General features: G+C 44.7%; 1 protein-coding gene and 1 pseudogene across 2 annotated transcripts; one reads left to right on the top strand and one right to left on the bottom strand.

The window, feature by feature from the left end:
* Positions 1–31764: 31764 nt before the first annotated feature.
* Positions 31765–68046, bottom strand: LOC144257142 (17-beta-hydroxysteroid dehydrogenase type 3-like). Its single transcript, XM_077803115.1, has 11 exons — positions 67893–68046; positions 61531–61598; positions 56680–56755; positions 54965–55072; positions 53561–53628; positions 51881–51931; positions 48231–48265; positions 46944–47025; positions 38393–38458; positions 35231–35380; positions 31765–31875 (listed from the first exon to the last, which is right to left on the bottom strand). The coding sequence occupies exons 1-11, from the start codon at positions 68044–68046 to the stop codon at positions 31765–31767; spliced, it is 969 nt and encodes a 322-aa protein (XP_077659241.1).
* Positions 68047–114284: 46238 nt separating this feature from the next.
* LOC144248951 (nucleosome assembly protein 1-like 1 pseudogene) lies at positions 114285–117418 on the top strand (annotated as a pseudogene). The gene is made up of 2 exons (XR_013344409.1): positions 114285–115621; positions 116281–117418. The product of XR_013344409.1 is annotated as a nucleosome assembly protein 1-like 1 pseudogene (transcript).
* Positions 117419–144179: the final 26761 nt, after the last annotated feature.

The raw sequence follows: 144179 nt of genomic DNA, 5'->3' as shown, positions 1-144179 counted from the left end.
ACCTCATATCTAAACCATAACAATATGGTACTATTTGTTTCAATACTAGTTTTGTCAATTACTCACGAAGTATGTTGAGTTTGCCAAGTAAAATAATGTACTCCCCTATTTCTGCTTGCAATTATATAAGTTTTTCCTTACACATTCTAATGCCTTGATGTTAGATGCATAAGTATAAATAGATTAGTGTTAGCATGGTACAGGCACGCATGTGCACACACACACAATTCAAAATCCACTTTCAGTGGATTTTATCTTAATGATTTGTGCAGTTACCTTGTAACAGATTATTTCCAGTTTCTTTCTCTCCTAATTTATAACATTGATGTCATTCATTTCACTTATCCTTGTATTATTATTGCCCAATGCAATTCAATTAATATTCTCATATTTGATTGTATAGAATAAGAAAAATGAAGATTTTATTTTACCTTTATTTATTATTCATCTGACGTAAATATATAAATAATCCCTTATTTATGTTTATATTAGGTTTCTTACTTATTAATTTTCCTTCCTTCCAAAAAATTTCTTAAAATTTCTTGCAAGGTAGAGCTATGACAAATTTTCTCAATTTATGTTTCAACAAGTCTTTGTCCCTCATTTTTAAAGGATAATTTTCACTAGATTCATAATTATTGATTGATTTTTTAACACTTTAGATATTTCCCTCCACCTTTTTATTTCCTTTTTATTTTGTTCTTTTTAAATGGCTTAAAATTTTGTTTGAATTAGTTATACATGACAGTAGAATGCATTTTGACACACTATACATAAATGGAGTACAACTTCTCATTCTTTTAGTTGTACATGATGCAGAATCACACCAGTCATGTAATCATATATGCATATAGGGTAATAATGTCTAATTCATTCTATTATCCCCATGTCCCCTTCCCTCCCTTCACTCCCCTCTGTCTAACCCAAAGTACCTCTATTCTTCCTTAGCCCACACCCCCTTATTGTGAATTAGCATTCTCATATCAGAGAAAATATTTGGCCTGTTGGGGGATGGGGGATTGGCTTATTTCACTTAGCATGATATTCTCCAGCCCATTTAATTTACTTTCAATGACATAATTTCGTTCTTATTTAAGGCTGAGTGTGTATATGTACTATGTGTATAATATATATATATATATATATATATATATATATATATATATATATCACATTTTCTTTTTCATTTTATCTGTTGAAAGGTTTCTATGTTGGTTCCATATTTTGACTATTGTGAATTGTCCCTCCGCCTTTTTGATTGCATAGTATCTGACAAGAAGTTTGATATAAGTCTCATCCTGGTTCATTTTTTAAGTTTTGTTCCCCTTCTCTGGCTTTTGATAGTTATTTCATTGCTCTTGTTTTTTGAAGTTTGAGTATGAATTGCCCCATGTGTGGATTTTTGGTTTTAGTACTTTTTTGGTCTTCATGATTTGTCGCTTGGTATCTGTTGTTAATATTAAAAAACTCTTCAGTCAATATTGCTTTAAAATTTATCTGTTCTTTTTATCTTTCTTCAATATCTAGAATTCCCATTGTGCATGTTACATCTTTTGCTGTCATGAAGTTCTTGGAAATTATATTTAATTTTTTTTCTCTTTGCAATTTAGATTGAGATGCTTCTATTCACCTCTTCAAGATTATTGATCCTGTCCTTGACTGTGTCCAATTTACAGATGAACTAATCAAGGACATTCTTGTTTTCCTGTAGCATTTTGATTTCCATAATTTTCAGTCTTTATTAGAATCATCTACTTTTCCTGCTTGCATTACCCCTCTAGTGTTGCATTCTGTCCACTATTTCCAGGAGACCTTTGCCATAGTAATCATAGTTATTTTAAATTCCTTGTCTTATAATTCTCACAACTCTACCTTATCTGCATGTTACATCTTTTGCTGTCATGAAGTTCTTGGAAATTATATTTAATTTTTTTTTCTCTTTGCAATTTAGATTGAGATGCTTCTATTCACCTCTTCAAGATTATTGATCCTGTCCTTATCCTTGTCATTTTTCTTCCGAGAATCAGACATAATATATCCGATTCTGAAACTAAGGTAGAGTGGTTCCTCTTTATCCATGATTTTACTTTCTATAGTTTTATTTACTAGTGTTCATATATGGCATGAAAACACTAAATGGAAAATTCTAGAAAAAAGCAGTTCATAAATTTTGAATTGTGTACTGTACTGAGTAGTGTGATGAAATCTCATGGAATCCTTTTCTGCCCAGCTTAGGATGTGAGTCATCCCTGTGGCAATCACATCTAACTACACACCCAACACCATGAAGGTTTGATGATCCAGGGTCACTCAAAATCCACGATGCTCCTTCTTATGTACTGACACGTCAATAGAAGCCTAATGATACCTCACAATGCCTGCATCATTCACCCACAGCATCTCATCACATAGGCCTGGCATCACCTCACATCATCATCATCATCATAAAGATGGATGAGTAGAGTACTCTAAGATATTTTGAGAGAGACTATCTTAATTTTTATTGTAGTGTAGTTTTAGTTGTTCTACTTTATTGTAGGTATTGTTGTTAATCATTTACTGCACTTAATTTATAAGCTAAAGTTTACCATATGTATGCATGTAGAGGAGAAAACATAGCATACACATATAGGGTTTGGTACTTCTTGTGATTTGCGCCATCCACTGTTGATCTTGGGCATATCTTCCATGAATAAAAGACAAAGACTAAATAAGCTGTCAGTGTGAGGATTTATCAGCAGTTAGGTTATGCTTGCTGTTTACATTAGCTCTCTATTTGAAAGGTTAAAATTTTCTCTAGTATTTTTGGTTTTTTATCTCCTCTGTTTTTTGAATTTCACTAGAAATGACCTCATATATGAAATCCAAGTCTTGAAGTTCTTCCAGGTATAATCCACCATTATTATACAGCAGCCTCATTCATATAGTGTGGGAAGAAGAGATGCATGTGAAATCCTCTGGGTCTCAGTATTTTAGAAGTCCTGGACCTCTGGGTTGTGCCAGTTTCAGGTGCTTCTTATATTTACTGCCCTCCTTAGGTGAGACAGGTTAAATATGGAGGGGTAGAACTGGGGTAGAATTTCCCTTTCACCAAGTTGGACAAGGCTTTGGTGAAGTATTTCCCTTCTAGGATAGTCTTTGTGTGTGTGTGTGTGTGTGTGTGTGTGTGTGTATGTGTGTGTGTGTGTGGAATACTCTTGGCTTACTTTAATATATTACTTTTCCCCACCCTATGGAAAAAAACATGAGGCTTTAGAGCTTGATGTTAAGAATCTAGCAAGCCTTTAAGAAGTAAAAACCATAAAAGAGCCCTCCTCAGACTAAATCCCCAGGAGTTTATAATTCTCAAGTTAGTTAACATTCAGCTTAATAAGCTCTTTTTTTAATGAAAAGGGGAAATGTAAATAAAATCAGTTTACCTAGAACATTGTGGGGACAAATGCATGGAGCACTATATACATTGCATATGTTAAGGGCATCTGAATGGCAAACCACTCCCCTGTGCTAAGAATGTGACTGGCAGACAGCTAACCCTACAGGCACAGCCCTGGGCATGAGGCCTTGTTGCAGTCCCTGCACTTGCTCCACTGCCTGCTCATCTGTTGGTCACTGCAAGGACAGTTGGCCAGAAATTGCATTGGTGGCTGCCTGTACTCTGCTTAGCTACTGCCTCAGTATATGTACATGGTAACTGCACAATAAAATCAGACCTGCTTTCCTGCTTGGTCTCTGGAGGTCTTGAATAGTGAGTGACTCTGCAGCCACAGTCTCCTCTAACCTGTTCCATGGACCTCCTCATTGGAAGAAAGAGAGCCCATGCAGAACATGTTGCAAGTGAAGAACAAGAAAAAGAAACAAAAAGTTTCATAAATAATGAAATTTGGACATGAGATTGACTTGTCTTCTGTCAACAAGAGTCAATTTTTATTCTAGGTAATTCTCACTCCAAAGGCAAGCTAGAAACCAATAAAGGCTCTGCAACAAATTTAACCAGGAAACAGTTTCCTCCTCGGGAAATCAGCTGTCTTCTCAGGGGATTGGCTTAGGCACTGGAAAATGGCTCACTCATCTACAAGTTCTTTCAAGACAGACTTTAAGGGTTTTGCCTTGCTGTGCCCTAAACGAAAACTATTTCAATACATTTATTATAATTATTAGCACATGTGAATTGCAAAAAATAATTGGTTTTAATATGAAATTTCCATACATGCATTCAACATACTTTGATTCTATCTACTCTCTTAACCTCTCCTTAACTTCCATTGTCTCTTTCCCTTTCCTTACAGTCTTCCTCCTACTTTCATGTCATCTTCTTTCCTTCCTATATTCTACATGTAGAAAGAACACATGCAATACTTTTCTTTCTGAGTCTGGCCTATGTCATTTAACATGATCATCTCCAGTTCCATCCATGTTTCTGCAAATGACATAGTAATCTGTTTATGGGTTCCTAGACTGATTCCATAACTTCACTGTTTTTAATTGTGCTGAAATAATTATGCCAACAAGTTTCAGAAAACAGGGGAGTGATGGACCACATAAGTTGGAGCATCAGTCAGCACTGAGGTGAGCTGGGGCAAGCTGATCCATCACCCTGTAAGATCCCCCCTGGACACATGGGTGATGCCCACTGCAGAAGCACACTCCACACAGGCCCTGCAGTTCCTGACACACCACTAAGATTGCACAATTCAATGACTCAAATTCTGGCTTCCCAAAGCATACAGAAAATAAAAGTGAGGAAAACCAGAGTGGGATTGGGGCTAACTAACAGTGTTAGTGGTTTTCCAAACCCTAATTAGCATAAATTGGGAAAAATAGCATTTGTATGTTTCCAGAGACTAACCAGCATAAGCTTGGACACAACATTGTGACCCAAGGGCAATATAAACCCCTAGAATAGCTCAATCAGGCAGAGAAAGCCTGCTATCGGGTCCCCTCTTGCACTGTAAGAGTTTTATACCTGTTTTTCAATAAATCCTACCATTACACTCACTCTTACTGGTCTACAGAGTTCATTCTTTTAATTTGAAAGAAAGATCCCAGGAAGAAGGAATTGATGGTGAGCAACTGGGGTCTGCATCAACATAGGAGGGTATAACCCACATTTGAGAGGGACACCACTTCTTAGCTGCAGAGATCTGCACCTTACACAGACTTTGCTGGCCGGAAGAAGCAGAAAACCCCCAGTGTCCCTTGCTAACAAAAGTAGAGATTCAAGTTTCATGTTTCCATGCCAAATCTGGGGCTTCTTTGGAGAGTGAGTGAAATGGAATAACAAACTATCCTCTTATTTTCTGAGTTCTATACTCCTTTTAGAAATCTCTCTCTCTCTTTCAAATATAATTAACACCTGTCACCCACCTAAAATCCGATTGTGCAGCTGCTGGTCAAAAGCAACAGGTGACAGGTGACAGACTTACTGGAAGAGGCTTGTTAAATTCCTTTTGTCTCTAAAGGAGGAATGTTGGTCAAGCTCAACTTCAGCTTCTCTTTGAGGAATACAACAGGTCAATAGATCCATTAAGTGTTTGCTTGCTTCTTCCTTCCACTTTCAGACTGACTGGACTCAATGGTGAGAAGGGGTCCTTTACCCTGTGTATCTTGAATCATAACACAATGTATTAGTCCCACTAATCCCCAGAGAATGAGCCACATGGTCTATTACTCCTGTTTTCTTCCCTTCTCTCTCTCTCTCTCTCTCTCTCTCTCTCTCTCTCTCTCTCTCCAAACACCAAGTAGATTCTGATTTCTTATACCCCTTGGAACACATGGTTGAGGTTTTGGGGAAATTTCAAACCTTGGTGCACCCGTTAGGACTCAAACCCCATGCTGTCTCTAGTGAGCTCCACCCAGGATCAAGGTCCCATTCTCTAGGTTTCCAAACCCTGCCAGTTCAGAGAAGAACCATGCCAGTTCATCCCTCTCTTAATGTAGACTTCAGATTTGGAACTTTGCCTACGCCAGGGGAGAGAGCTAAGAAAAGGTTTTTTGTTTGTTTGTTTTTTGTTTTCCCATACCATGGAGTGGACTCTGCTGCTCAGAACCCAGGGAAGAAGGAGACACAGCATGACAATCCACAATCCAAACAAAGTCTCTTAAGCCATATTAGATCCAATGTTTGTGGTAAATACAACAGGACTTTAGTGACTCTGAGTATGATGGCAAATATATCAGGAAAGGCTAGAATCTTCTTCAGGGCACATGACTTGGAGGGACATGGTTCTCTTTTAGCATAATAACTGAATTCCTCCAGGACATGCAACCCTGTCTATATTATCTCCACAATGCATGGCAAAACAGTACACAAAAACCAGGGTCATTGCTTTTAAGAGGGAGATGACACAGGAAAGAAATTTTGGATAATGCATTGGTAAGAACAACTGATATGACCATCCAAAATCCTATGAAGGCCTTGAAATGTGGTTGCTCATGTCTTGAGGATCACACGACATTGTGGTGCTAAGAGCAACTACTCCACCTAGAGGATTCAAGGGGTGGTCGTCCATGGCTTTCAGGTCCACAGAGCACTGAGTGATACCTCAATCTGACAATGGAGGGATGCCAAGGGATGTCTTCTTCCCCTTTGTCTTTCATATAGGTAATACTCCATCTGGCACTTGAAGAAGTATTTTGAAACATTGGGATTCCTTTGACACTCAGACCCTAAAGAAGTGTCTGGTATTTTTCTGAGCCCAAGCTTGGCCTGAATACCAGATGGAGGATGTAGAAAAATAGCCCCCTGAGGGAAGTATAAACTGTAATACCAGTTTACACTTACATTAGATTGTAAAAGGGAGAAAAAAGTGGCCACAGGTACCCTATATATAACAAGTTTTTTTTTTTTTTTTTTGGCCTGGAGACACAACCCAAAATTATGCAACCAATGTAAATTAGATTCTTCACTCTTGGCTACACTAAAAAATGCAATCCACAGATTCTCAAGCTATATTAGCACCAATATTTGCAGCAAATAGAATAGAACTTTACTGGCTGTAAGTATGAGTATGATGGCAAATACATCAGGAAAGGCTAAAATGGAAAGCAGTTTCTCTTAGAGAAAAATCAAATACAGAAAAGCCTTTTTCTAAGCACTTATGTCCTCCTTACTCAGGGTTTGCCAACAGAGCCCCAACATTCTGAGGGAACACAAAACCAGGAGAAATGCACTCCAGCCTCCTTCCTACACCTACAAGTCATAGGAAAGGGTCCCAAAGGACTCATTATGGTACAAGTCACTTTTTCTCTCCAAGACTTGAGACAAATTACAAGTGATTTAGAAAGGTTCCCAGATGACCCTGATCAATATACAGAATATTTCAGGGCCTTAACCAAATTTTGACCTAACCTGGAAAGACAAAATGATGTTAATGAACCAAATTCTCTCTAGCACTGAATACTACGATGCTTTATGGGCAGCTGAAACCCCTGGGGATGAAAGATATGTAGTTCAAGGCCCAGGAGACCTACTCCTTCCAACTGAAGTGGACTCAGAAGAAACAGCCAACAGAGCAACAGGCAGTTCTCTAGGCAGATGATCACATGGGGCATTGGAAGGGAAAGTATTTTCAGAATTGTGTGGTACAGGGCTTTAGGAAAACCCATACTAAATCTCTAAATTATCCAAACTCTCTGGTAACACAGTAGAATGAAGAAACTTCCAAAACCATTTTAGAAAGACTCAGGGAAGCATTAATTAAATATATATAAATGTCCCCAGCTTCCCCAGCATAACAGCCTAAAAAAAAAAAACCAAATTCATAACTCAGTTACTGACATTAGGAAAAAATTACAAAAAAACAACTTCAAAAAGGAGACAAAACATTAGTTAATCAAAAAAATGCCACTTGGGTGTTTTACAATCAAGACTAAGAAGAGGAGGAGGAAGAAGATGAGGGTAGAGAGAGGGGGGGAGGGAGGGAGGGAAGGCAAAAGTAAGGCAACTGCCCTTGTGACAGTTCTATAGATGAATAAATCTAGTAGACAAGGTCCCCAGAGTGATTTTGCTCCCACCATAGCCTGCTAGAAGTGTGGTCAAGAGGGACATTACAAGAAAGCCTGCCCATGAAAGAAATCATGCCATCAACACCCTAACCAGTCACTGAAGGGGATCACAGGTGGTTGGACTACACTCACAGGCAAGGCCCAATTGTCAAATCTTTCACTTCAAACAGTCCAACAATAAGACTGATGGGTCCTGGGGAATCCATCTTAGGTTCCCAACTATTCAGACTCTTATTTCTGTACAGGAGCCCAGGGTGATATTAGCTGTCAAGGGAAATAAAATTTCTTTCTTGACACTGGTGCCATTTTTTCTGTGCTCCTTTCAAACCCAGACCTCCTCTCCTCTCACAGTTCAACCATAAGGGGAGTGTCAGGAAAGCCTGGATATTGCTCCCAACCTCTTAGCTGCTCTTGAGACGATCTCTTCTCAAATGTCCTTTTGATAATGCCTGAAAAGTCCCACTCCCCCATGGAAAGAAATATTTTGACCCACCTATGCATCACATTTCACATATGATATCAGGACTAGTAGTTTGCCTGCCCCTAGTAGAAACTGACATTAACCTAGAAGTCTGGGCTACACAGTAAGGAAAAGGTCAGGAGCAAAAGGACCTGCTCCTGTCCAGAGTAATCTCAAAGATTCTATATCCTTTCCCCACCAAAAACAGTATCCCCTGAAATCAGAGACTAAACAATGGTTACAAGTTATAATAGTGACAGGGCCTCTTGAAACACTGTGACAGTCCATGTTATACACCCACAGAAGTCCAATGGTGAATGGAGACTAGTACAGTGTTGAGAGCCACAGCCCAAGGGGCCCCAGCAAACTTCCAGCTGATTGGCTTACAGCAGCCCCAGCAAACTTCCAGCTGATTGGCTCACTGTGGCCCCAGCAAACTTCCAGCTGCCAGCTGATTGGCTCCAAATAGATAATATCTGTCTTGTATTTATTTATTTTTATGTGATGCTGAGAATCAAACCCAGCACCTCACATGTGCTGGGCAAGTGCTCTACCCCTGAGCTCCAGCCCCAGCCCCATCCTCTAATATTTAAAGGTATTATTTAACCACCTTCCAGCTCCTAGGGATGTTATGGGGAAAATCAACATTATATTCTTTATCATTCCATTGGGTATCAATGCTTTTCCTTCTCTTTCTAGAAGCTTATAGGATATTGTTTTTTTTTTTTTTTTTTTTTTTTTTTTTTTTAATCTTGGCCCATGTTCTGTTGTTATGACAAAACACCTGGAACTGGGTGATTTATAAAGAAGAGTTGTTTGGCTCATGGTTCTGGTGTCTGGGAAACCCAAGCACGGCCCACCGGCATTTGGCAAGGGCCTTCTTGTTGCATCAACACATGTTGAAGCCTGGGTGTGTGTGGTGGCACACACCTGTGATCCCAGCAACTCAGGAGGCTAAGGCAGGAGGATCTCAAGTTCAAGGCCAGCCCCAGCAACTCAGCAAGGCCCTAAGCAGCTCAGAGAGACCCTGTCTCAAAATAAAAAATAAAAAGGGCTAAGGATGTGGCTGAGTGGTTAAGAGCCCCTGGGTTCAATCTTCATCATGGAGGGGCATGCGCACGTGCATGCACACACATGCACACACACAATCACAGTGGAGGGAACTGCATGGTAAGACACAGCAACCTACTAGTTCTCTTGCTCTTCTTATAAAGCTACTAATGCCATCCTGGGGACCTCACCCTCATCCCCTCGTCTAATTCTATTTCCCTCCAAAAGCCCTACCTTCAAATACCATTGGTATGTGAGCTTGGGAAATAACTCTCTAACACCTGGATGTTAGGGGGACACATTCAAACCACACAGTAACTTTGATGTCTGGAATTTGAAATTTTACAGTGAAATACTCAAAATTCCTAATTTAAGAAAAAAAATTTCAAATAAAAAAGTGAATTTGAAATTCCATGGTAACAGGGAGTGGCTTTCATTCATCATTCTGGGTGCGTGAAGGGCACGTTGAGTGTAGAACTGTCCTGCAGAACTTCCTGCAATGGTGGACATGCTTAGATCCACTTGTTCAAAGTGGCATTCACTGGCCACATATAGCTCCTGAGCACTTGAAATATGGGTAGGGTGACAGAGGAACTGACATTTTCATTTCAGCTCATTTCCATCTACTTAGCCATAAGGGTTAACGGCTACCACACTGAAGAGTGCAGATCTAAAAATTCATGAATAAATTCTGAGTTTTTTTTTTAAATCTTTTACTTTTCCTCTTTTTGTCTGGTTCCGTTTTGAATTCTTCATATTTAGATACCCTCAATTGACCGTCTCAAGTTTCTTACATTTTATTTTATTTTTCCCATCTTTCTTTTTTTTTCTTTCCTTTATTTGGAACATTTCCTTTATTTTTCATTTTGACTTTTCTACTGACATTTTTATTTTGCTTTTTTCTTTAAGTTTCAAAAGCTCTTCTTATGATCCGGTCGGTTGCTTTTAAAAGGTTCTCTTCATAATCTACAGATGCAATAGGCTACTTTATCTTTTAGGGTTTTTTTTTAAGTTTTTATGTATTCTGTCCATTTTCTATCCCTCTAAGCTCCTTTTATTCTGTCTCCATCAAGTTAATGGTGCCCCTTCACTGTCTGGTAATCCAGGGCTATTTGCTCATTTTTAAGATTTAAGTGCTGGGAGTCTGATTGAAAGCTCTGCGCAGGGGCCCAGCTTCTCGCCTGCTGGCAGAGCTCCCCTGACAGCCATCAGATGACAAGTCGACTCCTTAAACGTCAGTGTCAGAGTCTTTTCTCTAGGGCCATTGAGTTTCCCATGAGAAGAATCCCTCAGCCATGTGCCTGCGGGAGGTCACGGGCAGGCCAGGACCGTGTTTCCCTTCCCATGTTCCAGGGGCGAGGGCGACGAGTCCGCCGGTCACCGTGAGACGTCCACCACCCCCTCCCATCCCTACCCCTGCGCCTGACTCCTCTCCTGCACTGAGCGGGCTCCACGCTCTGCCTCCAACTTCCAGCCTCCTGGGGGAGAGGACGCTGGTTTCCCAGGGGTCTGGGAAACTTCATTCAGATCCTCCTCACCTGCCTACGTCTCCCACGATTCATTCACACAGACCTTTAATTCCAGCAAATGTCACACTGATTTCCAACTTTTCTTGCTCACGTGGCTTTCTTTATTTTCTATTGATTTGACCTCAGATCCCACTATCTCAGGGACACATTCAAGGATTGGTTTAGCTCATAACATTTTTTTATATTCTCAAATTCTTTGGACACCTCTAGCTTGAAAATGTATTCTCATCTTATTTTTTTTTTCACACATTTCTTCCTTTACATGTTAACTAGGAACTCGTTTCCAAAGAATGTTCACCTAAGTCTTGAGTCTCCTTTGGGTCCTTCCTACTTGGCCTAGATGGTTGTGTCTGTGCTAAATTCCTGCATTACTTTTCTCTTGTTATTCTCTAAACAATATAGTACAGCAACTATTTACCTTGTATTTACATTGTGTTTGGTATTAATTGTAAGCAATCTAGAGATGATTTAAAATACACAGGAGATGTGGAGGTGGTTATATGCACCGACTATGTCATTTCATATAAGGTGCTTGAGCATCTGCAGATTTTGGTATCCTTGGGGGGTCTTGGAACCTTCCAATTATGAGGGATGATTGTGTACAAATGCAAGGTATTGTTGTCTTCTTATTGCCCATGTCTTTCCTGAGGGTTAAATGACACTTGGAGAGGCCGTACTGCCAAATCTCCTGTTTTGAAGATGCTGAAGGCAACCTACCACATTACAGGCCTTGCGACCCGTCAGACTGAACTGTGTCAGAAGTCCAAGGCCACCTCCCAGCCTCCCCTGCCTGAGCTCAGAACAGGCAGCCTAACACAGCAGAGGCTGATACAGAGGGAAATGAGGTCCCTCGGGATGGCAACTGTGCAGAGCACTGAGCCCTAATGCCTCAGATGCCTCAGCAACACAGTGACACATTATTACTCTGGTTTACAGAGACGTGAAATGAACTGTCCAAATATCAGCCAGCAAGTGGTAGGGAAGTTCTGAGTCCTACACTCCATTCGGCATCCACCACAGTCTAAATAATTTGTCTAAGCAGGGGCTAGGATGACGAGTCGGGTGGTCAGTTCTCTACCAACTGTAACCAACCTGGCTGTGCAAATGCACACTTCTGCATACACACATTATACAAAACCCTGATAACGCCCAGAGCAATTGCAACAAGCACATAACAGTAGCAGTAAATAAAACCCAGTCTTCTGGGGATACGGGCTGATTTAAATCTGATTTAAAGTTAGGCTGAGGAAACATGCTAGATAGAATCTTCATTTAAAACTCTGGAATATGGGCTGGGGATGTGGCTCAAGCGGTAGCGCACTCACCTGGCATGCGTGCGGCCCGGGATCGATCCTCAGCACCACATACAAAGATGTTGTATCTGCCGATAACTAAAAAATAAATATTAAAAATTATCTCTCTCTCTCTCTCACTCTCTCTTAAAAAAAAAAAAAAAAAAAAAAAACCAAAAAACCCTTGGAATACGGCCCTGGGGACCAGCTCAGTAGTAGAGTACTTGCCTAGTATGCACAAGGCCCTGAATTCAATCCCCAGTATTGGAGGCAAGGGGTTGGGGCAGGGGGCCCAACTTCAAAGTACAAGTCCTTTGTTTAAAGTCTGTTTCATGCCCCAGGAAAAGAACATTGTCTTTCTTAGGCTTTGTCTAAGAGTAGAAGCCCTTCTGCTTGGAGACAGACCACTTCAGATGTCCCAGGGAAACATATAGAAGCAAAAGAAAACTCTGTTTCCCACAACTAGCTTCACCCCAAACATCAGCAGCCTATCATGCACCCCAAACTGCTGGACATGTAGATGGTCCAGCTCATGGGTCACCAGGAGAGGCAACCAGAGGTGAAGGGCAGAGGAAACCACTTACAGCAACATAGCTTTGCCTACTAGTTAATGCCCGAGTGACCAATAAGGTGCAGGACCCTGGGGTAAAAGGTCGCCAGCATGTAGGCCTCAAGGTGGAGTTTTTGAGACTCCTAGTGTAAAGGTGGGTTAAGATTTAAACCAACCTTCCCACCCAAGACAGCTAAAAAGCTGGAAAAAAAATTTTAACCTGCTAAAAGCATTTAAATTTTTTTTTGTAAAACCCTGATAATTATCAGGCCAAGACTAAATGAAGCCAGAAACCTAGAGTTTGCTGTGATTTGAAGCTCTCTTGCCCTAGGGGTGTTTGCTGAACTTGGCACATTTGAGCTTCAATTTTTACAGCCTCCTGCAGCATTAGGGAAGAAGAAGATACCTAGGGACCACCCAAGATGGGAAATCTAATATGAAAGTGTGACCCAGAAGGTGCCCCCCCCCCGGGACTGCAAAGAAAAGCGGCTTCAGAGCAGGGGAAAGGAAACCCATCCAAGAAAAGTTGCATCTGCGAGGCCGTCCTCCTGGGTATTCGCAGCCAAAACCCAGCGACCTCAAGCTGGGAATCTGGTTCACAGCATTCCAGATGGAGATTGGCCTGGGAGAGCAGGGTGCACACAGAGGCTCTCGGAGGAAGCGCCCCCCCCCCCCATCCTTATATAAGGACTTAAGTACCCAAGGATTTTGGCATCTGTGGGGGTCCTGGAACCCATTCCCAGAAGATACTGAAGGACAACTGTGTTTCCAACTACCAAGGCCCTTCTGCTTTGCTCTGAATAACCAGCCCACCTGGCCAGCTCTGCAGAGACCCCAGACCTGGAGCAGAGCATCAACCACTCACAGCTCATGATCCTCTCAGAATCAGTCTCTGCAAGTTCTTTCCACCAATGCTACTGCACTTCCTGCAAAATGGGAGCAGTTTGGTTAATGGTGATTAACGCTATTTTCTTTTGCTTCAAGATCTTTACACTGTTTTCTAAATAATCCATCTCCACTTCAACAATAGTGTCCAAACTCGAGATCCAGCTGACAGTCCCTCCTTTTTCTCCAGTCCTACAACTTCACCATCACTTTGACCACCCACCACCAACTCATGCCACCCAACCCACTGTACACCCTACAAGGGTTTGAGCCTCAGCATGTGGCCCTGCCGCTCTCTTGATGCTGACTTTCTATCCAGCCTGAGCTCCTGATCCTTCTCTGTGACACTGCACTACACTGGGGACCCACATCCCTCTTCCCTGTTCTGGGACTCACCCTCCATTCTTACACTAGGCAGTCACCCTTTCCCATGGTTCATGGATACAGCAGTGAACCTCAGCTCCCACCTGCCCTACAGGTGGGCACAGTGACCCAGGGTTCCCCCAGTAAGCCAGCAGGCATCTTCTAGCCACAGTGATTGGTCCAGGGGTGGAGGTGGGGCCCAAGCCAGGCCAATCAGAGCTAAGTAGCTTTTCCTTTAGGGTTTCCCAGTCAGTAAAGATCTAGGTTAGGAGCAATTTTGTCATTACTTGCAAAAATGTCTTAGGGGAAAATAGAAAATAAAAAACAGGGTTAAGAGTTAAAGAGTAGAGTATACACTTAGCAAGCATGAGGCCCTGGGTTCAGCCTCCAGCATCCAAAAAGAGAAAATAGAAATTTAAAATAAAAAAAAGAGTTGGAGGGAGAAAGAGAGGATTCCTGAAAACATCATTTGATCTCTAGGACCCAGTTTCCATGAGACAGTACCCGGACATCTCTCACAAATGCAAGTGAAGGCTTTGATCTTTCTTCCCTGGGCCAGGTTGAGTGGGTTTCTGTCCCACTTGCAACCTGACTCATGTACCCAAAACCCTGGCCCAAATCCATGTGCATCTTATTTCTATTAACATCACTCTTGCCCAGATCACCTGTCCTGTCAGCCCTGCTTCTAGGCAAATGCCGACCTGTAGACAAGATGTCCTTCAGACCAGCACCACCCACTGGAGACTCAGGTAATATCCACAGAGGCTTGCTTCTCTAATAAGTTTGTAAGTTCAATCATCTTCCCTTTTTTATTGACTATGTTCCATGTTTTGGGCTGGGGACCTGGGAATCAGGCACAAGAGACAGTTAAGACCCCTACTCTTATGGAGGTACATCTGGTCAGGAGTGGGGACAATCACAAAGTAGCCACTAAGGAATCAAGAACATTCCATAAAGTGATAGTTGTTTTAAAAGAAAGAAGACCATAATGTGGAAGAAGATCCAACACAACATGGGATGGTCAGGAAAGAGAGCTTTGCTAGGGTCACAAACCTTTGACCCAAGACCTGAATGACAACCGGTGGCTGCCACATGGCATGTGAACCAGGAGTATTCCAAGTAGTGCAGTAAGTAGGTACAAAAGGCCCCAAGGTGGGCACAAGCTTAACAATTCCAAGAAACATACAGGAGGCCAGTACCTTTGATGGGGGTTGAGTGGGGCTGGGGGGACCGCAGGAGAACACAATGTCATTTTAAATAAAGTTATAGGTGTGAAAACATTGCTCAGTGATTGGTGCACCAGCACAATTACACTTCTTTTCCTTCTCCATTCAGTGGTATCCAAACACTCCCAAGCTTCTAGCATTGAAAGTACAGCCAGATCTGACAGGGGCTGGAAGACCAGGAAGAAACATTGAACTTGACCTTGATCCCATAGACAAGCTGGTAGAGAGTTTCAGGCAAAGGAATGATTAGTCTGAATGATAGTTTTAAAAAATCGTTTTGGGGACTGTGTGGACAAGGGATTTTCAGGGAGCAAAAATGAGTGTTCAAGGAGGCATTGAGGAGGTCCATCCCCCTGGACTTGCTGACCACTTGCTGACGGTGGCCAGCTCCAGCTTCCCACTGTTGTATCTGAGGGCTTTCTCCCAGAACCTCCACCTCTGAGCCACAATCCCAGCTTAGAATGTGGTTTATTTTTAGGAAATAGAGATCAAAGCATTTAGAGAAAGGGGGACATTAGTCTGGGAGCAGGAAAAACAGTAATTCTTTGTATAATTTGTGTACTGTTTTCAGAAGGTCCAGATTATTTCAGAATAAAAAGTTAAAAAATAAAATAGGCATTAACTCTAGAATCAGATTTTTTTTTATTATTATTAAGAAAGAGAAGGTGTCTATAGCCATAGCTTGTGCTATCAATGGGATAGATTTCTGCTGTCAGCGGAGCTTCCAACAACCCTGGAAGAATAAGGAACCAAAGCAGAGCCCTCCTGCCTTTCTAAGCTGTCAGGAGTCCCAGACACAAAGCCCAGCTTCTCCCAGCTTTGCTGAAAGATAAATGCTGATAAGAGCTCCAGGTCAGCATGGGCCCCCCAGCTCGCTGGAAGGGGGCAGTGCTTCCAGAGCTCAGCCAGACACAAACCAGAAGACCTGCCTATCTTCCAAGTAGAGGGCTGCGCTCAGCAGCTGAGGTCTGAGCTGCCCCTCCGCAGGGTGTCCACCTGGGTGAGGGCACTGCCTGTGCCCCTTCCCAGAGAGGTAGGAGGTCATGGCCAAAGCCTCCTTCAGGTTTACAGGGTTGAAGGTTGAACCTCCTCTGCCTTCTGATTCAGGAAATGGAACAAAATCTCAACATCACTCAGTGAAAAGATAAGCTATGAAAACAACTAGTGGCCTGCATCTGAGTTTCTCAGCAAATCCACAGCACAGTGGACCTTGGAAAGCCGACATTTGGGAGGTGCTTGGTGGGCTGGGCCAGCCTTTGACACTAACCTCTTGGAAGCAAAAGATCAATTCCACCGGCCAGATTCTCTTTTTGGAATGGCCATGACAGCGATTCCTGGCCAGGTTGGCCACACTGACTAGTCTTCAAAGGGAAGTACAGTTCTTTATCTCCCCCCGCCCCCGCCCCGCCTCCGCATCCATGCACTCCACTCAGCATCCGTGCGCTCCCCTCCACAGACTTAACCAACCAAAGATCAAAAATATTCAGGGGAAAGTGTCAGCATAGAGCAGAAACAGACTCCCCTTCCCCCTTGCCATAATTTCCTAAACAATGTACCATAACAACTATTTGAATAGCATTTGCATGGCTCTAGGTGTGTCATCTAGAGAGGATTTAAGTACTGGGATGTGCATCGGGAAGGTACAAACCCCACACCATTTTGTAGAAGGAACCTGATGATGGGGGGTGGGGCGGATAGGGGGTGTAGACGAGGTGTGCTGGAACCAGTCCTCCACGGACGCTGAGGAACACCAATGTCACTTCGAAACAACTGTCAAGTCAGGTCTTGTGTCTGGAATCGGGACCCCAGTCTGCGGTGCATAGGGTTTCATAGAAGCACAATGACACCGCGATCTCCCCGACTTTAATTTTGGGGGGAAGCGGTCTTTATACAGCCCCCCAACACAACACACCACACACACACATACACCCCTACCAACGACTCAAACCTTGTCCGTGTCGCGGACCCCGCGGACCCTGCCGATCTGCAGACCCTGGACATCTTCCGCGGAGCGCAGGGCGCTGGCACGTGGGCACACTGCCCCCTTGCCATGTTTTGAGTCAGTCCACTCGGCTGCTCTGCTCGCTAGGACCGGGATCAGGGCTCCTCATTTCACCACTTCCCCTCCTAAAGGGATGTGAGATGAAAGGGTAATCACTGCTTTCCTCCATGGTGGCTAAAGATCGGTCCATGAGCATGGGCTCCACCCCGGCTGGCAGGGAGAACGTTCCAGATGTCTCAAAGTTAGTAGCCACAGGTTGTAAGGTGTGGCCCTGGAACTCTGGGCAAGTTGCTGAAATTCTGTTCTCACTTCAAAGTTGGGAAAATAATTAAAACCTGTGTTGTTTATACAGAGGATTATGTAAAGCTCACAGGGGTGGTGAGTGTGACCAAGGGCTTACATGCTGTGCATACACACACACACACACACACACACAATCACGATTGTCCTCTTTCCAATGGATTTTATTCAAAACACAGCCCCTAGTAATGCTCTCCAGCACAGCTGCCCACCTCTTGCTCCTCACACAGGGTATGTGGGTTGTAAGGAGCCTCCCACCCCACCTCCACTGGCTCAAGGTCGGGGTGGAGCAGGTACCTCAGCCTGCAGGGGACACTGGGAGGTATCCAAGGACAGTCTCTGTCCTGCAACTAAACCCAGACCTAGCTCTGAGGGGTCCCAGCTCCCCTCCTGCCTGAGCTTCTCTGTCTCTCCCAAGCGACCTTTCCCACCTCATGCACAGACCTCTCTGCTCCTGGTCACTGGCACCCTGTGCATGGTTTCCAGCTCATCTTGTCTAAATTCAAAGTAGCTTTCATGGTCCCATGGTCACCAAACATGGCCACCAGCCTGTCTCTCCACTCTCATCCGCGTACCCTCTAAGAGACATGTAATCAGCCCTGGTCATCTTTTGGAGCTAGGCCCTGGGGTGGCAAACAGTCCGTGGATGGGCCACACCCGAGACCAGGGAAATAGTATTTTTTGCCTAAAACATGCATGTGCCTCTTTGCAGAATCTGTCCGGAATCGCAGGGAAGTAACAGGGGCCAAAGACCTAGCTGGAAGGTGGGGAAGGCAGAGACCCCACCTCTTCTGACATGCTGGCCCTGTGAACTTAACCCCCAGGGCAACTACGTGTGTATTTCCTTGAACATGGGAGTTACAGAGCCCTAGGACCTTGTGAGATGCCTCTGGGCCACCCCTGGCAGAAGGTCGGCAAGCCTGGGGATAAGAGGCTCCTTCCAGGTGGCAGAGTGGCAGGTCCACAGTGAGCCCCTAGGCTACATAGCTGCCAGCCACCCCTGGTGGAGAGACATCTGGTACTAGAACATTTTCAGGTGGTTCTCAAACACACCAGGGAGCTCAGGAGACAGGCTGAAAACAGATGCTTCTCAGCCTCCTCTGAACCAGACAGGCCCCTCCCCGCTCCATGTGCCCTGGCCCTGCCAGAGAATCCTCCAGACCACTTTCTCAGATCCCATTCTTTCCTTAACACTTTTTTTCTCTCTCTCTCCCTCCCTCCCTCCGTCTCTCTCTATCCCTCTCCCTTCCTCCCCACCCCACACATACAGTCAGCAGAATCATACAGCTTCTGAAGTAGTTCAGATCTGCCAGACAGGGGATCCCAGGGGGGCCAAGCCTCACTCTCCTGGCCCCTAAATAGCAAATCCAATAAAGTCCTAAGGCAGAGCACGAGGCCAACATGGTCGCTTGCATTGCTCCACCCAGCATAGGTTCATGAGCATGTGTTGGGGGAACACAGCGTCCTGTTCAGGTGACCCTCTGTCCCTGCGCTTAGGTGAGATAAGCCAGGTGTATAATCAGCGCCTGATCCCCCACAGCCTCCCCACTGCACCCTCTCACCTCGTCGTGCAGAAATGAAACAGGGAAAGAAATGAAATGATCTTTAATACTCACATGTGCCCAACTTTAAACCCGATAGCATTTCACTGCATCTTATGAAAGAGGGACCCAGTGATGCGAAGTTTGAGAAAGAGAAGAGAATTCAGCACAGTCTTCCAGGTCATTGCTTCAGCTGGCAGAGAGGAAGAGGAAAGAGGGCCTTGGAGTCCCCTCGTGGCTCCTGTGCCTGTGAGGTTGTGTCGTATTTCAAACAGTGCACTGCCCTGCATGTCCAACCCCCACCACCACCCCACTCCGGCCTCCGCCCAGCTGATCCAGGTCCCCGCGAGCATTGCCCAGATCAGTATGGTCAAAGAACAGCCTCAAACTGTGTGGGGCCTGTGGCTCACTGTCACTGGGATGGTTATTTAAAAATTCAGGTCCTTCGAGATGTGAAGCAACTGACCTCTCACACACTGTGGGTGGGAATGTAAATTGGTGTAACCACTTTGGAAAACCACCTGGCAGCTTCTCAAAAAAATTCAAAAAATGACCTATTATTTAACCCAGATATTCTTCTCCTAGCTATTTACCCAAGAGAAATGAAATCTGTCCATACAAAGAACTCAAACACAAATAATGGTTACAGCTTCTACTTGTAATAATCCAAAATTGTCCACCAGCAGGGGAATGGATAAATTGTGGTTCAGCCAGTCCATGGAATACGATGCAGGATTTAAAAATAATAAATTATTGGTATATGCAACAACTGAGTGAATCTCCAAATAATTATGTTGAATAAAAGAAGCCAGATCAAAAAGAGTATGTACTGTATAATTGCCCATGATATAAATTTCTAGGAAATACTAATGAATCTGCAGTGACAGAAGCAGATCACTGGTTCCATGGCTTGGGATGGGGCAAGAGAGAGGGATTACAAAGGGCAGGTGGAAATTTATGACAGTGGATGGTGGTCAATATTGTCTTCCTTGTGATTGAATGAGAGGATAGCTTCAAAACCCCAAAATAAGGGCTGTGGTTGTGGCTCAGTGACAGAGCATCTAGAATGTATGAGGCCCTAGGTCTGATCTTTTCTCCCGGGTACCCCCAAACGGTTGTTCCATTATCCCTAGAATTTTGCAAGTTCAACATCCATGGTCTGAATCATGATTTGGGCTCACATGAATGTTTGTTCCTGGACATTGCTCTATTGTGAAAAGAGAGAAGGAGGAGGAGGAGGAGGAAGAGGAGGAGAAGACGACGAAGAAGGAGGAGGAGGAGAGTTCAACTGGACACAGGGAGGTGCACAGACAGAAGGCCATTCCAGGACATCCATCTGCAAGCCAAGGTGGGGAGGCCTAGGAGAAGCCCCCCGCTGCCTGCCGACACCTGGGACCTGGCCCTGCAGGCTCCAGAGCTGAGAGCATATCTTCTAGTGCCTGAGCCACCCCATCACAGTATCTCATCAGGGCAGGCTGGGATGACTAATGCACTGGTCAAGTCTGTTCCTTAGCCCTTGATATGGAAGGTGGTAGAATGAATCCCAAGCCTAGTGCCTGACAGGGAGAAGGTGCAGACCCTACTCGGTGTGGATTTGCCATCCAAGGGAAGGTTTCCAACCCCAACATTGTCCTCCATTACAGGGAAAGGACCAGGTGAACCAGGTCAGTGAAGGGATGCACAAGCCCCTCGGGCATCTGTCTGGATGTGGTGCAGCGGCTCACAGGGGTGATCTATGGGAGAGATCTTGAGAAGCCCTTCCTGCTGTCCAGGCAAAGCAGAGCCGAGTCCCGGGGTCTCGGTACCTACCAAGGGGAGGGACAGTAGATCATGAGGATGGCCAGGCCCGACTCCAAGCCTGAGTTCGAACCCCTGTGGCTGATAGGGAGGTGAGGAGCCCCGGGGAACTGAGATTTGTGTTGTTTCCCACTGGAGACTTCATAAAACCAGGTACAAGTACTTAAATAGTAATGATAACTGCTAGGATTTATTGAGTGCTAATGAAAAGCCTGGCCTTCCCTCAGCTCTGCATTAACTCACACCCGGCCTAGGCAACAGACGCGTTGAGTCAGGCAAGGAATATTCTCTCCTTCTCTCCCTGGAAGCCCCAGAAGCACCCGGGGTAACCCATAGGCAGGCAGCCTTGGCATCCCTGAAGAGGGAATGGGAGGAGGCTGGGAGGAGGCTGCCCACGGCGGCCAGTGAGCGGGGCTGCTGGCCTGTATGTCAAGCCAGGTTTCGCCCCTGAGTAGAGAGAGGTCCACAGAGCTTCCCCCCAACCAGAGCCCCAGGAAGCCCTCCTGGCCGGGTCTCTTCAGCACCATCCTGGAAATTCTTTTCTCCCGGGGTTCCTTCCAAACAGTTGCTCCATTTTTCCCCAGGATTTTACAAGTTCGACATCTGTGGTTTAGATCATGATTTGGGCTCACACAAATGTTTGTTCCTATAGATTTGTATATTTTTAAAATAAAAAGAAAAGTTCAATTTTTACATTACTTGTCCAAACAGATTTGCAGCTTCAATATTTTTAAAACTGGGGTTTGGACTCTGGGTTGAAATTCCCTAGTGATTCAGGAAAGTTTTATTGCTAAAAGCTGAGTTGCTTCAAGCTTTCCTCTCCTCCCCTCCCACTTTCTGTGTGGCATAGAATCCCAGAGGCACATCACCGACAGCCTCACTCCCCTAAGAGAATGTCCTTCTCTAGGCCGAACTGGAATGTAATAATTGGAATATAATAACTTGGAAAGAAGAAAGCCCATTAAATGTAGACAAGATTTAAGCCACTGTCCAACAGGCAAAGAACTGAAAAGAAAAAGAAAAATATATAGAGAGAGATTCTGAGTCAAGAGCTGTGGAATAAACTGCATTCATTAAGAATCATCTCTAAAATATATGCCAGCCCAGGCAGTTTTAGAAGCAAGTTATTTCACACCCTCCAGGGATTGGAAAGGTCTTTGCTATTTAAACTGCTGTAGGATAGAAACAAATGAAAAACCTCTAAGTTCGTTTCCCTTGGCTAACCCAACCCTGAGGCCAGGGCTGGTGGGGGACGAGTGAGCCCATGGGGTAAGGTTCAAGGAAACCAGGGTGTGGCATCAGGAAGTCACACAAAGCCAGTGGCCAAAATAAGAGCCAGTTAGTGACCAGTGGACTGGCAACATAAGGTTTGCTGCTGACCACAACCAGCGCGGTCTCCACAGAGAGGTGAGAGTCGACGCTGATTGGCGTGAATGAGGAAGCCAGTGAAGAGAGGAAGCAGGGACAGTAATACAGGAAAACTCCTTCTAGAAGCTTCATGAAGGGGAAGAGAGGGGACACAGCAGCTGCAACGTGATGACCACGAAGGACTATTGTTTTATTGGTACACACTAGACCTTGTTTGGATACTGATAAGAATGATCCAGAAGTGGAGGTGAAACTGATGGTGAAGATTGTGATGTGCATAGAGAATGTGTTGTAAAGACATTTACTGAAAAAAAAGGGGGAACAACCTAAATGTCCAATAGGGACGTTAGCTAAATACACCAGATTATTATGCAGCCATTAAAAGTGATATTATAGACCTACAGCTATATAATATCAGTCTCTAACCACTTGTTAAAGGCTGAGTGCTTCCCCTAAGGTAGGAAACTAAGCAAGAATTCCTGGTCTCATCACACCTGTTCAATACCTGTTCAACATACTGGAAACCCTAGCCAGTGCAATAAGGCAAGAAAAATAAATAAAAGGCATGCATATTGAGGAAAAGAAGATATACAACTCTCCTTCTTTCCAGATGACTATCTACGTAAAATATTTCAAGGAATCTACAAAAGAAGGAGGAGGAGGAGGAGGAGGAGGAGGAGGAGGAGGAGGAGGAGGAGGAACCCTCAGGACTAATGGATTTAGCTAAACCAAAAAATACAAAGTCTGCACAGAAAAATTAATTGTATTTCTGGAAACTACCAAAGAACAATTGGAAATTGAAACTAAAAACAATATATTTATAACTTCTGAGAAAGGCAAGGAAAAGAAAGGAAAATAAGGGAGGGAGAAAAGAAATTGGGCATAAATCTAACAAAACATTCATTCATAAAGATGTGTGTTGAAAACTACAAAAGAAATCAAAGAAGAGATAAATAAATAGAGAGACACATCATGTTCATGGATTGTTAGGACTCAACATAGTAAAAATGTCAAATCTCAAATTGATCTACAGGCATGACACAAAATCCTATCAGGATTCTTTGAAGACATAGACAAACTAAACCTAAATTTTAGATGGAAAAGCAAAATAACTAAGTTGAAAAAACAATTTTGGGAAAGAACATAATTGGAAGAATTGTATCACCTGTTTTTAAGAATTATTAACTACACTTACACTACTGAGATAATATGGTATTGACAGAGCCATAGACACAAACCAAGAAAGCAGAATAGAGATTCAGAAATAGACCCACAGAGGGATGGCCAACTGATTTTTTTTTTAATGTAATACAACTCAATAGAAAGAGAGTCTTTTCAACAAACAGCATTTGAAAAATTAGACATTAACTTCAACATAAACTTTACATATTTTAAAAAATAACTAGGGCTGGGCTGGGGATGTGGCTCAAGCGGTAGTGCACTCGCCTGGCATGCGTGCAGCCCGGGTTCGATCCTCAGCACCACATACAAACAAAGATGTTGTGTCTGCCAAAAACTAAAAAATAAATATTAAAAAAATTCTCTCTCTCTCTCTCTCTCTCTCTCTCTCTCTCTCTCTCTCTCTCTCTCCCCCTCCCTCCCTCTCCTCTCTCTTAAAAAAATAAATAAATAACTAGGGCTGGGGATACAGCTCAGTCAGTAGAGTGCTTGCCTTGCACACACAAAGCCCTGGGTTAAAAAAAAAAAAAAGAAAGAAAGAAAAGAAAAAGAAAAACAGTGGATCATAGATCTAAATAAAAATATATAAAACTTTAAGAGAAAAATATAAGAGAAAGTGTTTATGACCCAGGATTAAGCACAGAATTTGTGAATATGTCACCAAAAACACAATCTACAAAAGAAAATATTAATCAATTATATTTCATTCAAATTTAAAATGTTTCTCTGCCCAAGGCTCTGTTTAAAGGATAAGAAGACAAGCAAAAGATTTGAAAACTGACAAAAGATTTAATTGCAGATGCACCAAGAACTCTCTAAACTCTGCACTAAGAAAAAAATCCAATTTATAAAATGGGTAGCCAGGCCTGGTGGCACACACCTGTAATCCCAGTGGCTCAGGAGGCTGAGGTAGGAGGATTGCAAGTTCAAAGCCAGCCTCAGCAACTTAGTGAGGCCCTGGCTCAAAATGTAAAAAGGGCTGAGCATGTGGCTCAGTGGTTCAGCACCCCTGGGTTCGATCCCCAGTACCTAATCAATTAATTAGGCAAAAGACTTGAGCAGGCACTTCATCAAAGAAGGCCCATGGATGGCCTGAAGACATATTCTTTATCCTCCATTGAAATCAATAGAAATAACTCTACCCTAGGTCAAAAAAAAAAAAAAAAAAACAAAGCTATTACTAAAAATTTACCAGGACATTCATGTGTGTGACAAAGCCCAAGGCACATGGAGGAGAGGCTTCTAATCACAGTTTCAGGCAACAATTTCCTTCAATTGAAGGATGCAGGAAAAGAGACCTTCAGGCCCTCCCAGTCCCTGTCCTTGGTTACCTCCGTCCACTCAGGCTTCCAGCCAAGGTTCCACACACCTGGAAGCAGATGCGAGAATCTCCACCACTCCCTGTCCAAGCAGGGTATGCAGAAACCCTGAGCAAATAGTTGCTTGAAGCTGCTAAGGATGACTATTGCCCTGCAGTAGTAACCAGAACAAGGAACACTCTTGTGTGCCCTCTCAAAAGCACACTGACTGCAGATCAGAGTCAACACCTTACCAAACGCTTGCCACCAAATAGAAAGCCACTGTCTGCCAGGTATCCGCTTGTTTCCTCCTACCAATTAAGTTATGTGCATATGAAGAGACATCATGTTGTTCCCCAGCCTGCCAAAGTCAGTTCTGTTCATTGTTATAAATACACAACCAAATTAAAAATATATAAACCAGCCAGGCACGGTGGTGCATGCCTGTAATCCCAGCTGCCCAGGAGGCCGAAGCAGGAGGATCGAGAGTTCAAAGCCAGCATCAGCAATGGGGAGGCAATAAGCAACTCAGTGAGACCTTGTCTCTAAATAAAATACAAACAAAAAAATGGGGGGATTGTTAGGAATGTGGCTCAGTTGTTGAGTGCCCCTGAGTTCAACCCTTAGTACACCCTCCCAAATTATATATATATATATATATATATATATATATATATATATATATATAGAGAGAGAGAGAGAGAGAGAGAGAGAGAGACCCAATTACCTCCCACAGGTCTCACCTCCAAATACCAGAACTCTGGAGGTCAAGGTCCCCACACATGACTTCCAGGAGACACACTACAACCATCCCAAAGAGAAAAAAATAAAAGTCACTGTGACAGAAGGAAGTAGGATAAGATAACTGTAAAATACCATTGAGGGGATTTTTGAAAATCCAAAAGGCTTCTGCATGCCAATGGCTTTTAAGTGTCCTTAAGTTCTCTGACCACTTTAAAGACATCCAAGTTGATATTGCTACCATGGGTGATTTATGTAAGAAAGACAAGCTGCCATTCCAATCAGCAGGCTCCTACTTGGAGGAAAGGGCTTGGCCCCACATCAAAAGATTGGCAAAATCATATAGTTTTGTATGTTTTAAGTTAAAATAAAATGTTTAATACACCCACCCTTTGACCCAGCAAATCCATTCCCGAGTATAAACCCAGGAGAAATGAAAACATATGTCCACAAAAATACTCAGGCAGAAATGTCCATAGCAGCACTATTCATGTCCCCCACGCTGAAAAACCAAATGTCCATCAACAGGAAAAGGGGTGAACAAATTGGAACATATTCCTACATGAAATAATACCCAATGCAATGACGCAGAGACAGAGCCGACCTGAGGCTTGGTAAAAGAAGCCAGACCAGAGAGATCCCAGACTGTATGATTTCACTTACAGAAAACTTCAGTACAGACACCATTAATCCCTGGGGGGATGATTCCAGAAGCTTCCGGGGGTCATGGAAATGTTTGGTATCTTGACAGGACTGTGGATCCCACTCCCTCTGCATTTAAATATGTATAGATTTTACCTAAAGAAAATAGGACTTAGAAGGTCCAGTGGAGGGTGGGGAGAAGGATGCAGCTGCAGATAAAATGAGAATGGACGAAGGCTGGGCACTGATTAAACCCGGGTGATGAGACACTGGGGTGTCTTGTGTCTGGTAAGTTTGCCTGTATTTGGAATTTCCCACAATGACGTTTAAGGGACAATGTCTAAGGAATTTGTCCCCTACCTCCTGTGACTCCCGGCCTTACCCAATCTTCTGATGAACTGACCACTCTCTGCTGCCGCGAGGGTCTCTGCTGCACACGTTCCCAAGTGCTGTCTCCAGAGGGTCTGAACTGTGCCCTGGAGTGGGGTCAGCAGAGCTGAGCTCTGAAAGCCACAGCCAGCACTAGGGAACATCTGCTCTGGGACACCTGTTCTAACAGTTCCCAAATACCTACAAGGTTTCCTAATAGATTCTTGTCTTGGTTCTGATTAAGTCATCCTGTGACAGGCAGGTGCTCCGGCAGAAAAGCATGCAAACTTGAGAGTCGGGGTCAAGTCTTGGGTATGGCATCGTCAACCTCTCTACAGCAATTCAGTGTCCTCAAGCTTCTGCAGATTCAAAGATTGTGCAGATTACTGTTGTCTCTGATATCTGTCCCCGCTTTATTCAATAATAGAAGTGTCGGGATGTGTGAATGGTGTCACAGGAGGTCAGCCTTCATGGCCGCTGGGTTTGGCCAAAGGACCAAGTTCAACTTGGGAGAGGTTAAAGCATGCATCGCATGACCGCTCCTAGGAACCTTCCCCAAGTCCACACTGGCACCTACTGCTTGCTTCTCTCTCATCCTCCTTCTTTCCCATCTTGCTGCCTGGATGTGGACATGATGGCTGGAGATGCAGGCGCCATTTTGGACATAATAGAAATGGAGCAGAGGTTTACCTGGCATTTCAAAACTTCATGAAAGAGATGGCATGGCGACCCCAGACTGCTAACTTAGAGATTTTTATGTGCCTTCCTTGTTGAAGCTATTGTTGGAGTCTCTATTGCACAATTACCTAATGAACTTAAACCTGATACACTAGTTGTGAACTTGAGCCTAATGCACTACCTGCTCCACTGTGTGCAGTGAAGACTGAATATATGTATCTATATATAACACATTAGCCGTTATAAATAGTAGGAACTGATTGCTATCGTGACATCTGGTTCGTTAATGCCTCGTTGGCTTTCAGTATCCTGCTACGGGTCCAGCAATACGTCACACTTGGTGGGCTTTGACAAATACTCCTGGGAGTGGATGGGACCCATCACACTAGATTTTAGTGACAGGCGACATCTGGACCAAAGGTGAATAATTTAAAAGGATAATGGTTAATCCCTTGATCAGGCAAGATTTAACATAAGCCTAAAACCAAGAAGGGATGGAGGAGAACAAGAATATATGGATAGGCGCCTGGTTCATTTCAGATTGAAGTTTCTCACCAGTGGATATTTGGGGACAGTTGATTCTGGACCAGGTGAAGGAAGAGGCTCTCCTGTACTTTGCAGAACATTTTCAAAAGCATCCCTGGCATCTACCAAGGGCATTCTCCTTCCTCAAGGTGTGGCAACCAAAAATGTGTCCAGACCTTGCAAAATGCCTCCTGGGGCACCATCTGACCCCCACCCCGGCCACCATTCTGGAAGCACCGCTGAAGACGCGGTTGCACTTACAGAGCTCTTCCAGAAACCGTGTGGCAGAAAGTGTAAGGAACTTTAACAACCGGGGGACGTTTCACCCAGGAATCCATAGCAATGGAAAGAGGCGCACATGTTAGCCAAAGACAAGCTCGCTTCCAAAATGGACCAAGGATCTGGGTGCACATTTCCCTAAAGGAGATACACAAACAACCACCCAGGGCAGGAGAGGTGCTCACCATCATCAGCCATGGGAGATCCAGGTCTAGACACAGCGAGACCCCATTTCACGCCCACTAGGACAGCTACAGTCAGACAGAGAGATAACCAGCTCCGGTTAGGATGTGGGGAACTGGAGCCCCCTCCCTGCTGGTGGGAAACGGTCCCCAGTGCCTCAAAAACTTCAACAGAGAACCACACAACCCCGTGATCCCAGGTACACACCCAAGAGAAACAAAAACACACTTCTGTGCACAAACTTGTACAAAAATGTCCACATCCATCTGACCCATGGGATCCGAAAAGTGGAACCAGCCTAAATGTCCATCAACTGATGAATTAATAAAGAAAACAAGGACGTCATACAATGGAATATGAAAATAATAACACAATGGAATTGGGTACTACCGCACGTGACAGCATGGATGAATCCGGAAACCAACACACATTCCAAAGAACTGGAGGAAAAAAAATGAAGGATTTCTTCCCCCAGGTCTGTCTGTTCTAAGTCTTCTGCAGGATGAGGCAGGAGTGGCCAACAGTGCCTCCCCGCACCATTAGGGGGCATCAGCGAGTCGCCTGCTGCCCCACCCCCACCCCCTGGCACAGTGGATCAAGGACAGTAAGGCCGAGCCTTCTGGGCTTCAGGAGCAGACCAGCCTGATGAAGACCGTGCTGGCCCCAGGATGGCCGCCTTCAGCTGTCTCTGGCAAGCTCTGGCTTCAGGAGGCCTTGAAGGGGCCACTCTGGTTCCCATCCACGGAGCAGGAAAAGCGGGATCCCCCAGGAACTGCCCAGCCTCAGCGGCCAGGGACCCCTCCTCACCTCGTTTTCTGGCTCCCAGCATGGTCTGAGGGACTCCCCAGCCTCTGGCCTCCAGGGAGGCAGCCCGGATGGAAGGCCAGAAGGACGTCTCTCCCAGCGGCAGCTTCCCAGGCCACTCCCTGGGAGACCTCGGCCTCCATGGTGAGAAACAAGAGCCCAGCCCTCTGCTAAGGAAGTGAAGGCCAGCCACGCCTGCCAGCCTCCTCTGCCAGCCTCCTCTGCCTGAGTGGTTCTCAGTCTGTGGTGCGTTTGGAAGGTGGTGGGTGGTGAGATGCAGAAGGTGGGCCTGGCTGCAGAAGCCTGTTCCTCCCCACGTCTCCGTGACACGTGAAGACGAAGGAGCTGGAGCTAGGGGTGCACCCACCTTCCCTGACTGTGACAAAACACCTGAGATGTCAACTGAGGAGGATGGAAGGTTCATTTTGGCTCACAGATTTAGAGGCTTCAGTCACAGCCCCCAGACCCCATTGCGTTGGGCCTGTGAGGGGTCAGAGCATCATGGTGAGAGCAGGCAGTGACAGAGGAAGACAGCAGAGGGAGAGGGGAAGGAACAGCGACCTGGGGCCCTTCTAGGGCACACCTCCAGTGACCCAACTTCCTCCTCCAGGCCCACCTCCTGAGGCTCCACCCCCCCCAGGTGCCCCAGGCTGGAGAACAAGCCCCCAACGCACAGCACCTGGGGACACTGACCCACCCACGGCAGGGGCAGAGTGTTCATAGTGTCTGCCACTGATGATGGAGAAACACCTTCAGCAGGGACAGGTGCCACAGCGGTGTGTTTGCCTAGGAGAGTGGGGACGGAGAGGAGAAGACCCCATCCAAATCCCACCTCTGCCCCCCACCCCCCCCCCCGCGAAGGCAAATCTGCACACGTCACTCAACCTTTGTGGGTCTCCATTTCCTCATCTGTAAACCAGAAGCAGCAGTAACGGCACCTATTTCTCAGGTTGCTGGGGGCTTCATGTAGTCCCTGACTGGGATCAGCGCTCAACACGTGTCGGCCTTCACCTCACAGGAGGGTGATGGGGATAAAGATCTTAAACACAGAGCATTCTTGCCCCCAGTTTCGTACATGTCTGGGGGCTTTGCTGTGGTGTTAGTCAGCTTTTCGTTGCTGTGACCAAACGTGTGAGAAAAATCAATTTAAAAGGAGGAAAGATTGATCTTGGCTGGCCATGTCACAGGGTGCAGTCACTTTGGTGAGACAGAACATCGTGGTGGAGAGCATTTGGTAAAGCACAGTCCCCTCCTGGTGGCCGGGAAGCAGAGAGAGAAAGGGAAGAGGTTGGAGGGGTCCCAACCTCTCCTTCTACTGCGTATGGGACCGACTTCCTTCTACAAGGACCCACACCCTAAAGGTTCTGCCACCTCCCAACGGAGCCACCGACCGGAGACCAAACCGAGGACTTTCAGGGGACATTTAAGATCCAAATTAAAGGACCTACAAAGGAATTCTCTCTTTAAAGGCTCTTAAGAAGCTCTTAAGAATCTCCCAGGCTTAGCTCTTGGGGCTGGCCCCAGGTTGCATAACTGAAGCACCCTAACTCCTGCACACGGAGGCTCTTCCCAAACTACAGATTCACCAGGGCTTGAGATGAAGTTCCAGAAAATCAAGGCCTATATTTTATAAGTTACTTGGAAGACCAAGTCATTCATCAAAATTCATATGCGAGGACAAACACTTAGGCAAAAATTAACTAGCGTGACACATTTCATTTTCCAAAGGTGGCCCGGGCCCAGCTTCCTCCACCAGGCCCCCCCATTACATATGTGATACCCCTTCCATAGAGAAGGAAGTTTGGGGTCCCCTCCTGCTGAATCTGGGAGGGCTCATCATGACATGACCCCTCATGCTGGCTCCCTTCTGGTTCTGTCTGGGACGCACGTGCTTAGGACCCAGCCACCTGGGCCACATAGAGCTGCTGCATCTGGCAGCCCAGCTGGGGTCCCCACTAACCACCCCTCAGTCACAGAATGTGTCAAGGCACAATCCTTCGGGTGATTCCAGCCCTGGTGTCCCCAGCACCCCTACAGCCATTACCCCATTTCTATGGTCGGTGACTCTTGCATTGATTACTTTGAAACTATTTTTAGGAACATATTCTGTTTTTGTTTTTACACACGAAATCTTCCATAGAAACCCGAGTATTAATATAAAAGATAAAGCCGGTGCCCCATGGGTTGAAATGGGGGCTGGGGGACAGAAAGTGGCCCGATACAGCCGTTGCCCTGTGCTTTCCCTGATCCCATTTCCTGGGTCTCCAAGGAACCCAGTTTCAGAAATTGTGAATCCTCCAAGACAACAGAAGTCCTGAATAAGTGGAGTGACCTCAGATATTCTTTTGACTTCTGATTTTTGTACCTAGCTGTCAAAGTCATTTACTCGGTATAATCGTTTTCAATATTCCAAGAATCAGAGGTTTCTTCTCACTGTGTTTATTTAAGAAGCCCCCTGAGACCCTTCTCCAGTGACATCCACACACCCCCTCCCCTCCTTACACATAAAACCCCAGAAACCCCTTCACAACACGTGTTTTTAGGCCACGGTTTTCCCAAAGGCCTCCAGCCTTGAGTTCTAGGACCCCACACAAGCGTGTCCTCTGAGTCCCTGCTCCTCCGGCTCCGGTGGGGCAGGCAGCCAGCTCCTCTGGTCCCTGCAGGCCAGCCAAGGGCCCCTGGGTCCTGGGCATCTGGGACTACCTGGTGCTGACGTTCTGCCTCAGGTAATCCATGTAGCGGGTCAGCAGGAACCTTTGGAAGGTGCGGCTGTAGAAGGCCCAGGCAGGGATCAGGCTGAGAAAGCTGGCCTTTAACAGACAGAAAACCGTGAGCATCTGGAAAAGAGGGAGCCCAGAAATTAAAAATCAAACCCTTCCACTTAGAGTCACGGTCTTCAAGAAATGTTTTTTCTAACTATTGAAGTTCTGAAATTTTAGGGTCTTGCTACAAGACCTCGATTCTATTAAAAGGAGATTCCCAGGATCAGAAATGCTGCCCGTCAGCTGATACTAAGCAAGTAGCCAAGGGGCTTTGCTCTTACCAGGAGAGGAAGCCCTACGTGAAGGCCTGAACCCGGGAGCCACGTCTGCCCCAAGGATGCTCTCGCTAGTCCAGCACCCCTGGGCCCACCCACTCCCCACACAGCAGGACTTCAGCCAGAAAACCTGACCTGCTTCAGGCAGCCCAGCTCCTGGGACCTGTGTGCCTCCCAGAGCAACCGTCTGAAGACGGCTTCTGAGAAGCCAAGCTGAACTCTTCCACCGGCCACGTCACTGAACCAACCCAACGCCTTCCTCTAGAACTTTCTCCCAATTAGAGCTTTTTGGTCTCACAGTGAAATCAAGCCCTCCCATTAGCTTTTGTCTTGAACTAAATGTTTTGGATTAGTGAGCTCAGCCATGAAAAAAATGAATGTATTAATTAAAATTCCAGGCCCCTTGAAAATGTTCCAAAACAATCCCTCCTCGTCTCCTTCTTTTGTCTATCCCCTCCTGAGCTGGAGGGGACATGTAGAAGGAACTAGAAAGTCTGCCCCATCGGGCACAAGTGGACCTACATCCAGCACTACTGCTGCCCGCTGGGAGGCCTGGGGCCAGTGGACTCAGCTCTGAGCTTCAGTTTTCTTGAATTGTAAAAGGGAATCCATAAAGCATGATCTCCCAAGATGATGAGGGCCAGGTAGCACCCGGAGCCGCCACCTTGATGTAACTGGCCTGGTGCCTGCCTTAACCTCCCCCTGGGTACACGGGATGCCATCTTTGCCTTGCCTCTTGGTAAAAGAAAGGTTGCTGTTTGCTGTTGATTCAGTGCAATTACCCATCTCTTTAGATTCGATAATCTTCCTAAATCCTAACAAGGACCAACTGATCTTAACGATTAACATATTTTCATTTCTCTTCTGCTTCTCCGGGCACAAAACTTTCTCTTTCCTAGCCTATGCTAGGCATCCGTCTGCCAAAGAGATTAGAATTTGTTCCCTAAGAAATCCAAAGAGAATGGCCAGGAAAACATTCCACTTTTGACATGTAGGACCGGCCCACGCAGCAAGACGTGTAGCAACAGCATCACACGCGTGATGGTCCCCAGGACACATTTTCCAGATGTGATGGAGCCCCGTTAGGATGTCCTGGAGGACTAAGACCACAGAGTTCATAAGGTGGAGGGGATGTCACACCTTCTGGAGATGGCTAACCCTGGAGGCCGGCAGGCAGTGGCACAAGGAACACGTGCAGGAGGTCTACACCTTTCCTGCCTTGGAGATGGTGGGTGTGGGAGGCGATTAAGAAGAAGTGGTAAGAATGTGCCCTCCCCTATGTTTGGCCTCTGGACTTATCCTGGGGGCTAGAGAAATTGGGGTAAAAACAGAGAAGTGTAATAAATAACTAAGTTTGACACTGAGGACCAAGGAGAAGTTACTGCCTTCCCCAGTCTGCTGAGGAACAACCCCAAAAAAATTATGTCAGCAGGGTGAGGTGAGTGCTGGGGTGGTTGTTAGTGACCTCTTAACTGCTTGCTTTTTCCCACATTGGTGCCAATGCAGAATGCAAGCTGGAGGGCCTCTGTGAGCCAACGCCGCAGATGGACAGCAGAAGTGACAGAGATTCAGGGGTCTACGGCCCTCGGTAGCTGGGTGGCCCTGGTCAAGCCTTGAACACCCACTTTAAGACCAGCCTGAATCCCAGGACTCCTCTCTGCAAAGTCATTTTAGTAAGAAAGGCAGCCAGAAGGGAGGCTCCCAAGTACACACAACATTTTTCTCTGTGTGATCGCTTCCTGAACAGCTGGTTTCTGTGATCAGATGAAACTGAGTCCAAACTCATTGGCATCTGACTAGTTTTCCTGCAGCCAAATGGAGACCTGGAGGAAGACCAGACTAACGACAGGAAAAATAAAGATTTTTTTTTTTTTTTTTGACATCAGGAAGCAGGACTTTATTCTGCAAGATGGAGGAAACATGCTTTGCCCACCTGGCCCCCACATAAATCATTTCCACTCAGGAACTGGCCGGCAATGCCCCTTGTGGACCCCTTGCAGGGTTCAAAAGACAAACCAGAGCCTGAAAATTCTTTCTTCCCTTAAACATTCTTTCCAAATGTCCCTTGTGTAGCATGGGTTAAATTGGTGATTCTGCACAGTGCCAGGGTTCCGCGGGAAAACGCAAGCAATGCGTTAAGAAAGTTCAGTATCTCCTGCCAAAGTCTCTGTGTGTCCCAGGAGGTACGTGATGGGGAACACGGTGCGTGGGGCCATGAAGCCCCTGGCATCCATGAAAAGCTGATAGCGATAGAGGGGACGGGGATGAGAAGAAGGTGGAGGAAAGAGGCGGAGACACAGGACACTAATAACCATGCCGAGACAGAAGAGCCATGAGCAGAGGAGAAAATGGACAGATGATGGGTAGTGGACAGGGTCCATCCAAAATTGGATGAGGCTGGAAACAAAGCTACATTGGCTCTGTGTGTGTGTGAGAGTGTGTGTGTGTGTGTGTGTGTGTATATGAGTTATGTGAGTGTGTGTGTGTGTGTATGTGCACGTGTGTTTCAGTATTAGTGGCAATGCTCCCTTGTTTTTTTATGTTGGTCTTGCAGCCCAGAAATGGAAAGCGCCCCAATGCCACATGCCATGAACCTCATTTTCATATCGTACGGGGTTCGAGGTAGGCTGGACTGAGGCGTGCATGCTCACAGGGGCTGACGGTGTGCACCTCTCCTCCGTTCACGTGCTTGATAGTCATGGTGGGATATTTATACCACGGAAATCAGCAAATGATGCAAGTCACAATGGCCCTCCTCTCTTTCCCCTGGAGGGCGGATAGTTCCGTGTGGACTAGAACAGAGAGCCGAGAAAGAGAGCAGCCCCCGTGTGGAAGCTCCGGGAGTCCTGGTCCTTTTTACCCAAGAGCTCCTGGGAGACTCTTCCATCCCAAGGGGAAAAGCAAGGCGTCCAAGGAGCTTTGGGCTCCCCGAGGACTGAGCAGCCAGGCCTGTCCCCTCCTTGCCACAGACTCCCGTTCACTGGCTGTGACCATGTGGCAGCACAGCCACTGGCCTCATGTGGGTGCCATGAGAGAGAAGGGCTGAGTGTCCCAACAATAAGGAAGACCAGCCACACCCAGCACCTCCCTCCTGTCTGGTTTCAAGGAGAGAAGAAGTAATGGGTTACCAAGACTTCATGGGCCAGGCAGCCACAGGTCTCATCTCCCATCGTGACATAATTCAGTGATTCTCTAACAAACTCATCGGCCCTCTTGGTGACCATGTTGGTATTCAGATACTTGGTCATTGGGCTGGAAACCGCGTACGGGGTCAGCACCTACAGGGTGAGATAAAGACAGAAGCATGCATGACCGAGAAGGCTCCGTCCACACCCCCTTTACCACCCACCATTTCCCAACTTTTCTCTTCCCATAAACAGTTTAGGATCCTTAAATATAAAAGGTGTAGAACCAGCACAAAGCTGAGAACCAGAAAGGTTGACTTCCCATGAGCTGTCATCACACAATGCTACGTGGCTCAAATTCCTGCTGCAGCACACAGGGTGACTGAGAAGGGACAGGAGCTCTGTGGGAACAGGGATGCTGGACACAGCAAGTGAAAACACAGGAAACGCTAAAGTCCAGGCTGACAACCAATAAACTTCAGCGTAATCATGTACACGTGGCATGGGACACACTTACTGCAAAATATCATTCGTACTCATCTGAAATTCAAATTGAACTGGATGTTGGATATTTAATCAGAAATATTAGATATTCATCTCAGAAGATCATCTCTAATCCATGTAACCAAAGTCGAAGAACTTAAAGCATGTTGGATTCCCACTCTCACACCCCACTTTGGCACCATGATCTGCACGAACGTCATAATCTTTCCTCTCGAAGTAAGAAGAGTAAAGTGTGCGCACTGGAGTCCACAGCCGTTGCTCCTGGCATGAGGACCCAATCTGGGGTTTTGTGACTTCCCCCCAGAATCAGAGACCCTGGCATCATTAGAAGGAAAAAGATCCAGGCTACTTTTCCTAGTTTTATTTTCCTTCTCATCCCATCTGAAATTACCTTGTTTTATAACTGAACGTGATTATGTGTCCACCCATCCAATTGAATTGGTTCTTATGGAAATCAATGCTGTGATTAATTTGACACTTTTCATCCAGGGACCTCAAAATGTTCCTCTTTGGGAAATATCAGGAGCACTATCAAACCCAGACTTCAGATAGGGAAAAAGTAGTAAGTGTTTTCATTCCTACAGTGAGTTTGGTACGGAAAGGCATACAAAAGAGGAGCTCAGTAAATACGGTTAAACTTGCACATTTACTTAGTCATTAGATCTTTGTGATTAATCCAGAGAAATCAGGTGCTATTATAAACCTGTTGATGGATGGGAAACTGAGGCTCTCAGATTTTAAATGAGCTAAGACTTGCTTAGGGGGTAGGAGCAGAACAGGGGTCGAATCTAAACCCATGCCTATGGTACACAGGTCCACACTGAGTTGACACACATTTATTGAGCACCAACCCTAGAGAAGCCTGTGGGTTTTTAAAGATCACAGCTCTTTTGCCTTCTCATACTTGCTAGGAGGACAGCTCTGGGGTTTGTATCAGGGAAGACGCACCTTTCTCCCACTCCATCTCCTCCCACTCCCTTGCCTTGTTGAACCCAGCTGGGGCAGCTGCAGTACCTCTGGTCCACAAGAATCAAGATCAAGTTGATGCTCAGTGTCATGTGGCTAAGGAGCAGCAGGTGGCTAGGGCAATCGTTCATGTTTAGAAATGACCAAGGCTGGGCACAGTGGCACGTGCCTGGAATCCCAGCAGCTCAGGAGGCTGAGGCAAGGGGATTGATTTCAAGTTCAAAGTCAGCCTCAGCAACTTAGCAAGGCCCCAAGCAACTCAGTGAGACCCTGTCTCTAAATAAAATACAAAAAAGGGCTGGGGATGTGGCTCCGTGGTTAAAGACCTCTGGGTTCAATCCCCAGTGCCAAACAAAAGACATCACCAAGGATTTCTCTTCTTTCTCCTCCCAGACACATGCTGGAATTGAACCTCCTGGAGTAAGATCATGTTATGGGATCTGGCCAGTAAGGTATGAGCAGAAACGCCATGTGTCACTTCCGGGCCACAGCACTTAATTGCCAAAGCAAGATCTTGTAGAATCCAGGCTACATCAACTCTGCTGGATCAAATGACAGCATTCAAGATGGCAGCTGCCCATCATTAATACAATGAGCTGTGCCTTCTGCCGGCTCCCAGTAAGTGGGGAGCATGAATGCAGAATGAAGATTTCAGGGGTTGTTCTTGACTGCGGCAAACTTAGCCAGAGTGGAGAAGCTCTGTTGCAAAAGGAAGTGCCAACCCTACTGGGAGTCAGAGTGGACAGCCCCCTGTGGGGGAGAAAGACCCACCCCCATGGTGAGACGGGCTCACAGGGCAGAGAAGGGGACTGTGGTACAGGGACACAGCAGTCACAGTCACGCACTATGGCCAGGAAAATGTTGTGTTTGGCCAAATTCCTACCATTGACACATCAGCTGGGTCATGAGCTTTATTCCATTCCTGGTTCTCTGGGTGCCTGACACGCTCCCAGCTGGGGAACTTCATCTAAAACCACTGGGTGCAGCCATGATGATGTCACCCAACCTCTTCCTGGACAACAATGACAAAACGATACAAAGTAAACACCTCTGTGTGTTTAGGTTCTAGAAACCCCTGAACTCTGAACCAAGCTCCTGTAGGTCATCAACACCTCAGAATGTCACTCGTTCGGTCTGCAGAGGGCAGCGGCCACCCAGCCCTGTTGAGGTGGAGGCAGGGGATCTCCAGGATGGCCCTTCTCTCCCTGCCCGAGACCAGAATGAAGGGTCTCTGGGGTCCATCACAGATCAGCAGCCCTTGGGGGAAGACCCTCCCCTGCCCTCTAGTGGACCAAGTACCCAGCTTTCCCTTGTTCCATCTCCACAGTTCCTCTCATGTGAGCCCACCTTGTGAATCTGAGTCAGAGAAGAAACGATGGTCAGACTAGAGCCCCATCTCTGTTCTGACACAGCATGAAGTGGCAAGGGGGACCACAGCATTTTTGAGCAACCATATCCCTGCCTCATTTCCTTCCCCAGCACCCAGGGCACAAGTGAGGGCAGCAGAAACCACAGCAGTAAGTGGGATCACAGTGGCTGCAGCTGCTCCAGCAACATCACAGGAACCCCCATAGCATCTACCCAGTCCACCTCCCAACTGGCTGCCTATGCACAGCCAGTCATGCAGGAGTGGTGGCCCCTGCCCTACAGAGGGCCAGAACTTCCTCTCCCAAGGAAGACAGCTCTCTACTTCACCTGGATGATGATTCCTTTTGCTCTGTATTCCGCTTGCAGTGCCTTGGAAAATGTGCACACAAATGCCTGTAGTAAGAAAAGGAATCACGTAAGGTTCCAGGGCTCGTCCTCTCTGTTTACAACCAACTTGCTCAGATTTCAAGGGGCCCCACAGAGACGCTATGCTGCAGAGACACAGCCTGCCTGGAGGAGATGTGGGTCCAAGGGCAGCAATTTTTGTTCCGTAGGATAAAGATTTCAGAGATTTATTGTACTGAAAGGTTAATAAAATAGGTACTTGTCACTCTGTTTTTCTATATGCTTAACAGAACACTGTTGAAATCTTGTTCCCAGGATGTGTTGTCCCCAACTGTGAACTGTTTGCTTATCTTGTTCCCAGGATGTGCTGTCCCCAACTGCCAAACTGCAGGATGCACTCCCTCACTCGGTTGCAGGCAAACTGCTCACTCGCCCTGACCCATCAATGAACTTCCCTCCCTGCCCTCTCCAAGAAAAGTATATAAGCTCTGCTCAAGCAGTTCTCAGGGCTCTATCTCTCTTTGCTATAGAGAGCTCGGGCCCCAGCATGCTGGTCTCCAAATAAACCCACCCTTCTGCTGTTGCATAAGAGAGTCTCTTGTGGTCTCTTACTCCGACGTTTCGCCGGACCCTTACATTTGGTGCATTGGCCGGGAATTGCGCATCGCCGGACAGGGAGACCTCAACAAGACTCCTTTAGGGGGGTAAGTAAGGCGCCTTATCTTCTTCTTCTTCTTCTCCTCCTCCTCCTTCTTCTCCTTCTTGTTTTTCCTTTGCGATCGCTCAGAGTCTGGTTTTGGGCTGGAGAGCGTGAGCTCTCAGGGCCTTCTGGTTTTGGGCTAGAGAGCGTGAGCTCTCAGGGCCTTCTGGTTTTGGGCTGGAGAACGTGAGCTCTCAGAGCCTTCTGGTTTTTCTGGTTTTCTGGTTTTGGGTTGGCAGAGTGTGGTTGTCAGCGGAGAGCGTGAGCTCCCCTGGCGGTGGTGGATAGACGTGTCCCTGAAGCCACAGACCACGTCTCCTCAAGGGACGCTTTGGGAGACTCTGGGGGGGACGGAAGTGCCCCCATCTGGGAGGGACAAGGTGCCCTCATCTGTATTCTGCTGCCAACCCGTCTGGTCTTGCCGGCATCTATTCTTTCTCTCAGGTTGAATTCACTGTCTGTTTTAATCTTTGCCTCTAAACTTGTGTTACACGTTTATTGTTTAGTGTGTGTCCGTGTTAGTGTCACGTTTGTATTGTCCCTGTCTTTGTTCAAGTAACTTTCATTATGGGACAGAGTCATTCACTGGACTGAAGTCCGCATAAGGGCTCAGAATCTTTCTTTTTCAGTAAAACACCGGACCTGGCAGACTCTCTGTGCCACAGAATGGCCCGCTTTTGGAGTTGGATGGCCTCCAGAAGGATCTTTCTACTACCCACTAATTTGAAAAGTCAGAAATATTGTCTTTGTCTTTCAGCCGGGGCCACATAGCCATCCAGATCAACAGCCGTATATCTTAACTTGGTAGGACCTTTGTGAATCTCCTCCTCCACCCTTTGTTCTCCCTGAGTCTCAAGATTTGACTCTGCTGGACTCTCCTCCCTTTCCTTATTCCCTGCCTTCGTTCCCCAACCCCCAACACCCTCTAAGTGATTCCCCTGATGCTGACTCAGATTCTCCACCATTGAAGGAGGTTAAACAAGCCCAGCACCCTCCAGATGACTTCCCTGAGGCACACATAGCCCCTCCTCCCCTGGAGGAAGCTGGCCCGGCTAAAGGAACTTGCCGGCAGCAAATGATTAAAAACCCTGAAGCCCCCATGATACTTCCCCTCCGTCCTCATGGGCCAATGATAGAGGATGACCATGGTGGAGAAATGCAAGTCTACCAGTATTGGCCTTTCTCCTCTTCAGATCTATATAACTAGAAAAATAACAATCCCCCTTTTTCCGAGGACCCCACCCGGCTCACAGGTCTGATCGAGTCATTGATGTTTTCACACCAGCCTACTTGGGATGACTGCCAACAACTCTTAGGCACTCTCTTCATGACAGAGGAGTGAGAGAGAGTCCTCCTGGAAGCAAGAAAAAATATCCTTGGACCAGATGGGCGACCGACACAACTTCCCAACATAATCGAAGCTGACTTCGATTATGACCCCAACACCTTTGAAGGTAGGGAGCATCTGTCCACTTATTGCCGGGCTCTAATAGTGGGTCTCCAAGCAGCTGCTAGATGGCCAACTAATTTGACCAAGGTAAGAGAGATTATTCAAGGGCCTAATGAATCACCCTCTATGTTTCTAGAGAGAATTATGGAGGCATATAGGAGATATACTCCTTTTGATCCTCAGGCAGAGGATCAAAAGGCATCTGTCACGATGGCCTTTAATGGGCAAGCTGCCCTGGATATTAAAAAAAGGTTATAACGCTTAGATGGATTACAAGATATGACTTTAAGAGATTTAGTCAGAGAAGCTGAGAAGGTATACTATAAGAGAGAAACTGAGGAAGAGAAGTGAGCAAAGGGAGGATGAAAGAAACAAAAGACAGACTGAGGCATTGAATAAGGTCCTGGTTACAACAACAAATAGGCCAGAAGTTAGGAGACAGGGAGACAGAAAGGGATACCTGGGCCCATGCCAAAAGCCACATCTGGCCTCAGATCAATGTGGCTACTGTAGAGAAAAAGGACACTGGGTCAAAGAGTGACCTAGAGAGAAACAGCCACACCAACCAGCCATTCTAACTTTGGAGGATGACTAGGAAAGTCAAGGCTCGGATCCCCTCCCCGAGCTCAGGGTAACTTTTGAAGTGGAGGGGACCCCAATAAACTTTGAAGTGGATACAGGGGCAATATACTCAGCCCTTAAGGCCCCATTGGGCCCTCTATCAACTAAAAGGTCTCTAATTCAAGGGGCTAACGGCAGTAAATATCAGGCTTGGACAACTAAGAGGACCATGGACCTGGGAAAAGGAAAAATCCATCACTCCTTCCTAGTGATCCCAGAATGCCCAGCCCCATTGATGGGCAAAGATCTGCTCACCAAATTCCGGGCCAGAATAACTTTTAACCCTGAAGGCTCCCAAATGAAATTTCTAAATCCTTCAGTAAAAACTCCTATAGTCATGGCTTTAACTATGTCAATAAAAAATGAACATCAACTCTTCACACCCCCCCAAGACTGATCAAACAGGCAAGCTATCCCAGAAATGGATAACAGATTACCCAGATGCCGGGGCAGAAACTGCTGGGTTAGGCCTCGCCGTAAAACAACCTCCAATAATTGTGGAGTTAAAAACCTCAGCCTCCCCAATTAATATTAAACAATATCCTCTGAGCAAAGAAGCTAAAGATGGGATAAGCTCCCATATTCAGAAATATCTGGCCTTAGGGGTCCTAAGGCCCTGTCAATCGGCCTGGAACACTCCCCTGTTACCAGTAAAAAGCCAGGAACTGGGGACTATCGCCCTATTCAAGACCTAAGAGAGATCAACAACAGAGTGCAGGACATTCACCCCACAGTACCTAATCCGTACAATCTGCTTAGCACCCTGAACCCTGAACGAAAATGGTATACTGTCCTGGACTTAAAAGATGCTTTCTTTTGCTTGCCTCTACATAAAGATAGTCAATTGCTGTTTGCTTTCAAATGGGTAAACCCAGAAACTGGAACGACTGATCAACTAACTTGGACCAGACTCCCACAGGGATTCAAAAACTCCCCCACTCTCTTTGATGAAGCCCTCCACAGAGATCTCAACAACTTCAGAACTACGCACCCCGAAGTCACCCTGCTTCAATATATGGATGACCTACTACTGGCAGCAGATACCAAAGAAAACTGTGAGTCTGGGACCCAAGCACTATTATCCGAGCTTGCTCAACTCAGGTATAGAGCTTCTGCCAAAAAGGCCCAAATTTGCCAGCAAGAAGTAATCTTTCTGGACTATTCCCTTAGGGGCAATAAATGATGGCTCACTAAGCCCAGAAAACAAACCGTTGTGCAGATACCACCCCCATCTAACAAGAGGGCAAATGAAGAAGCTAAATTGGCAGCCCTAAACAGAGTAACCATGTTAACACTTTCCATACGGAGGAAATATGAGTCAGAAAATTTAACTACATCAGAGCACCCCGAAAACTTAACATCTGAGGACACTGACACTGAACTCCTTGACAACACTGAACCCAACTTGCAATTTCAGAAAGCCCTACACTACGTTAAAAATGTACATCAACTCACTCACCTTGGTTCAAAGAAACTGCAGGCATTCCTAAAAGATCAAGAACAGAGTTTTCCACTAACCGGCTCACAGCAAAAGGAAAAAACTGAACGGGTAATAAAAGTCTGTCGGGTCTATCAATTGGTTAATGCTTACCCCTCCAAGCTTCCTATAGGAAGGCGTCTTCGAGGAACCAGACCAGGACAATTCTGGGAAGTGGACTTTACTGAAATTAAGCCAGCAAGGTATGGACTTAAATATCTCCTAATCTTTGTAGATACATTTTCAGGATGGATTGAAGCCTTCCCCGCAAAAAAGAAATGGCACAAATGGTGGTCAAAAAGATCCTAGAAGATATTTTTCCAAGATACAGCCTGTCTAAGGTAATAGGGTCTGATAATGGACCGGCGTTCGTGGCCCAGGTAAGTCAGGGGTTAACCAGGACCCTGGGGATTAATTGGAGGTTACATTGCACTTATAGACCCCAGAGCTCAGGACAGGTAGAAAAAATAAATAGAACCATTAAAGAGACCTTGACAAAATTAAGCTTGGAGACCGGCATAAAAGATTGGACTATGCTCCTGCCTTATGCACTGTTTCATGCAAGAAAAATGCCCTCTGTTTCTTTGTGTAACCTCACCCCCTATGAAATTCTCTATGGTGCCCCTCCTCCAATAAGGGACCTGACCCCAACTCTAAGACCTAACGATTCTTTTCACACCCCCTTGCTTGACAGACTTAAAACTTTTGAAAAAACTCAGTGATGCCTATGGAAACAGCTGGCCACTGCCTACCAACTTGGGAATGAAGGAACTCCACACCGATATCAAGTGGGAAACTTCATCTATGTAAGACAATATCAGGTGTCATCCCTAGAACCCCGCTGGAAAAGACCATACCAGGTGCTACTTATAACACCTAAAGAGGTAAAAGTAAATGGAATCACTTCCTGGATCCATGCCTCTCATCTCAAGCCTGCGCCCTGTCCAGATTCTGGTTGGAAGTTGAAAAAGACTGGTAACCCTCTCAAATTGCGTATTCGCCGTGTGGATAAGGCTATAGACTCTCCCCTTGACCACCAGTGGTCCTAACCCTCATCAGCCCATACAACAGTGATGGCTAATCTCAAATCATGTCAGCTGGCTATAGGTCTTTCCTATTGAGATAACCCTGATGAAAAAGATCCCACTAAAATTCCATTAAATCCCTTCCATACCAGATAATAGAAACAAACATTATGGATGTAGAGACACTCGAGCCAGATGTAGGTTGGTTAACCTAGATTACTATGTTTGCTCGGCGGACTATCAAAGCCACAAACAGTCACAGCTATGTTGGGGAAAAACCGACTTCTTCTGTAAGTCATAAGGATGTAAACATACAGGGGCTACCTGATGGAACCCAAACCTCCGCCGGTTCTCAGACCATTGCCCCTTGCTGAAGTAACAGGTACTGAGGTATCTCTCCACCCATTCACTCCTCTCTTCTCCTGTCAATGTCCACACTGGGTCCCACCAGGTCCTCCTACCAGCTAACCCAAAGCTCCAACCAGCTGAGGAGAGCCCTCAGACCCCTATCCGAGATGTAATGAAAATGGCCTTTAAAGTTGCTTTGTCATCACTGAAAACAGGTTACTAAAAATTTAAAGTCCCTCACAGGCTTTTTGGGATACTCACTCCAGTCTTCCCCTCTGCTCTACCTGTTCTAGTACTCGAGTTTTTGTTGCTAGGAAAATCCCAAACCCCTTTCCCATTATTCTTTTACATCTCTCCTTCCTCATTCTCAGATCCATGGAGCTGCTCTCAGCACCGCCTTCCCCGTCCTCCCCCTCTGTACCAGGCCCACAAAACTGACCTTCTTCAGAAGTCTTCACTATGGCTGACTTTAGGACTTTCAGCAAAAGAGTCCCTATAAAAGAGTTCAGTATTGATAAACTTCCTCTTTTCATATTGCCCTGTTCTACTTGGCCACTGACTGAAAAAATCAGCACTCCTAAGCTAGACACCCCCTTACTAGTTTTTCACAAAATATGTGAACAAGGCCTCTGGCCTTGAGCTGGGGCTTCACAGAGATGGCTACATTTCTAAGATAAAAAAGTTATCAATTGGGCTCCATGGTAACAGCTGGCAAGGAAAAAAAAAAAAGTTCTCCCCCTCCCAGGTGTCCTTGAAAAGTTAACTTGCCCAGAACAGAGAAAAAAAAAAAAAACAACAGAAACAAAAACTGCTTTTTGTAAACTTCTGCAGACTGGAAACTTCTGAGCCCCTTCCCTTACATGTTGAGTACAAAATTCTAAAACTACCTAAACTTGGGTTTCAAGAGATTAATTGATTACAACAGAAGCAATGCCCTCTGAATCTGGTTGCAACCAAATAAGACTGTTTCCCTGTCTTCAGTGCTATCTTAGGTGCCTTGCCTTGCCCGTCCCTGCAACAGTATAATTCTATATACTTAAACATTATTTATGTTTTCATAAAATGGTCAACAGATGTGATTAATTATGTAATGGTGCAGATGTTTCCCAGAGTGCTCTATCATGACGCAGGTTCATTTAAAGATCAAATAAGGGGACATACAACCTGGTTCCGCTGGGAACCTGTAGCCCTCACTCTAGCCATCTTATTAGGAATGGGAATTGCTGTAGGGGTGGGCACAAGGACTACTGCCCTGGTCCGTGGGAGGCAACAAATGACCCAATTAGAAACAGCAATGGACTTAAAAATATTAGAAACCTCCATCACAGCTTTGCAGGAATCTTTAACCTCTCTCTCTGAAGTTGTTTTACAGAACAGGTGAGGGTTAGACCTCCTCTTATGAGAGAGGAAGGCCTTTATGCTGCATTAAGGGGAAAATGTTGTTTTTATGCCTACCATACTAAAGTTAAAAAAAATCTACAAATAAATTTAAAAAACGCCTTAAAGAGCGTCAACGAGAGAGAGAGAAACCCAAAAAGGGTGGTATGAGTCTTGGTTCACACAGTCCCCCTGGTTAACTACGCTTTTATCAGCCCTGGCCGGTCCTTTAATAGTTCTTATATTGTTGCTAACTCTAGGACTCTATTTGCTCAACTGTGCAGTTTCCTTTCTCCAAGCCCAAAATTGGACAAGTCAAACTTATGGTAATCAGACAACAATATACCCCACTAGCAGACACAGAATGTGACACCCCCCAATGATCACTTTTATGATTAAAAGTAGCCAGAAAAAGAAGTGGGGAATGAAAGGTTAATAAAATAGGTACTTGTCACTCTGTTTTTCTATATGCTTAACAGAACACTGTTGAAATCTTGTTCCCAGGATGTGTTGTCCCCAACTGTGAACTGTTTGCTTATCTTGTTCCCAGGATGTGCTGTCCCCAACTGCCAAACTGCAGGATGCACTCCCTCACTCGGTTGCAGGCAAACTGCTCACTCGCCCTGACCCATCAATGAACTTCCCTCCCTGCCCTCTCCAAGAAAAGTATATAAGCTCTGCTCAAGCAGTTCTCAGGGCTCTATCTCTCTTTGCTATAGAGAGCTCGGGCCCCAGCATGCTGGTCTCCAAATAAACCCACCCTTCTGCTGTTGCATAAGAGAGTCTCTTGTGGTCTCTTACTCCGACGTTTCGCCGGACCCTTACAGTACAACACAGCATATTATATACTTGAAAATTTCTAAGAGAGTAGATCTTCAGAGTTCTCCCCGCAGAACAATAAGTACATGAGATCAAGGTTACGCTAACAATCACGTCACACTCTGTGCACTCATCAAAGCATATGCCCCTGCTGTGGATCACATGCTGAATTTATTTGTCAATTATACCAGGACAAATTTAGGGCAGGGGAGGAGAAAATAGAGGAACTGCAGTGACTTGTCATGACCGGCATGTGCACTTCATCCCCTGGCCTCGGAAGAGGTCCTGAGAGCATCAGGAACATGAATGTGTATTTTAGGATAATATATCCCTGAGTCCATTTAGTGTGAATATATCGCCAGGGCCACTGCAAACCGATTAAATTCCTGCGGATGCTCTTCCTGGTAAGGCACGTGCTATCCCAGGGCTGTTTTTGTGACAAGGGCTTGCCAACACCAGGCTAGGAAGTCACCGGGGTCGGTGGGAAGTGAGCCAGGACCTCCAGTCTAGGAGGCCCTTGGGCTCAGCTCCTGGGCTGGCTGCGCAGAGGGGGCGTGTCTTTATAATTTGCATACAGACTCCCCATTGGCTAGCTCACCCTGTACCTATGAGACTGCCTCCAGGCAATGCTCCATCAACCAGCCAAGCATCCCAACTGGGACACACACCCGCCCCCCAGCAGAAGAAGGGAGAGGCACAAACAGCTGATTCCTCACCTTGGAAGCCGAGTAAAGAGTGTACAGAGGCCATGGGCAGAGCGCTACCCCAGAAGAAATGTTCAAGATGAGCCCCCTCAGCCTAAAGGGCAAAGAAGCAAACTTCCATTACTTTGCAGCTTGATCCCAACTCGGTGGAAGGAAACCAAAGGGTCTCCTATGAGCACCATCCAACTCCAGCCTCCCCAGACTACCACGGCTGCCCAGAGCTCTGCTGCCAAGAACAGGAGCTGAACTTCCCCTAAGTTCTTGAGGAGGACACCACACAATGGTGTCACTCGGCAGCCATGTGACATTAAAGGCTTTTTTACTGGAAACAAAGAATCTGCTAGGACAAGGGTCTCCATGTCAAAGTACAGACAGCCAACCCTGCTCAGACAAGATTCAGGGGCAGGGACCTTCCGCCCTCAGTATGACCACAGGAGCTCTAGGTCTCTCTGGGCCCAGAGAGTCACCCTAACACACGTCACGTGTCATATATGGAATCCCATCTCCAGCAGAATTATTTATTTAGTTAGTTAGTTAGTTAGTTGTGGTTGGACACAATACCTTTATTTTATTTATTTATTTTTATGTGGTGCTGAGGATTGAGCCCAGTGCCTTGCACATGCTAGTAAAGTGCACTACTGCTGATCCACAACCCCAGCCCCTCTGGTAGAATTTGATAGTGCATCAGCTCTGCACAAGTGTCCAGGGACCTTGCTTGTCTTTTTGAAATTCAGCATCCTCAGTCCTTCCCAGTTAGGTGCACTGGGGTGGGGGGCACAAAACTACAAGTTAGAGTGCCCTCTAGGAAAGATAAACCTAACAACCATTTGCTTTTAATTTTAGGATCTGAGGAAAAACCAGCCCCCCAACAGGTATAGAGAGAGGATGATATAAACTCACAATAAATGAAGGAACTGATACAGTGGAGATTTTTACCCATGTATCAGAGTCTTCATTCTGACCAAAGCTGAAATTCATACTAACAAAGACATACTCTTGGCCTCAGGCCAACTGGCTTCTTTTATGAGTTAATTTTGTTTAATCCAAGGTGTGCTGACACCACGGCTGCCTCCCTCCCTCCCCTGCATCACACTTGACCTTCCAAGTGCAAGTCTGTCTGAGGAGCTGCCTGGCCCAGAATGTTACTTTTTTCCCCAAAAACCTCCGAGTCTTCTCATTCTAGTCTTTATCTCTGGTTAAGGCAGCAGCGGGTTGAACGCTGTCCCCCACGTCCCCAGGTGGGTTGACAACAGGTCAGGGAGGCCATGTGACTCCAAAGTTTTCCAGCAGTGACCTTACCTTGATTCCATGGGTTTCAGAATGAGCTGTGTCATCTGGAAGAGAAGGCCACACTTAGGCCCTGACCGAGGAAGGAGCAAATTACAAGACACTGGAGAAGCCCCTTCCCAATCCCAACCCGCCACCCCTGGAAAGGTCTTCCCTGCTTGTTCTAAGCCTACATGTTGATTAAAGAAGACTTTTTGCAAGGTACAGTAGTGCACACCTGTCATCCCAGCTTCTCAGGAGGCTGAGGCAGGAGGATGGCAAGTTGGAGGTCAGTCTCAGCCAAATTAGTAAGACCCTAAGCCAACTGGTGAGGTCCTGTCTCAAAACCAAAGAATTTAAAAGAGCTGGGGATGTGGCTCAGTGGTGGCGCACTTGCCTAGCATGAGTACCTAGGTTCAATCGCCAGTAATGCAAAATAATAAATAAATAAATAATGCTTTTTACTAAATAATTACAAGGCACACATTTGAAGAATTAAAAAAGAAAGCTGGGTGTGGTGGCACACACCTGTCACTCTAGTGTATTCGGGAGGCTGAGGCAGGAGGATCCCAAGTTCAAAGCCAGCCTCAGCAATTTAGAGAGGCTCTAAGCAACTAGTAAGACCCTGTCTCTAAATAAATTATTAAAAAGGCTAGGGATGTGGCTCAGTGCTTAAGTGCCCTGGGTTCAATCCCTGCTCAAAAAAAAAAAAAAATAAGAAAGAGGCTGCCCATGGTCTAAAATGTTCTCCAAAATACAACAGTACTGAAATCAGGTTTTGTCCTTGAAGCAGGTCTGAGACAGAAAGGATTCCAGTGGAAGAAAAAGGGACAGAAATCAAGGACCTGGGAATCAGCAGCATATTTTGGCCAATATCTCTGTGCTATCCAGAGCCCTGCAGCAGCTTCTCAGTGGACTCTCTCTTGACACTGCTCCTGTCCCCTAGGCCAGGCCCCCATCCCTGTCTCAGAGACCCTCCGTATAATGTCTTCCCTACAGGGGCCCATGGGGAGGGGGCAGCAGAACTCTCTAGAACACCCTGGGCTGACACTGAAATGTGGGGTTTGGAGGGAGGTGAGAGAAGGAAATGGGCACTGGGGTGTCCTGCACCCTCCCTGATTCTCAGCTTCTTCGGGAACATTAAGTCCTGCTGGACACACAAGCCCACCCCCAAAGTCTCCCATACAAGCTCCCCAGCCTTGCTGGGTGAATGGTCCCAACTGGAGAGGCAGCCTTGTCCCCAAACGCACACCCACTCCCCTGCCCTCCAACTCATTCCCCTGACCCTGCCCTTGACCTAGAGGGAGCTCAACAGGTTTCAGATGACATCTTTGAAGTCGTTAGGCAACACCGGCCATGCTTCGAACCAGTGAGGCCAATTAGGGCCTGGCATCTTGAGACGCTACCTTTCATTACTTGCCTTTGTTACTCAGGGAACTTAGTGTCTGTCAGTAAGTAAAACAATTTTTTAAAAAACAAATCAAAGCATTTCTTTGCTAAAGGAATCAGAATGTTGTCACATCCATTTGGGGAAACCCAAATGATCAAACAGCCCAAGATGGAAAGATCAGTGTGTTAAATACTGTGGGGGGTTCTAGTGGTAAGGCTGCAGACAACGCTGGATATATAAAACTTAAAGTGACATCTAGCAGAGAGCTGCCCACGGCCACCGATTGCTCAGCATGAAAAGAACGTGTGTGCTCAGTAATGACGGAGCAGAAAACTATAAAATTCCAGCATGCTGACAGAAACAAGCAGCACTGGAAATAACTGTGGTCGCCCCACTTATCCTCCCGAAAACGATCTGTGTGTGTGTCTGATCGGCTTCCATCGCCCCTCTTTCTGCTGACAGTGACCCCATGGCCGAGCACCCTCATCGTCAATACTCGGCATTTGGACTAGTGACATTGAGCTTCCCTGTTCTCCATCCAGGGTCCCAGCTCTTTGAAATCAGGGATCAGACCTCATTCATCGCTGCAGTTCCCCTGCTCTTCCAGAGTGGTCACCAGGACGCCTTGCACAGTTGTCCACTTTGTATACTGAGCAAGGTGCTCAGCTGCCCGGGGACGAAAGGTTGAAAGCCCAGGGCTGACTGGCTAGCTACAGTAGAGGGAGGGGACTCTACCCCTCAGAGGAAGGGGAAACATCATATTCACAAAAAAAGCACCATCAAGCAGGGCACCAGAGAGCGCACCTGTCATCCCAGCACCTGGGGAGGCTGAGGTGGGAGGATCACAAGTTCAAAGCCAGCCTCAGCAACTCAGCAAGGTCCAAAGCAACACAGTGAGACCCTGTCTCTAAATAAAATATAAAAAGGGCTAGGGGTGTCCTCAGTGGCTAAGCATCTCTGGGTTCAATCTCCCCAGTACCAAAAAAAAAAAAAAAAAAGCATCATCTACCCACCAAGCCACGTGGCCTGAGACTGCATCCATTCTTAAGAGGAACCTTTCTCTAAACTGTCTGTCGCAAGAGGGGCGCCTCTTTCTTCTCCATGCAAAGGCATAGGATAGGGTAGCTTTGGGGGAGTCACCTAAATTGAGAATGCAGCTGAAGAGCCAAAGGTCTCTGGGCAGACTGTGCCTAAGGGCTTGCTCCAGCACGCTTTAGTAACAGGGGCAGAATCTGGGGTTCAGGGAGCTAGGTGACCTGCCCAGTGCTGACCAACCAATCAGCCGCCTCGCTGGGGTCGGAATACAGTCGTCTCCACTGACCTGTGGGGATACCGTCTAAGACCCTCAGTGGAAGCCTGAAATCAAGGGTAGAACTACCCCTCCATGCGCCATGGTAAAGTTTGGTTTATAAACTAGGCCTGGTAAGAGATTAACAGCCTCTGTGACAAAACAGAAAAATTATAATAGCACACTGTGGTAAAAGTAATGTGAATGTGACTTCCCTCTCTCTTTCTCCCTCAAAATACAGAATTTCCAGCCTGGCATGGTGGCACACGCCTATAACTTCAGCAGCTCAGACGCTGAGGCAGGTTCAAGGTCAGCCTCTGCAACTTAGCAAGGCCCTCAGCAACTCAACAAGACCCTGCCTCAAAATGAAAAAAAAAAAAGATTGGGCATGTGGCTCTGTGGTTAAGCACCCCTGGGTTCAATCCCTGATATATATATATATATAGATATATATATATATAGATATATATATATATATATATATATATATATATAAAATTATATATATATATATATAGAAAATTATATATATATATATAGAAAATTATATATATATATAATTTTCTATTTGATATTTTTGCACCAGGATGGGCCACAGATAACTAAGACTGTGGAAAGCAAAACCATGGGGAAGAGAAGACAATGGGATAGATGATCTTGAACTTCAACTCAGTAAATACATATTGAACCACAAAAGTCCAGGAAACCTAAGTCAAGCCCTCTGGCATTTCCCCCAACAGAGTGAACTGTATTCTATTTACAAAGCCTCAAATCAGAGAAAGCGTTTAAACTTTTTAAATGTCCCTGGAATTCTGAACAAGTCCCAGCATTACAGGCCTCACGCATGACCAAACTGAATGTGAAAACAGGCTGCAGATACTCGAGAGAGAGAGCCATGGCTGAGACAGTCTCCAGGTTGTGTCTCAGGCCGTCCTCCCCCTTGGGGCTGGGGGGACACCCCCCCGCACTTCAGAATTCCAACAGCCACCACGGTTCAATTAGCACAGGGGCGCCATGTCCCTTGACCACGGAGGTGACGTTGCACTGGATGAGGCTCTGAAATAAGAAATCACAACCACACATCAGCCAACCAGCAGGGCTAGAGTGGGCAAAGGAAAACGGCCGGTGGGAGCCTCCACCTCAGCCTTCATATGAGGCTCCTGACAGGAGCCCCAGAATCCAGTAACATCTGACATTCACTTGACAATTCTACCCAGGTATGACTTGGGACTGGGGAGGGAGTGTAACCAGGGATTGAACCCAGGGCTCTGTACCACAGAGTTGCATCCCAGCCATTTTGATTTCTTAGAGGCTGGTCTCGAATTTGTAGATCCTCCTGCCTTAGCCTCCCAAGTTGCTGGGATGACAGGCATGCGCCACCGCACCCAGCCCAGATAGAAATCAATTAAGAGTCTGCTGGAAAAATTAGGAGGAATAAATTTTTTCACAGTAAGATACCGAGGATTCCTGACTCAGGATGGTTCACCTTCACAGGTGCAAAACCAACACCTGTGTGGTAGAAAACACACTTTGAATTTGGATCTTTTCCTGGGCCAGCAACAACATGTGACGCAATACTCTCTTTTGGTACCAGGGAAGATTGAACCCAGGGCACTTAACCACTCAGCCACATCCCCAACCCTTTTGTTTAATATTTTATTTAGAGACAGGTTCTCACTGAACTGCTTAGGCCTTGCTAAGTTGCGGAGGCTGGCTTTGAACTCGTGATTCTCCTGCCTCAGCCTCCAGGATGCTGGGATTATAGGTGTGCAGAGGCATAGTGTAGGGGTGGGATTACGGGCATGCAAAGGCACACCTCCTTGAGCTACTGGTGCACCCCATGACTTCACAGCTCAGGGCCATGAGAATGGCCAACGGCCTGCCTTTGAGGACTGTTCAATGCAAAACATTTACCCCTGACCACACCGGCAGCCATGGGCCTGAGCCGAGATCACTGAGCATACAGCACCTCCAACCACAGAGTCTGAGTCAGACACAATCAGTCCTCCATGTTCACAGGCTCCATGTCAGCTATGGATCAAAATTGTTTTTTTAAAAATTGAACCTGGGGCTGGGGTTGTGGCTCAGCGGTAGAGCACTCACCTAGCATGTGCAAGGTCCTGGGGGTCAATCCTCAGCACCACATAAAAATAATAAATAAAATAAAGGTACTGTGTCCAACCAACTACAACTAAAAAATAAATATTAAAAAAATAATTGCACCCATACTGAATACATACAGACTTTTTCTTGTCCTTATTTCCTAAGCAATATAGTATAACAACTATGTGCAGGACATTTGTATTTTATTGGGCATTATAAGGGAAGTCTTAGAGCATACTGGATGATTTGTGCAGGTTGTATGCAAATTCCATGCCCTCCATGGATTTTGATATTCCAGGGGGCCCTGGAACCAGTCCTTCTTAGATACCGAGGATGGCTGTACACCCCTCACACTGAAAGTTGAATAAATCTTATTATTTAGGGAAACAGACTAAAGCCAAAGAGTGGACTAGCTCCCAGGTACATCATACTGTCCCTGAATTTGTTGGGCAGAATTACTCTTCTATAAAGCAGGGCACAGAGCCTCCAAAGAATGATGGTCCAGCGGCACATAGTCACCTGTGCTCGTCATGTTCCCTGTGTACTTGGGAGGGAAGAAACCCCACCTAGAACACGGCCCACCTGGATCTCATCCGGCACACTGAGGAAATGGCTCGGGAGAAGGTTTGGAAGCATCCCAACGTTGCTGACTGACCAAAGACACAAGACAAGAATGGGTCAGAAGAGCCTGAAGAAACCTGGACAAAAATATCCATATACAACGTTGTTCAATGCAACAGGATTTGACAGCAGTAAGGAAACAGATGGCAGAAAACACGTCGTCTGTAACAGGAGGCCCGCGAACCAGACCAGGTCAGGTCGGTCTGCAGCCCAGTCACTAAAAACCATGGCTGCTACCACAAAATGCGAGGTTAGGCCCTGTGTCGGTATGACATGTCAAAAGACACTCTACTGTCATGTGTAACTAAAAGGAACCGATAAAAAAAAATTAAAAAAAAAAACTATGGCTGCTGAGAATTTTATAGACACGGGAAGACATTTGTGATACAAGTGGATTTTTTTTTCTTGTTACAAAATGCATGTACATATGATCCCAGTTTTGAAAATATGTATATAGGTTGGGAAGAATGCACAACAAGATGCTATCTTGAATTTGGGGGATTTTAAGAAATTCATAGCTGGGTGCAGTGGCCCATGCCTGTCATCCCAATAACTCAGGAGGCTGAAGCTGAAGGATCACAAGTTCAAAGCCAGCCTTCGCCATTCAGCAAGGCCCAGAGCAACTTAGTGAGACCCTGTCTCTAAATAAAAAATAAAAGGATGTAGGGATGTGGCTCCATGGTAGAGCACCCTGGGTTCAGTCCAGGAAAAACTAAGAAGAAGAAGAAAGAAAAAAAAAAGAAAGAAAGAAATTCATATTTCTTTTATGTGCCTAAGTCTTCCAGTCCTTTCCAACTTTTCTGCAATGATATGCTTCCCATTTTTACTTGTGAAAATGTAATTATCTTTTAAATTCAGCAGGAAGTTTAGAAACCAAAGCTTACTTTCTTCTATGTACAGCACAAATATTGCACTTCGCATGTGGCTAGAAGATATCTTCTCTATAAATAATTACAGAAAAATACTGTCTTGTGTTCTGAAAGCAAAAGATGTGAGCTCTCCAACCACCACACTGGCTCTGCTTCGTGGATGACACCTCCTGCGTCTGTTTGCTGACCGAATTCCTTCAGGTCAGTGTTTCTGGGATCGTTTTTTTGCTATCAAACATCAACGTCAGGTCTGTGAAAGAAAATTCACTTTCATATTAAAAAATCTAGTTTGGAAGGTCAGAATATGGAAGTCTGACACGTCCCTTGACCATATATTAATTTTTGAATCCTGTGATGGCTGCAGAATAATCATTTTCATGCTACAGCTTAAAATACAGTCGTGGGTTAGGTTTAAGCTACCAAGAAATACTTGAGCATCATCAAGATGATTATTTTCACTGTGCATCCCAAGCTTCGCATTTTGCAATGCACTCACCTAAAATTCCAACTTCTAAGCCTTTCAGTTCTTCTTTGATCGACTCATAGATGTCATCTTTGGTAAAATCTGCTTGGATCACCCTCACACGGCTCCCTGTGGTTTGCTCTGCATTAGGGCCAAGGTGTGACGTTTAAGGAACAAGCGGGCAAGTCCCTCTCTGGACCTTCAAGTTCCGGGGACCCTCCTACGGTCCCTAAGCAGCCGTTCAAGAGGACAGCCAGAAGCCCCCCCAGAAAATAAGGGAGCACTGGATACCCCCTGGGAGGGTGGTGGGCAATCTGGGGCCTACTCTGGGCTTCCACGGTCACCCCAGGGGGCATGAAACACCCTGAAATGGGCCGAATGGCAATGCCTCCGCTCTCAAAGTGGGGCCCCAGACCACAGGCGAGGGGCCGGCCATCCCTTCCAAAGCGCCTCAGGTGACGGCTTGAGCTTGAGACCCCAGACTCCAGCCAAAAGCCAGATCTAATGCTGCCTCTGCTCAGGGTCAGGTCCCCTCCGAAGGGTCACACCAGCCCCCGACTGTCCAGCACTGGAGCACTTGTCTATGCCATGTCCTGTCTTAATCTCCCTCCCACATGAAGTCAGCCCTGTCCCCAGGTGCCACCGCAGGCCGAGGCTCAGGGAAGCGAGCATCTGGCCCCAGGCACCCACACTCTGCTGGCACCACGCTCAGTGCCCTGTCCACTGCTCTGTTAGCATGCCTTGTGCGAGGGGTCTTCGGGCGGAGGACAGAGCCTCAGACACTTCAGCCATTCCCTGGTGAGATCCCTTTCCCTTTGGAGTGAGTGAGGCCCACTGTGCTGAGGAGCCAGAATGAGGCACAGTTTGGGGAAATGGGATTCTCTTGAAGACACTGCTTGCTTTTAAAAGGATGATGAAAAGCACAGTTTACCACTGTGAGGAAAGCCCTCAAGAGTATCTGGGTCTGAGCAAAAGTTACTTCTAATCGGCAGACGCAGAACAAAAGCAGAATTCAACAGTTTAAGGTCACTGAGCCTTCTGGGTGTGACTGCACAGCCCCAACTCCCACGTCTACCCCATCCCAAACCTCCCCAGACAAATATGGCTGATCCTAGACAGCCTGCCACGGCCCTCACAAATCTTCACAATTGAAGACCCATCCCTTTGCATTAGAAAGCTTATTCACTAATAAATTAAATTAACATGGTCGATATTAACTAATGATACTTCTAAGCAAATCATCTTAATAAAACATTATGGCATAAGAGCTGTCTCTGTGGGTTGTACGGTGTACAACTCTTGAAACCATACATGGCAACCCTTGATCAGATCTTCTTTTAAAAACTCTGACTAGCACCAGGAAACCTTATCACTCACCCTCCTGCAAGGAGCAAGGCATAGATACAGGAAGGCCCTAACACTGATCCTGCTTTTGAAAAGAACCGCAGAAGCTACCAAGCAGCTGAGACCTCTGCGAGAGCAGATGTCGTTCTAAGCATGAAGCCCCTGGGTCAGAGAAGATGGTGGACCTACTTGTGCCTGAGCCTCTGCCTGCCTCCCCCAGCCCACGAATGCATGGTGAGCTGGAGCCTGCACCTTCAACCTTGAGCTTCACCTCATAAACTGGGTTCTCCCTGGCACCAAGGTCACCCCAGGCTGCAGACGCCCAACTGGGAATCCACAGGCAGGACAGGGCCAGCTGGGCTGGGGGCTCCATGAGAACTTCCCTTCTTTGGGGCATCACTCACCAATCTCCCTGGCAAGGACTTGCAGTTTTTCCAGGGTCTGGCTGATAAGCACCATGTTGCGTCCACATTTTGCCAACTAGGGAGTGGGAGGGGAAGGATGAAGATGTTAATCAGTGTGGGCAGGAGGCTTGCTTGCCAGGTGGACTGGTCCGAAGCTGTCTCTCTGGGTTATAGGATGCAGTACTTGTTTCTCCAGGTTTCACCATGCAGAAGGCACAAAGGGTTTGAGTGACAGGCAACACGGTCCCCTGGACAGGGCTGACAGCGGCATTGTCATAGTAACTGAAGCTTTGTCACATGTGACATTTGTACCAGGAACTACAATAAATGCTTTTCTTCTACAGGCCCAACGTCTGGAACACGTGGGGTTCGCTGCGCATAGGAACTCATCATATTAGGGACCATATACTACCAGGTCTCCAGATTCTGGGATTCCACATCCATGGAGTCAACCAATCACAGGTTGGAAATATTTGGGAGAAAATAATCATATCTGTACTGAACATGTACAGACCTCTTTCCCTCGTCATTCTTCCCTAAATAATATACATATTTAAAAAACCATTTCAGTAACCTGGAGATGATTTGAAATGTTCAGAGGATGTGTATAGATCTCAGACAAAGTACTGTGGTGTCTTGTATAAAAGATCTGAGCATCCGTGGTTTTTGGTTTCCACAGGGTTACCAGTCCTGCTCAGGTACCCAGGGACAGCTGCATCCGGTAGCAGGGTCTAGGCCAGTGCCTCACAATTTAAAACAATGTTTCTTAGCTGTGATTTTAATAAATAATTGTATGTTCCCGAAAACATGGAAGGAGCCGAGTTATAGAGTTGACTATGTGGCCCCCAGGACCCTCCTGTGCACTCTTCAGGTCCAGGTGTCAGGACCACCTGGGGAGCCGTCAAGATCTACCCATTCCCACCAAAACCATCCAAGTAAAAAATCTCTGGAGTTGGAGACTTAACATTTACATCTTTTTTCTATTTTAATTAGCAAACTGCATTGTTAATCACAGAGCTACATCTCGTTGTAGAAGATTCAAACAACACCAAGGCAAAAAGAGTCCCAATGTCCCCTAGTCCCATCTCCCCACATGGCTCCTCTGCCTCCCGTGCGGTATGGATCCTGCTCCGACTTCCCTGCTCCTGTGGCATGTATAGGTACAGATAGGAGTGAAAGTTGGCTTTGGGGGATCAATGTCTCCAAATCCTCCATAATTGACATCTTAACTACGGTCTTGCAACGTTCCCTTAATGATGTGTCTTGTCTCTGGAGCTGTATCCACCTCTACCCTGGGCCCTGAAGGACCACATGACTCTTTCTTCATTGCTCCCTAGTGTTCTGTAGTTCCCCTTTTGCTGAGTACCTAGGTTATTTTCAAACTTTCCTATTGCCAGTATCACTACAGAAGAAGCCCTCTTGGCGTGTCTGTAGACTGATTCCTGGAGTGGACGGGTGGAATCGCCACGTCTCAGGCTACATGCTTGTCAAATTCGAATACTATTGTCAAACCGCCCTCCCTTCACACTGTGTCATCTACAGCATGATCATGACCGTCTCTCCACGGTCTCATTAATATCTATTTGATGTTCACACCTTTTTCAACCTGATGTAGCCCTTCATTGTTTTAATTTCTGTTTTTTTCAATTATCAGTGTGGCTGAGCATGTGTGAATTACCAGGACCATTTTTATTCTGTTTGTTTATTTATTTATTTATTTATTTATTTATTTATTTATTTATTTATCTATCTATTTTGGTGGCTTCTGAGGCAGGGGAAAGGAGTAGGCATGACGTAGGTCAGGTGTCCAACATGCCAGGGATTGATAGAGCCTGGATACTGGTCCCTATGGAATTGAAACCACACTTGTATCTGGAAGCAAAGCACAGGACCTTTTTCACCTAAGAGGGGTCAGAGGCCACAGGCCCCGAGGCCGAGAGGAACCGCAGTGAGCAGGTTAGTGACGGACCTGAACGGGGGACAGGCCTCCTGGGTCCCAAGAGTCCTGCTACCTTACAACCCTGGTTGTACTTTAGATTTCTTCATATTTCCTTTTCTGAAAAAGACATGATGATCTCCCACCGTGTGGTGAATTTTTCAATCATTTCTATTTTGTTTAGATTCTGTTTATATTTGTATTATGTTTATATTTCGACATAATATTGGCAGGAATAGAATAAGTTCGATACCAGTGACCTGAATTTTATCAATATGATTTTCCTCCTTCACCACTCCTTGTCCTGAGTTACATCTTGTTGGGTATGGACATTGCTCCTAGTCCTCTTTTCTGGTTTGCATTTTCCAAATTGACTTTTTCCCACTCCTCCATTTTTTGACTTTCCTTCAACATTGGGTTTTGGTTTCTTAGCTTCACCTGAGTCTCTGTTACCTACGGGTAGATTTAACCAAGTAACATGTATTGGCGTGTCTGTGGAGTTGTTACAGTAGCCTATCTTATTTCAATTTTTCCATTCACTTAATTTCCAGTGTTATTTTTCCCCCTTATATGACTTTAATAGGCTCACCGGGAGAGACAGTGCTACGGTGTCACACAGCATCTCCTGCAAGCAATGTGACACCTCAGGGTAGATCTAGATGATCAGTGTGTGTGTTTATGTGTGTGTGTGTGTACACATATATAGACATACATGTTCATGTGTATATAAATCATACACAAGTGTGAACGACATAATATAGTTAAACTATCTACATGTGTATGTCTCCAAAATGCCTACGCTGGGATTTGATGGTATTAAGAGGTGCGACCTTTCAGGAAGTGATTAGGTCCTGATCAATGCCCTTATAGGACAGGCTTCAGAGAGCAGCCTGATTCTGCTCTTCACTGGGCAAGGACCAGCCAGAGCCACCATCTCGGTAGCAGAGAAGGAGCCCCAGGAGACCCCAGATCTGCTGTGCCTTGATCTTGGCCTTCCCCAGATCTGGGAAACATGATTTTATCATCCATGATTACCCAACGTAGCTGCAGAGACAAAGAAAGACAAGCAGCAAGTAAAAACCAAAGAGAAAAAGGCAGGGCTTTATTAATATTAATCAAAATGGGTGTTAAGCAAGTAAGCACTACTAGAACTAAAACTCGTGAAAGGTCGAATTCCCCAGGAAGATATAAGGGTTCCAACCCCGGATTGCCTAAGTGAATGGCTTGTGTGGAAGTGTCTATGTGAGAGGTGACAGACACACCCTCGCAGTGGGAGATGTTTGTTTGTCCTGCAGGAATTGTTGGATGGAGCACACAGACATTTGACAGGGACTTGGACTGGGTAAACCTCAGGAACACCACAGCTGGTGAAGTGGGCGCTTGTAAACCCTGCAGAAGACCCTGTGGTTTGGAAAGCTGGCTGTCGGGATCAATGGTAAGACTGACAGGTCTCCAGCAAAGTGGTGGGGAATAAATGTCAGGTGTGATTAGAGATACAGCCTGGATCTACACTACAGAGAAGGAGAGAGGAGAGTGCATACACAGCCAGTTTTGCTATCCCCTAAAGTCCTTACCAAACCATGGGAAAGGATTCTTTTCTAGACAAACAAATCCACAGGAAAGGTGACAGCGAAGACAGAATCCAACCCCTAAATTCTTGCTTGCTGGAAAATAGATAGGCAAGATCCAAAATCTCAACCAGGAATAGGGTCAGCTGAGAACTGACAACAATTTTTTTGGCTTTATTATATACATTTTTTAAATTGAATCCTAGCAATTTTACAGTGTGATGGATCAGTACATATACACAGTATGTAATGATCAGATCAGATCTGACTGTGGTGTGGTCTCCACATCTGTGCCTGTCCTCTGGGAGATAGACCTGTTCATACCAAAAAAAAAGGGGGGGGCAACTTCAATATCTGCCAACAAAGGAAAGAAAAACTAAAGCTGGACACATTGAAATACTATAGTGTTATGATTGTGGGATACTACACAGCACTGAAAATGAGTGGACCATGTTCTACACACATCAGCATGAATGGATTTCAAAAGCATAGTTTCGACCAGTACAGACTGTAAAAATGCATATGACTCAATTTATATGAGGTTCAAAACAAACAACCCAACCCATTTGTTGTTTAAGGGAGCACATGTATGTAATAAAACTGTCCTATTTAAAAGCAAGGAAATCAGTAACACAGCGTTCATGGCGGTGTTTACATTTGTGGGGTGAGGGAACAGAAATGTAAGGCATAACACACAGGCAGCTTCAAGGACGCTGGTTGACCAGGGACACAGGACTCTATTATTTTTTGTGACCTCTGTAGGGTTTCTATGAATGTTATGCACTCTTGGGTGACTGTCCCTTTCTCTCTTCCTCTCAGAGCCATGGCACACTGTCACGGGCTCACGACAGCCCCAGCCTGGGTCAGAAATTCCAGGGTGGAAGCCAAGCAGCCCAGGAACAACATGAATCGAGAGGAACCAGAAAACAATGGAAAGCTGCTATCTCCATGGAAGGCCAGATGAAAGGGGCCAGCGGAGAGCAGCTGGAGCCGTTTAGACATCAAGGGGACTCTCATTTGCCTGAGATGTCGCCCCACATGGCAAAGGACACAGATGGAGGTCCCAAGAGCAGACGGCTGTTTCCCCCGCATTGGCACAAGACAGAGCTAGCCGGTGACTCTAGGCCGACTCTGTCCCTCACCTGGAGCTGCCAGGGCAGGACCTTGAGAAGAATGGGGATGGCCCTCTGCCATGCGGAGATGGGGTGCCTTCCCAGATGCCCCCCAAGTGGCTAGAGGTGGAGGGACGAAGCCAGGCCATCTTTCAGCATGTGATTTGGTTCCAGCACTCTCTGGGCATTAACAGCCAAGAAGTCATGCATCAGAGTGACAAAAAGTAGAACTTACAAGCTTTCGTGCTAACAAGCGGTCCGTGAAAAAGACATGCACATCCAGCCTGGCGATGGCCTCCGGTCCTTATAGGCACATCCCCCTGGAAGGCAGCCTGACTGCAGAGGACGCACCTGGGTGTGAGCTCGAGTTTCCAGAGATTCCTGCCCAAGTCCACCTCTGGACTTTGGATGGACGGCAGGGTAACATCAGACTCTCCAGTCCCCACTGCCATGACAGGTCACCTGGGCCCAGGCTGACAGTGGACCTGGGAGGGACTCTCTGGAGGCTTCCCTGGGATCCCCAATATAACTGGAGCTTGGGAGAGGCACACTGTCCCTGTCCTCTCTGAGGGCACCCACGCTCTCCCTTGGGGGTGCCCCCTTGCCCCAGGAGTCAAGATTCTCTGTACTTACACTAAAAGGGATGGTTTCTCTTTCCATTTCCTGAAGGAAACTCCCACTAATTCTATCACCTTCACAGAGAGACCCAGGTCAGGGTGGGGCAGGGGACAGGTGTATTTCTCTTTCTGTGCATTTCCAAATGCTCCGGTTTTCTAACTCTAGGCTGCGCCTCTATGATCCTTAGCAGGATTTATCTGGGCAAAGAGATAGTGGCTCTTTTTATTCTTGGTCTCTTTTTTCCATCTCTTTAGATTCGATATACATGTGTCATAAACTTCATTCTCCACTCAGGAAATGTAAATGAAAACCACGAGATGTGGCCACTCCATTTTAAATTTGAAGGCTGGGATCATGTAAAGGATGGTGCGGAATCAGGCACCCTTGTCTCCCCATGCACTGGGTCAGCCTCCAGGGGAAGCCCCCACTAAGTGGAAAACGATTTGCATTTCCTGCACAAAGGGTGCTGTCTGCCTGGTGGCCCGCCACCTCCTCTCAAGAGCCCCAGAGCCCCTGGTGAAGTGGTCTGGGCCAGGAGGGGACCAGAGGCTGGCTGTCTGGGCGGCCATTGTTCCCTTTGTCTGCGGGAGCAGGACTCAATCTTGCTGCCCAGGTCGGGGCTGACAGGCTGCAGTCGCAGAGCTCAGCCCCGGCTTTCCACCGCAGCCTCTCCTGAGCAGCCATGGCGTGGCCTGCTGAAGGGCCTCACTCTCTCTGCTGCTCTGGGGCCTGGGTCGGGGCAGTTGTTTGTGGCTGATGGACCCCGGGGGGTGGCAAGGCCAGGAAAGACAGGGCTGCCTCTGTGTGGCCAAGGACAGAGAAAGGCCTGGGGTTCAGGTGCGGAGGGAGGGGACATGGTGGGAGAGCAGTGTGGGCATGGCTGGGGGCCACCAGGCCACCCACCTGCCTATTCCCACCTGCTCCCAGCAGGGCTCCAAGTGCCTGACTCCAAATGTGCACACAGACTAAACCAAGAGGCAGCGTGGAGCAGGCTTCCAGGAAGATGGACCGGAAGACCTTCCCTTATCCCTTCTCTCACATGCAACTTGAAAACCTGGATATTAAGAGACTCTGCAGAACAGGACCGTGGGGGGTCCCTGGGATTTCTCTTTTCTTCCCATAGTTTGGATTTATTGCTGGAGAAGCCAAAAGACCAGAAATGCCAACAGGTGCAAATGTAAAAAAAAAAATAAAATAGAAATCTCAAGAAAAGTCTGCTCTCTCTATCTAAAGGAAAAGAAAAGGGAAATCCTAGCAAAACAGAAAATGTGTAGACAGAATTGCTCTCCTTTCAACAGACACCTTGGGGAAACTACAGCCCCAGCCCCACCTCTGCCAGCAGGCTGAGAGGAAGAGGAGACTCCCACCCTGGGGACCCTGTGACGAGAGCCATCACTACCACCACCCAGTGTCACGTACTGTGGTTTGTGTGTGGTTTGTCCCCCAGAGGCTCATCTGGGGGTTTATCCCCCAGAGCTGAACCAAAGTTTGGACTTTCAGCCTCCAAATAAACCTCTTTTCTTTTTACAGAACCCAGCCTCAGGTATTTGGGTATAGCAGTGGAAAATGGACTAACAAATACCCAACCCTTCACTCCCCTCCTCTCTCTCTTCCCCTGGGATGATAACAGAGCAGAGCTCATGGTCAGCCACACACAGTGGTCATGAGGCCATCCCCCCAAACATCCCTGGAGATTTTGTGGGGAACAGCAAAGAGGCATTCCTGCCCCTTCTGCCAGAGTGGTACCAGCAGAGACCTAGGAGGGAGCCAGGACCCCCCCACACACATCCCAACCAGCAGGAGCAAGGAGGCAGCACCCTTTAACGGAGGCCAAGCAGAGAGCATGGGCCTCCACCCTACCTGGCAGGGGAAAAAGTGGAACCCCCTCCTCCCCACAGTGAAGAAATGTCAGCGTAGGCCAGTGCAGGCAGATTCAGATGAGATCCAGTCTCAACACAAAACCCAAAATGCCCAAGGTTCACCGAACAGTCACTGATGATGCAAAAAGTTTTTAAAAAGTCTAGTTCTAGTTCGGAAGGGAAAAGAAAATCATCAGGTGACAATGTTGAGATAACACAGATTTTAGAATTATCTGAGCAGATTTTGAAGCATTAAAAATTCTTCAACCAAGCCATTGTGAACACTCGAAAAACCACAGAACATTCCAGCAAAGATTCAAGAGACCCAGGGAACAGGGTAAAGCCAAGAAACTCTGTGGCAAGAAACATCCTCACTAAACTGCCGACCCAGGAAAGCTCTTTACACAGCAAGAAGCCACCCCATCTCTGGAAGGGAAGGCACTGTAGGTCTGTCCTAAGAAATCCCAGAGGCCAGGGGAGGGACCACATGCTGGCGGAAAAGGACACTCAGTTACGGAGCCTGTGTCCAGAGAAAGGACGCTTCAGGAATGAAGAAGAGACCCAGACATTGGGGAGTGAAGAGAACGTCAGAGTGTTTCCTTCCACCAGAACCTACTTGAAGGTTCTGCCACCACCCAAGAACACCACAAGCAGGGGACGGGGGCCTTTGGGGACATTCGGATTCCAAACTGTAGCACATAGGATTCGTGCAGACCACAAGGACGGCTTTCCTTCTGACCTGGGGGGTGGAAGACACTTGGCTTTGGAGAGGAGGTGCTGAAGCCTCCCTCCAACCTCAGCACCCAAATACACAGCCCGTCCGTCTGTGGACGGTCAGCCACTACTGGCCTGAGCAGGTCCCAGGTGAGAACAAGGAGGCACTCTTCACCTTCAAAGAAGCAGACTCGAGAGAGAAGGTCACTGGCTTCCACCATCAGGGGGAAATAGCGGGCAGATGCCTGAGTCCAGCACAGGGAACTCTTATCAGGGGCACGGTTTGGTTTGCTAACATCCCCAAGGTGTCTATCGAGTGCCTCCAAGACACCCGTCACTTCTCACAGCAGGGCTTAGTTAAGATGCCATCTCTGGGGGGGATGACACTCCTGGGAGTGTCACTGTTGATGGCACTTTTCATAGGCACTGAATGTTTGTATCCCTCCAGAAACATCCTGCGTTGAAATCCCGACCCTGGACAGGATCCTATTCAGAGGCCAGGGCTTGGGAAGTGCAAATCAGGTCAAAAGGGTGGGAAGCTCGTCTTGGGATCAGAATCCTTAGAGAAGACAGAGAGCATGTTCCTCTGTCTCTGCTCTCCCAGGGAAGGCCACCACCTACAAACCAGGAAGAGGGCTCACCGGCCACCAGAACAGCCGAGGCTCTGGATGTCCCAGCCTCCACAACTGTGAACATCAGTGTTGGTTAAGCCACTGGCGTCCAGTGGCTTGATGTAACAGCCTGAGCTAATACCAGGCCTTTTTCACAAGTTAAATGACCCTAACTTCAGTGGAAAGCACAGATGCTTAAAGATGTTCAAAATCTCCAAGCCACTGCGAGGAAATGAGCTCTTAAAACAATTGGAGATGAGCATAAAAGTATATGATTTATTCACAAGCATGTTCCCAATTCTGTCTAAAATGAAGAAAATTTGTAAGTGAATGTGAAATTATAGAGTATCCATCCATTCGATAGAAAATTATGCTCCCACTTAAAAAACTATGTTTTTGACATAAGAAAATGCTAACAACCAAAAACAACACTTAAAAAATAATGGCATGTGTAATCTGGGATTTGAGCCAAACTTGAGGAAAATTGCAAGGTTTTCAATATCCTTCTATTTAAAGAGGTGGTATTTTTTTCTCCCTTACTCAGAATCTCTCATCTTTCTCAACAGAGTCCCAATTTGGACATTCACTGCATTAAGTACACACACACCCGTGAATGACCTTGACACCAATATTTCAAGGCCAAGGTACCCGCTCAAGGTTATTGTACATCTTGCCTTCCCCACCCCCCGAGGGGAATATTCACAATCACCCTCGTAGTTAAGGTAATGACAGGTATGATGATGGTGATCACGATCGCTTTCTGCATGTACTATTCTGAGTGTCATAGGTGTGTGACTTCATTGCATGCTCAAAACAAGCCCAGAAGGTGTCACGATCCTCTGTTCATCATTGAGGAAGCTCAAAAAGAGGAAAGTTCTTCATTTGATCAAGGTCTCACTGCTAAAACTGAAGACCAAAGAATTTGAACTCATGCTACCTGACTTTGGGACCACAAGCCTATACAGATATATACCAGGGAAATAATTAAGGAAATCAAGCTTGGAGCCCAGGGTACTCTCATCTGTAAAGTTGAAAACTTCTGTCTCTACTGATGGGTTTTCCTGTTGTCCCCACTTGTCCTCCCTGAAGTCTACCTATGCCTCAGCAAAATTCTACTCTTGCATGCAATAACTCTATTCCCTCTTACTCATAAAAACAGGTGAGGCTGGCCAGATGTGGTGGCACACACCTGTAATCCCAGCAGCTTGGGAGGCTGTGGCAGAAGAATGGCAGGTTCAAGGCCCTAAGCAACTCACTGAGGCCCTATCCAAAATTAACTATTTTTTAAAAAGGGCTAGAGATGTAGCCCAGTGGTTAAAGCTCCCTGGTTTCAATCCCCAGTGCCAAAAAAAGATTTTTTAAAGTTAGGTTTTACACCTTGAGTCCACAAGTGGTCTAATTCTCTGGTCCATTTGAACTTTTTTTTTGGGGGGGGGCTGCATCCTACATCAGGGGGCAGGGGCTGAGCAGAGTCCTGAGTCCACCCAGTGTGTGAGCATTGAGTCTGTGTGGAGCAGGGCGTTTGGATCCAGAATATCCAGGCCTCAGAACTAGGTGAGTTCACTGGAGACAGCATGCCCTCCCAGCAGGGGAGATGCGTGCCCCCGAGCCATGCGCACGTGCGCACACACACACACACACACACACACACACACAGAGGCAGCATGGGTTATAAATCCACTTGTCATTGTAAACAATGTTCCATGTGGTAATGTTTTAAAATTTCTATTGTTATGTTTGTAAAGTTGCCAGGTTTAGCAAAGAAGGATACAGGATGCCCCGTTAATTTGAATTTCAGGTAAACAACAAATAATATTTTAGTATAATGCATTCCGTGAAATATTTGGATTGCAATATATTAAAAAATCAGAACTTGTTTATCTGAACCTCCATTTTAACTGGGTATTCTGTGTTTTTCTCTGAAAGCCCCATAACAGTGTTACAGTCTTTCCTATTTAGCCTGGACGATATTTCTTTTTTAAAGGTTTTTTTGTTTTGTTTTGTTTAATACCTTTATTTTTATTTATTCATTTTTATGTGGTGCTGAGGCTCGAAACCAGGGCCTCACACATGCTGGGCAAGTGCTCTACCTCTGAGCCCTAGCCCCAGCCCTGGATGGTATTTCTAAAGACCTTAGCATTTCCTTCAAGGAGATGCTAAAGCCGTGACCTCATGGTCTTCACCTTAACTCGGTCAGGGGCTAAAATCCCACATGGTGGTTCCACCAGACAAATCCCTCGGGGCGACAGACAGCACTGTGATCAGTGAGAACCAGGCCCAGGTGCCACATCTGACATCTTGAGAACACAGCTCCACAGCAATTTTCGGGGCCTTGATTTGGCAATACCCTCATTTCATCGGGGGCCTGGCCAGTCTTATTTTCTAATGAAGTAAATTAACATTATGTGTATTTCAGAATTTTGAGATACCCCTTAGCAAAATGGGTATGACCTAGGGTCTGGGAATCTACAGAGATGTGGATTCAGAAGTTTCTGCCTTTGTTTATTAATTGTGTCATCAGAGAGAGATCATCACACTAAGAAGAAGAAAACCCAGGGGGTGACGTTGGGGGGACAGGTGCACAGCAGGAGTTGAGGAGCACTCTACCACATCTTGCTTTGTGGACAGTTCTGATTTCACTCATGCTTTCTAGACTTCCCAGTTAAATTCGATTTAACTGAAATTCCCAAAGGATGGAGATATACCTATGAGAAAAGAGGCACTATATCTTTGGGGACATAAATAGGAATAAGCAGGAATAATAAAATAAATGAGAAATGGACAGCCCCCCTTACCTGCCCACTGTCCCATCGACTGCAAGAAAGACCTCGGTAGAAGTTTCCGGAAGCTCAGTAAAACGCATTTGCAGAATCTCATGCACTTTGCCAGGCCGGCCAGGCACACCAGCAGCCCGAGGAGAATGAAGAACTGTTCCAGATACTCCCCCATGACTGTATGGCCGCATGTGCTGTCTCCAGCCTGGCCCTGGCCCCTCCTGGGGTGGGGCCACCTAGGGGACGGCAAACCTCCTTCTGGGAGTCACTGGGTGCATTCCATTAACTCTGGGACATTTAGATTAAAGTAACATCTTTACACAACCTCTAATTCATGGGCCTTTGAATGAAGTATTGTTTCTAATATTTTCAGAGCACTGTTGGGCTTTGTTACCTTGGGCAAGCTGGTGGCCCTGCCTGTAATCCCAGTGACTCAGGAGGCTGAGGGAGGAGGGTCACACATTCAAAGCCAGCCTTGGTAACTTAGTGAGGCCCTAGGTAACTTAGGGAGACCCTGTCTCAAAAAATTTTTTTTTTTGAAAAAGGGCTGGGGATGTGGCTCCATGTTCAAGTGCCCCTGGTTTAAAAAATAAAAATTTAAAAGTGGACATGAAGGAAAACAAGACAATGAAGAAAGGGCAGCCCAGAGTTCTGGGTTCAGGAACTGCTATGGTTTGTTCTCACAACGACTCTGTGGTGGAAGCGTTGTCCCCAGCATGGAGATGTGAGAAGCAATGGAACTTTAGGTAAGGCCTAGTGGGAGGTCCCTAGGTCCTTAGGCAGAGGGGTTTGCCCTCGGAGGGGAATACTGACCACCTAGAGAGTTCTCTCAAGAACAAGTGGTCATAAATGCCTGACCCCAACCCTTGAATCTCTCTGAGTTCTGGTTTCAAGCCGTGGCTGCTGCTCTGTTGTAACCCACCATAGGGTTGTGCAGCCCAGGGGGGCCCTCACCAGAGCCTACACCATGCTGGTTGGACTTTCAGCCTCCAAAACTGTGAACTAAATAAGCCTCTTTTCTTTATAAAGTTAGCCTGCCTCCAATATTTTGTTACAGTAATGAAAAACTGGGTGATACAGAAACCAAAACGGATGCCAAATCAAGTCACTCATTCGTTTATTCAACAAGTAGGTGCTGACTGCCTACAGATGATGGCCCCTGTTCAAGGCCCTGGGGACATAACAGTAATGAAGCAGGGTCTCCGTCTTGGAGCTCCAATTGCAGTATGGGAGACAGAGGAGGGGAGCAGCCAGGCCCTCGTGGTGAGGAGTTTGAAATTCAGGCAGAGGGCAGTAGGAAGCCGCTGCAGGGGTCAATGGGATTATTCCTCCCAAAGGTCGTGGCCTGCTGCAGGGAGATGGCAGGCCAGAGGCTGATGGAGATGGTGGGTGGTCCGACAACCTCAGCAGGGAGGTGAGGAGACTAGGAAGCCCTCTGCCTGCATTGGGGCTTGTTTCTTTTTTCCTTTCACTTATTTATTTTTGATTGGTGTTTTATCAACACACATCAAGGTGGAATTCACTATGGTGTGTTGATATATGCACATTTCCTCCCCTTTCCCATCCCTCCTCCTCCAATCTCCTTCTTCTTCTTCAGTTCCACTGGTCTTCCCTGTGTCTCTATGACATCCAGTCTCCACCTCCTATTTTCCCTTATTTTGCTCTAGCTTCCTCAGATGAGAGAAGACATCTGGCCCTCGACTTTCTGCATCTGACTTATTTCACTTAGCACGATGGTCTCTATTTCCACCCATTTACCAGTAAATGCCATGATTTAATTCTTCTTTATGACAGTCTTCATCTGTTTCAGGTTGCTAGAGCAAAATTCCTGAGGCTAGATAATTTGTAAAGAAAACAGGTTTATTTAGTTCATGGTTCTGAAGGTTCAAGGACATGACACCAGCAGGTCCCGAGAGTCAGCCCTTGACCCTCTGCTCTTTTATTCGATCACTCCTTGGTGATGTCCTCTGATCTCTTGACCTTATGGACTTGCCACATGCTGAGGAAATTCAAATTCATCACTTCAGCTAGTCACCCTGGCTGACATCCAAACTAGCATGACCTACTTGATACCATGGTTTGAACACCTATTAGCTGTTACTGAATTTGTCACTATTTATAAGTCTTTCTGGGACAAAACTAGGAAAACCTTTTTTTTTAAGTGAATATACTTCATGAGTCATTAGAATTTAGGATTATATGAGTTTTACTTAATATACTATTTTTTTTTTCAGATTTCAGTGGACACAACATCTTTATTTTTATTTTATGCAGTGTTGAGGATCAAACCCAGTGCCCCACGCATGCAAGGGGAGCGTGTTACTGCTTGAGCCACATCCCCAGTCCACACCTAATATACTTGATTCTGTATTCAGATCATCTTTCTCTGATACTGATCATCTTGAATCCTAGCATTATGTTTGCTTTTATGTCTGGGGTATATATACTAATGTTTCTTTTATTTTTTAAAGAAATTATATCTTTTTGATTCTTTGTGATTTAATTTTGTTTTATAAATGTGTAAAACATCCACATAGTTTCAAAGTCAAATTTACAAAGGAAGATGCATTGAGAAAAGTCTTGAGTTGATCTTAATGCCCTCTGTTCCAATTGCTTCCTCTCTCTAAAGGTAACCTCAAACTTTTATTCAGTTTTTATTATTCATCCATTTGTGAGCACACACATTCATATTTCTAAGAACACACATTCATATGCATACACATCTCTATGAATACAGACGAGTCATTATGTGTAATACACAAACACAAGTACATACAAATTTTTACTACTTGTCTGTATTTTTTAAAAATATTTTATTAGTTGTTGATGGACCTTTATTTGTTTATATTCGGTGCTGAGGATGGAATCCAGTGCCTCCCACGTGCTAGGCAAGCACTCTGCCCCTGAGCCACACCCCCAGCCCCTGTATTTTATTTTTTTAATGAACTCCAGCACCACATTTTTTTCTGCACCTTGCTGCTTTTTACCTAACAACAGATTCTGTAATTTCCCCCCAGTAGATATAGATTTCTTCTTTACTTTTGGTTATTTTTACACCCTCATAGGACTCTGATGAAGATGCACCATACTCATGGACACCCCTACACATACTCTTTGATGGTCCCCAGTCTTTTGCTAATACAAATAGTGCTATGATCAGTGGCTTTGTGCAGTCCCCCTGGGAGGAAATCTGCTAGCCCGAAGGTAACTTCTTATGTCCTTAAGCTAAATATTCAAATATGTCCAATTTTCCTTCCTGTTGAACTTTTTGTTGCACAAGAATATTCACAGCAACTTTATTTATAAAGGCCCCAAATAAAGAATGAGCCAAATATTTTTGAACAGGTGGATGAGTAAACAAAAATAGAATGTGACTTATAGTTTAGATAGCAAACTAGGAACACTACTCAGCCAAAACATCAACTACTAGTACACACAACTGCACAAATATCCAGAACATTATACTAAGTTGATAAAGCCAGACACCAAAGAATGCTCCCTTTATGCTCTCATTTAAGTAAAATTCTAGAACACGAAAAACAGGTCGGGTGATGGGAAACAAAATAATAGAGGCCTGAGAAAGTGGCCAAAGGAACTTCTTGGGGTGATGGAGACTTTCTATAAGTTTGTTATGCTGATGGTCACACATGGGTGAATTCATTTGCCAATATGCGCTGGACTTACAATTAGTGCTTTTAGGACACAATTATGCTTCCATTTAATTTATATCAATTTATATTGATTAACTTAATTATGCTTCAAAATAAACAGTGGCATAGGTAATCGTTGTTGCAGTAGTTTAGAAATATTTAGAGGTGAGAGAGTTCATGAAGGGCTGCAGGTTTCACGGGTAGAAATGCCGCTACTCTCTGAGGACCATGAAGAACAGCTGTCCTGGTCTGGGACCACCCCCCCTCTAATCTGCTTCCTCTCAGCTGACTTGCACTCAGATTGTAAATGTCTGAAAGATGTTTCTCTGTTGGGCTAAAGGTCAGACAGGAACCAGGAACCAAACAAGAAGAGAATTTGTTGTGTCTGGTCAGAAAGCAACTTAAAGAAGCAACTTAAAAAAAACAAACTTTATCCTGAGCTGCAATCAGGCTGAATTTTGAATTCTTCCAAACAATAGAGGAGGGTGATCTATGGCCCTGGCAGTAGAGCATGGTGTGAAGCTTTGGGGTTTTTCTACAAGGTGAGAAACAGCATACGATGTTATTTTGATTTTAAATTCTTCCTCCCCATCTGACCCCGGTGATACTGGAGATTGAACCCAGGAGTGCTCTGACACCCCATTCTTTTTATTACTATTGTTTTTAAGAGAGTTTCTCAGGCCAGCCTCAGGCTTCAGGTCCTCGGGCCTCCAACCCTGAGTAGCTGAGGCTACAGATGTGTGCCACCTCATTCGGCTTAAATTATTTTATTAGTGGAGTTGAAGATGTTTTCGTAGGTCTAAGGGCTGTTTGTATTTTTTCTATGTACTATTTTCTTTTTCCTTTCCCCTGGCCATTTTTCTGGGTGGTTTTTGCTATTTCCTTCTGTGCACAGTTTAAGTATTGATTATCCAGAAATGCTTGGGACCCATTTTTCTTTTTCCTTTTCTTTCAGATTTTGGAAAATTTGCATGTACAGAACCATATATTTTGGGGATGGGACCCAAGTGTAAACATGAAATCCACCTATATTTCATATATTCTATGCAAAGCCTGAAATAACTACCCAGAACTCCTTAGCACACTGCAGTTAGATTGATACCAGTCACACAGAAGCAGGGGTGGAATCTACCACTTGTGGTTTCCTATCCACCCTCAGAAATTCTAGAATTTGGAAGCATTTCTGGATTGGGAGTTTTGCATTAGGGGTGCTCAACCTGTATTTCTCGTTTGTTGTTGTTGTTGACTTTGGGCTTGAGGCCTCCTCATTTCACTATCAGGTCCCTGTTCACTAATTCTCTCTTCAGTTGTGCCTGGTCACTGCTCAATCAGAAATGGTCTTAATTTTGTTTCTGAAAGTTCTTTTTCTGCCTTTTCAAAACTGGTTCTTTTTTAGAGGATGGTGTTTCTTCCACGGAGATACATTACTTTTGACTTTCCTTTATTTAGCACATTTGAATCCTAATCTGCGTCATATGATCCAATACCTGGGGTCTTTCTGCCATGGTCTCCTGGCTCTTCTGGCTCCCACCCACGGTGCCCTCTTTCCTGGTGCCCAGATGAACCACCAGTTTGGACCCAATTCAAACTCAATTTGTGGCTTGAAAGCCTGAGTTCTTCTTTCCTTCTTTCCTTCCTTCCTTCTCTCTCTTCTACCACTCTGGGGAAGTGAATTTGGTCTGCCCAAGACAGCATGCCAGCCTGGATGGACAGACCCACAGCTGGCTTCCTGCAGGGCCCCCTCCACCTGCGGCTCTGTGCCATTTCCTTACAACCCGTGTCTCTTCTGGATCGCTCTTAGCCTGAGAGAATGAAAGCCTCTGGGGCCTCAGCCCCATGGAGGGAGGTTCTTACAGTGGCCTCTTCCTGGCCTCAGCTTCTGCCTCCACACCATCAGCAGCACCAAAGCTCCATTCACCCCCTCAGCAACCGTGGATCTGCCGTGGCTGGGTGCTCCCTCGTCTCTCTGGGTTACCACTTTCTCTCATACTGGAAATGTTTGCTAGAATCTTAACAGGAAACGAGGCTCCAGATCTATCATGTGCCTGGGGGCATCCCAGGAAGGGGATCCCCAATAACCCAGTGGGATTTGGAAGCTCATAGGCCCTCTCCCAGGGAAGGGGGGGAGCAGGCAGGTTCAAGGAAGAGTGAATGATTTTCAGGGGAGATGGATGAACTGGAAAATGGTGATAATCTGTGACAAAGTCTGTCTGGGCTCCAGACACAGGGTCAACTCTTTCTTCTTGGTCTTCCTTCTTGCCATAGGTTTCAGTCTCTTCCAGTTGATGAAATATCCGGGGAAGGGATTCCCAGCGATCAACTGTCTTCTGGAGAATCTGACCTCTAGATTAGTAGGAGAACTTCAGAGAAAGGCTCTCCCGGTAACTGCTGCTTTTCTAAATTCCCAAGTTTGGAGGAATTGGCACACCAAAGCGCCATGTTTAGGGGTCTTGTTTTTGGATCCCCAACAAAGCCAAACACAGAAAAGTACTGCTTTCATTATCTAGGTTGTATAACAAATCAACCCAAAACGTAATGGCTTAAGAGAAAGCCATTTATTATCTCATGGCTTCTCGGGGTTGGCAACCCAGAAACCCAACCCACAGACCAGCTGGTCTCTGGCCCCAAGTCTTCCACAGGCGATGGTAAAGGTGGAGCCAGGGCCGAGGTCTCTTAAAGTTCAACAGGGGCAAGAGCTCCTCAAAGCTCTCTGGGATGTTTCTGGCTTGGAGCAAATTCCTCCCCAGGTATTCCGAGCAATGTAGGACTCTTCATAGAGTAGCTCACAAAATGGTGGTCACCTTCATCCCAACAGACAGGTGAAAAGAGTCAGAGAAAGAGAGGGGAAAGACAAACACTCCCCCCTCACATTAACCTAATCTTGGAAGGGTCATCTCCTCCCTTGTGCTGTATTCTATGCCTTAGAAGCAAATTTCTAGGTTCAGTCCACACCCATAGGGTTGTGGTTAGGGTTAGAAAGTGAGGAAGCAGGATCATTGAGCGCTGTTTTAGAAGCTGCCTACCACATGTACCCACTACGAACACGTGCAGGCAAATCTGATCTTCAGCAAAACAAATCAGAACACTGGTTGCCTGATAGAGGGGCAGAGATTGGAGAGTCTTGAGGATGTTTTCCATGTGGGTGGAGAAGCTCTGCACTTGGTGACTTTGTGTTCATGGGGTATACCCTCCTCAAAACTCATCTCACTGTACATATTTCTACATTAAATTATATCTGGATTTTAAGTAAATTTTATCCTGCAGCAATTTGGTGTGGGGGGTGGGTAGCTTAGACTTCCCTATGACCGGGGTCGGAAGGAGCAACTCACTTGCACACTTGGGTCTCACACCAAGACTTGCCCATCTTCACTTGTCAACACCAAAAAACATATCCAGTCCCATATAACAGACAAATCACAAGCAAGCTTTTAGATAAGTTTGTACTTCACTACGCACAAGACACTGTGGATGGAATTGTGTCCTTGCTCCCCCTCAATCTGTTATGTTGAAGCTCTCCCCCTCAATGAGTTGGTATTTGGAGATGGAGCCTTCAGGAGGCGATTAGGTCCTAAGGTTGGGCCCCTTGTGATGGGTTAGTGCGCTTGAAAGAAGACACACATGATCTCTCCTCTCCCCTGCCCTCTCCCTCCTTCTCCCTCTCTGGAGCTCCTCCTTCCTTCCTCCCTCTACCACATGAAGACAGAGCAAGAAGACGGCCATCTTCAAGCCAGAAAGAGGACCCACGTGAGGAACCAAATGGGCCAGCACCTGGATTTTGGACTTTCCAGCTCCAGAACTATGAGAGAAAAAAAATGTGTCATTCCAGCCACTCAGGCTATGGGGTTTTGTTACAGCAACCCGAGCTGGCGCAAGAGGACCTTAATCAATAAAATTAAAATTATACCTTCACTGGGGATACACGTGATTCTGCCAGACACGACAATGGCTGTTTTCTTCCCTACTCAGGAAATGCAGCCGGACGAACATCAACCCCATGTCAAACTTTCATCGTTGGAGTTCAATAAAATGTAGTTAAAAATCTCTCCTTGGCATGCATCTGGCCACTCTCCATGGCCTTCTGGAAAGGATAGCAACCTCCTGACCTGCAGTCAAGGTCGGCAGGCGCAACGCGGATCCATGAAACAGACCTACGCGGAGCCCCTTCAGTACGGACACACAGTAGGTACAATTGTCACCTCCACAGTCACACGCATTCTCTTCCGCTCTCCTTAGCTCTCTTGATCAGCTTTTATTTTCTTCCTGACTCTACTATAACAAGCACACTGATTGGTGGAGAGTGACTCTGAGCCTGGGCATCAGGGACACGGAGAGCAGAGCACAGGGGTCCCAAAGGAAGCCATCGCTGCACCTCCGCCCCAGCCGGCCTCAGTCCTGTGGAAATTCTAGACCATGTGATAAATCGTGATTTTTTTTTCTTTTAGGTGATACCAAAAATCCAGGTTTTAATGTGACATTTCTCAGTCTGTATTAAAATTGCTTCTATTAAAATGACAAGTCTGGCCTAGAAAGTGACAAACTCCCAAAACACGTGTTTGGTGGTGATGGGGAAGAACGGAGGCTGAGGGGAAACATGAGCAGAACTCCATCTCCCAGGCCTTGGCGTGGGTGCTGAGCACCCCCAAAGGCACGCTCTCGGAGGCTTGATTTCCAGGTGGGCACTATTGGGAGGTGGTGGAAATTTTAAGAAGTGAAGCCTGGGCATGGGTGGTAGCTCAGTGGTGGAGCTCTGGCCTACAATGCAGAAGGCCCTGGGTTTCACCCCAACACCACAAAAAAATAAATAAAAAAGAAATGTGTCCTAGTGGGGGGCACCTGGGTCAGTGAGATTGGGGACCCCAGCCTCTTTTCCCTCCTTTGACATCTGGTGATGATATGAATGGTTTTGCTCCATCACATTCTCACCAGGCCCAAAGCAGCACACCAACCAATCATGGACTGAGACCTCCAAAACTGGGAGCCAAAATAAACCTTTTTTCTTTACAAGTTGATTATGTCAGGCCTTTGTTATAGTGATGGACAGCTGACTCACACAACCAGGTTCCCCAAGGAGCCTCTCTCCATCACAGGTTGGAGCGGAGGCAGGTATAGATACACACATAATAAAACAGGTAAACTTAGGCAGATATGGGCCCCAAGCAGGGGCCAGATTCAAGACACAATGCACCAATTCTAAGATCAAAGAACATCTGGAAGTAAAAGAAAGCGAAAAGCCAATTAGTGTGCAAATGAGTGGAATATGGGACCTTATGTGTTATTAGAAATGTCAACTGGATGAATAAAATACTACAGACACATAAAGGAGTAAATAAAACTGGAAGTTGTTCTTAGTACTCATAAGGATACAATGAAACCCATGTTTGCCTTCACTCCTCTGTGGTGGTACAGTAAACTGAAGTGTCTTTATACAAAGCAGGTTAGCGGTTGCCCAAGGCTGGCTCTGGGGATGAGAATTGACTGAACGTGGGTGGGAGAGGTCTTTGGGCCATAGTGGCAATGTCCTAAAATTGGGTTGTGGTGATGGTTGCCCAACTCTATGAATTTACACACATACACCCCAAAAAATCATTAAATCGTACACTTAGAATTGGCAATTTATTTAAATAATACCTCATTACAATGGCTTTTTTAAATTGGCAGAGGCAGGATGTCAACCAAGGCCACAGGATTCCAGAAGCCACCATCACACAGCCACGGCCTCCCTACATTGTCCCAACAGGAGAACAATGTCAAGGCTGGGAGAGTCCAGTGGTCCAGTTGTCGCCAATCCCGCACAAGACTAAATGCACAAGCTCTGGGCCACTTCCTCCACCTGTAACCATGATAACCTCATCCACCTCCCACTCTCAAAGCCAATGCCCTGCACTGAGACAGAAACGCATGAAAAACTCAATCTAAAGGAACTGTCCCAAACTAAAGTCCTGAACTGCTGGTGAGTTCCTGAGAACAAGAATACTGGCCACCCTCCAGTTATTTTTAGGATCCCCCCCAAAGCCAAACTTTCAGCACAGTTTTCCAACTCAAAGCCACAAAGGCCAAGAAAGATGCACCATTCTCCTGGCTTGGGTCTAGAATTCAATCAAGTCAGTTGGTCAGCAGCGTTCCTCTCATGCAGATGAGACGCTCTGATTGGCAGGCACACCATTTTGATAAAGTCCAAAAAGCACATAATAATACTTTATAATGCTTATGAGTCTAATTTTATTGTTCTTTAATTTTTCAAAGCCTTCAACTATGGGAGCAACACCTAAGGGATACTTGGGTGGAAAGAGCTGGGAGACTTGGCTGAGGAGCAGCACAGGGCAGGCACCTGCTCAGCATGTGGAAAGCCCTGGGTTCCCTCCCCAGCCCTGAAAAGAAGAAGAGCCGGAAACCAGTGGGAGAAGAGAATGGAGGCATCAACTCCCACAATTTTGTGTTTACTACAACAGGGAGTAAAGAAATGGAAGTTGTCACTGACAGTGTTACCCTGCAAATGTGATCATTATTAAGGAAATCTGGGAGGAAGAGTGTGCAAGCTCAGACTGCTACCCCAAAGGGCCCCCTCTTTAGCAGCTGATCAAGAACACCCTGGGAATACAAGAGGTGGGGTAAATAGAGGTGTCTCTCTCTGCTGGGGATCCTGCATTCACAGAGCCAATCAACCATGAATCAAAACATTCCCCCAAAATGGCACCTGAACTGAACATGTGCAGATTTTTTTTCCTGTCATTATTTCTAAAAATATAATATAACGACTACTTACATAGCATTTATACTGGATCAGATATTGTAAGTACTCTAGAGATGATTTAAGGTGGTATACAGGAGGCTGTGCACCAGTTATATGCAGATACTATGTCATTTTATAAAAGGACATGTGTCTCCTTGGATTTGGGTGTCCCCCAGGGTCCTAGAATGAATCCCTGATTACTAAAGATGTTGAACATTTTTTTTTATACATTTGTTAGCCATTTGTATTTCTTCTTTTGTGAAATGTCTATCTAGTTCACTTGCCCTATGGATACCAAAGGATGATGGAACTTCTTTGTTGCTCCTTCCTATTACCTTCCAAGGCCATGTTGGCCTCCTTTCAGCTCACCATGCCTGGTTTTACCTGTCACCTCAAGTCCCCAATTGTCCTGGATATGCACTCTTCCAGGAAACAACCTATAAGCAAACCAAACCCTACCTTGCTCAACTCCATGCTTTCTCACACCAGAGGTGAGAATGTGGAGGGACAGGGAGGGAGAGAACAGAGACCCACACCCAGCTGAACAGACTCTTGTGAATGTTCCAAGTTTAATTTTTGTTTAATTTACCTGGAAGAGAGAACTTCAGCTTCATTTACATTTTATGAAAGTTCATTAGGGAAAATGGATTGGAGAAAAGCAAGTGAGACCATCATTCAGCGTGCCCCTGGATTATATAGTTCATTCAGATCTGTAGTCAACAATTATGTCTTGAACACTCGCTATTTACCAGGTCCTCTTCTACTCAATTTAGATTTTTTTAGATATGGTTCACAGACATAAATTACACTTTAAGAATCATAGTTTTATTGGGAATGTGGCTAAGTGGTAGAGTGCTTGCCTGGCATGTGTAAGGCACTGGGTTCAATTCCAAGCACCACTTTAAAAAAAAAAAATTAGCCAGCATGGGGGTACACAGCTGCAATCCCAGCAGCTCAGGAGGCTGAGGCAGGAGAATCACAAGTTCAAAGCCAGCCTCAGCAACTTAGCAACTTCCTGTCTCCAAATAAATAAAAAAATAAAATGAAAAAGGCTAAGGATGTGGCTCAGTGGTTAAAGCACCCCTGGGCTCAATCCCTGGTACCCAAAATGTAAATGAGTAAAAATGTGTTTTAAACCATTTTCAAAAGAAATCAGGGGCTGCGGCTGCAGCTCAGTGGCAGAGATCTTGCCTAGCACATGTGAGGCACTGGGTTCGATCCTCAGTACCACTTAAAAATAAACAAATAAAATAAAGGCAGGCTGTCCATCTACAACTACAATTGTTTTTAAATCAGTGTTTTCTATGCTAGACTTGGTAAGAAGCCAATTAGTAACAAGACTTTATGTAGCAAGGGCAGCTCACCTTCCACTCTCTCTTCTTTCAGGGTGATTCATTCTTATTCATGTTGAAAATGCTCATTAACTAAGGATTGCAGGCTGAGGAAGACAATGCACTGTGAAATCCCTGGAGTAGATGTCACCAACCCAGTTTGAGGTTCCAGAACAAAGTCTTTTGCTTACTATTTCAGTACTAAAGAATAATAGTAATCATAATTTTGCTACTGCAAATCGTGCTGTTGTAGACGCTGAATGCATGCATTGCTATAGTATGCTGACTTTAATTCTTTTGGATAAATGTAAGAAGTGGTACAGCAGGCTCATATGATAATTACCTTGCTAGTCTTTTGAGAAGTCTGTACTCGGTGGTGATTCTACTAATTTACAATTCTGCCAACAGTGTAAGCGTGTTTCTTCTTTCCTCACATCCTCACCAGCATTTAGGTTTTTTTTTTTTTTTTTTTTTGTATTTTTAATGACCGCTATTCTGACTGGGGTGAGATCAGATCTCACCATAGTTTTGATTTGCATTTCCCTGATTACTAAAGATGTTGAACATGTTTTCATACATTTGTTGGCCATTTGTATTTCTTCTTTTGCGAAATGTCTATCTAGTTCACTTGCCCATTTATGAATTGGGTTATTTGGTTTGGGGCATTAGGCTTTTTGTGTTCTTTATATATTCTAGATATAAAACCTCTGCCAGGGGACTAGCTAGCAAACAGCTTCTCCCATGTTTTCCTGATTTCTTTTTCAGCAGATTTATTATTGCTGTACAGGACAGCCATTGATTTCTGTATTCTGTGACTTCACTAGATTTGCTGCTAAGTTAGTTCTAGACATCTTCTGATTGAATTTTTTGTGTTTTTAAAAAATCTTTCAAGTATGAGATCATAACATCTGAAAATAGAGACTCTTTGTATCCCTTTTATTTCCTTCTCTTGCCTAATTGGTCTGGCTAAAATTTCAAGTAGTGTATTGAAGAGGCACAGTGAGTGTAGAATCTTGTCTTGTTCCTAATTTTAAAGCAAATGCTTTCACTATGATGTTGGCCTTGGTTTTGTCATACAGAACCTTAATGAAGTTTAGATACTCTCTTTCTATCCCTAATCCCTTCAGTGTTTTTAAGATGAAATGGTATTGGATTTTTCAGAGGTTCTTTCTGCATCTATTGAGACGATGATAATTCTGTCTTTAATTCTTATGTGATGAATCAGGTTTATTGATTTGCATATGTTGAACCATCCTTGAATTCCTAGAATGAAACCAATTTGATCATGATGTACAATCTTCTTAATGTGTTTTTGGATAAGAATTGATGATATCTTATTAGGGATTTCTGCATTTATGTTCATTAGAGATATTGGCCTGTAATTTTATTTCCTTAATGATTCTTTATCTGGTTTTTATATTTGAGATGCTGGCTTCATAGAATGATCTGAGCAATGTTCCCTCACTTTCTATTCTGTGGAATAATTTGGTAAGCTTTGGAATTAGTTCCTCTCTTAAAGTCTGATAGAATTTGGCTTGGAATCCATCTGGTCCTTTTCTTTGTTGTTATTACTGCTTCCATCTCGTTGCTTATTACCAGTCCGTTCTCTATATCCTCTTGATTCAATTGTGGTCGATTGTATGTATCTACAAATTATCCATTTCTCTTAAATTTTCCAAGTTATTGAAATATTTTAAAGTAGTCCCCAATGACCCTCTGGGTTTCAGAGATGTCTCTGAAGATATCTCCTTTTTCATTTCTAATTTTACTAATTTGTCTAGGGTCAGTGACCATAGATGGAACATCCCGGGGCTCCTGTGTCACACATGTCCACCAATGCCACCAAGCTGAATCTTACCCTGAACCCACGGCCCACCAAGACCAGCACAACACTGAGGTAGTGAAACCAGAGTCTGAGATGAAACTAGAGTCCACTTCTGCTGGTGGGTGGGCTCTGTGTGAGCTGCAGGCCTCTGCAGCTGAGGAAGCCTACTGTAGTGTGAGCAGCTAACCAAGGCAGGGGATGCAGCTGGTGTCAGCTCTGAGGGTCGCAGCTGGCAAACTGTTGAGTGGCATGATGCAGCTCCTAATGGCAGGCTGTGCCCCCCAGGCCTGCAGCAGACTCCAGAAGCTCACCACCAATTTCCTCCCAGGTGAATACGAAAATGGAAATAGACAGATGAGGATGAGTGAGTGTAGGAGTAGGATTTATTCAAGTGTGAATAGAAACAGAACTTCCACAGGGCAAGAGGGGACCCAAGAGGTGTTGCCGTTTGAGTGTGCTAGTCTAGGGGTTCATACAGTACTGGGCTCAACGCTATTGGTTGAGATTTATGCTAATCGGGATTTGGAAAAGCACTAATGCAATTGGTCAACGCTTGAGTCTGAACTTCCATTCGGGTCTGTCCTGTTTCCATTTTCTCATGCTCACCTGCAATCCCAGATTCCCAGGGGTTCAGATGGGCAGATGGTGGATGCTCAGAGATTCAGAGTGAAGGCACTGTGTGGAGAGTGTTCACATCGGGCCCAGGCTGGGCTGCCACAATGTGCCTCAGGCCCATTCCAGCCTGGTGGACTCCACATGACCAGGGCATGCTCCAGCCCACCAGGGCCACTGCTCCACCCCTTTGGGACAAGGGCTTTTGTGGACTGCCCATCACGGAAGTGGACTCACAGCTCAAGCTGCTACAACCAGCCACACATGGCACTAGCTAGACTAGAAGTCCAACAGAACAGGCTTCATCTGGCACTGGAGCTGTCCCAGAGATTCCTCTGTAGCCAGGTCTAGAGAGGGGGCTCTGGGGCCTGCCCAGTATTGGGTGTCACCAACCCAGATTTAGGTTCCAGAACAAAGTCCTTTGCTTACTATTCCTTCCAACCCCAGCAAATAAGGCCTTATGCCACACTGTGTTGCCTAAGGTCAGGGCAGTGCTGGTGAAGGCAGACCCTGGGCCACCAAGGCTGACACTAAGTTGGCCGTGCTGAATGTTCACAGCTACAGGGACTTGCATGGTCTTGGGGTACGCCAGGGCCTTCAGCAGGCAGTGATGCAGGCCCAGGTGAGGCCATCTCACTGGAGTGCAGGTCTCTCTCTGGCACGCAGCAATTCTAGAACCCTGTCTGTATGCACTGGCCTGTGGCTGTACTGCCCAAGGCCAAGGTGGGCAGGGTGGGGTGGAGATAGTCCCTTGGCTGATGATCATAAGCGGGGTTATGCCTGAGTCTCAGAGCTGCAGGGGCCTACACAGTCCCAAGAGCAGGACGGGTGTGCCTCAGGCCCACTCCAAGATTGGCACTGATGTGGGCCCAAACTAGAGTCTGTCTCACTGATGCACAATCTCTACCTGATGCTGGATGGGCTCTAGGCTCCATCAGTGGGCTCTGGCCTGTGTAGGGGCCTTCAGCTTCTCCTGGTTGCTGGGTCTCACTGCAGTGGGTCTGGCATTGAACTCCAAGACAAAACCCTATGCTAACTCTCATGCCACCCAGTGGGTGGAGTCTGGCTCCCCACTATGCTACACCATGTCAGAGCAGAGGGATGGACACCTGGCCGAGCTGAGTTCCAGTGACTCAGTCCACAGGTATTGATTGGCCTGGAGGTAGGGGTGTGGGCTCTGCCCAGCCCTGGGTTTCATCCTCCTGGGCCTGGAACGAGGTTTCAACCCTGAGGCCTGGACTTCATTCTGTATGTCCCCACCAAGGGAGAGGGAGCTCCTCCATTCTGGTCTGTTCAGAATTTGGGAAGGGATGACATGGGCAGTTCTTTCCTTCTTGCCTCCTTCAATGTGTCATTTTGTTTTGTAATAGAAAAGAAAAAAATGAGCAGGCACTTTGGTCTCTCACCTGATTTCCTTGGCTCTTGTGAAGGTGTTTTGGTACATGACTAGAAGCCCAACTTGGTGTGTCTGTGGGGAACCACCGTCAGAGGATCCTAGCTGCCATCTTGCTTCTGAGCTGAGACCATCTTCATCCAGTCTGAGAAGTTTCTGCTCATGTTTCTTTGGAATTTATTCTGCCTGTTTCTCTTTTTTCCTCTCCGGGTTGTGCTTTCTTTGTTCATCTTTCTTCGTTTTCTGGGTTCTTGGGATTGAATGATTACTGATTTCTCTTGGAGTACCCTGATCCCCTCTTCTGGGAGTTAACATCTACGGGCGAGCCTCTCTAATAAGTGTTTGATTTTGGTTCTGCATTTGCCAACTCCAGAATATCCTCTGGGTCCTTTTTAATACTTCCTCTTGATTGAATTATTTGATGAGACATGGTCTTCAGACTTCATTGACTTCTTTAATCCTGTGTCCTTCGGTCCTTTGAACCTATTTACAATGATGACTTTGAAGTCTTGTCTGTTAAATATGATATCTGGTCCTTCTCAAATACTAGGTCTGTTGACTGCTTTTATGTCACACTTTTATGACCCATGCTGTTTCTTTGAATGTCTTGTAAATTTTTTTTTGAAAAATTGCCATCTTAGATAATATGGCAACTCTGGACGCGGGTTCTCCTCCCTGCTCCCTGGGGCTTGCCTCTGTCGATTGTGGTTTGTGTCCTAGCTGGGTCCTGGGCTGCGCAGATGCAGTCTCGCTCCCCTTTGGTGTCGTCCCTCTGAGGGTGAGTCATCTGGAGGCACATGTTCACCCCACAATGTCTGGGTTTCACCGGGCTTGGATTGTCAATGTCCCTGATTTTCATTTGAAGTTGTCCCATCCCATTGGGCTCTGGTTGGCAGCGCCTGTGCCGTGGTGTTTGACAGTGCTCTGAGGCTCAAATGGCTCCCCGGCCTGATCCAGTCCAGTTAAGTTCTGATGGGGTCATTTCTGAGGCCAGCTTTTGAAGATTTCATCTTAGCTGTAGCTTTTCCAGGTTCTTCCGGGCAAACTAGTTGGCCTATGATTTACCTTATTGCTCTTAATTGAGAAGATGTTTGCTTTCAAGAGTTTTTATTTCAATTGAAGTCCCCCACTCCTCCCTTCTCGTGTGGAGAACTGAGACACCTGAGGCAGGGGAGCCCTCCAGGCAGCGCCCTCCCTTCTGATACCAGCTGCGAGTCTGAGCCGCTCCCCAAACCAGGCTGTTTGGATCCTTTGCTAGGAAGACTCACAGACCCCACAGGGAACTGCTGCATTTGTGGACACAGTTGACAGAAAGGACACAGATTAAAATCAGCCAAGGGAAGAAAAGCTCAGGGCAGACTCTGGGTAAGGACCAGATGGGAAGCCAGCAACACATGACAATGTACCTAGAGAATACCAGCCTGGGGACCCCCTGAGCCTCCGTGTGCAGGGTGCTTCGGGGACTTCACTATGTAGGCCCACATGGGTGTCCTCAGCATCCTGCACCCCCAGACATCACCTGAACCCCCCCTCCCTGAACCGCATTGCTGGTGGTTATCCCGGACTCAGATACGACCACCCTCCATCCAAAATCACATTTCTAGACCATTCAAGGTGACCCAACTCCCCCGGTAAATAGAAACGCTGTTAGGCATGATAGTCCAAGACATGGAGGTCAAAGGTCAGACAATTCTGGAGCAAGGTTAAGTTCTGTGCAGACTGCTTCTTCCCCTGGGCAAACTCTGACCTGCTCCTCCATGTGGGTAAGGGCTTGGTAGAGGAGATGAGAAATTTAGAGGAGATGAGAAATTTAGAGGAGATGAGAAAGTCTGGCGTCCTGACCCTCCCACTCAGATAAGGTGACCCTTGACTGGAACAGAATAAGCCCCATCCTCTTGGCCACACTCACCTGGAGTGGAACATGCCCCAGGCTGAGCTGCAGGACCTTTGGAGACACAGGGAACTGATCAAGTCTCGATGCCATAGATTCAGACTGTTCTTACCAAGTTTTATTTGGTGTTCTTGAATCAACGTTTCTTCATTTGCCTTATGGCCTTACAATTTCAAGAAACTTTAAGTGCCTTTTAAAATAGTTTTCACCAGGATAGGGTTGTGGCTCAGCGGCAGAGCACTCGCCTGGTACGTGCAAGGCCCTGGGTTCGATCCTCAGCACCACATAGGGTAGCACGCTCGCCTGGCATGCGTGCGCCCCGGATTTGATCCTCAGCACCACATACAAAAAACAAAGATGTTATGTCCACTGAAAACTGAAAAATAAATATTGAAATTCTATAAATAAATAAATAAATAAATAAATGTTTAAACAAATTAGTTTTCACCAGCTTTATTTATTTATTTCACTGTAAAGATCTCTTCACACTGCCATTCGACCTTTCCCTAGGCTTTTTTTTTTTTGGTGGGGGGTACTGAGGATTGAACCCAGGGGCACATAACCCCTGACCCAACATGTTAATCTGAAATTTTCTTTATTCATCTAAGGCAGCCAGTAACCACAATGGTAGCCTATTGATGGCTTCTTTCTTTGAATAATGTTTTCAAATTCATTAAATAAAGTATACAGAATTATAAAGGAAACAGATTACCTCCAAAAGTTGTCACAATATTTCTTAAAGTTTTTATACTAAAAATATGCTGGGTTTTTTTGTTGCTGTTAGTTTTGCTTCTTGTGGTGCTGGGAATCAAACCCAGGGCCTCCCATAGGCTAGGCAAGGGCTTGACCACTGAGCTAAGCTCCCTTCTTTCCCAAATTTTATTTTGAGAAAGGGTCTTACTAAGTTGACACATTGGTCTCAAATCTGTGATCCCCTCGTCTCAGCCTCTCAAGTAACTGGGGTGACAGGTGCACACCAAAAGCAAAAATATGCTTCTTTATAAACATGTTGAATAACAAAAAGTAATGGGAGTCTAATAACTACCAGGAGGGTATAAATGGCTTGTCTGTTAAAAAACAAATCAAACTATAACTTGTCATAAAAATGTCTTGAATTCTATTTGATAATAAAGTCACAAGCACTTCTATTCTATTATGGCGTTGCTACATTCAAATGGGAAGAAATGCTACATTTGGGTTAAAGGATTGAAAATCAAGATGTGTTCTTTCCCCACTAAATTCCACCCATGAATCCCAAGTTAAGACCCTCTACTGCTAAAGTACAGTCTGGACAAACAGCTTGGGACAGAGCACCCTCCTACCACCTGGGCTCAGGTGCAGATGCCAATTCGGTGAATGCACCCAGAGTCTGTGTTCTCAGGGAGCCTCCAGTTCACGGTGCTGCTGCTGTGGAAGAATCCTCAAGGGAGGCAAGACTTTCACTGGAGTGGAGGCGAGGGCCAGAGTGCACACCTTTCCTGACCCTTTGCTATAGTTTGGATAAGTGTGCCCAAAGGCCCAGGGTTGAAAGCCTGGTCACCAGCCTGTGGTGCTTTGGGAGGTGGGGAACCTTTAGGAGGTGGGGCCTAGGGGGAGGAAGTTAGGTCTTGGGAGGGGTGTCCTTGAGGAGGATACTGGGCCCCAGCCCCTTCCTGTCTCTTTGCTCACCAGCTGCCATGAGGTGAGCAGCTTTGCTCTACTCTCTACTCTCCTCCATGATGTTCTGCCCAGCCACAGAGCTAAGAAGGCAACAGAATCAAGCAACCATGAAACCATGAGCCAAAATAAACCCTTCCTCTTTGTAAGTTATTTATCTCAGATGTTTTGTCACAGTAATGGAAAGCTGACTAGCATACCCTTAACACCTCCAGGAATGTCTCAGAGCTTCCTGGCTGAATGCTACAGAGGTATGCTTTCCTTTTCTATATGCTTTAGTAACTGAAAACAGAAGGAGAACTTAGATAGAGGTTCTGAGCTCCTGGACACCCTGGTTACTAAAAGCTACCACAAAGCAGCAGCTAACAATCAGGTAAGTTTCTGACCCTTGTCAAGTTCCAGCACCCAGAATGTATGTGCAGATACCCATGTCCATCCATGGGAGACAAAGACTCAGAGCCCAGACAACTGACTGTGAAAGTAGAAATGACAATTCAAAACAAAATAAGCAACTGAAGACTTAGAAATTATTGACAAAATTACCTTTGCTATTTTCCTTAAGGTACTGAAAATATATTTAAAATGACTCTTCTGTTTTTCAGCGACTTTGGTTGTCTAAAAGCTCCAGAGCCCTGAGCTTGAGATATAGTCATAGAAAAAAATTAAAATAGCAGAGAAAAGTCCAAGTCCACAAAAGGTGTAATTAGCAATACAATAGCCAGAAGTACACAAAATATCAAGGAAATTAACTTTCTTTGTCCCATCTAAGAGCTGTTTTTATGTTTTTAGTAAGAAAAAAATTGGGGGCTGGGGATGTGGCTCAAGCGGTAGTGTGCTCGCCCAGCATGCATGTGGCCCGGGTTCGATCCTCAGCACCACATACAAAGATGTTGTGTCCGCCGAAAACAGAAAAATAAATATTAAATCTCTCTCTCTCTCTCTCTCTCTCTCTCTCTCTCTCTCTCTCTCTCTCTCTAAAGAAAAAAAAATTTTTCAGAGACCTAGGTCATCAGGCAACATTTCTTTTTCAGCCTCCTGAGGCTCACAGATCTCTTCTAGAACCACCTCTCAGCATCCAACAAACTTTAATTCAAAAGCTCCCTTCAACCCCACCTCTTGGAAACCTGGTTCTTTAAGATATAGGGAAAAAAAAATCTCGATTTCAACCCGGCTGCGGAGCTGCTGTGCTGCTCTTAGGGTGCCCCCTACTGGCCACATGTGGAAGGTGGCAGCAAAGTCAAACTAGACCATCTCCTTCCAAGGGGAAAGACTGGGGAGTGACATGGGCCAAGTCATGTTGCTGTATGGGAGCAGGTATGAAAGTGTCACAGCAAATCCCACCACAATGAACTAGCACAATGCACCGGTAAAAAAAAAAATATTAAAAAAATTCCAAGAATAAAAATTAGAGGGCTGGGATTGTGGCTCAGTGGTGGGGGCGCTCGCCTGGCATGCATGAGGCACTGGGTTCGATCCTCAGCACCACATAATGTAAAATAAAGATATTCTATCCACCTAAAACTAAAAAATAATTTTAAAGAAATTAGAGGTAAAATACACACACACACACACACACACACACACACACACTCATGCAATAAGGCAAAAGTAAACGTTTCTTTGTTTTTTCTCAGCACTTTTGGTCTCTGTTGATGAAACAAAAGGCAGTAATGTCAACAGTTGGGAAGCCCCAAAGTCATGCTCTAAACACCTTTTAAAAGTAAACAGAAAGAATAAAGAACTCCTACAACTCAACAGCAACCAGACAGCATGATTAAGAAGTGAGCACAGGACTGGAACAGACATTTCTCTTAAGATCACAGTGGCCAGAAAACACGTGAAAAAAAAAAATGTTCCACATCACTGTGAATCAGGGAATTGCAAATCAAAAACAGGCATCTTTCCTCTTAGGATCATCATAACCAAAACCCAACAAGATGAAACATAATACCTCATTATCAAGGATGTGAAGAAATCAGAGCCTCATGGGTGAGAGTAGAGGGGTCAGTCCAGGGCTGCAGCAATATGGGAGAGCACTTGCCTCCCACCTACGGGGCCCTGGGTTTGATCCCCAGCACCACATTAAAAATGAATAAATAGCAGTGGTAGAACACTCACCTAGAACACCCGAGGCCTGGGTTCGATCCCCAGCACCACATTAAAAATGAATAAATAAATAAATAAATAAATAAATAAATAAAGTTATTGTGTCCAACTACAACTAAAAATATTTTTAAAAAGGTAAATAAATAACAAAGTGGTGTAGACATGAGGGAAAGCAGCTCAGTGTTTCTCTTCCCCCCCAAAAATTAACTAGTATTAGTTACATTTATGTTGCTGTGCCACCGATTTCCAGAACTTCTTCATTTTGCACAAGGGAAACCCTACACCTGTCAAACAACTCCCCACTTCCCTTCCCTCTGCTCTGGCAACCTGCGTCCTACAGGTGTGTCTCTGGAAATTTGACTGCTTTAGATGGCTTATCTCACTTAGCGAAATCTCCTCGAGGTTCATGCATGGGGGAGCACCTGTCAGAATTCCCTTCCTCTTTAAGATGGAATGGACCGTACCTGCAGACTGCGTTCTGCACAGCCATTCGCCAGTTGATGGACACTTGGTTTGCTTCCACGTTTTGGCTCTTGTGAGTAATACTGCTGTGAGCCCGGCTGAAGGGACACCTCATCAAGACCTTGCTTTCAAGGATCGTGCTTTCATGGCTAAATGCCCAGAAGTGGACTGGCTGGATCACCTTCCCTGAGAGTCTACTACCCTCCAACTGCTACACTCCACTTCCCTCTCCCCATGAGGGGGGACTTAACTTGAACCACCTGGCCCTTGAGGTCCATGCCCTGTGGGGCTGCCACACACATGAGCATGAGTAAGCGTGCATGCCTTTCTCCTGTTGCTCTATTTCCAGATCATTAGGGGCAATGACACAAACCTTTAGAGAGGGAGGGAGAAAGTCTCCTGTTCCCACACCTGCATCACTGCGATGGGGACAGCCCGTGTTCTGATGGAGAGGGTAAAGGTGACACTATCCATTCAGGGTGCCTTCCCATACTCCAGCTGTCTGGATGGTAGGGAGCCTGGGAGGAGAGACCCCTTTGCTTAAAGCCCACCTGGTCCGAATTTCAAAGTCCCTTGAACAAACCTGGATAGGGATGTGAAGAAGCAGGCAGAAAAACACTTCTATACTAACGGGTCAGACCCTGAGCCTGTTTCCCCACTGAGTTACTCTGTCATTTTCCCAAATGTGCATCCTAAAAGGAGGCCCACATTGTCCCTTTCAAGACAGAGTCTTCTACATGATGAGAAAATGACCGTTTTCTGTCTACAATAAGATCACAGCAGGACACATACATAGAAATGGCTTATTATTTTATTTTGATAAGATGGAAAAGACCTCAGCATAGCTTCAATCAAAGGTAACAATTTTCCAGGCAGTTCATTGGGTAGTTTTATTAAAGTAGATTTGCTTAAACTAAGAGGGAAAACAAAGGTCTCACTGACCCTTGAAATTAAGGCAAAGGTGCTGGTAAGGAAAGTCACCACTGAGTGTCGCCCTCCCATCCTCCAAGAGCCCAGGGCAGGGAAGGGGAGCACTGGTGTCCCTGCACAAGTCTCAGATATGTCCACATCCATGCCACCTCCTTCCAGTAGGCCCCATTACCCACAGGTTTATCACCTCTCAATATTGCCACAGGCTGGTGAGGAAATATTTACATTATAACCTTTTGTGGATAGTTAAGATCCAGATCACAACACATACCTCATTCTATACTTCCTACATCAGGCTGCATATGCCTAACACTGTACGCTTGTGTTGTTAGAAAACTATGTCATGACTATGACTTAAGCAAGGTCAAACTGGATCTCACATGTGGACTGGAGTGAATCATACAGAGATATGGGATTCTGACTACATTCTGTCACTGAATGAACACTTTGGTTGTATCTCTTTGGGTGGGGTAAGCACATTTCATGAGAGGGTGGAAGAGAGAGACAACTGCAAGTGGTAGTAATTCAGTTTATCAGTTGGTCCTCTGCTTCTCAGGCACATATTATAACTGCCTTTCCTGAACTTCTCTGAAAATTGTTTCAGCCATACTTAATTTTCTACTTGTCCACCCTGGTACATACTGGATTCTATAAATAAGATTATTCAATGTTACTGTAATAGTTAATTCTATGTACTGATGGCTAGACACAAGTACCCAGCAGTTTTGGTCAAAAACCAGTTAGATGTTACTGTGACAGTTTTTGTTTTGGTGGGGGGTGGTGGGAATTCCTATTTCCAGTCAGTGGACTTTGATTAAAACAGATTACCCTCCACTGTGGGGAGGGTTTCACCCAATCAGTTCAAAAACTTAAGAGAACAAATTGACACCTCATGGGAAAGAATCTGCCAGAAAGAATCAAATTCAAATTTGATCTGCAACATCAATTCTTCCCTGGGTCTTCTGTTTTCATTTATTCCATACTTTACAATAAACAGTTCAAGTGTATCAATATCCTTGTTTTGTTGATCATACTAGAGCTCATTCTAAACTTCCAGGTCCTTTAACATCAGATAATGCTAAGGCAGATAAACTTATTGTGGCCTGTGAACAAATGTCTCCATATGACTGTGATTAAGCTTCTCATTCTTCACATCGTCAGAATGCTTCCAATATGCACACACACACAAAAATAATATTATGCAACAGCAAGATCAGCAAATTGTTCACTCTTGCCTGCAGTGTGTAATTCACATTCCAACTTCTCTCACTTGGGTAAATCCCCATGGTTTATAGCCAAATCAACGGTGGCAGATGGATGTAACTCATACCCCTCAACTTTAGAAAACCATGTTATATTCATATTATTATTGATGCTTGTTCTTGTTTCATTTTTTGCCATTGCTCATATAAAGAAAATACTCATGTTATTTCTCATTGTTTAGCTTCTTTGACAGTGCTCAGATTCTCTACAATTTAAGGCTAATGATGTTCCAACATATACCAACTATTCAACAATTTTATGAAAGCAAAAAGGGGAAGATAGTACCACACAAATTTCTTTCTCATGTTCTTCTTGTTTAAATGTTACAATTTTTAAAAGTTTTAAAAGTCTTACTGCTGACAGTTGTGATTGTGTCCACCTGTAATCTCAGCAGCTCAGGGGGCTGAGGAAGGAGGATTGTGAGTTCAAACCAGCCTCAGTAACTCAGTGAGACCCTGTCTCTAAGTAAAGTACAAAACAGGGCTGAAGATGTGGCTCAGTGGTTGAGTGTCCTTTAATTCAATCCCCAGTACCACCGCCCCCCCCCGAAAAAGTCTCACTGCTGCTGAGCAACACAGGGCTCCTACAACAGTTATTAGGCTGAGTTTTGTGGAAAGACATACAAACAGGACAATGGATGAGACCAGATTCAGTAATGATAGAGGGTACAGCCTTTTTACCAGAAAGCTCAACATGTCATCATAGAGACAACTAAAAAAGCTGATGTATCAGGCCAAGCAGATGACTGAACAACAGGGAAGTACTAAGTCTCCAACCACAATGTTTGTGGCTATGTTGGCTCTATTGAGCTGCCAGGTAAGTGAAGTTCATAGGGAAACTTTTTGGAACTATTTCTCAGATCCACTTTCAGTACAACCATCTGTAGGGACTGGAGAATCCATCCCAGTATTTACTAATGATACTCATATGATAGGAGGTTTTACAGACAAACATGTTACACCTATTCATGTAACTGGGTTTAATTATACTAGCTATAGTAGAAATTTACCTATATGTTGATCCCATGATAAACATGCTGGCTGTTGAAACGTAACCTTTGAGGAAAGGATGGCATATGAGAGGGCCTAGACAGGTTAATTATTATAGCACTTACAGCAATAATCATTCTGCAATGGAACTTGGCAGCTTTCCTAAATGGATGAAATGTGCAAATGTCTTCCCAGTGCAACATAAAGTCTCTAGAAATGGTGGATATACTTTGTATTGGTCTCAAGAAAACTGGTAAGAGACAGCTATGTCAGGATTCCATGATTCCTGGAGGATTTGGTAGTAATACCCTGACTTCCAGTGATGATGGCATACAAAAAGATCTGTGGCATTTAATGGCTGACTTGGATTTTCTCCATTATATAAACAGCCCTATGCCTGACTTTATAGACATGAAATTCAAGAGGACTCCAACTGTGGCCTGTGGGCCAGTGATCAATCTCCTTATGCTTTAACTTCTGGAAATATAAGAGCAAGAAGAAAAACAGAAAAATATAATATAACATCCTATATAGCTTCAACTGTGACACCTTCTTTATCCTTATCTCAAAACATCCAAAATGCTCATTTTCTTTATAATGTAGCTCAAAATACTTCCAATTCCCTAAGAATCAGCTAAATATTGATGAAAAGATTGAGACTAAATTAATTCTTTGAAAGCTACTGTTGTAATTAACTTTCCACTCTCAAATTTAAGCAAAGGCTTAGATGCCATGCTGGCCATAAGTGTGTCTGTGTTACTGCAGCCAAATATAATTCTTCCCAATGGGATTGGATAAAGGTCAAAAATCATCTGCTGGGCATTTGGCATAGCATAACAACAGTTTGGACCTCATGGGGTTATATTATCACAACCAGGATATTCATAAAAGCAGTATCAATCTCATGGATCCTTCATCTCTAGCTGAACAAATACTTCATTAATCAAATGACTTTAATCCTGGGAATATGTTGAAACATTCTGCATGCTATATTTTTCGATGATGTGTTTGCTACTAATTTTCTTCTGTGTCATAACAATAGTTTGCCATACCCTCAGAAAAAAAATCCAAGAACCTCATGTAACCACACACCACTTATATTTTAAAAATTAAGTAGGGGGAGATGCTATAGGCCATGAATGAATTATGGGTTTGTTTGAGCCATATCAAGGGAGTTGCTTTTTCTGGGAACACTCAGTGAAATTCCACCAATTCAAGACTGCTCAGATTATGCTGACACCCTGCCCATTGACTAAGGCAGTCCTAGGTTCAAACACAGGAGGTGGTCTTAATTTGCTAAGCCCCAACCAAGTTGTCTTTACCATGTTCTTCCTGTTTTCCTCAGGAAGTCCTTAACTCTGAATAGCACTGGCATTCTGACTCACTTGAATAAAATTCATGGGCTCCATCAGAGCTGGATCATCCCACTGTGCCCCCACTTTTCACTTATTCCTGTATCTTGTTCTTATTTCTTACATTACTCTTACCTTCAGTATTTCTGACTCTCCACCCTATTTCAAGGATATTGAGTAAATGTCATAATACTGGCTACACAAAGTATTTAAGTTAAATATATAAATCATGCTTAAAGAGCTAATAATTTTTTTTTAATTTTTTTAAGTTGTAAATGGACTTTTATTTTATTTATTGATACATGGTACGGAGAATTGAACCCAGTGCTTCACACATGATAGGCAAGCACTCTGCCACTGAGCCCCAACCCCAGCCCTAAAGGAAACTTTGAACACAGTATACGAGGAAACCCAGAGAATGGCTGCTCACCAAAGGAAGAATATTAATACAAAGATAGAAATTACAAGAGGAAACCAAATGTGAGTTGAGGCACTAAAAACCTTAGTACTGAAGTAAAGAAGACACTAAGATGCTGAACAGCAGATCAGAACATGCAAAACAGTTTTCAAACTTAAGAAGAACAGACCAAGATTATCTGGACTGACATGCAAGTAAAGAGAGCATGGAAAAAATGAACAGCAGAGTCACATTTTTAATATGAGGTGTTCCCCAAATGCTCATGTGTCATACATTTCAGAGGTGAAATGATGAGATTATGAGAGCTAAAAACCAATTAGTGGATTACTCCATTTGATAGACTGATAATTTGAATACATTCATGGGTTGTGACTTGAGGCAGGTATGGTATTGCTAGAGGAAGTAGGTCACCAGGGTCATAACCGTAGGGATTATAGTATCCCTGATGACTTGCACTCAAGCTCAATTTGCTTCCTGGTGGCAATATCTGGACTTGTTTTCCAACACAATGCTCTTCAGGCATGATGTACTTACTGCAACACCTTGGGAAGACAACAATGGACTCAACTCACCATGGACTGAACTTCTGAAACCAAGAAACAAAATATACTTTTCTTCCTCAAAGTTTTATTTGTCAAGTCTTCTGAAAAGAGTGATGAAAAGATGGACTAACACAACCAACTAAGAAATTTCTAGGAAACCATGAACATTGCCAACAAATACTCAAGTATAAATACCAGAGGGGGGAGAAAGAGTGTAAAGAAAATCAAAACATATATGAAAAAATAGTGCACTAAATATCCAAAATATGATGCTACAATGAACCCATACAACAAGGTGATAAATTCTAAGAAAACACACCTAGTGAGACACCCATCAAGACTCTATAGTCAAACTGTCCAAATCTGAAAAACAAAAGTGACTCTGAGAAAAAGGGGGAAAAAAGCAGATGAATTACACAGGAAAAACTGTATATCACAAAACATGCTTCCAAAAAATTAGGGAGGGCAATGGCAGATTAGGTTGCTTCAGGAGGCTCTTGTTCTCCCATAAGAACACCAAATGACAATAACAGACTAGGTATTAAGCTTATGGCAAGTGTAGAAATCAATCCAAGTTCTGCAGCTATCACGTGAGTGAACACCCACTTCAGGAAAAAAATTCCAAACAGGAAATTTCATGACATATTTGCTTGACCTGACCCACTTGCTTGTGACATGGAACAGCAAAACTGGAAGTAAGACACACACTGCTGCTAACTCACTCTGACCAAAGAAACAAACACAAGTAATTTTTAACATTCTGGCATCTCAGAGGGATGTCTGGGAGATTGGTTTCTGTCTCACTTGACTCAGTATTCACTTCAGAAAGGAAGGGTAGCATATTTTAGATCTCAGGTATATGGAAGTTTAAAGCCTTGTTGAATATGAGGAGCTGATCTGCACAACTAATGGCAACTGAGGTCAAGGAATGAGGGCAGTAAATATACAAATATACTAGAATATTAAAGTTCCCATAGAATGGCTATGAGACTGTCTGAGATACAGACACTTAAAACATATTAGGAAATTGGTTGGAAACCACATACAAAGGTCCAGGAAAGACTGAACCACAACAGAACTTAGAAGATCTTGTACTTCCTAGATGATAACTCAATGGTTTTTCCTTGTATGGATTTAGCCTCTAAATTCAGCAGGCATAGTGACTGTCCTTCAAATGACGAAAGAAAGAAAGAAAGAAAAAAAGAGAGAGAGAAACAAAGAAGGAAGGAAACAAACTTGACCTGCTAACAAGATCAAAATAAATCTGCCTAAAGCAATAGTAGAGAGTAAAAAAATAGGCTTAAGACATATTACAACAAGACACCCGTTAGACCTAAATATGATCAAGAGCTAATGGACAACATGTATAGAGAACTAAGGAAAACAAGAAAGAGATGTCAACAAAAAGATTATTTAAAAAGTACGAACTGTAAAGAAGAACCAAATTGTGCACTGGATAGTATATAACTTTGAGTTTAAACAAAATAGGAATATTCAACTGCAACTCAAACAGAAAGAAGAGTAAGTTCCAAGAGAGATCATTTGAAATTATCAACTCTCAAAATTAATGAAGAAACACAAACAACTACTAAAGCACACAGCAACTATCACAAAGCAGACTTAAAAGTGAATTATAGCAATATTAAAATGAAAAGTCAGAGAGAAAGACAAACTGGAAAAAATAATGGCTGAAAACTTCTCTACTCATAGCTGAGCATGGTGGTTCACACCACTGTACCCAGAAAATTGGGAGCCTGAGGTAGTAGGATCACAAGTTAAGAGCTGACCCCAGCAACTTAGCCAGGTCCTAAGGCACTTATCCAAACCCTGTCTCAGCTAGGCACACTGGCACATCAGTAATTCCATTGGCTAGGGAGCCTAAGGAAGGAAGATCATGAGTTCAAAGCCAGCCTTAATAAAAGTGAGGTGCAAAGCCATTCAGGGAGACCCGGTCTCTAAATACAATACAGAACAAGGCTCGGGATATGGCTCAGTGGTCAAATGTCCCTGAGTTCAATTCGTGGTATGCCTCCTCTCTCCAAGGAAACTTTTCCCCAAATGTTAAAAATAAAAATAAAAAATGACTGGGTACTTAGAGTATTTGTTTCATTGCTTATGTGTCCCTGAATTTAATTCCTGGTACAAAAAAGAAAAGAAAAGAAAACAAATCTTAGTGTTAAAAGAGAAAAGAAAAACATTTTGAAAGCAGGTTAAAAAAAAGAAAACACTAACACACTAGGGATTCTTCTCAAGAATATTAGATTTCTCAACAGGAATCCTAGATCATCAATAGCATCTGGGCTGATACATTTAAAGTGCTTAAAGAAAATAAACTGACAAGAATACCAGGCCCAGCAAACTGTCCTTCACAATGAGAAAGGAATTAAGACATTTCTTGACCCCCCCAAAAAAAAGAGGTGATCAGCTACATTGCCAGTAGAGATGCTGTTTAAGAAATTTTAAAGGGAGTCCTTCCAATTGAAATTAACAAACATTCCATAGGAAAGCAAGATCTTTATAAAGTTCTCTGACGTATGTAAATGTATGTGTATTGATGGGAAAATATTTTTTAAATTGGGGCTTGTAAATTTTTATTTTCTTGAAGTAATCAAATAAAAAAACCATGCAAATTATACATCCATAATAATGAGTAGCCAATAGATGAATTGTCTGTAACAATAAGACAAATGGGGGGGGGGAGAAAAAGCTGCAAAGGAGTCTTGGATGTGATTAAAGATATTGGATTGAAACGTATTGGGATAACTTTAGAATGTTATTTGTAATTCCCTTGGCAACTAAAGGAATTTGATGGTCTTTTAATCATCAGGAGTCACTTCAAGTGTAAATGGGTTAGACTACCAAATCAAAAGGCATATGTTGGTAAAATGTATTTAAAAACAGGATCTGAGAACATTGAATGTGCTGGATTAAAAGGAAGGTTGCTTTTCCAATTGCTCCATTTCCTTGGATTCCAGTGCTTCAGGGGTACTGATTCTCAGCAATGTGGGTGAATGAAGAAATTCACTGAAATTCATAGACAGGCAGAGGCTCTTAGGGACCCAGAAATTTTAACCTACTGAACAAAGGAAAAGAGGATTTTTGAGCCAAGCCAGTGGCATCTGGGACAGGGGCACTGGTTCACCACAAAGGGGAGGAATAACACAAACAGAGAAACACAAAGAACAAAGATAACATGGAAAAAATGGAGAACAGAAAAGCTGTATAGTCAGCTGGTGTTTGAAAAGAACTCTGCGCTACTCGGCCTGCAAGCAAAAGACCTGAGTTGATCCCCTCCGAAGAGGCTAAACAACAGCCTGTTAATGCGCCAGTCCAAGAGATCACAGGAAATATTACCATGCTGTCCTGTCAAGCACCTGCCTAGGATATACCTGGAAGTAGGTGATTAAAACAGTCATAGAGAAAATTGTACCCAGAGAGACTCAAGTCAGAAACATGCATGGGGGTGCAACTCATTTTCCCACTCTTAAAAAAGACCTTGCTTCACAAAGGGGTTGGGTGGGGAACTGAGACTGATTAAGTTAGGGCAAAAGCTGTGATTCCTGGGTTACCTCTCAAAGCCTAGGAAAAGATGATGATATGTTTCATCTCCTTCCAGCATAGTCTCTAGGAAGGAGTCTTATAATACAGGTTTTCAGGCAGGAATAGAGTGAAACTCTACATGCAGGCTTCCCTAATAAGTTTGATTGCCAGAGGTGAAAACAATCCATGTGGAGGGTCTAAAATCCCAGGAAAAGAGTCTCTAATTCCAAAGCCTCAGCAAGAAAACCCACCAATTCCCCCAAATTTTCAGGGAGTAACTAGGCAATAAGTCTTGAATACTCTGCAGCCCAAAGTAAGAGAAAAGCTGACCAGGTAGCCCTATACCGTTTCATAGAAATTTTCATTTTTTAATACCTAGTATCTCAGCCTATTCATAAACAAGACTCCCATTTTTTACTTTGATCAGGACCTTCCTGCCTGTAGTCACACATAGCCAGAGGAATGACTAAACTGCTGCCCCTCATATACCAACACGGGGCTCTCCAAGCTCACTCCCATCTTAGGACACAGCAGACATTGTCATAACCCTCCCCGTGTAGTATCCTCCACCTTGGGACAATGAACAGGACCTAGAGGCAGCTGCCGACCACAGCACTGCACAGGACAATGCTATAGCCCCAACGGGCTCCCAACACCAACACAAGCCCGACGCTTTCAACTCCATCTTTGAAAGCCTTCATCTCCTTCTTGGTATCCCTGGTAGGTGTGCTACTAGCCACATTTTGTTGTAGAAGCAAGAGAGAGCCTTGTATGGGGTTGCCTCTTTTTCTCTTTTCTCTTGCTAACAGCCAATTTGTTTGGATTCCTCTTTCACTTTTCCTAAGATCTAATGCCTCTACATTCTCACCTTTTACCTCATAAATACTACACCCTTCACACCTGGCCTTCTCTCTTTACCCATCATTAGGGAAAAAAATACAAACAGGTAATTTCATTACAAGTTTGCTCATCCTGCCCCACTTTCTTGTAGCATGGACCAGTGCAACACTGCAACAGCAGTGATGAGCTCTCTTGCAAAGTGGACACTCACAGGTGGACATTCACAGGTGTATGTGGGAGCATATAACCCACTGGAAACTGCAGAGAATTTCTGCCTACTCTCTGCAAGCCATCCACTGCCATTTATTCCCTCATTATTGAACAAATAAAACACAATTAATTTTCAACATTCTGACATCTCAGAAGGGACACCTAGGAGGTTGTTTTCTGTCTCACTGGACTCAACACTCAGTTCAGAAAGGAAGTGTAGCATATTTTAGAGCTCTGCCATATGAAAGTTTAAATATGATGTGATGATCTGAGCACAATTTAGGGAAACTAGGGTCAGGGAATGTGGGGAGTAAATATAATAGAACATCAAAAATCCCAGAATATGGGTGAGACTTTCAGGGAAATAAAGACACTTAAAAAGAAATCAATAACAGTGTGCTGGGAAATTGGTGGAAAAACACATACAAAGGCCCAGGGAAGACTGAACCACAGCAGAGATGTACTTGGCTGGTAACCGAACATCTTCCCTGTGTGGATCTAGTCTGCAAATGCTAGGCCAGTAGCTGTTCTTCAAATGACCAGTTTAAAAAAACAATGCATAAAAAAGGAAAACCTGACCTACTCAAAAGAACAGAATTGCCAAAGCCAACCCTTAAAAAAAAGGCTGAAGACATATTACACAAGGACACATGTCATACTTAATTATGGCGAAAGACTAATGGACAATATAGATACAGAACTAAGAAAAAGTGGAAAGAGATGTAAACAAAAAAGATTTATCAAGGGCTGGGGATGTGGCTCAAGCTGTAGTGCGCTCGCCTGGTATGCGTGCGGCCCGGGTTCCATCCTCAGCACCACATACAACAAAGATGTTGTGTCCGCCAAAAACAACAACAAAAAATAAATATTAAAAATTCTATCTCTCTCTCTCCTTCTCTCTCTCTCTCACTCTCTTAAAAAAAAGATTTATCAAGAGATAGAAACTGTAAAGGAGAGGGTTAGTAGCAAGAGAATAGACAGGAAGTAATTTAGAGTAGGGAAGTACATGGGAAAACAGTAGAGTACATAAAACAAACACACAATTGTATTTATAAAAATAGAGATGTTTAAAAAGTAAAATTTGGAGGGGGAAAGAAAAATAAAAGGATAATAAGGAAAGGAAAAAGGGGGGCATATACAACAACACTATGTTATAAAATTCAGAAGACTCAGTCTTCAAAATCCTATTTCATGCAAAGTTCTTGGTTTTACATATGTTGGGGATGTGATGGCTGTCTGCTGGAGATCCAATCTGGGAGTTCCCTCCACCTAACATGGCAAAAAGGTTGTGCCAAGATAGAGGCAGTCTGTTTTTGGTGCCAGGTTTCTGGTGAGGTGGAATAGCAGGGCAATAGTGTTGTTCTTTGGTGGGTATCAACTGAGTGACCTGCATGGGAGCGGAGTGAAGTTTTGGGGATCTGAAGATGTTTTGATGGGTGATTTTGCTAATGTGCTCTCCAAGCCTCACGTGGGCTAGAACTTCAGGCTTTGGATCCTGATCCAACAGTGGGCATCCTACTCAAACGCTGAGGCCCAGAGCCCTGCACAGGTTCACAGCATTGGTGATATCTGGGAAGATTGGCTGTATAGGAGTCTTCGAACACTCTTAGATATACAGTATTCTGAGTAGATGATATCTGGATCACAGAGGGACACAGAATGCTGCCTCCCTCTGGCCCTCCATCTTTCCAAGCTGTTTCATTACTAAACATCTTAATAACAACAAATTGTTCATAGGAGGAATATGGATGATATTGGAATCTGTTAACTTTGTTCTTCCCAAAAAAGGAGAGGTCTTGGAATCCTACAAGAGCACTACAAACCTATAGGATAAAAACATTAACACTCCAGACCCACAGAGCTGGGAAGGAAGACCATGAGCAACATGAAAAGAAAAGGGAAGAAAAGGCCCCAAACAAATCAAGTCACCAAGTCCTTAGAATCATTGGCAGCTACAGCAGAAGAAATGACAGAGAAAGGTTTCAAGATGTATATGGATAAAATGTTCTGTGAAATTCAGGAAGATATAAGAGAGCAAATACAGGCAGTGAAAGGAGCTACATAAACAAATACAGGAAGAAACAATCACCTCAACAGGAACAGAGAAGTTCTAAAAAACAAACAAAACAAAGAAAAAAAACCAGAAATTTGAAATGAAAGAAACAATAAACCAAATTAAAAGCTCAAATTAAAGCATCGCCAACAGAGTAGATCACTAGGAAGAATGGAATCAGACAATGAAGATAAAATAAAAAGGTCTTGAAAAGAACATATATCACAAAGTGATAATGGTAAGAAACCACAAGCAGAACATTCAAGAAATATAAGATAGCATAAAAAGACCTAATTTAAGAGTTATGGAGATAGAGGAAGGCATGCATAGAGGTCCAAATCAAAGAAATGAACAAGCTATTTAATGAAATAATATCAGAAAACTTTCCAAACATGAAGAATGAATTGGAAATCCAAATTCAAAAAGCCTACAGGATGCTGTATATACAAAATCTCAACAGATCCCCACCAAGGCACATTATAATGAAAATGCCCAACATACAAAATAAGGAAAGAATTTTAAAAACCGCAAAAGAAAGAAATCAGATTACATATAGGAGAAAACCAACCAAGATAATAGCAGATTTTTCAACACAGACCCTAAAAGCTACAAGATCCTGGAACAACATATATCAAGCTCTGAAAGAAAATTGGTGCCAATCAAGAATCTTGTATCCAGCAAAATTAAGCTTTAGATTTGAAGATGAAATAAAAACCTTTCACGATAAACAAAAGTTAAAAGAATTTATCGCTAGAAACCTGGCACTCCAAAACATCATTGGCAAAATATTCCATGAAGAGAGAAAACAACAACAACAACAACCAAAAAAAAAAAAAAAATTCAGCAGAGAGATGTAGTACCCTAAAGAAAAAAGAAAAAACTAATCAAAGAAGAAAATAAAGTCAAGTTAAATAACAAAAATAAACAATTATGGTTAGAAATGCACACCATGCCTCAATAGTAATGCTGAATGTTAATTTAATGGTTTAAACTCACCAACCAAAAGATACAGACTATCAGATTGGATAAAAAAATACAATAATATGCTGCCTCCAGGAGACTCATCTGATAGGAAAAGACATATACAGAGACTGAAGGAAAGAGAAAACTCAAATTACCAGCATACGTGATGAAAATGATACTATCACAACAGACACTATAGAAATACAAAGGATAATTAGAAATTATTTTGAAAACTTATACTCCAATAAAAATAGAAGATATTGAAGGAATCAAAAAATTTTACATCATATGATTTGCCCAGATTAAATCAGGAAGATATACACAATTTAAACAGACCAAAATCAAGTGATGAAATAGAAGACACCATCAGAAGACTACCAACCAAGAAAAGACCAGGACAGGATGGATACACAGCCGAGTTCTACAAGACCTTTAAAGAAGAACTAACACAAATACTCTTCAATTTATTTCAGAAAATAGAAAAAGAGTCAGCACTACCAAACTCATTCTGAGGCCAATATCACCCTGATTCCAAAACCAGGCAACAACACACCAAAGAAAGAAAACTTCAGACCAATATCGCTAATGAATGTAGATGCAAAAATTCTCAATAAAATTCTGGCAAATTGAATACAAAAACATATCAAAAAGATCATGCACCACAGATAACTGGGATTCCTCCCAGGGATGCAAGGTTGGTTCAACAAACAGAAATCAAAAAATGTAATTCAAAGGATCAATAGACTCTAAGATAAGAATCATATGGTCATCTCAATAGATGCAGAAAAAGCATTTGACAAAATATAGCACCCTTTCATGTTCAAAACTCTAGGAAAACTGGGGATAACAGGAACATATCTCAATATTGTAAAGGCTATCTACGCTAAGCCTCAGGCCAACAACATTCTAAATAGAAAAAAAAAAATTAAAGGCATTCCCTCCAGAAACAGGAACAAGACAGGGATGCCCTCTTTCACCAGTTCTATTCAACATAGTTCTTGAAACACAGGCCAAAGCGATTAGACAGATGAAAGAAATTAAAGGAAAAAAAACTTAAATTAGCAGTATTTGCTGATGACATGATTCTATACCTAGAAGACCCATAAAGCTCCACCACAAAACTTCTAGAACAAGTAAATGAATTCACCGATGTAGCAGGATATAAAATCAACACCCATAAATCAAAGGCATTTCTGTATATCAGTGACAAATCCTCAGAAAGGGAAATGAGGGAAACTACCCCATTTACAATAGCCTCAAAAAATAAATAAATAAATGAAATACTTGTGTATCAACTTAATGAAGAGATGAAAGATCTATACAATGAAAACTACAGAACCCTAAAGAAAGAAATCAAAGAAGACCTAAGAATATGGAAAGGCCTATTTTGCTCTTGTATAGGCAGAATTAATATTATAAAAATGACCATACTACCAAAAGCACTATAGAGATTTAATGAAATTCTGATCAAAATCCCAATGACACTCCTCATAGAAATAAAAAAGCAATCATTATTTTTTTCTGAAAAAAATAAGAGACCCAAAATAGCTAAAGCAATCCTTAGTAGGAAAAGTGAAGCAGGTGGTATTGCAATACCAGATCTTAATCTATACTAAAGAGTAATAGTAATAAAAACAGCATGGTATTGGCACCAAAATAGACTGGTAGAACAATGGTACAGAATAGAGGACACAGAGACTATCCCACAAAATAAAAATTATATTATATAAAGGTGCTAAAAACATGCATTGGAGAAAAGATACCATCTTCAGCAAATGGTGCTGGGAAAACTGGAAATCCATATGCAACAAAATGAAATTAAACCCCTATTACTCACCATGCACAAAACTCAACTCAAAGTGGATCAAGAACCTAGGAATTAAACAAGTCACTCTGTGTCTAATAGAAGAAAATGTAGGCCCTAATCTTTATCATGTGGGATTAGGCTCCAATTTCCTTAGTAAGACTACTATGGTGCAAGAATTAAAACCAAGAATCAATAAATGGGATGGAATCAAACTAAAAAATTTCTTCTCAGAAAAAAAAAAAAACAATTTGTGAATTTGTGAGATGAACCGAGAGCCTTCAACCTGGGAGCAAATTTTTACCCCTCACACAGCAGAGAGAGCACTAATCTCTAAGGTATATAAAGAACTCAAAAAGCTAAGCGCACACACACACACACACACACACACACACACACACACACATACACACACCAACGAACCCAATCAATAAATGGGCCAAGGACCTGAACAGACATTTCCCAGAAGAGGATATACAATCGACCAATAAATATATGAAAAAATGTTCATCATCTCTAGCACTTAGAGAAATGCAAAAGGTAGTATCATAACAGACACTACAGAAATACAAAGGATAACTAGAAATTATTTTGGAAACTTATACTACTCTAAGATACCATATCACTCCAGTCAGAATGACAGCTATTATGAAGATAAACAACAATAAGTGTTGGTGAAAATGTGGGGGAAAAGGCACACTCATAGATTGCTGGTAGACCTGCAAATTGGTTCAGCCAATATGGAAAGCAGTATGGAGATTCCTTGGAAATCTGGGAATGGAACCACAATCTGAACCAGCCATCCTCTCCTCTGTCTATACTCAAAAGACTTAAAAACAGCATTCTACAGGGACATAGCCACATCAATGTTTATAGCAGCAAAATTAACAATATCTTAACTGTGGAGCCAACCTAGATGCCCTTCAGTGGATGAATGGATAAAAAAATGTGGCAAATATACACAATAGAATTTTACTCAGAAATAAAAGAGAATAAAATCATGGCATTTGCAGGTAAACGGATGGATTTGGAGAAGATAATGTTAATTGAAGTTAGTGAATCTCCCCCCCCAAAATGCCCAATGTTTTCTCTGATATAAGGAGGTTGACTCACAGTGAAGTAGGGAGGGGGAGCATGGGAAGATTAGATGAATTCTAGATAGGGCAGAGGGGTGGGAGGGAAAGGGAGGGGGCAGCAGATTACCAAGGACATGTATGAAGACACGAATTGGTGTCAACATACTTTATATACAACCAGAGATATGAACAATTGTGCTGTATACATGTAATAATAATTGTAATGCATTCCATTGTCATTTATTTTTTAAAAATCAAGAAAAAAAGGAATTGCAACCAAGAAAACAAATAATGTCCGCTGGGGTTGTGTCTCAGCAGTAGTGCTTGCCTAGCTCGTGCAAAGTGCTGGGTTCAATCCCGAGCACCCATAAAAATACATAAATAAAATACAGTTATTGGGCTCAACTACAAAAAAAAGAAGACAAATAATGTTGCCAAGCATGGTGGCAAATGCCTGTTATCCCAGTGGCTCAGGAGGCTGATGCAGGAGAATCACAAGTAAAAAGCCAGCTTGAGCAAAAGCAAGACTCTCAACAATGCAGTGAGAACTTATCTCTAAAAAAAAAAAAATACAAAATAAGGATGGGGATGAGGTCAAGTTCAATCCCCATTAGACCCCCCAACCCTAACTGCAAATAAAATAATGCCTAAATAGGAACCTATGTGGGTGAAGATACAAGAAGACTCCTCTAGCCCTTTGTTACGTGAAAATAATAAATAGATTTTCCTGAGCATTCCAATGACAGGCAATAGATGCAGTACAAGATTCCTTCCACTGGGGAGACATGCTACAATGGGAGTGGTCAGTCAGATGTTTATGGGCTTTGGGACATTAAATGCCACCTACCAGCTCTCCTGCAACCACTCTCTCTACACCTCCAATAACTCCAGAAAAGTGCTACCACCACCCATCTTACAACCTGATCAACACTGGGGATCATACCCAGGGGGAGACTGGAAACACGATTTCACCCATATGCCCTAGTACACAGGATATAATATCATAATAATCCCCATATATACATGTACAGGGTAGCTACAGACTTTTCTTTTAGGGAGAAAAGGAATAGGAGGTGGCAAAGGTATTTCTAAAGGAAATCATCCCCAGTTTGGCTTCCAAAGATCTCTACAAAGTGACAATGGTCAAGATTTCAGGGCACGATTTACCCAGCTATTAGCAAAAGCACTGGATATACAGTATTCTCTACATTACATTAAGCACCATTTTCTTCCAGCAATATAAAAAGTGCCAATAATTCCCTTAAGAGGACTTCAGATAAGTTATCAGGCAACATTCACAACTGAATAAATTTATAAACCATTGGCCTTAAGAGAGTTAGAAATACTCTGAAAGTTAATCTGATGTTACATCCATATGAGCTATCAGCAAATATAATCATAAACTCAGAAGTGAATCAGATTTTGCACTACCTGATTGATCTGGGATGAGTTCACGCCACAGTCCAAGAATGAGAAAATGCCTGTTGTTCATGCTCAGTAAATCCCATAGAGATCTACAAGAAAGGAAAGCCAGGAGACCAAGTTCTTGTTGAGACCTGGAAGGATGTGAAGCCATCAAAACAGCTACAACCTAGATGGAAGGTACCTTACACCATCATCTTAGCTCCCTCTATGGCCATAAAGGTACTCAGCATAACAAGTTGATCAATCTCTCGTGGGAAAACCCCTCCCTCAGGATCCTAAAGATATTCCAGGCTCACACGCAGCTTCACAGAATTTATCCTATGCCCTGTGAACTTCCTGAAGACCTCTACTTACTGTTCTGGCATTATAACTTCTCAAAATTATGTAATTCCTAATTATTAAGTGAAGTTTGCTTATTCTCTTTGCTACTTCACTTCTGCCTTATTACAACTTCTCCAAGTATGAGCAGTGACGAAAGCCTTTAATTTATCCTCTTCTTGGCTGTGTCCTTCTGAAACCAGACCAAAAGTAGTTTTTACTGAGTCTCTGAAGACAATGAGTTGAGAAACAACTCTTCAACTTCATCTCAAGTTATAAAAGTTCCCAAAAGAAGCTACGGAAAAAAAAATTCTATCAACATCACTTGCTCTTATGGAGCAATATTCCATATCCCATCACTAACTTTAGCATCCCAGATCTGGTGTGCTTTTTTTTCTCTCACAGCCACCTTCCCAGGTCCTTCCTTACATCTGGGCCTCCCATTCTCATGGATGAGCCCACTGGCCCTTTCTAAGGCAGTGTACTCTCACTTCACTTCACTGACTCCCCCTGCTGTCTGCTGGGTGTCTTCTCCAATTCTCTGTTCCTAACATGAACCTGTAACTACAAACAATCTGGCAAGAACACCTTTTCATGACTAGAAGTCCAAAACAACTATATAAATAAAAGGAAGAAAAATAGCTGGGTGTGCTGGAGCATACCTATAATATCAAGCTATTCAACAACTGAGGCAGAAAAATTACAAGTTCTAGGCCACCCTGGATCCCTTAACCAGACCCTGTCTCAAAATACAATTTACAAAAGACCCGGGATAGAGTTCTGTGGTTGGTATAATTATGTCTAGCATGTGTGAGGCCATGGGAGCAACCCTTCATATTGAAAAAGAAAGAAAAAAGAACACACACACACACACACACACACAAATAAATAAAGACCACAAACTGGAAAAAAACACAGCTACCCTATATAACCCTATGTAACCAAGAACCTATGTAACCAAGAAGACCAAGGATTTATAAGCTGAAAACTACATAACAATGAAGGAGATATAGAATGACACCAAAAAGTGAAAGACATTAAATACCATGGACAAGAACACTTAAATGTGTTAAAACAAATTTGTCTTTGTAGTGTCAACACTACCCAAAGCAATCTATAGTTTCATTGCTATCCCTAAGAAAATCCTCACTTCTTTTTTTATGAATACCATATTCATATTATAGTTTCATATTATATTTTATTTTTTCTTTTTAGTTCTACATGACAGGAAAGTATATTTTGACATATTTACACAACTACAGGCTACATCTTATTTTAATTAGAATCCCAGTTTTGTGGTTGTACATGAAGTGAAGATTCTTGGCTGCAAAAATTTTAAAATCCATCCTGAAATTAATGTGAAATATAAAAGCTACCAACTATGAAAACAATTATGAACAAGAACAACATTGGAGGTCTGACACTTCATAATTTCAATATTCCCTGCTGAAAAGCTACAGTCATAACAAATGGTGTAAAAAAGAAAGACAGAAATGTAGGTTAATAAAAAAGATTAGAAAATCCAGAAACAAATAAAACAACCCTCAGGTCTGGGGCTGTAGCTCAGTGGCAAAGCACTTGCCTAGCATATGTGAAGCACTGGGTTTTATCCTTAGCACCACATAAAAATAAACAAATAAAATAAAGGCATGTTGTCCATCTACAACTATAAAAAATGTTTTTTTTTTTAAACAACATAAGTTCTCAAGTGATTTCTCACAATACTATTCCATGGAAATGGACAGTCTTCTCAATAAATGTTGTTAAGAAAACTAAATAGACACACAAAAAAACAAGAAAGTTGGACCCTTATCTGACACCATAGAAAAAAAAAAAACTCAACATGGATAGAAGACCTAAATGTAAGACCTTCAATTATAAAACTTATAACACACAACAGAGACAATCTATTACAATGGATTTCACAGTGATTTTTTTTGGACAGAACACCAAAAGCACAGGCACCAAAAGAAAGAACAAACTACATCAAGCCTGAAAGCATGATTCATCAAGGGACACAAACATCAGTGAAAGGGCAATACCCTGAATGGAAGAAAGCACTTGAAAATCACATTTCTGATAAGTTAAGATCTATGATATAAAAAGCCCTTATAGCTCAACAATAAGGAACAACAACCCAGTATTAAAACAGGCAAAGATCTTCCACAGATGTTTCTCCAACAAAGATATGCAAATAGCTCAGAAGCACACGGGGAAATGTTCAACATCAATAATCTGTGGAGAAATCAAAATCACAATGAGATCCAGCTTCGCACACATCATGAGGGCTACCATAAAAGAAACAGAAAACACCAGTGCTCCTGAGAATGTGAAGAAGCCAGAACTCTCATGCACTATGGGTTAGAATGCAAGTGGTGCAGGCTCTACGGAAAACTGGTGGTTCCTCAAATTATCAAAAGTAGATTTACATGATCTTTCAATTCTACTTCTCAGCAAACACCTATAAAACATTACAAGAATGAGCTTGGAGAGATATTTATACACACACAATCAATTCAGGTTTGTTTATTATACTCAAGGGTCCATTGACGAAGAATTTTTAAAAAAATTTTAGCTCTGCATCATACTTATACATATGCATGGAATATAGTTCCACTTTAGTCTCTAGAACTTGCCCATTCCCTCCCCTGATAACTAGCTCTGTTTCCTTTCTTCTTGTCTTCTGGTTTTCCTTCCATGCACGTATAGTTTTCTTAACTAGTGCTTTACAAACATACATAAAGATAACATTCACTGTGGTCTCTTCATATAAGTGCATTGGATAGTTTGGTCAAATTCATTCCACCACTTCAGCCTTTTCTTAACCCAAGGAAGAATATTTTACATGTAGCATATTATGGAATATTATTTGGTCTGAAAAACGAAGGAAATTCTGGCCTATGCTAGAACAGGGATGAAACTTGAGAATGCTAACTAAAGGAATATGTACTGTGAGATATTACTTATATGAGGTACAGCACACAGAGAGATTGAAATAAAACAGAGAGGAGAACAGTGGTTTTGTAGGGCATGAGGAAAATCGACAATTATAGTCTAATAAATAAGCTTAAGTTTGGCAATATGAAAAAAATTTCTATGGCTGCATGCTGGTATCAGAAGAATGGCAAAATAAGTGAACTGAACACTACTGATGTGCCTTTCCAAGTAGTTAACTTGGTAAAATTTTGTTGTATTTGATCACATATAAAAAAATTACATTCCTTTTATTTATTTCAACATAAATAAAAATCAAAGAAGTTCTCCACTAGTAGAACTGATCAGTAAGAGATGTGAAAGGATTGTTCAGGTTGAAAGGATGAATCACTCACTCAGTCCTGCCAAGAAATGATCAATTACAATGAGGGTATCTCCTCGGGAAAATTTATAGCCAGTATCATTGTACATTTAGTTTTTTTCTTTTATTTTTTTATTTGTTTTAATTAGTTACAAATGACAGTGCAATGATCTTGACATATCATACATTTGAATCAGATGGGATATAATTTCTCATTTTTCTGAGTGTACAGGTTGCAGGATTGCATTGGTCATGCAGTCATGTATATACCCACAGCAATAATAATGTCTATTTTATTCTGCTGTTCTTCCATTCCCCCCTTCCCCTCCCTTCCCCTCCCATTATTTCTCCCTACCCAATCTAATGTGACCCACTTCTTTTTTTCCTTCACATTGTCATACCTGTATTCTATATAACAAAGGGGGTCTCCTTCCCTCTTCCATTCAATTCCCCTTCTCCCTCCTTTTCCCTCCCACCTCTATTCCCTATTAGAGGTAATTTTTTTTTCTCATGCTCTTCATCCCTATCCCATTTTGAGTCACCTCCCTTATATCAGAGAAGACATTCGGCATTTGTTTTTTCTGTGTGTGGGGGGTGGGGCGCGGCGATTGGCTAACTTCACTTAGCATAATCTGCTCTAATGCCATACATTTCCCTGGAAATGCCATGATCTTGTTATTTTTTAGTGCTGAGTAATATTCTATTGTGTATAAATGCCACTTTTTTTATCCATTCATCCATTGAAGGGCATCTAGGTTGGCTCCACAGTCTACCTATTGTAAATTGTGCTGCTATAAACATTGATGTGGCTATGTCCCTGTAGTATGCCATTTTTAGGTCTTTTGAGTATAGTCTGAGAAGAGGAATAGCTGGGTCAAATGGTGGTTCCATTCCCAGTTTTCCAAGGAACCTCCATACTACTTTCCAAATTGGCTGCACCAATTTGCAGTCCCACCAGCAATGTATGAGTGTACCTTCCCCCCCCACTTCCCCATCCTCACCAGCACTTATTGTTGTTTGACTTCATAATGGCTGCCATTATTACTGAAGTTAAATGGTATCTTAAGAGTAATTTTAATTTGCATTTCTCTGATTGCTAGTGATAGTGAGCATTTTTTTCGTGTATTTGTTGATTGTTTATTCTTCTGAGAAGTGTCTGTTCAGGTCGTTGGCCCATTTGTTGATTGAGTTATTTGTTTTTTGTTGTTTAACTTTTTGAGTTCTTTGTATACCTTAGAGATTAGAGTTCTATCCGATGTGTGAGGGGTAAAAATGTGTTCCCAGGATGTAGGCTCCCTATTCACTTCACATATTATTTCTCTTGCTGAGAAAAAACTTTTTAGTTTGAATTCATCCCATTTGTTGATTCTTGGTTTTAATTATTGTGCTATAGATGTCTTATTAAGGAACTTGGGCCTAATCACACATGATGGAGATTATGGCCTACTTTTTCTTCTATTAAATGCAGAGTCTCTTGTTTGATTTCTAGATCCTTGATCCATTTTGAGTTAACTTTTGTGCATGGTGAGAGATAGGGATTCAATTTCATTTTGTTGCATATGGATTTCCAGTTCTCCCAGCACCATTTGTTGAAGATGCTATCATTGCATGCTTTTAACATCTTTGTCTAATATAAGGTAGTTGTAATTTTGTGGGTTGGTTTCTGTGTCCTCTATTCTGTACCATTGGTCTACCAGCCTGTTTTGGTGCCAGTAACATGCTGTTTTTGTTATTATTGCTCCGTAGTATAGTTTAACATCTGGTATAGTGATACTACCTGTTTCACTCTTCCTGCTTAGAATTGCTTTAGCTATTCTGGGTCTCTTATTTTTCCAGATTAGTTTGATAAGTGCTTTTTCTATTTTATGTTAGGAATGACATTAGGATTTTGATCAGAATCACGTTGAATCTGTAGAGTACATTTAGTTTTTAACTCCTCTCCTAATGTGACTGAGGTGCAACTATATAATAATTGTAGAGCTCATGGGTTTGCCAGTGAATGTACACCAAGAGTTCAGACATGTGCACACATAGGCCACCAGCAGACCCAGGGTGTGAGGGGCCTCTGGAGACTTATACTTAGGGTCTTGGCCTTGGTATTGGCAGAAGGAAAAACCCAAGGGAGGAAAAAACAGGTGGATACACATAAACAACTCTCTCAGCAATAGTCCCTGGATTTATAAATTTCCCAGTAACTTTCTTCCTGAGTCAGTACCTTTGAACCATCCATAAGAGGAATGGCCATCTCTCACATTTTAGAGAAAAAGCTACCCCAACCTCTCCAGAGGGATCACCCCTCATTGGCTTCCATCCACCAGCCCAGGAACCTGGAAGCCAGCACCACTCAAGCACAAGAGGCACATCCACCCACCAACAACTAATGTAGCCAGATATCAGATAAGGACGAGAAAACATAAATCACTTTTGGAGCTCCAGATCAACAGGAACAAGGGTCAGTGCACATGGAAAAGGTTTGCCATCATTATTAATGTGATCCTGCCATCCCTTATAGCCACAGACACATACATGCCACCTAGCCACAGAGATCACCCAGGTACTGACAGACATGCAGCTACAATCTATATTTTTCCAAATGTAGGCTTATACATTCCCATATACTCTACACTCCCTAAAATATGTGCACATGATATCACCAAATACTGAATTTGCACACATAGACAGACACAAACACACACACACACACACACACACACACACACAATCTACCTGTTAACAAAAGTCACACAAACCAAGTACTAAATTTTCGGGAAAAATCACAGACTTGATTCTCAAGAGAAATACACACTGAATAAACATAAGTAATATTGCTTCATCCCCAAAATACACAAAAATCCCTTACCAAGATTGAATACAACCAGGTACAACTTAATTATAAAAATTATATAATTATAATTATAATAATATAACATCCATAACCCTAAAGGACATTGGCACAACCCCAACATACACACATAAACATGACTCTACATCCCCAAAATCATTTGATCTGCAAACACTTATTCCCAAACACACATAAAGTTTCCTAGGCCTTCTCCAAGTGTACACATCAATGAGTCAACTACAATCTAGCTATAAGCATTTCCCAAATACAAACGTAAAACATGTGTGGCCCGAATACATATATTTTACCAGTGAATTCTCTAATCTCACATCTTCCCAATCAAACAAACAAATAAAATACATATGTTCACAAAAACACTCCATCCAAACACTCCTCTTAATAACTAACCACAAGTCCCACCATGCAATAATTACCATATATACTTTCAGTACCTAAGCCTCCTCACTCGTATTCTCATATAAACATAACTCCTATATTTCCACTGTGGAAACAAACACCAGCTACTTCCAGCTCAAGAATGAATATATAGCCATCACATAGTCTAAATGCATTCACAGCCCTATATTACACGGGCTTGAGAACTCAGATGTCTGTCTGAATCTACATATCTACAGTATTCTCACAGACCCAAAAGCACATGCAGCCACTCAGTCACTATGAACAGGTATGTACAGGACTGCTCATATCTCCTAATGTACACAGTCACAAGCCCACAACACTGTGGAACTCTGAAAATCCTCAATTGCATAAACTTCCTATCTGCCAAAATGCTTGACTGTATACCCAGAGTTCTTCATGCCCAAATCTAAAACAAATACACACCAAAAACCAATTAAATCACAATCAATGATCTTTCTTACAAAGTCTCGCTTTTTTAGCGCCATCTGCTCTCGGCGCCGCCTCCTGCTCCTCCCGTCTCCGCTGCCTCCCTGAGTCACTGCCTGCGCAGCTCCGATCGCCTGGCTCCCCGTACTAACTGCCGGTATTTGAAGTTCCTACAACATGGCAGACATTGACAACAAAGAACAGTCTGAACTTGATCAAGATTTGGATGATGTTGAAGAAGTAGAAGAAGAAGAAACTGGTGAAGAAACAAAAATCAAAGCGCGTCAGCTGACTGTTCAGATGATGCAAAATCCTCAGATTCTTGCAGCTCTTCAAGAAAGACTTGATGGTCTGGTAGAAACACCAACAGGATACATTGAAAGCTTGCCTAGGGTAGTTAAAAGACGAGTGAATGCTCTCAAAAACCTTCAAGTTAAATGTGCACAGATAGAAGCCAAATTCTATGAGGAAGTTCATGATCTTGAAAGGAAGTATGCTGTTCTCTATCAGCCTCTATTTGATAAGCGATTTGAGATCATTAATGCAATTTATGAACCTACAGAAGAAGAATGTGAATGGAAACCAGATGAAGAAGAGGAAATTTCGGAGGAGCTGAAAGAAAAGGCCAAGATAGAAGATGAGAAAAAAGATGAAGAAAAAGAAGACCCTAAAGGAATTCCTGAATTTTGGTTGACTGTTTTTAAGAATGTTGACTTGCTCAGTGACATGGTTCAGGAACATGACGAACCTATTCTGAAGCACTTGAAAGATATTAAAGTGAAGTTCTCAGATGCTGGCCAGCCTATGAGTTTTATCTTATATTTCACTTTGAACCCAATGAATATTTCACAAATGAAGTGTTGACAAAGACATACAGGATGAGGTCAGAACCAGACGATTCTGATCCCTTTTCTTTTGATGGACCCGAAATTATGGGTTGTACAGGGTGCCAGATAGATTGGAAAAAAGGAAAGAATGTCACTTTGAAAACTATTAAGAAGAAGCAGAAACACAAGGGACGAGGGACAGTTCGTACCGTGACTAAAACAGTTTCCAATGATTCTTTCTTTAATTTTTTTGCCCCTCCTGAAGTTCCTGACAGTGGAGATCTGGATGATGATGCTGAAGCTATTCTTGCTGCAGACTTTGAAATTGGTCACTTTTTACGTGAGCGCATAATCCCGAGATCAGTGTTATACTTCACTGGAGAAGCTATTGAAGATGATGATGATGATTATGATGAAGAAGGTGAAGAAGCGGATGAGGAAGGGGAAGAAGAAGGAGATGAGGAAAATGATCCAGACTATGACTCGAAGAAGGATCAAAACCCAGCAGAGTGCAAGCAACAGTGAAGCAGGATGTATGTGGCCTTGAGGATAACCTGCACTGTAATAGCCTATACACAACTATTATTTACTTACAGCCTTATGTTTTTGTATTTTCTTGGTAGACTCAATAATTTTTTTTTAAAGGAAAGGAATTGATATTTTAAAGACAAATTTATTCTACCTAGCATTTTAACTATAGCTTTTCTGTCATATCTGTTGAATGCACAAATTCTCACGCATGTTCATTCATTGCTGCAGTTTGGTTCTTCTGGAATATTTGTATCATGTAGCTATTGGAGTACAACTATAAAAATGAACAACTGTTAAATTAAGCTAAATGTTTTTTGTTTGCTATTTTTTTTTCCTGATGAACCAAAGTAGTTTTCAGCTGGTAGTAAGAGTGACTTTAAGTCTGCTTGCAAAGTTGTGCTTTTCATTTATTTGTTACAGAAATGTAGTGAATTTTTACTAATATAACTCATCATTTGAGAGAAGAAAAAAACCCATAACAAACATGGTTAAGAATTTCCAGTAAGACCAAACTCGATAACTGTTAGGATTATTAAGAAGTGTAGTTAATTTTAAGGAAACCTAACTCATAATTTGGTTATTGGTTATCACAGGGAGGTGAATAAAATAATTTTCAGAAGGTTATTAACCTGATAAAGTGTACTTGTAATTTTAACTTCCATTAACTAAGCATCTTTTCTTTGTGGTAGGATCTACCTTCTGCTTTCCTGGAAAGGATGAATTTACATCATTTGACGAGCCTATTTCAAGTTTTTGTTGTTTGTTTGCTTGATTTGTTTTTGCAGCCTAAAATAAAAATGTCAAATATAATTTTAGTTCTCACAAGATAATGTCTTAATTTTGTACTAATTCAGGTTAGACCCAGAGGCTTGGATTAAAGGTTGTGCCCAGTTTACCATATTATTGAAGGAAAGCATGCCAGCTTCATAAGCCAAGTGGAAGGGAAAAAAAAAAAAAGACTCTTAATGATGTGATATAGTTTTAAAAAGCAAAAAAGTTAAATTTCATTTCCTTTGGGCTAGAACCAAAGCCCTAAGCCTGTATGGTTTATTCTAATTCTTATTGCTTTAGTATGTCATTTACCCATGCTTCTGTTTACTGTGTATTAAAATGGGTAGTACTGTTTACTTAACTACCTCACAGATGTGTTAAGGCATATTAAGTTAAATTTCATGAACTGTTTCTCAGCCTTTTTAAAAGCTTAAAAATTTGGGCCTGTTTTGTATCACAAGAGTGATATTCGGCATTTTTTTTTTTTCATACCAGGCTTCCATAATTAACTGGAAAATGAAGTGAAAACACTTCTCTTCTGGATCTGGCCAGACAACACTCTTTCAGATCTGTGCATGGCCCCTATTTTAATGAAAATTGGATGGGATGAGTGAACTATTCAGTAGGTCCAAGGATTTTTTTCCAGGGTATCAGATGACCATACTGTAACAAAATACTATAGAGATCATGGGACTAAAGTGGTAAAAAGACCATTTGGGGAAGGGGAATGCAATTAAATTTGAGACTATAGAGCCACATTTAAAATACCTCAGGCTTATTACTGTTAATTTTGGGGGGTGAACTTTTGGTCTGACAGTGAGGGTGAACTAAATGAATTGTAACAACAGGAGGGTTTGACTTTCTGCTGTTAATAAAACTACATTAAGTTCACTTTTAGAAGTAATAGTTTTCTTTTGAAAATTTAGTATTAAGGTTTTAGAATGTGAAGACATTTTATTATTTGTATAGAATTATCCATGCCTATTCCTGAGATTTTTAACTAACTACTGGAAATCCTTAACCAATTATAATAGTTTTTTTCCTTCATTTTCAAAATGATTTTGATTGCTTTGACTTAGATAGTCTGTAATTTTTTTAACCATAATCTAAACACAAGCTTTTTCTGAATTTAAAAATTTTGATCTAAAGATAGAATCCCATTTTTAATGAATTGAAAGAAGCAACAAAATCACTATTTTTGTTTTATTCCTTTAGGAAACAGCTATGCCAAAGTGAAAAGATAGTAATACTTCATCTTGTTAAATAATCGGTGTGGTCTGCACAGGGATTGTTTTCTTTATAAAATTGGAGTTTCAGGGAATGTCAGTGTTCATTTATGCCATTTCTTCAGTTCCAAAGTGGTTCTATTCCATTCTAGAAATTTGAAATATGTAATTTGAAATCCTTAATAAAACTTGAAATTAATTTTATAAAATATACTGGTGATATTTGGATTTTTTAAAAACATGAATATACTTTTTTTAAACATTGGAAAACAGATATCTAGATCAGGCTGTTCTGTGCTTAGTCCGCTGTGACCTGTAAATCTGTAACAGAGCCACCTCCCTAGTCCTGTTAGATAGAGTTAATTTGAAAACTAGAAAGGAATTCCATAATTCTGACAGATTTTATTGAAAATGTAGCTACAGATACTTTTGAGACACTTCAGAGTTTCTTTTTATGTGCTTAATTTTTGGTTTCCACTAACCAATTCACTATCAGGTTAGTTCTCTCTTTTTTTTTCCTATTAGAAATGGTAAAATCCCATATAGTCACCTATTAAAAAGCTTATAAGACCTGTCATTTTATGGTCATTCAAGTATGACAAGCAGAGAAAGAGTTGATTAGTCGTTAGTTAAACCTGGATGTCTGAAAGTCACATCTGTGTAATTTCTTTTATATAGGTTTAGTGAAGCAGTATTTGTAATACTCTTATCTAGATGTTAAAATTTCTTAATTGTTGGAATTGGTGAGTTGGTACCTAAGAAAAATGGGATTCTACCTCTATTTCCTTTCGAGCTCGTTTAACAACAAACATGAAAGGGAGACATCTTTGGTAGAAATATTTTTATTTTTCTGTGAATTTAGGTTAACATATAACTGATGTATGATAAGGCCCCTGAGATAACTGGATTAACAGTGTTGATATTACTGCTGCTTGTAAGACAGTATGAATTTGTGGATTTATCTGAGTTGCTGACTATTTCCATTATTAAAAATGAAGATAAAAACTAGATTGTTTGTGAAAACCTTATGCCATGCAGAAATGTTAAACAAATGAAAATATCCTTTGCTGTGATTTCAAGGCTTGGTTTAAAATTTGAGTCCATTTATGGATTTAGTCTTAGAAAGGTTTTTAGCCTTTTATTTTTGACTAAGCCAAGCTGAATGTTATTTTAAAATTATGGAACAAATAGTCAAGTATAAGTTCTTTGTAGGAACTTTAGAAAAGAGAAATATATATGTAATTCAGTTTTTTAAAAATCTGCATTGTAATATACTTGAGTGCAATTTTGTTTTGAAAAATTAGTGTTCATAATTAGGTAATTTGCCACTTAAAAGCACTAAGTAAATGTAAGTGATAATGGTGAAATAATACTGAAATTAACTTAATAGATGTATACTGGTAGTTTTTGTATACTGAATTAAAAATCCAGATATTAAAATATAAACTGGATTTAAAAAAAAAAAAAAGTTCTTGGACTGAAGATTCACATGACCACCATGTAATTTTGGAGAAATGGGAACATTCTTAGTGTATGAAATTACTTTCTTTAAGGAGGAGTGTTCATCCATAGGAAATTTTTAATTTATGTACTTAGTATACTGTGTATCTTGTGTTTCTTCCATTTGACATTCTGCTGTACTTTCAAATTTATCAGTTAAATAAGTTTAATGACTAAAATTCTTTGGTATAAAACAAGGGCAGGGGCTCGGGTTGTGGCTTAGTGGTAGACTGCTCACCTAGCACTTGTGAGGTACTGCATTCGATCCTCAGCACCACATAAAAATAAATAAAATGATATTTTAAAAAAGACACAAGGGCATAACAATTTAGAAATAAATTGCTGGCAGGAAATAAGTCATCTTATTTAAAAAATTTTTCATATTAGAAATAGCATTCATAGCTTTTGTTGATCTTTTAATTACCTGTTTTGATTTTTATTATTTCAGAACTCTGTAGTATTGCTTAAAATAAAACCAATGCTTTTTAATTTCTCATGTTTTACACCTAAAAGGAGGAGGAGGAATTGGCAATAAGCACTTCAAAATGCAACTGCCAGAAGTTAACAGATTTAATGACATTTCCATGATAAAGTTAGCGAGTTGTTGCTTAAAAAAAATTAATGAGGCTATTCTGGTTTTTGCTAGAATACTCAAAAATTGTGTAAGTGTTTTTAGCAGAGATTTCAAGAATGAGTAGAATTTTGTAAAGTGCAGTTCAGGTGGAGGAATCAAAAATGTGATGATTGTGTAATCCTTCCATTGGAAGGCAAGAACATTCGAAGTCTACCCCAACTTATATATGACCCCAGAGTCATATATAAGAAATTGAAAAGTAGGTAAATGGATATAAGGAAGGGGTGAAGAAGTTGTGAACAAGGTGGGATTCCAGAGCTGTGAATCTCCTTAGTCAAGTTCCAGATTGATATTTTAGGTTCTCTCTGATTAATGATGTGAATTACTTTTCCTCTAACTTTGAAATTATAATAGTTGAAAGAATTCTTGTATATTAACTTTTGTTGAGTATTCTCATATGCATGGATATATACTATTTATTTCCTGACGTGTTTGACAGAAAGCTGCAGACATAATAAACCATTTACCTCAACACTGTATTTTTTTTCCTTGGTATGGAGGCTTATTTTAATTAGCAGTTAATCAAAATTGGCAAGTCTTATACTATCACAATTAATTTTGATGTTTTTATTGTCCCAGATTCAACGATTGGTATCCTGTGTGCTTTTGATACATCGGGTTTTGAGTATGTGCATACTTTATGGCTAAGAAAGATTTTAGGAGCATCATTGGCTTTTTCTTTCCCAGTCCTGGAATGTGCCATTTCTTTAAGAATCTGTTCCTTACAGTGGACAATGTTATTTAGAATGCAAGTCCTGGATGTGCTTGTTTCTGGGGTGTTTCTAGCCCCTTTCAGATGAAAAACTTAGAAATTGTACATCAAATGCTTTGAAATTCAATCCAATACTTAATATTTGTCCTAGTCTTATCAAGTCTATACTTGTAACTACCTTCAAATAAATGAAATTGACTGATCCAATAAAAAAAAAAAGTCTCATAATTCCAGTCACCCCCAAGAAACACTTAAAATAGATATGAAGTAGAACAGAAGAGGGTGGACATCAGAGGAATTTTCAGGAAGCAGGTTTAATGGCTGTAGTTGACCTATCCAGAGTATGGTTCATGCCTAAAACATTCTCTGGAAAGATATTTTGGAAATATTTTGAACTTTATATCCCATGGCAGGTGGGGGCTTGAAGGTTCACTTGACAAGTGCTTTTCATTCTATCCGCTAGTTCAGACACAGGTTTCACAAGTTTTTACCAAGAAAACAGAGACAATATCTTTTGTACAACAAGTTTACCGATTTTAACTTTACCACACCTTTTGTGTGTAAATCTGGCATTTACAAGAAGGAGGATGCTACCAAGCACAATAATCTCTTCAGACAAGCTGTTGATCTGACAAGAGGAGAGGCTTAATTATGGCAAGAGTCTTTTGGATGAGGGTATTTGGTGTGTTTCAGATACACATAACCTCATACCCTAGAAAAACACATACCAGTCACTATTACCCAAAATGCAATCACACAAACTCTCCCTCAATAACTGAGTAGACTCGGACCAAACAAATATACTTATTATCATATGACATCAATTTCTATTCTCAAATGAAAACATATGCAATCACCTGTAGGTTGAAAATATGAAGTTCAACAAAAATCTCAGATACACAGACACTGCTAACTCCTCCTACATACTCACAAAGGATACCCCTTCATTTCCAAGAACAACACCATCATCTCAAAGCCCTAAATAAGACATACACAGCAGTCCCTCTTAAGACATTATCAACAGAAACTGTACACCTTCATGGGCCATGTACACATAACTTGTAACACCCCAACACCCTTAATCCCATTCTCTCCAAATCTCTGTACATCAAAGAGTATGTCTCAAAATTCTCACCTAGGCACCATAAACATACATATACATTCTAAGATCTGAAAATGCATAGATCCAACACTGAGTGGTAAAATAACATCCTAGCTCTTCTCAAATGCATGCACACATTCACAATGGGCCACAATGCCCAAAACACCTTCAGAAACAGCAATAACACCCAAAAACGCATTCTTCTAGAAAGGCACTGACCCAAGAAATCACTCAGACACAATCTTTACGCATGACAATCAAACACTCACACATAAGATAATTCATGATGTCCTGTTTCATTTTCTTTCATATCTCTACACATGAAACACACAAGAACACAAAGTCCTAGTGCTAGAAGCCCAAGTTCACAAACACACACACAAATACACAAAGACATACACACACACATACACACACACACACACACACACACACACAAGCACACAGGATAAGATACCCCATACACAGTCTGAACACAGACACATTCAATTAGCAATTTGTTCAATGCTATTGATCTTCTAACATTGCAGATAAAAGTGGAGGGATGAAAATGCAGATTCCATTCATACACCTTGGTCTTGAAAATATAAGAGAATAGAAAAATGCAAAGCAGAGAGCACATTCCCTCCTATAAAACAAAATGTTCTTAACATTCACTCAATGAGTGCTCAATATGAAGAAAACATTTCAAATAGAAAGAGAGCCTTCTCAGGTAAATATTCTTCAGAGGTAGCTCCTTTGGGACACTGAAGGGGTACCTAAAGGAGAGGATCATCCCAAATAGACCCTTTTGAGTACACACTGTCAGCCCAGACAGATGTCTCCTAGCTGGGAGGCCACACCATTGTGCAATGTGTGTTCCCATGCCAGGCCCAGGCTTGTTCACCTGGGGTCCCTGTAGCCACATCCACTCCTATTTCTGAATGGGGTCTACAGTGCTCTCATACAAGAGGTCATGGGCATCCTTACATGACACAATTATAAACTGGGTACATTACTGTCATGTTTGTTGCTCAAAAGTTGAGTGAAGGAAGTATCAGCTGCTCCCTGCTACTTAGAAACATTGGAGGTGGGTTTGATTATAGGATTTTGACAGAAGCTGTCCTAATCACTTTACAACACTGTGACAATTTACCTGAGATCAACACTTTCAAAGAACCAGAGATTTATTTTGGCTCATGATTTCAGAGGTTACATTCTATGATTGCTTGGGTCTCTTCCATCTGGACCTGTGGCAAGGCAGAACATCTGGAAGACACTATGTTCTGCTCACCTCATGAGAGCTGGGAAGCAAAGAGAAACAGAATAGAAAAGAGAATAGAGACAGAAATGCACAGATGTCCCAGTACCCCTTTAGGTGCACATCCCCAATGAATTAATTTCATCAACTGAGCCCTACATTCTAAAAGCTTCCCACACCTCCCAATAGTGCCATCAGGTGGGAAACACAGGTATAATAGGTGAATATTTTGGGGAAACTAAAGATCAATACCAGAATATCTATCCCTTGTCCCCAAAAGCTCATGTCTGTCTCCACAGAAAAAAAAAGAAGCATTCAGTCCATCTAAAAGACTTCACCAATCTCAACAGTGCCTTCCTTTCTCAATTGTCCTCACCCCAAGTTTCCTCTGAGACTCAAGGTATCACAGTGATTCTGAACCCTAAATTAAAAGTTTTTTTTTACTCCACTCTCTTCTTTTTGATTTACAAACATAGCTTTCTTTCTCCCCACACCCTCACTCTATCATAATGACTAACCATAGAATTAGTTAAAAGTACTAACCCTTGCACTGGGCACTTCTCCTTGGTAGTTCACAGGAAATGTCCAAATGAAAAGACATGGGCAGAAGTGTAGAGCAGAGACTGACTAGAAGGGAAACCAGATGCTCACACCTTCAGAATGCAAGCATCTAAACAATCACATTATCTTAGATTCACAGATCCAGATGGCTCATTGTCCACTGGACCCAGAAAAAACCCATACAACCCCAGATCCTCTAAAGGACATTCTGTCAACACTAGTGAACTGCCCTTGTGCCCACCTGCCCAACACTGAGAGAACAATACCTCATGCACACTGTATACATTTCACTCAACAGCACTAAGCACGATGAAACCAGGAGCTAGCCATTCATTTCTGACAAGCTGGATTGTTGAAAAATGAAGCCTTTCTTCTCTCACCTCTCTGGCTGTCTCAGGCAGAGCAAAGCAGCACAAACATTTTATAGTTGTTGTGATGTGTCCCTGATGCCCCACTCACAATGCTTGTGCAATCTGTAAGATATGAACACATTGTTGCCTGAACATATTTACTTCACGCAAATGCCTGTTCATAAAAATGGTGCACACACACACAATGGAAATATGCTAGTAAATAATTCAAAGGTAGGTAAGAAAGCCTTGACTTTTAGTGTACAATGTACATCTATCTCAAGACTAACTTCAACCTAACAACCCAATGCTTATGAACACCAAACTGAAAGGGATGAGCAGCATCAGCTACCATAGCTGGTTACTGGCAGCTCCAGCAGACAAAAAAATATGTGCACAAAATTTACCTGCCCTAGGGTACTAACTTGAATTCCAATCCCAAATACACAAACAAAATCGCATTAACACCTCCAGACAAAAATACACCTCATGGCTTCTGAGCAGATGAACATCTGATATATCCATCCCAAACACACAGAAACACCACCTGTTACTACGTGAATTTTTGGAGAAAAATACCCTATTCAAACTAAATGTTCAAGCACATTCCTACAAGTTTTCATACAGGTGCAACATTGGTTGGACACATACCTGTACAACAAATACACTGCTCATATATACCCAATGAATATCTTACAGGCACAGACTCTGGAAAACCAAAAGTATATAACCAGTCATCTCTTGAACTACAATAGACCTACATGAAATCCCATAGTTCAAAAATATACACATTCCATAACATCCAAAGATACAATATATTTCCAAGCACACAATGAACCTCTCACATGTGCCAGAGTACACATCACAAAAGTCCAATGAATTCAAAATACACTCAGACACCAACAATTTATACTTCACAAATGCATGAGACTAAACATAATTATATACCAGGACCACACATTCTATGAACATCACCAAAATCATCAAGAATTACATGCCACAATAAACACAAAACACAATTCCTGAGAATCCTGTATACACAAATTCTAAATACACACATCCACAAATCCATGAACATGCACCTAATAACTTGGGTGCCTACATACAAAACACAAAAACGCTAGTCTTGCATGCAATCAGACAGGGAGTTCAATACCAGAACACTCGAAAAACCATGCACACATTAATCTCTATCTATGGATCAATATATACATAATTTCTGAACAGGAGAGAGAGACACATAAATATATCCAAATCATGAATATAGACAGTCTTTAAAACACTACACAGTATTCCACATCTCCAGAATGCAATTTGCCAACCTGACCACACCTAGAAATGACACAGCATTCTCCAAAGAAATATACTTTGAATACTCCTAGCAACCTCATTCCCAATGAAGAAATTTATAGAATTCAACCATTCATTTACAAATCCAGAAACCAATTTTCATGCCTGAGACACAAAAAAATCTCAAGAATATAATTTAAAATACACATAAGCTCACTTACAAAATCTAAATTATAATGGGCGAGTAAAACACATTTTGTTTTTACTCAAATGCTAACAAATTACTATATCACGTATCCCTAAAACATATAAACAAAATGCCCATAACCTTCATATATATGCACAGTGTCACCTCTTCATCACATATCAGTTACAAATAACTTTCTATTTGAGAAAGTTACAAATAACTTCCTCATCTCCCCCAGTTACAAATAATTTTCTACTTCATACATATATGGCCCCAGAAAACAGACATCAACTGCCATGTCCCTTAAGCACAAATACTAATTGACACCTAAATATTCTCCTTCTCACAACTATTACTGATACATGCAACACAAATATACCCACAAACACCTGAGCTGTGGTAGTGAATACAAACTGAAGACACAAGTAACTCTCCATATGCATCTAATTTCTACAGTTACCCATTACATAAAAATATGCAAATATACCAAATTATACACAAAACATTATACTATCTTCATATACAAGTTCACACACTCCCAAATATGAATAAATCCTTGTCTATAAAAATTCAGAACCCTACCAACTCCACACCACACTTGAACATATTCATCCTACTACTCCACAAAATTAGTAACTGACCAGCCTTCAAGCACACAAGTACATATACATGAATAAAGAAAAGAAATTTTTTATAAAACTCCACATAACCAAGTATATTCTATATCCCAAGTATATAAATACCACTCCTCCATTTCCCAACAATATCAATCACATGGCAAACCCATAGATTTAGACCCAAACACATTCATTAACATAGCCCATAGGCAAACACACATATTACACCCAAACATCCCAAGGTGCGTTCATGAGCCTAAACAAATAAACAATGGCCCTCTAAATACATCAAACCCTTCATAGTCTCACAAAAAACATCATGACTTTCCCTTGGTCTCAAATAGCCACACAGACACCATCACACACACCAGTGAACACATATCAGATTCTCATGGGTAAGTTTAAAACAAAACAAACCCTAAATTTTGAATGCATATCAACATTTTAGGGAAACCAGCATTCAAAAAAAAAAAGAGTATAAAAAACACTGAATCCCTCTGAATTCTTACCATCCCTCCAGAAAAAGCACAGCATCTCATTTTCTCATACAAATAACCACCCCATGATTTTATGCCCATGAAAATGAAAGGAAAACTTCCTGTCATCCAGAAATTCATACAAGGGCTGCCCCAACAGCTCACCAATACCACATAAGAGCATATCGCCAATTTCACTGCACAATACATGAGAAACACAAAAATTGATAAGAAAATATGAATCTTTTTATTGTAAAATGCCTTTTGGTCAAATGGCTCTCTTATGATAATTATAATGAAAGAAACATCATGAAAGAACACATAAGCCTTTCACCCAATGAAAATCCAATTCTCTTAGCTTATACCTACCCTGTCTCTAACAGATCATCTGCACACTATAAACCCAGCTAGAAATGCACAAGATGTTCCCCCTTCTTGGAAACTCCTAATCCAAAGTTATGGGAGAAGGTCAGACCTGAAAAGATGCTTGCCAGAAATGTTGACCATGACAGGCATGGTGATGCACACCTGTAATCCCAGCACCTTCGGAGGCTGAGGCAGGAGGATCGAGAGTTCAAAGCCAGCCTCAGCAACAATGAGGAAGTAAGCAACTCATTGAGGCTCTGTCTCTAAATAAAAGACAAACTAGAGCTGAGGATGTGGCTCAGTGGCCAAGTGCCCCTGAGTTCAATCCCCAGTAACCATGACCCCCGCAATAACAGAAAAAGAAATGTTGACCACAACAAAACCCACAAACCACTCTAATCAAGAATTTTAACAGAGAAACTTTGATCACTTAAGTCTTGTTTAGACCTACTGGACTGGAAATCTTGGTGACATACATGAATAAGATAAGACATACACAGCCCACACTCCAGAAGAGGCTACTTTTCTGAAACACTATAGACAACTGATGCACCCACCTAGGACCATCATATGTTCCTTTGAGCCTACCATCTTCTGTTCCATCAGGCGAGCTTGTTGCTAGTAAAGCTCATTCTCACTACTTCTCGAGTCATTGACTCTATTGGGATACAGTGAGAAAAACACACACATGACATAAAATGCTCAACAAAAACTAGCAAATTTTCTCCTGAAATTTTTTCATTTCAAAAATGTATATGCTAGGGGCTGGGCCTGGAGCTGGGGTTCAGTGGTAGAGAACTTGCCTAGCTTATGTAAGGCACTGGATTCTATTCTTAGCACCACACAAACATAAATAAAGGAATTGTTTGCATCTACAACTGAAAATTTATATATATACTAGCTTTTAAACCTCTTGTACACACAGTTCTCACAGCCCCTAAATTGATATATATATAAACCTAAATACTCTGAACATACATAAAACACTCCCACAATCCTGAACACAAATATACATTTGTTTTTTTTTTTCCTTCCTCAGAATGGAAATGAAAGTAATGAATTTGAGCTGAACAGAAGTAGACTATGTTGGATACTGACATCTGCAACTTGGATCTATTATCAATAAAGGGACTTTTTTACCAATTTCTGGGAATGCTGCTGGAAACTACCTTAACCGTCAGCTCCCTTGACATCTGCATCAGCTATAGAGAACACCTTCAAGAGCTCTTACAACTTTCTAGGGAGGTTTCATGGATAAACGGGTAATAAAAAGCTGAGCTAATGACAATATTAATCCTCCACTGACACAAGAGGCTAGCTGAGACTGTTTGGGGGCCTGGGTCATATTTCAACTTCTCCTAAGACTTATTATGCTCTCTTTGAATATTTAAACAAACAAAAATGAACAAACAAAAACCTTGCTTACAAAGCTGTCTCAGGACTGAACTGAAAGGAACTCAACATAAGACAGCATTCTTTGATTCCTTCAATGATTACTCATTAAGCACCAAGAGACACTGGAAGACCATCTCTCTTATGGATATTTCACCCCACAGAAAATAGACAATAAACAAATATATGTATGATGGAGTCACACATGGAGTTTTTGGAGAGAATCAGTAAGCAATTAAATTAAAGGACAGGGTCTCTACAGAAAGAAGGGAAGGGCTACAAATATAGGCTTGAGGAAAAGTGCAAATGGAAGAATACATTGCCTGGTACAAAATGGTTTCAACTTCTGTGGTTTTCTCTTCACTTGATAACTGCAATCTGATCTTATGATGTGCATTTATTTTTGGGAGTACTAGTTACCTAGTGAACCAATATTGTAGACTAACAAACACTGGAAAATTCAGCAATTCAAAATGATAGGCATTTAGCCTCTCAGTCATGGCATCTGAGGGTCAGGATTAGGGATGGCTCTGCCAGACAACTCTCCTTCCCCAGTCTGGCCTCACTCAAGTGATAGGGACATGCAGCTCTCCCAAGGCCATATCCTCCAGCAATCAGACTCATGATGTCCTCTTGTCAATGATAGAAAAAAAGAGGAGGACTCCAAGCAAGGTAGGTCAGACAGCAATAACAGAGCCAGGATGGAAGGGAGGCTGTGTTGAGACACAAGGTGCAGGGTAGAGATGCACTGAGGTCAGGAACTAAGTCATTTCTGCTATCCCCTCAACTAGGTGTAGACTCTGAGGAACAAATTTTACCCAAGAGCAAGTTATCATACTTGAACTTTTGGAAAGTCAAAAATACACCCTCCTATATCTCTTTTTCATTCTTCATTGCTTACTTAATGTAGACACTGAAGGATATTCTGGAGGATCTGAAGTCAATGGGTCTGCTCCCTGTCCCTGAGGTATCAATTCTACATGAGACAGATGCTAAACTCAATGTTCTTATGAGGGAGAGGTAGAAGTTGGGGCTTTGGGAGCAAGAGCAGGGATCCCATGTTCCCCATGGGCCATAAAATACATGCTGATGCACTGATATGTATGGAAACGGGGGATGTATTAAGGAGATGACAGTTATATTCTGGATGGACCAATAAACAGGATACCAAACATTTTGGCAATTACTAAAAACACACCATTCACTGACCCAAGTACTTTACACCTTAACTCTATCTTCACAATCTTGCAGAGTTAGCTTTATTATTCTAATTTTATAGAAAAGTAAGCTGAGGCTCAGAGAGGTTAAGACACTTGAGCAAAGCCACTTGCCCAAGGGTCAGTGCATCACTGAACACTGTGATGCAATGTGTTTAGTGGCACCAGTTTGGTAGTGAAATTTAAGAATGGTGGGATAGTTACATCCATGTAAACTAGAAGTCAAGGCTCTCTGCCTACTCCTAAAGGACATCTTACTAACATACCTCTAGTGTGTGTGTGTGTGTGTGTGTGTGTGTGTGTGTGTGTGTGTATGAGGGTTAGGAAGGCACACGGTAGCTGAGGCACAGATTTTGCAGGCTTTTGACAGCTCAACCCATGAAACAAGGTGTCTGCCCACCAGCTGTGTCTCAGAGAAGCCAACAGCCCCTGTAGCTGCCCAGTTGCTTATGAGAGCATTCTGCATGGAGAGAACATCTCCCATCGCATTTAATGTAAAAGAAATCACACAACTTTATGACTTCTGAACATCATGTAGCCAATGCTATGAACGTTCTGCTCTCCATAGCTATCTGCCCACCATGCTAACCATTTCATGACCTAGATCCAGGACCACACAAATGGTGAAGAATTATGTTCCTGCTTCAGGAACAGACCTCACTGAATCTATCCACACAAAGAACAGAAATCAAAATTTAGGAGGATTCTGTGGCCCTGAAAAGAAAGTCAACTAACCCAGTTTGGATCAATGCAGTATCTTGGCATAGACACAAGGGTCCATAATCCCTGATGCCCAACTCACAATACATGTAGAGAATCCAAATACACTGTTGCCTGAATGTGTTTACTTCACACAAACATGTACACATACATACTGAACACACACACACACACACACACACACACACACACACACACTTACTCATGCACACATTAGAGGTGTGCCAGTAAATATTTAGTAAGATATCCACTGGGAGAGGAAAGCAATACTTCACTTTTTAAAAAACAAAATATTTATTTTTGTTGTAGTTAGACACAATACCCCTACTCCATTCATTTATTTCTATGTGGTGTTGAGGATCAAACCCAGGGCCTCACACATGCTAGGCAAGTGCTCTAGTGCTGAGCCACAACTCCAGCCCCCATGCCTTCACATTTAATTTATGTGCTCTAACCACCCTGCCATGACTAACTTCAGCCTACCAACCTGATGCCACTGAACACAGAAATAGACAGATTTGAGTCATCACAAGCTAGTTCTAGCCAGCTCCAGCCCATATATGAATATGTGCACACAGTCCACCCGTACCCCAAGTAGGAACTTCAACTCCAACCCCAAATGTACAAATGAAACTACATCACATATCTCTAAGATACACTCCTCATTAGACCTGCACAGTCACAGACCTATGAAATAGGGAACAGGATAAGTAGATGTCAGTGGGTCCTGGGTTAGCAGGCTACTTGTGAGCTGCTCTTAGTTAAAAAAGATATCTGCAGTTTCAGGCCTCCTACTCAACCATAAATATCCTACTAGCATCTGACTGGAAAAAAACAGTATTCTACCTAACTACAAAGCAACTGCAATCTTGAGCAAGCTCAGGCTGGTTCCTCATGCAGATGCTCCAGAGACATTCCTAACCCTAATTTTCACCTTTTTAATTATTGAGGATTATTACCACATGTACCTATACACCTGTTGGTTGCATAAATAGATGCTAATGAAACTAAACATAGATAAACAAAAGACCTACCAAATCAAGAGAATCCTCTTCATATACAACCCCTGCTTATAAATATTATTTCCCCTGAACATTATAAGCCACCAACCATCTGCCTGGGAGGCTAATTGGCCTCTAAGTATGGCCACACTCAGCCTTTTGAGTGTTTACTTTTGCTTTGCAATCAAGCTCTTTCACTTTCTCTAAAATCTGGGCCTTAAATTCTTCTCTGCCAAGAAACCTGAAGGTTTGAGTACAGGATCCTACATTTCTGAAGACATTCTCACACGCTTCACTGGTGACACATGCACCATCAACACATAGACAAATTACTAGTTTCTACCTAAAATAGAAAACCCTAGTTAGTAACCTGAATGTTCACATCATTCCTATAACTATGCATTCACATACACATGCGCTAGATACAAACATACAACAGACACACTGTCCATATGCACACTGTGAAAATATTATGGGCACAGACTCCAGAAAACCACCTAGCATACACAAGTTGTCTCACACAACACCCCCAGCCAAGACTGAAGCAAAAGCTTAAAGCTCTAAAATTCCTGTAATCTGCTATTCACAAATACACAGCCAATCCACATGGCTTCTCTATTTCTAAACACACACAACGAACCTCCCACAACCCCAGAATACTCACCAAAAATCCATGAGTTAAATACTCACATGACTTCCAATATCCTACAGGTTTTGAATACATAAGACCAAACACAAACATCAGGACCACTCTTTCAAGCAACATCACCAATCTCTATAAACATTACATTCCAGAATAAACAGAAACACGACCCTTGAGCCCAAACATACCCAAACACTCTTATGCCTACATACAAAAACATTAATTACACAAGTGTGAAGCCTTGGGCTCAAATAAAAGTACCAAAACAATAAAGACAGAAGAGCAAACACATGTACAAAGGTACAATGACTAATACAAACATAACGCCCACACACTAACACATATACACAAACATTCCCAATACCTGAATATACAGACCTCTCTCAAACACTGCCACATTCCACATCTTCAGAACACAACATAAACCTTATTCCCAAACATTTCCACACACATATAGACACCCCAGCATTCTCCAAAAATACACTTTGATATAACAACCACATTTCTGAAAATAATCTTACATGATTCATCCACCCCACAGCTCAATATACACAGAGTAGTACACATGCCAAAGACACACAATATTCTCTAGCATACCACTCAAAAATACGCATCAAACCACTCATAAATTTTTAAAATTTTTAATTTTTTAAAATGGAAACCAGCTCCTACATCCCCCCAATAATAAGAAATACTTGTAGCATATTACCTATCTGTAATACGTACAAACATAATTCCTACCTTTTGGCATAAATGCACAAGCCCAGCATTCCATCAGAATCAGACAGCCTTACTTCCCAGTTACATACTAGTAAGTTTCCACTTAAAACACATTCCCCCAGAAGATATTCATCAAAACTGCCAGACCCCTCAAATACTTGTTACCCATGTCCCCTGAACAATCTTACTTCACACAACTCAGATCCTAAAACACCCCACAGACACCTGAGGAATGCTAGTAACTACAAATTCAATACACATGTAAATCTCCACAAGCATCAAAAAGGTACATATAAATATGCAAATATCCTATTATCTCACACTACCTGCATATACAAAGTCACACCTTTCCAGATATTCACAAAGATATAAATTATCCAACTCCCAAAATGGAGAATAACATACACTTCACAATCACACATATTCATTCTGCCACTCAAGATTAGTTATAGACCTGACCTCACACAAGGAAATACAAAAATCCATAAAACAACAAAAAGCAAACCCACAACTATACATGATATCCTGAATAGGCAAACATTCCCACTGCATTTCCCAAAATAGACTATATACCCACCAAAAATACACCCAATGATGTTACTTAACATTGCCCATATGCACATGCACATACAGATATCTTTTCCAAATAACCCATGATACAAACAAAAATTGCAGCATTCGGGGGAAGGGGGACTGCAGAGAACCACAGGTGAAATATTCCAAAGCCAAAATACAAACACCTACACCAAACTCCCTGAGTTTATATGTATTATTTCCCACACCCTCCAAATGTAACCAGTCCCACTCTCTCATTAGAAATACAACTTTCTCTCAGTAATCCATCCAGACACATACAAATCTCATATTCTCACCAGCCAACTTGAAACATAACAAACCCAAAACTATGAATTCAAATAAACACATTAGGAACACCATCTTCAAAATGGACATGCAACCAAAAATTCTCTGAATTTCCACAATTCCCAAGAAGGAAAAAAAGCTTGCAACATAGTCAGATGCAACCATGCACCCCACAATTCTTGCACTGCAAGCAAAGGCAAAATCAAAATGTATTAGCATCCCCAAAACCAAACTTTGACACCCCAGTGGCCAATGAACATTTACAAAAAAGAACACATAACTTTACTCATGTAAAAGACGAATATCATAAAATTTAATACTAAAACATGACTCCCTTTGTTGCACATGACTTGTGGTCACACGGTTCTCCCATCATCATTCAGGTGCTCTGTCCAGAGGCTCGCACCAACAGCCAATCTATAACAGCACATCAGTCACATTGTGACAACATCCCACTCAGCAAATTCGGGTCAGTATATTCCCTTGTGCAAATCTGCTAAGATCATGGGAAAAGAGCATCCCTCAGCTAACAAACCGGATGCCAGCTGACAGTGTCCCCAACATTCACAGCTTTCACAGGGAACAAGAAGATGACCATCACCACTTTGTCTGACATCAACAGGAGACATGCCGGAGATTTGCTGACTGGAACCCTGCTTCTCAAGCACCACACAGGTGCCCTGGAGCCCAGGCGCCACACAGGCTGCAAAGGACACGGATGGACGACGCCTCGACATGGGCGTCACACTGGACAACACACCCCTCACTTCTGGCCTGGTGTGGGTGTCCAAGGAGTGTGTTGAAGGAAAGGATTAAGGACCACAGAACACGTTAATTTACATGCAGGGTCTCCAGACTTTCATCTTGACAACCCAGGGTCTGTGCAAGCCAATCAATATTATATGAAGACATCTCCTGCCAGCATGGAGGGACAGCAGGCAGGAGCTCCAGGCTTCCTTTGCCAAGGAGAGAGTGGGGAGCACAGGCCTGCATGGCCCTGGGTATCTCCGCGCCAATGCCACCTATCCTGCGGGAGGCCCTGGCCCCTCTGACTCCAGGCTAATCTCCCCTCCTCCCTCCAGATGTGAGCTGACAATGGAAGGGAGTTTTCCTACCATCCAGCTCCTCCAGGTCACTGGTACCCACACAGGGAGTCCTGCGCACAAAGTGTGCATGGGTGTATGCCCAAGTGCATCTTGGTTCCAGCAGGCATGCAGCTCCAGCAGCCCTGAGAGCTCTCCTGGGCAGATGTGCCCTGCACAGGGCACAGTGAACTGTGCTGGTGTCTCATGTCCCCAGAGGCCCACACCCTGTGGTGGAGGCCACATGCCTCTCCTCTGCCTGTCTGTGGTCCCCACCTGTCCCCTCCAGAGATGCCTTGGCCCTGCACTTCCCTGGCTCTTCACCAGACCTTCAGGGGCACGGTGAAACCTGCTCAGCCCCTGTCCCTTCCACCACCACCAGCCTGGCCTGCATCCCCCTGTCAAAAGGAAGTCACTGGAATCCAGTGCACAGCCCCCCACTCCGTGAGAAGCACACGAGTCACACGGCCAGCACAGGGCCAGGAGCAGGGGAGCCCAGGCACCCTGGAGTGGAGCTGTTCAGCTGGGACTTCAAGGTGGGTTGGGGTCTTGGAGTGAGAGGGGCAGCCATAGGAAGACCCACCATCTGGGCAAGAAACATGAGACTCTGGGCACATCAGGAAAGGTGGGAACCCTGGGTGTGGGGGACAGTCTGGAGTGTGGTGAGGGTCCCAAGAGGGCCAGCTAGTGGGATGAGGAGCTCCTTGTTGGAGTAAGGACCTGTAAGTGTAGTCACCTGAGAGGTAAGTTGCTTTTAAGGAGACCAGGTACCTGAAGCAGGTGAGCTACAAGGGCCCCTGGCCTGAGCTCAAGTCCCTGTTCACCAGCTGCTGCAGGTGGGCCCTGGGGGGCAGGGAGAGGGCGAGCCTCCCTGGAAAGACCCTGGGCAGAGACTTGAGAGGGTGCTCCTCAGAATTGGGATCAAGTTGTGTCAGGCTACACACCCCTGAGGATATGTGGGGGCAATGGTTGGGGCTTGCCTAGAATTGGGGTCGGGCCACCAGGTCCCCTGTAGAGCTCGCCCTGTACTATGCTGAGACAGGTCAGGAGCTGGGCCTCTATTTCCCTGGTGGGAGCACATTCACAGACCCTCTGGGCTCTGGCTCTGGGGTGGGGAGGGTGAGAGAGCAGCCCCGGGCCCCAGGTCCTTGGAGCACCCCCCTCCCTTCAATGGCCAAGAGAAACTCAGTGGTGGAGGGGTCTTAGTAGGAGCAGGTGGGAACTCCCTCCATCAGGCCCCCGAATGGGCTCCCCAGCCATTGCCTGGCACTGTAGGCCCCACACCTCAGCAGCAGGACCTTCCCAGGGCCTGCCTCATGACCTCTGACTGTCCTGACCATGTGGTCCCCAAATAGCAGCAACCCAAGTTCATTTGCCTAGGCACGTGGTGCAGGAGGCCCTCCAGGACCCTGTGTCTAGTTCTTCCCGGCCCCTTGACCCAGCCCTCATCCTGTCCTGTCCTCCTGAAGGGCAGCAGGGGGCAGACAGGGTAGGTCCTCATCCCTGGCCTGTCACCCCTCACTCACTCATTCATGCCTTCATCCAACAGCCCTTCTCAGCCCTTCTGGAACATGCAGCTGCCCCATGTGGCCCACAGGGAAGGGTAGACAGAACCAAAGCTTGTTTTATGGAGGAAGAAACAGAGGTGGAGGCCTGTATTCCTCCCTGCTCCCAGGACTCACCTGACTCCAGAATATTCCATATCCCTGGCCTGATCTTCTCTTCACGTGATGCCCAGGGACAGAGAGCTCCCAGAAGGGCTTTGGGGCTTGGCTGGCTGCACTCTGGGCCTTGTATTGTCCTGGGTTCTTCTCCAGATGCTGGGGAAACCTGGAGAGGCCAGTCAGTGTCTGGAGGAAGGTGTTGGCTGCAGAGCCCTGCAGGGCTATTGCCAGTTTCCTGCCTGAAGGAAGGGCTCCACTCAGCCAAGCCTCATCTAGGTACTGGCTAAAGCCTTGTATTAGTCTGTTTTCTGTTCCTGTAACAAAATACCTGAGGCTGGGGACTTCATGGAAAAAGGGGTTTATTTAACTTATAGTTCTATTTGTTCTGGGTATGGCACAGGTATCATTTGACTCTGATGAGGACCCTATGGTGGAAGGCTTCACAAAGCAGGAGCTGGTGCAGGAGGGGACATGACAGGGTGAGCCAGAAGCCAGGGAGAGAGGAGGGGCCAGAACTAACAGGTCCCTGGAGAACTCCAGCAGTGCTTCCAGGAAACCCAGTGGCCACATGACTGGTCCCACTCCTGAGCAGTCCCACCACATCCAGAGGGCACAATGGGGATCACACTGCCACACATGAAACCTTATGGAGACAGACTGGGGCAAACCAGCGGGCCTGCTCCCCATGGACCCTGCTCCCCCAGGGCCTGCTTCCCCTGGACCTGCTCCCACAGGGACCTACTCCCCCTGGCCCCAATTCCCCTGATCCTGCTATCCCTGGGTCCTGCTCCCCCTAGCCCTGCTATCCTTCAGCACTGTTCCCCCTGGCCCTGCCCCCCAAGGCCATGGTCCCCCTGGGGCCTGCACCCCCTGAGATCTGCTCCCCCCGGCCCTCCTCCCTGGACCCTGCTCCCACTGAGCCCTGCTTCCCCTGGGCCCTGCTCCCTTGGGCCCTGCTCCCTAGTGCCCTGTTCCCCATGGTGCTGCTACCCTGGGCCCTGTTCCTCCTGGGCCCTGATCCACCAGGAACTACTCACCTGCTCCCCCTGGCCCAGCTCTCCCTTGGCCCTGCTCCCCCTGACCCTGCTTCTCCTGACCCTGCTCCCCTGGGTCCTATTCCCCCTGGTCCTGCTCCCCATGGTCCTTCTTCTTCTGGTCTTGCTCCCCCTGGGCCCTGCTCCCCCTGGTCTTGCTCTCCTGGGCCCTGCTCCCCTGGGCCTTGCTCCCACTGGCCCTTCTCCCCATTGGCCCTGCTCAACCCTGGCCCTGTTTCACCTTGCCCTGGTACCCCTGGGCCCTGGTACCCCTGGGCCCTGCTCCCCATGGCCTTGTTACCCCTAATTCTGCTACCCCCGGCCCCTGCTCCCCCTGGCCCTGCTGTCCCTGGGTCCTGCTGCCCCTGGCCCCGTTTCCCCTGGCCCTGCTACCCATGGGCCTGCTCCCCCTGGTCATGCTCCCCATGGGCCCTGCTCCCCCTGGTCTTGCATCCCTGGGCCCTGCTCCACTGGGCTCTGCTCCCCCTTGGCCCTGCTCCCCCTTGCACTGCTACCTCTGGGCCCTGCTCCCCCTGGGCCCTGCTCCGCATGGACCTGTTCCCCCTGGTCCTGCTCCCCCTGGGCCCTATCCCCCCTGCTCCATGTGGCCCTGCTCCCTCTAGGTCTTGCTCTCCCTGGGCCATCCTCCCCCTAGCCATGCTCCCAATGGCCCTGCTCCCCTAGGCCCTGTTCCCTCTGGTTCTGCTTCCCCTGGGCCCTGATCTCCCTGGCCCTGCTCCCCTGGGCCCTGTTTCCCCTGGCCCTGCTCCCCCTGGCCCTGCTCCCCTGGCCCTTCTTCCTCTGGTCCTGCTTCTCCTGGGCCCTGATATCCCTGGCTCTGCTCCCATGGGCTCTGCTCCCTCTGGCCATGCTCCTCTGGGCACTGTTCCCCTGGATCCTGTTCCCTCTGGTCATGCTCCCCCCGGGCCCGGCTCCCCCGGGCCATGCTCCCCCCTGGCTCTGCTCCCCTGGGCCCTGCACCCTCTTGTCCTGCTCCCCTTAGGCCCTGCTCTTCCTGGCACTGCTCCCCTGGGCCCTGCTCCCCCTCATCCTGCTCCCCTCACCCTGCTCCCCGTGGCCCATACCCTGCCCCTGGCCCTAGTATCCCTGGGCCCTGCTCCCCCTGGCCCTGCTATTCCTGGGCCCTGTTCCCCCTGACACTGACACTTCTCCCCCAGGCCTTGTTCCCCCTGGGCCCTGCTCTTCCAGGGCCCTGTTCCCCGGGCCTGCTCCCCTGGGCCCTGCTCTCCCTGGGTGCTGTTTCCACTAGCCCTGCTCCCCCTGGACCCTAATCTTCCTGGGCCCTGCATCCCTGGGCTCTGCTCCCCCAGGACCCTGCTTCCCCTGTGCCCTGCTCCCCCTGGGCCCTGCTCTCCTGGAGCCAAGCTCCCCCTGGCCCTGCTCCCCCTGGGCCCTGTTCCCCCTAGCCCTGATCTGCCTTGGCTCTGCTCTCCAGGGCCCTGCTCCCCCTGGCCTTGCTCACCTTGGACCCTATTCCCCATAGACCTGCTCCCCCTGGACCCTGATCCCCCTGGACACTGTTCTCCTGGGCCCTGCACTCCTTGGGCCCTGATCACATGGGCCTTGCTCCCCCTGGCCCTGATCCTCATGGGCCCTGTTTCCCCTTGGCCATGCTACCTCTGGCTCCGCTCCTCATGGGCCCTGCTCCCCATGGCCCTGTTAACCCTTGGCCCTGCTACCCCTAGACCCTACTCCTCATGGGCCCTGATCCCCATGGCTCTGATCTCCCTGGATCTGCTCCCACTGGCCCTGCTCCCCTGGACCCTGTTCCCCTGGGACCTGCTCCCCCTGGCTCTGTTCCCTCTGGCCCAGCTCCTCCTAGCCATGCTCCAAATGATTCTTCTTCCCCTGGGCCCTGCTCCCGCTGGCCCTGCTTCCCTGGGCTCTGCTCTTTGGGCCCTGCTCCCCCTGGTCCCTGTTCCCCTGGGCCCTGCTCTCCCTGGGTCCTGCTCCCCCTGGCCTTGCTCCTTCTGGTTCCTGCTCCCTCTGGCCCTGTTTCCCCTGAACCAGATCCCCCTAACCCTCTCCCCTGGGCCCTGCTCCCCCTGGTCCTGCTCCCCATGGGCCTGCTCCCTCTCGTCATGCTCCCCCTGGGTGTGCTCCCCTGGGCCCTGTTCCCCTGGACACTGATTCCACTGTACTGGCTCCCCATGGGCCTTGCTTCCCCCTGGCACTGCACCCCAGGGCCCTATTCCCCTTGCTCCGCTCCCCCTAGGTTCAGCTCCCCCTGGGCCATTCTCCCCCTGGCTCTGCTCCCCATGGTCCGGCTCGCCAGGGTCCTGATCTCTCTGGGCTTGCTCCCACTGAGCCCTGCTCACCCTGGCCCTGCTCTCCTGGACCCTACTCCCATTAGCCATGCTCCCTATGGGCCCTGATCCCTCTGGCTCTAATCTACTGGTCCTGCTCTCCCCCCGGGCCCTGCTTCCCCTGGCCCTACTCCCCATGGGCTCTGCTCCTCCTGGCCCTAATCCCCTAGCCCTGCTCCCCCTGGCCCTGTTTCCCTGGTCCCTGCTCAACTGCGCCATGTTCCCCCTGGTCTTGCTTCCCATGGGCCCTGATCCCCCAGGTCCTTCTTGCCCTGGGCCTGCTCTCCCTGGTAATGATTTCCCTGGGCCCTGCTCCCCCTCACCCTACTCCCCCTGGCCCTTTTCTCCTTGGCCCTTCTCCCCCTGAGTCCTGCTCTTCCTGGCCTGGATCCCCTGGGCTCTTCTTCCTCTGGTTCTGCTTCCCTTGGACCCTGTTCATCCTGGTCCTGCTGCCCTGGGCCCTGCTCCCCCTTGGGCTCTACTCCCCCTAGGCCCTGCTACCCCTTGGTCATGCTCCCCTGGTCCTGCTTTGCCGGGCCCCACTCCCCTTGGCCCTGCTCCCCCTGGCCCTTTTCACCCTGGCCCTTTTCACCCTGGCCCTGGTCACCTTGGACCTGCTCCCACTGAATCTGCTCCCCCTGGCTCTGCTCCCCCTGGACCCTGCTCCTCTGGGCTCTGTTTCCCCTATGTCCTTCTCCCCCTGGCCCTCCTCCCATGGTTTGTTCTCCCTCTGGTCCTGATACCCTTGGGCCCTGCTTCTCCTGGCCCTGCTCCCCTGGGCCCTGCTCTCCCCTGTACTCTGCTCCCGCTGGGCCCTGCCCCGCCTTGGCTCTGCTTCCCCTGGTCCTGCATCTCCAGGCCTGCTCCCTGTGGCCTTGCTCCCCCTTGCCTGTTCCCCTGGGCCCTGCTGCCCTTGGACCCTGCTCTCAATATCCCTGCTCCCCTGGGGTCTGGTTCCCCTGGCCATGTTCCCACACGGCCCTGCTCCTCCTGTGTTCTGCTTCCCCTGGCCCTGCTCCCCTGGGCCAAGCTCCCCTGTGTTCTGCTCTCCCTGGCCCTGTTCCCCTGGGCTACGCTGTCTCTGGTCCTGCTCCCCCTAGGCCCTGCTCCCCCGTGACCCTGCTCTTCTGGGCCCTGCTCCCCCTGAATCATGCTCTCCCTGGTCCTGCTCCCCTGGGCTCTGTTCCCCCTGGTTCTGGTCCCCTGGGCCCTGCTCCCCCTGGCCCTGCTCCCCCTAACCCTGTCCTTGCTCCCCCTACCCCTGCTCGCCTCAGGCCCTGTTCCCCCTGGTCCTGCTCTCCTGAGCCCTGATTCCCCTGGTACTGCACTCCCTGGGCCCTTGTACCCCTTTCCCCTTTCCCGCTATCCCTGCTTCACATGTTCCTGCTCCCCTGGACCCTATTCTACCTGGCCCAGCTCCTCATGGTACCTGCTCCCCCTGGCCCTGTTCCTCTGGGCCCTGCTACCCATGGTTGTGTTCCCCTGGGACCCCAGCTTCCCTGGGCTTGCTCCCCCTGGGCCGTTCTCCCACTGGGCCCTGCTCCCCCTGGTCCTGCTCCCCATGGTTCTGCTCCCCCTGAGCCCTGGTTACCCTAGGCCCACTACCCTGGCCCTGTTCACTCTGGCCCTGCTCCCCCTATCCCTGCTCCCCCTACACCTGCACCTCTGTGCCTTGCTCCCCTACCCCTGCTCCCCCTGGGCCCTGCTCCCCCTAGTCCTGCTCTACCGAGCCCTGATCCCCCTGGTAATGTTATTCCAGGGCCCTTGTCATCTTGGCCCTTTTCTGCTGGCCCTGCTTCACATGTCCCTTCCCTGGGTCCTATTCTACCTGGCCAAGCTCCCCATGGGACCTGTTCACTCTGGACCTGCTCCTCCTCTGGGCCCTGCTCCCCCTGGTTTTGCTTCCCCTTGGACCTGGTTTCCCTGGGCCCGCTCCCCCTGAGCCCTTCTCCCACTGGGCCCTTCTCATCCAGGTCCTGCTCCCCTAGGCTCTGCTTCCTCTGGGCCTCCTCCCCTGGCCCTGATCCCCCTACTCCTGCTCACCCTGGGCCCTGATCCCCCTGGTCCTGCTCCCCTGGGCCCTACTCCCCTGGGCCCTGCTCCCCCCTGGGCTTCATTCCCCCTGGGCCATGCTCCCCCTGGACTTGCTCTGCCTAGTCCTGCTTCCCTGGGCCCCTCTTGCCCTGGCCCTGCTCCCCTTGTCCCTGTTTCCCCTGTCCCTCCTCCCCTGGCTCTGTTCCTCTTGGTACTATTCCCCTGGGCCCTACACGCCCTGGGCCCTGCTCTTCCTGGCACTGCTCCTCTGGGCCCTAATCCCCCCAGCTCTGCTGCCAGGACCCTTCTCCCACTGGTTCTGCTCCTCCTGGCCCCCAGTCATCCTGGGACCCACTGCCCCTGGGCCCTGTTCCCCCTGGGCCCTACTACCTCTGGTCTTGCTTCCCTGGGCCCTGTTCCCACTGGCCCTGCTCCCCCTGGCCTTACTCCCCTGTGTTCTGCTGCCCTGGGCACTGCTCCTTCTTGTCCTGCTCCCCCATGGCCCTGCTCCCCCAGAGCCCTGCACCCATTGTTCTTCTCACCCTGGGCCCTGCTCCTCCTGGGCCCTGCTCCACCTGGCCCTGCTCCCTCCCAGGCCCTGCTCCCCTGAGCCTGCTCTCCCTGGCCCTGCTCCCCATGGGACCTGCTACCTCTGGCCTTGCTTCCCTTGGCCCTGCTCCCACTGGGCTCTGTTCCCTTGACTCTGCTCCCTCTGGTCCTGCTCCCCTTGGGCCCTGCACCCCCTGGGCCCTTCTCCCCCTGGCCCTGCTCCACATGGGCTCTGATTCCCTGGCCCTGCTCCCCCTGGCCCTACTCCCTGTGGGCTCTGCACCCCTTAGCCCAGATCTCCTGGGCCCTGCTCCTCATGGTCCTCCTCTCCCTGGGCCCTACTCCCCTAGTCCTGCTACCCTGGGCCCTGATCCCCTGACCCTGCTCCCCCTAGCCCTACTCCCTTTGGGCTCTGCTCCCCCTAGACCTGCTCTTATGTGCCCTGCTCCCTCTGGTCCTCCTCTCCCTGGTCCCTGCTCCCCCTGGCCCTGCTCCTCTGGGGCCTCCTCCCCTAGTCCTGCTACCCCTGGGCTCTGATCCCCCTGGCCCTGCTCCCCCTAGTCCTGGTCCCCTGGGCCCTGCTTTCCCTGGTTCTGCTCATTGTGGCCCCTGGTCCCCCTGGGCCCCGTGCCCCCTAGGCCCTGCTCCCCGTGGGCCCTGGTCCACCTAGTCCTGCTTTCCTGGGCCCTGTTTCTCCTGGTCCTCTTCCCCCTGGCACTCCTCTCCCAGCCCTGCTCCCCCGAGTCCTGCTCCCTCTCATCCTGCTCCCCACTGGCCCTGCTCCCCCAGGCCCTGCTCCCCCTGATTCTGTTCCCCCTGGGCTCCACTCCCCCTGGGCCCAGCTCTCTCTGGGCCCTGCTCCACCTGGTCTGGCTTCCCTGTACCTCGATCCCCCTGGACCTGTTCCCCTGGCCCTGTTCCCCCTGGCACTGATTTCCTGCACCCTGCTTCCCCTTGCCCTATTCCCCCTGGCCTTGCTTTCCTGGGCCCTACTCTCCCTGGGCCTTTCTACTCCTAGGCCCTGCTCCACCTGGTCTTGCTCCCCATGGGCCCTGCTCCCTGGGGCCCTTCTGTCCCTGTTGCCTCCTTCTCCTGGGCCCTGTGCCCCCTGGCCCTGCTCCCCCTTTCCCTGCTTCCCCTTGGCCTGCTCCCCTGGGCCCTGCTCCCATTGGCCCTGCTCCCCTGGCCCTTTTCTCCCTGGCTCTGCTCCCCCTTGCTCTTCTCCCCTGGGCCCTGACCCTCTGGGACTTGCTCTCCCTGGCCCTTCTCCCCTGGGCCCTGCTCCCCCTTAGCCCTTCTCCCACTTGTCCTGCTTCCCAGAGCCCTACTCCCTGTCACCCAGCTCCCCCTGGCCCTGCTTCCCTGGGCCATACTCCCCCTTTCGATGCTCCCTTTGGGCCTTGCTCCCCCTGGGCCTGCTCCCCCAGTCCCTGCTCTCCCTGGTACTGCTCTGTGCCCTTCTCCCCCTGGCCCTATACCCCCTGACCAGGCTCCCCCTGGCCCTGCTCACCTAGGTCCTGCTACCCTGGGCTCTACTCTCCCTAGCCCTTCTCCCCATGGACCCTGTTCCCCTGACCCTGCTCGCCATAGCCCTATTCCCTTTGGGCTCTGCTCCCCCTAGACATGCTCTTATGTGCCCTGCTCCCTCTGGTCCTCCTCTCCCTGTGCCCTGCTCCCCCTGGCCCTGCTCCCCTGGGCCCTACTCCCCTAGTCCTGCTCCCCTGCGCCCTGTTCTCTCCCTGGCCCTGCTCCCCTGGGCCCGACTCTTCTGAGCCCTGCTTCCCCTGGACCTACTCCCCTGGGCCCTGCTCTCCTGTGTCCTGCTCCCTGAGGCCCTGGTCCCTCCAAGCCATGCTCCCCTGGGCCCTGGTCCCTCCAGGGCCTGCTCCCCTGGGCTATGCTCCTTCTGGTACTGCACCCCCTGCGCCCTGCTCCCTCTGGTCCTACTGGCCCTGGGCCCTGTTCCTCCTGGCTCTGCTCCTCTGGGCCCTGCTTCCCCATGGTCTCAGCTCCTTCTGAACCCTGATCCCCCTTGGCCCTGCTGCCCTGGGACCTGCTCTCCTGGGCCCAGCTTCCCCTGGCACTGCTCTCCTGGGCCCTTCTCTCCCTGGCCCCTGATCACCATGGTCTGGCTCCCCATGGGCCCTGCTCCTCTGTGAACGTCTAGTGTGTTCGGGTCCCTGGGTAAGGGTCGCGAAATCACCGGGACACAGGGGATGTAGAGCCAAGGCAGCAATTGCAACTGCATGCTGAGGTTTATTTGCAAGTTTCTTTTATATTCTTCTTCTAACAAAGCAAGCAATTCTTCAGTA

Source organism: Urocitellus parryii, chromosome 10 (assembly GCF_045843805.1).
Source record: "Urocitellus parryii isolate mUroPar1 chromosome 10, mUroPar1.hap1, whole genome shotgun sequence".
Taxonomy (NCBI): domain Eukaryota; kingdom Metazoa; phylum Chordata; class Mammalia; order Rodentia; family Sciuridae; genus Urocitellus; species Urocitellus parryii.
This window is presented reverse-complemented; position numbering and strand designations above follow the sequence as displayed.

Excerpts from the sequence above, each read along its gene's own strand:
- LOC144257142 (XM_077803115.1), bottom strand. The coding sequence starts at position 68,046 with ATGGGGGAGTATCTGGAACAGTTCTTCATTCTCCTCGGGCTGCTGGTG. Across the intron at positions 61,599-67,892 it reads GTCGATGGGACAGTGGGCAG|GACCGGAGGCCATCGCCAGG; the intron begins GTAAGGGGGGCT and ends TGTGCCTATAAG. Across the intron at positions 51,932-53,560 it reads GTGTGCCGGATGAGATCCAG|AGCCTCATCCAGTGCAACGT; the intron begins GTGGGCCGTGTT and ends TTCTTATTTCAG.